The sequence below is a fragment of the Ornithodoros turicata genome, chromosome 6 (genome assembly GCF_037126465.1).
Source record: "Ornithodoros turicata isolate Travis chromosome 6, ASM3712646v1, whole genome shotgun sequence".
Classification (NCBI taxonomy): Eukaryota; Metazoa; Arthropoda; class Arachnida; order Ixodida; family Argasidae; genus Ornithodoros; species Ornithodoros turicata.
Window position 1 is genome coordinate 30,218,964 of NC_088206.1, and position 144,179 is coordinate 30,363,142.

General features: G+C 46.4%; 2 protein-coding genes, 2 long non-coding RNA genes, 1 other non-coding gene and 2 pseudogenes across 6 annotated transcripts; 4 read left to right on the forward strand and 3 right to left on the reverse strand.

Moving 5' to 3' along the window:
* Positions 1-8,317: 8,317 nt before the first annotated feature.
* On the forward strand, positions 8,318-11,343 carry LOC135398434 (uncharacterized; annotated as a pseudogene).
* An 8,867-nt stretch (positions 11,344-20,210) lies between these two features.
* Positions 20,211-20,979, forward strand: LOC135397792 (uncharacterized). Its single transcript, XR_010423759.1, has 2 exons — positions 20,211-20,324; positions 20,799-20,979. It is a non-coding gene; the product is annotated as an uncharacterized LOC135397792 (long non-coding RNA).
* Positions 20,980-21,143: 164 nt separating this feature from the next.
* On the forward strand, positions 21,144-22,927 carry LOC135397793 (uncharacterized; annotated as a pseudogene).
* A 569-nt stretch (positions 22,928-23,496) lies between these two features.
* Positions 23,497-78,293, reverse strand: LOC135396502 (trifunctional enzyme subunit alpha, mitochondrial-like). Of its 2 annotated transcripts, none has more exons than XM_064627513.1 (17): positions 78,132-78,293; positions 76,719-76,760; positions 76,593-76,663; positions 76,406-76,539; positions 71,760-71,898; positions 71,582-71,701; positions 71,427-71,529; positions 63,275-63,397; positions 61,640-61,758; positions 61,410-61,576; positions 61,171-61,341; positions 60,882-61,104; positions 54,479-54,688; positions 46,273-46,468; positions 39,149-39,260; positions 38,990-39,080; positions 23,497-23,837 (listed from the first exon to the last, which is right to left on the reverse strand). In XM_064627513.1, exons 1-17 carry the CDS (start codon positions 78,187-78,189, stop codon positions 23,622-23,624), a joined length of 2,295 nt encoding a protein of 764 aa, XP_064483583.1. In that variant the 5' UTR covers positions 78,190-78,293; the 3' UTR covers positions 23,497-23,621. The 2 variants fall into 2 exon arrangements, with proteins under 2 accessions (XP_064483583.1, XP_064483584.1); XM_064627514.1 differs by having other exon boundaries at positions 78,211-78,283.
* Positions 78,294-78,443: 150 nt separating this feature from the next.
* LOC135396503 (trifunctional enzyme subunit beta, mitochondrial-like) lies at positions 78,444-111,712 on the forward strand. The gene is made up of 14 exons (XM_064627515.1): positions 78,444-78,736; positions 85,275-85,331; positions 86,715-86,823; positions 86,882-86,913; positions 86,972-87,039; positions 93,221-93,308; positions 95,703-95,890; positions 98,409-98,589; positions 103,412-103,536; positions 103,608-103,735; positions 103,801-103,888; positions 103,960-104,034; positions 111,330-111,494; positions 111,552-111,712. Exons 1-14 carry the CDS (start codon positions 78,679-78,681, stop codon positions 111,588-111,590), a joined length of 1,401 nt encoding a protein of 466 aa, XP_064483585.1. The 5' UTR covers positions 78,444-78,678; the 3' UTR covers positions 111,591-111,712.
* On the reverse strand, positions 79,087-79,159 carry Trnaa-agc (transfer RNA alanine (anticodon AGC)). The gene has a single exon. It is a non-coding gene; the product is annotated as a tRNA-Ala (tRNA).
* Positions 111,713-116,213: 4,501 nt separating the features above from the next.
* Positions 116,214-118,209, reverse strand: LOC135397794 (uncharacterized). Its single transcript, XR_010423760.1, has 2 exons — positions 117,770-118,209; positions 116,214-117,502 (listed from the first exon to the last, which is right to left on the reverse strand). It is a non-coding gene; the product is annotated as an uncharacterized LOC135397794 (long non-coding RNA).
* Positions 118,210-144,179: the final 25,970 nt, after the last annotated feature.

Consider the following 144,179-nt stretch of genomic DNA (forward strand, 5'->3'; position numbering starts at 1 on the left):
GCAAAGACGGGAGAGAATGCATTCTGGCGTCCACACGAGCACCGGCAATGTAGCGTTCCACGCGTTTCAGAAGTCTCTTCATATCGCGTTTGTTGAAAGGTTTACCTTTGCTTGTCGTCGTGAGCAGAGGTGGGGAGTAATGCATTACAAAGTAATGCGTTACCGGTAATGCATTACTTTTGAGTAATGAGTAATGGTAATGAACTACATTTTGCCAGCAAGTAATGAGTAATGGTAATGCATTACATTTCGACTGAGTAATGCAGGGTGGCATTACTCATTACTTTTGTCGAATGTTCATTGTGTCACGTGAAGATTGGGAACATCCAGATTTTCTTCAACTCGCCTTTAACAATGAGCACAGGGCAACAAGGAAAGAGAAAGGCGCAGCCTGGGGGAGTTCTGCAAGGGTTCAACAGTCGGCGGTGTGTGTCACAAGTGTCTACATGATGATATCACCGAATTTCTCCTGTGCGCATTAGGAGTAAAGGAAAATCAATGAAATAGAAACATAACCTCTGTGAGGGTAACATGTAACAATTTCTGTAGGGATTCACTGTTTTGATATGGAACCGTGTTAGTTTCTCTTGTGCTGTCAGAGGTAGTTTTTCTGCCAGGACAGAACTGTAGGCTGAGCTTCATCCGCCGGCTTCATAATGCTAGAAAAGGAATCATCTACACTAAATCTTGTGTATAGTTTTTGCCTATCAGACTCGCTTCTGCGGGGATCTAGTGGCACCGATTTAGGGACACTCGGGTGGTTATTGCCTATAGCAAAAAAAAGCCAGGAAAAAACTTATGCATAGCACCTTTGAGGCTTATGTCCTAAAACGTAAATGTAATGCCAGAGTAATGCCATTACTTCGTTAAAATAATGGCATTACTAATGCATTACTAATATCCAAAAAGTAATGAGTAATGTAACGCATTAGTTTTTCATACAAGTAATGAGTAATGGTAATGCATTACAAAATAAAAGTAATTTCCCCACCTCTGGTCGTGAGTCCTTCCGTGAGAGCATGGAGGCATACGAAATTATACCAACATTCTTCCGGCGGTGTTTTACACTCTAAATCTTTTCACACCTTTAAAGGTGTAATAGCGTGCATGGCGCACGCCTTTTTAGGTGTAATTTTGGTAACATCATAATGGAGCACGGTTTCGCACAAATTTTCTTTACTCGAGTGTTGTCTGTCCTCCAAAAATTCAGTCTTGCAACGTCTCAACATTGTTCAACAGTATCGTAGACACTTGCGCGTGCTTGGATTATCGATAGCGATGCATATATGCATTAGCTCGTACCTACGATATCCAAGACATAATGAAAGCAAGATTTGCACTGACACTTGATCTTTAGTAATGCTTTCCGAATTTTGTAAAATATCATCCTGGAGATGCAATGTTACGCAACCAGATTGAATGTGCATAGCGCGCACCTTTAAAGGTGTGAAAAAGTTTACAGTGTACGCGTCCTTCGAAACTTGCGGATTTTGCGGACCGGATGCGGATGTAAACTGTTGTGTATGCAGCGGTGCGGATCGGATAACGTGTGCGCGGATGCGGGTCGGATGCTAAAAATCTCATCCGCGCAGGGCTCTAGCGGACGCTGCCAGGATCTCAGGGAAATGAGGATGTAGCAGCTGTCACTGTGAAAGTACATCAATGTGACAGGCGTTTTCTCGTGACACGCAACCTTACATGGTCGAGCAGGCGACTGCGAAGCACTCCATGATTGGCGCAGCACTTCCATCACTGCATTATGCTAAAACAACATCTGCGCTGCTCTCATAACTTTGGTGCAAAAATTCTGTACAGGATAAAAATAAACACCGTGTATATTATAAAAGACAATACAAAGCAAGAGCTGTATCACCACGTCAAATATTATAATGTTTATTCACATGACGTCATCCGCAGGAGACCGCCACTGTCGCTAGAAGGCAGATTTGCTGCCATCGGCCTTTGTAGATCTCGGCCCTATTGTAATTTCAGTCAAGCTGTTACCCATATTATACTCACCGTATATCTGGTGTTTAAAACTTGTTTATCTGTGATTTGTAGAATATCCAAGCAATTTCCATGTTTTTGGTGTTAATAGCCACCTAAAAAGCATAATGCAGCGAACAAATGCAAGGACTTAACATTGAGGGACCTATAGTATGGCGCTGAGGTGACTTCAGTTATGTGATAAATTTATTCGTTCACACATTAACCATTGAGGTGAACACAGATTTGCAAGATGAAATCGTAAATACAGGAAATAATGACAAGTATAAGGACGCGTGCACTAACGGGGAAAGCACGCATTTTTCGTCTAAAATACGTACCAGGCAAAATCACACGTTAGTTAAAAAGTGTGTATTTGGATGCCCCAAGGTGGAGGCAAGCCAAAAACAGTCAGTGTCACTAACCTGTTGCTATTGTGGCCAGCGGACAAGTATATGCACTCAGTTTTGGAAGCACTGCGCAAATGTACTCAGATGTTTCGGAACCGCGTTCATTGGACGTCACCAGCATTAGAGGAAGGTTACATTCAATTTTAATCGGCAAAATGACCTCGTGCGTTATTCTGACTGCCTAAATACAACTTAATGCTTTGGAGATGTGATCTATGTGTTGGGATGAGAAACAGGCCCTAATCATGTCCATTTCAGCATGAACCCATACGGTTCTATAAGTTGTGGGAACTGGAATACTTCTAGGCGAGAAATTTTGCGCAGTACTAATTTTGTTCTTTCTTTTTTGATAGATACCTTCGTCAAATATGCAGAAGAAAGTAAAGCATCGACGTCAAAGGTGGCTGTACAGAAACAAAAAAAGCTAATCAAAAAGCATTTGGCAAGCTTTCTGAGGGACCTACGTCACGCCAGTACCTGAATAAACCCGTAGTTTGTAATCACATGTTGTCATTTTAGCTTAATCGCACACGTTGCACATTTGCTCAGACGGTTCATGTGCATTCATGTACATGAATAAGCTGTATGAGAGTGCTCATATAGCTCATACGCTGTATGAGAGTGCTCCTATAGCTCATACTTGCTCATGTACATCATACAAGCTCATATGATTGCTCATACAATAAACACATATTTGAGCTCCATGTGATTGCTCATACAGATGGCTCTATGTTTTCTTTCGTCAGGGATAGATAGAAATAGAGTGGAGGGAAACGATTTATTCGAAAATCAACGATGCCACTTCGAAGTAACCGCTCCGGAACACCCGAATGACCAGCGACCGCCATATTGCTTGTTGACGGCTGGTAGTTGCAGAGATCAACGACAGGTGGCCACCTAGTTGCCAGGCACCACACCAGATGGCGCCACCATCATAGCTCTATGCGAGAAAGACAGGACAACAAAATACTAGCGGCAGGTAAAATTGCAACACTGCTCAACAAGTCTAAGCATGCCAGAGCGCGGGGAAAAGGCCTAACTGCAGCTGGTTCGTTTATTACCACGCATTTATACTTTACATCTTCTAAGATCTCGTATCTACTATCTAGCAAGCTATTCAAGACTACATTACGCTGCTAGCGCAAATTGTAACCTTCGTTGACTTCCTTACTCAAAAATCTGTAATGAGCTCCATAAAATCAAGCTGTTTAAGTATATCCCTTTGTATAACAGTGACAATGCATTAAGTCTGCCGTGCGTCACGGTTCCTGGATGACTGTTCTTAATAAGCCTCAGTATCGAAAATGAGCGCTCACAGGAACTGCTCCTACTATCATAGTGAGATTACATTAAGAGCAACACTACATAAGGGAAAACTTCCTTCACTCCGTTCTTTATAATGAGGTCTAGAGGAACGCTCCTCGGCTGCCGACCTCGTCTTGCAAAATGCTTTAGCACAGAGACTGAAGTATATACCTCGAGGATGCAGATTTCTCCAAAGAGAACCAGGACGATAGTTCTTCATACCGGCCAGCTGTTGATCAAAAGAAACCAAACTGATTCAGGACCGGGAGAAAGTTATTTGTAAAACGACGATAAAACCTGAGTCACTCAGGTTTTCATACATTGGGTAGCCGATTGAGCTTTCTTATATTCCCTCGTTCCAGTTACATCTTCCCCGACCATGCGGTAGTGATCGAATGCTTCGCGGCTTCAGGTCGAAGCATTTTCAGGTCGCTGTCCAGGTGTATCTTTGGTCGTGTCCACTCTGTCTAAAATATCATCCCAAAGCGCCACATAAATTCCCGTTCCAAGTCGGTGACACCGCCTGCTTTAAAGCGCACTTCAGTCATTTCATCTCGATTGCTAGCAATAACTCTGACGGCCCCTGACGACTCTGACAGCGACCGCTCTACAGGACCACTGTGTGCTGCTGACCATCTTCGGTACCGGAACAGGCTGCTTTGCTGAGCTGTCGCCGGACATCGTTGTGGTGATGTTACTAATCACCTTGTGTCTAACTCGTATACTTGCTCGAGGAAACCTAAAAAAGGCAACATAAGCGGGGCACTCGGCAGCTAATTTTGCCAACAGATTCAGACAGCGCACTGAGCAAGGAACCCACGTGCCTACTCGTGCTTGAAGACCTTTGTACCTTCCAGTCATGGACACAGCGTTGTCTTAGGACTGCCATACTTTGCTTTATGTTTATGCCTTGTGCGTCGAATAAACTGATTAAACCTTTGAACATGTCCTCAGCATTATGCCCCTGGTTATGCATGAACCTTACACGATAGAAAGTAACTGCTCTGTGGCTGAAACACACAACAGGCGCACACAGTTATGTGCGCCACCTTGAGGCTTGTGTGAACACAAGCGTCAAGGTACCTAAGAACATCAACAACTGAATTATGGAAGTGAACTGTACGAATATCTTTCCACTGGGCTGGTATTTTCCAATTGCACGAAAGTTCTTACTGCATATGTGATTTTGGCCAGAACCCAGAACCCTATCGTTTGCAGAAGAAGCAGTGACAATTGCAGTGGTGGGGGTCCCCTTTTGGTGGGCGCCCCGTTTACTTCCCCCCCCTTAAATCCGGCACTGGTCTGCGTCCACTTCCGCTTTGATGCCAATGTATCAAAGGTAATGGACACTGCCATACTAAGTGAGGTTTGGGTCCTTCTGGAGAGCGTTTGTTTTTTTATTTTTTACTTTTTCTGTTCACTTCTTGAACTGCTGCACGCATTGTATATTTTGACAAGTCTTGGAAACAAAACAAAGAATTAAAGCAAGAGAAATTCTGTCATGACAGGGGTCGGAAAAAAAGGCAGAAAGGAACAAAATTTATTTATTTACTTTTTTTACTGGAGCTCCCATTAGACCCTTAGGTGCTAATGGTCCCATCAAACCGTTAAACTGTTAGTCTTATTGGAGATGTCCGAAATTACGATAGGCCTATTGGCCTAATGGTTCCATTAGGATTGGCTCTGATGGATTTTTCGATCGGGATGGTAGCCGCTTCAGCCTGTTTATTTCATATGTCGACACAGCTGTAGACACTTCGCCTTCCTTCGTAGCTCCTTTTATATCTCCCACCGGAAATTGTTGGCAAGACTGCTTCTGGTGTTCTAACGACAATATTCCAAATGGTGCTGCGCAATAAAGTCCAGCAGAAGTACACACAACCCAAACATTCCCGAAGACCATGGCGCGACATACAAACCAGAGGCAATCGGCCCTACTATATGCGCGCACACTGCACCCTTGTGCATCTGCAATACCATCGGTTCCCCAAGCTAAATTGTCCAACCTAGAAAGTGCATCTGCATTCTGATGCGTCCGGTGCTCGTAACTCGATTCAAAATTTGACACCATCTCAAAAGCGGTGTCACGGAGCCTACGGATGAGTGCGGGGTATGAAAATCCGTACCCGCGCAGGCACAACCCGCGCTCCTTTTTACGCCATGTCACACTACGGCAACGCGACACCGGTTTCTGTCCATCATTGTCGGCGACAGGGACGACGGAACAGGAAGCGGCCTGCACCCTACAGAATTGGCTGTGGGGGAGGGGGGAAGCACCAGTTTTGCCTCCCTCACCAACCTCTGCAATCACGTACACTTCGCAACTTTGCAAACTTGTCGACGGCACGGGGACTCATCGAAGGGGTCGTCACGCATAGCATACTTCTGTGCGTGTCAGTGAAACAATGATGAACAAATCCGACGAAACTATACGACAGGCTGATGGCGAACTCCGAACTTGGTCGCCTCAGTGCAACCGGTGATGCAAGATGCAATGGCGTGTACGTGGATGCCCGGAAGTCTGGCGTAATGCGTAGGGGCTTTAGTAATGCGAGACACGCAGCGCCATCAGGAGGATTCCTTCCTCACTCACTCACAGGTTCGGGTTCGGGGAGATAGGGGTGTTCCAGCTGCGAAAGGCAGCAGTAGGGGTGAGACCAGCTGGCTGCATAATATGTCATATTATGCCCCTTTCCGTGCTGTATTTTTAATACAGGGCATAACTTTCGAAGCTAACTTTCATTTTTATTTCTTTTAAAAATTCCGACCGCACCCCCGCACGCGGGATTATTTCTACCCCCCACCTTATTTGAAAACGTGCCGATGTCCCTGGTCGGCAAAGCTGTTTTCGTTGGCGTCGGCTACGTAGTCACACTACACCGACACCAATAAGCGATAAGAGTGCGACCAACGTGACGATTGATCGTTCTCCACGACGCCGACAGTACACCGACGCAGATTCCTGTCACACCACAGAGATAGCAGACTCGTGAGCACGTGATTGTGAGCCACAGCCCACCACAGTCGTGAGCACAGCGATCGCGCCTGCGCAATTTGTACGCGTGCTTTTTTTTTTTGTGCTATGGCTGCCGCGGAAGCAGGAACTAGAGTACTGCACTGGCTCGGGCTTACCCGAAAACCCCCGGGGCGGGCCCATACAGTGGCGGGCCTAGGTCGGGCTCGAGCCTGATACACTGGGCCGAGTAGCTTATTAATTTCTTGGACGACTCGGGACGAGAAACCTAGAATTCTTCGGGCTTGGGCTAGGTATGTAGCCGTCGGGCCGGGCCTGGACATAAGAATGTGGCCCGTGCAGTGCTCTAGCAGGGACCCGTAGACTCATCACAGAGCATGGGGATCGACACAATACTGAGTGAGACCACTTCAGTCCTTACGTGTTAAATACGTGTGGTATTCATTTTTATGTCCCATGTACTTCCTCTCAGCGTGTACACACGCATCGCTCGAACATTTACATGAGCATGGCATTTTCAAGGAGACTTTCTCGCCCCGGTTGTTTCGCTAGAGCTTTGACAGAGAAGCGTCTTGATGCGTGCATTGAGCGTTTTCAGAAGCTCGTTTTATTGTTTTCACTTCATGAAACAGCGGGTCTTCATGTTGGCGAAGGAAATCGGCCAGGCGGGCCCTAAACAGTCTCCCACAACAGTCGGCCGATTCGTGTTTTCCCTGATTTTGTTGGCAGTGTGACAGTCACACTAGGCCGACATTTTGAGTCGTTTGTGTCAGCTATCGATGTCATTCTAGTGTGAATTTAAAATCGTCCAACTTTGTCTCGGCCGACGGTTGCCGTCGTAGTCGGTGTCATGTTGAGATCGGCGGTCAGACGATAAAAGTCGCCCTAGCCTTTTCCGGAGCGTAGCACTCTTGATGAACTCCCGCGCTCCAGCCTGAAGGTCCGAGCGCGCATGTGCTACTCTGGCTCCATGACGTGCGGAGGAAGGAGAGGTCGGGAAACCAATGAGAAGCGCTGGACACATATCGTGCGCGTAGCTCTGAAATACCGTATAGTAGAGGCACCGGAGTGCGAGGGACAGAGTACACCGATCGCGTTCGGTAGAGCCGCTACTTAACGCACCCACTGATTTTGATCGGCACTGACATAGGCCCAACTTGAGTTGCTGGCAGAGGGGAAACATTTGTCTCGAACTTTGCGAAGTTCAAAGCTCCTCCTCGCGCGACGTCATCTATTGAACTTAGTTCGGCGTTGACGAAACTAGCACCCCTGCTGTGAGTACAAGTTTCATTGCTGATATTCAGTTTTCTGTAATCCACTTTCTTCCGTTCCCCCCACATCACCTCAAATTCCAGGAAACGTTGCCCTTCTCATAAGAACAAATATGCTTGATGCCATGATGAGGTTTCTTTTTTGCCCAAATTTTTCTGACACAAGACCTACATAAAAAGTTTTTCCCAATGATCAATTTTCAAAACTTCATATGCTTAATACAGGGTTCTAGTAGAATCCAGCTTGATGTTCAGGAAACCCTGCAACCACAAGGGGAATCTTCCTGCTATGTGATACAAAATAGTTTCCGGCCTTATGTCATGAGATAACTTATGACAGCGCCTCCTTTATTGCTCTATGCCTGTCAAACATGGAGGTAAGAAGCAAAGGAGAGGGCTATAAGATCGGACAGTGTCGTGTATGCCAAAGGGAGTCTGGCCATTAATGGGACCTGCCTATACCTGAGGCTCCACCCACTTTTTGAGGTATCTAGCCAATCACAGGTCGAAATACAGTTGTCTATTATTACATCCATCCAGTATTTATACCTCACCCTTATTTACTAGGTGCCACCACTTTGGAGAAACTCGATTGATTCGGATTGAAACGGATATCACTGGTGACAGACCAAAACGACGACGGATTTTGCGCCCACTTTTATCAACGCCATCTGCACGGAGAGAGGCATGTTGGGAAGGCTCAGAATTGCAGAAATGGTTGCTGGCAGAAGTGATTGGCCAGGATGGCGGTACAACCGCTTCTTCGTAGCCGACGACAGCCGGTATGAAGTTTTATATCACGTCATGTAAGTACATTGAATCAAAAATGAGCAAATGTATGTATAAATAAAATGCAATTATATAATGCAAAATCCTACGTATAAGGGTCGTCCTCCTTGCTACTTTCCTGGTATCACGGTCTTAACTAGGCCTAACGTTAGCGACGAAACATCCTATTTTCACGTAAATAATGATGGCGGAGCGAAAGTTGAAGCTGACTTTGCAGATGCGTACATGATGATATATACTCACAGTACGGAATTAAAGTAGTCTGTGAACATTTTTTGTCACGAAATCTCCGCTTCGCCGTTCCAAGCACCATCCTCCATCTTGGAGAAAATTTGGTGTCATGGCAGCCCCCATGGAAAACGGTAACCAATGAAATGCGGCTAAGTTTGATTGACAGGTCGAGCCTCTTTTTTGGGCTCCTCCTAATGGCCAGACTCCCTTTGGCATACACGGCACTGAGATCGGAGGGCCGTGGGACCCCTCTAGCGGTCGCTCCTGGCAATATTACGCCCATCTAGTTGCCCGGTCACGTGATCCCCACATCTTTCGGAGCTATGGCGGTCTGCGCGGAGGATTGGAAGTTTAGCAAACCTCCTCTTCAGCAAACGTCTTACCTTCAAGGAGTCCATTCGCACAATACTTTGTTTCAACATTTGCCGCGTGATAAATCACAGCAAAAGTTATGCAACACAGAAGAGAAGCCAGGCAATGTCACGATGACGTACGTACGTCTTCTAGCGATTTAGTGATCCATTGCTTCCATACTGAGATTATCTATCTTGTGTTTGTGTGTGCTGTGTGATAACTTCTAACTCCAAAGATGTTATGAAAGCGGAAACAAGTTATTCGGCCGCAGCTCGTCTCTGTATCCAGGTAAGATACGCCGCGGACATGGAGGACGCCATGTGTTATGACGTCTTGCCGTGACGTTTATGGGTCACGTGTGTGGGCAACTAACCACAATGCCACGCGCGGGTCACAGCACGCTCGCTTGCATTGGGAGAGGCGCTTAGGGCAACCTCCATGCTGTCAAACTAGTCTCCCGGCGCAGTCTCCCGCTAAGCTGCCCGCGCAACATTTCTCCCGCCAGGAGCGCTGTATAAGTAGGGTAGAATATATGAGAGAGCAAGCCAAAGTTCACAGTGGCAGTGGTTCTAGCGTGTTTCTCGCCTTGCTTCTTGCCTTCTTTTTGCACACGTATGAAGCTGGCCCTTTCTTAATGAAAAGCGTGAGGTAAGACTTTATTCCTTGCTTTTAGTGCATTAGCGAAATGTATATAGGCGTGGTGCTTAGCTACGAGAATGAATGCACGCTTAGTCCTTCGAGCACCCGTTTAAAAGAGCTTTATTCCTTTTCCTTTTAGGTAATGGCGTATTGTTGCATTCCACTCTGTCGATCGGACTCCAAGAAGAAGCCGCCCGGGGTGTCTTTCCACGAGATTCCCGCGGATATTGACAGACGGGAGCAGTGGCTGAAGCGCTTCAAACGTGATAACTGGGAGCCGAACGCGACGTCTAACTACAGTAAAGTGTGCAGCCGGCATTTCACAAATGCAGATTTTTGTGGAAGGTAAAAGACGGAGGCTCAAAAAGGGAGCGCTACCTTCGGTGTTCACGGACTATCCATCGCATCTTCAGCCACGACAAATTTCGATGATAGCTCTATCAGGAAACGAAAGTTGGCCAATGACACACGCGGCATCATCGATTCAGCAAAAAGAATTAAGCTTGCCCAGAACGTTGTGTTGCCTGAAGAAGTTGACCAGACTCTCAGCATGGACACTGACACTACGGTTGGGCCTGAAGAAAGGCTGTCACAAGCTGTAACAGCGGATATGAGCAAAGCACCACAGCAAACACAACGACAGGACCAAGCAACCCAAGTGGACAACCTCAGGAAGAGGACATCACTGCACTTGAAAGATAAAGATGGAACAGGAAGCTGAGGAACATGAGAAACGCTGCTGCTAACCTTCGTAGGACCGTTGACTCCTATAAGGAAGAACTAAGGAAATTGAAAGAAGACGGTCTTTACGAAAGTATTCAATACATCAAAGAAAGGGCAGAAGAGAGCAACCCATCAGCACTGTTTCTCCTGGAACAAGTCAGTAATTTCAAGAAAAGCAGGCCATCCTGATCGGAGGACACTATTCGTCATTCCGTGATACTCAGGCACCTATCGACAAAGATGTACGAACATCTACGAACAATTGGACTTTTGAAACTACTGTGCAGAAGCACTCTAAATAACTACCTGGGGACAACAAGTGGTGAGACTGGCTTCAACAGCCTAATTGAAAGTCGCCTGCTGACAGAAGCCGCAAACTATGAGACATGCTCGCTTATCATTGATGAAATGCGCATCAAGCAAAAAACTACAATACAACAGTAGTAATGACTGGACACAGACTGTCCGCTACGCTACAAGGCTTCTGGACACGTTTAATTAGCAATTAGAGCTAATTGGGACCCCCCACATTAATCAGGGCCCTCCAGGGAGTCATCACACTAATTGGGGAGCATCTAGGACGTGTCCAGACCACCCTGTGCGTTGCCGACAATCTGTGTCCATAAAAATAAAAAAATAGGTAGAAAATAAAATAAAAAGATGGAAATAGAGTGGAGAGAAACAATTTATTCAAAAATCGACGATGCCGCGGCGAAGAACCCGCTCCGCAACACCCGAGTGACCAGCGCCCGCCATGTTGCTTGTTGACGACTGGTAGTTGCAGAGATCGACGACAGGTGGCCACTTAGTTGCAAGGCATCACACCAGATGGCGCCACCATCATAGCTCTAGACGAGAAAGACAGAGAACAAGATACTAGCGACAGGTAAAAATGGAAGCACTGCTGAACAAGTCTAGGCATGCGAGAGAAAAGGTCTAACCGCTACTGCTAAAACAGCACGGAGAAAACAGTACACATCGGGGAAAAAGGCTTACGGGGACGATCGTTTAGGCCTAACCACAACACTACGCAGCTAACACAAGGCGGGAACCACACATCGCTAAACATGCGTCAACAGGCTTGGGCACCGCAAAACAAGTCTAAACATGCGAGAAAAGGCTTAGCACGAGCGCGGTCACCGCTAAACACGGCAAACATACGAGAAAAGGAGCGCGTCAAATCACTCACCTTTTCCCCTGCGGCAACTTCCAGGCAGAAACTGAGCGAGCGCGGAGAACACAGCATCGCAGGCAGAACGCGTCATATGCACTTTACGCGACAGAATATTCCGTTATTTTAGAGTAACGGGAAAATACTACTTCGTTTCCGCGCTTCCCAAGATCGTGCGCGACTACAACACCACCAAACACAGGACTTTGGGCATCAGCCCGTCCGAAGTCACGCCCGAAAACGAATTGGAGCTGTTCAATAAGATAAATGGGAAGCCCGTCGTACCCTCCATGAAAAAGAAGCTCAAACTGGGGGATAAAGTGAGGGTCCTACTACACAGAAAAGGTTTTCATAAGAGCTCGGAAGGGAGTTGGTCGCCTCAGATTTTCACCGTCTCCCGCCTGAGAGACACCTCTCCTCCCGTCGTACACCTGGAAGATTACCGGGGTAAGGAAGTGGACGGATCTTTCTACCCGGAGGAGGTACTCGTCGTAACCCGAGACGCCAATCAGTCTTGGCCAGTAACGAAAGTGCTGAGAAAGAAGCAACTGAACGGTCAGAGCTTCTCCTTGGTTCGCTGGTTCGGTTATGACAAAGAACACGACAGTTGGGTTCCGAGCAGCGACGTGGTCAAGATTGGGAAATGATGTCAGACATCTACGTCCACCTGCTCTCGAACGCCAGCATGGATAAGTTTCCCTCGAATAAACTCAACGCCTTCACGGTAGCTTTCCATAGTCCGCTTCAGCTCTCGAATCGGTATAAAGTCGGTCTGATGGATCTCAGCATAAGTAACGATTTTTTAAATATCGGCTACGAAAGGCAAGATGCGAAAATCGAGGTTTCTTTCGAGGACACGGTCGAAGCCGGCAGAACTTTTCGTATCACCTCGGATCTCGAGAGGGATTTGGGAAAAGCCCTTTCGGAATTCAACGTTTCTTTCGCGTACAATAAATCGCGATACGACTTCGTCTTACGCGTGGACGTGAAAGCCGTGGAATTGGACCCTCGGCTCGCGCAAGCGCTCGACGCCTCGCTAGCGTCCCGCGAAGCAGGTCGTGCGGTGAAACCCCCCAAATTGAGCGAACGCGAAGCCACCTCCATCTTATTGGAGCACGCCGCACCCGTCGCTTTCGGCGACGTCACTCTGAATTCGGAAACCACGTCCCAACGGAACACACTCAACAAGTATTTCCAGACGCACAAGCTGGACGCCTCGCTAGAATTCGCGGGTAACGTCTACTCTCTGAAAACGCCGAAAGGGTTGCACGTGCCGGAACCCTTTATCAAGCTGCTACATCTCACAGCCGTCGAGGGACACGAAGAAACGCTACGCGTCTCTCTCCCCGTAGCGCGCCGATTTTCTTTCACGACCAAGACGAAAATTCCTCGATCTTTGCAAGTACATGTGCCTCCCGGCTATTATGCGACGCCGCAAGCACTTCTAAATGCGATTAACCAGCGCGTAGGCGAACGGGCGCGCTTCAGCTTCGACGGAACCGAACAGAAATGTAAAATTCGGCTTTCCGAGGGCACCTCCACCCTAAGACTTTCCGAGTACCTGGCCGTGCTTTTGGGCTTCGAATCGCGTACCGTGTTCACGGGGGAGGATGCCACGAGCTCAGTCGAGGTACTCCTGGAACCCCCGTTTCACAACATAATCGTGTACACGGATATCGTGGAACCCACGTACGTGGGGAGCGGGAAAAAACCGATACTAAAAATACTACCCTTTTATTACGAGAAAGACAAGCACGTCGTCACCTACACGTTAGATAACATCCAGTATTTTAACCTGTCTCAGTTCGAAATTCCCTCAGTGACGATCGTTCTCGCGGACGAAACGGGAAGACGTTTGCCGTTGCGGTCCAAAGGCAGAACAAATCTAACGTTGCATTTCAAATATGTACCGTAATTCCCCCAAAATAATTCCCGTGTACACGGGACCCCTTTTCCAACGAGGGGGCAGTGTGTTGAGCAACATATCCAAGTTCATCGTTCCCATCTGGCAGCAAATAAAACCGATCGCCAAGAGAACGTTGAAGCGCTTGGCGCGGAATTTGGCCGATGGTGAAGGAATATCGCGCGCAGTAAAAAAGACGGCCATAGCAACGGGGAGAGACGTGCTGGATTCCATGGAGGGCTCTGGAAACAACAATGGGAAGAAACGCCGCAAACGACAACAAAAGGCGCCGACACACGACACACCTGCAGATATCTTTGGTACGCCGTGAAGGTCACACATCCGGTGCGCGCGCTCCGTCATGACGTCAACGAAAGGAAAAATACAGACGCCGATCTGTCTAACGAGTGATGTGATGATATTCGAACCCCCTTCCATTCAATACAGCGTGGAAGATACTTCGTACCAACTCTTTTATCCGGTCAACGGAGTAAATAATTCCGTGATCGAGTTTTGTATTCAAAATTTGCAAAGGGCACACTTGGATCTCTACGGCAGTTTCGTGTCTTTGACCGTGCGCATTGTTCGCGACGACGGGGAAGAAATGGACGAGAAAGATGTCGTTTTCCCAATAAACCACCTGTTGAGCGGCATGTTTAAGATGGTCACCGTTTATGCGAACAACAAGCTCGTCAGTTCCAACGAGTTGTACGCCTACAGGAGTATTTTGGACGTCGTGCTTCATTCCACGCCCATGGCTCAAGAAACAGTGCACGCGGCTGGACTTTATGTCGAGGACGACGAACATTTAAAGGACGATTACGACGTCTCGTCTCGCGGTCCGAAACAACGTTACGAAGCGACGAAGGGTGGAAAATACTTTAACCTGGTCGGTCAGATCAATACCGACCTGTTTCAACAGCCGCGCCTGATGGTACCTGCCGTCGAAATTCGCGTCGTTTTCCTATTAAACAACGACGAATTTAAACTCGTATCGGTCCCCAAAGACAAGAAAACGTACAATTACGAGGTGGACACTAAAGAAATGACGTTACACTTGAAAAAGGTGACGCTGGCACCTTCCCTATTTTTGGAATACGAGCGGCGGCTTCAGACCACGCCGGCCATCTACGTGTTACGCGGATTGGAAACCAAGGTGCGGAGCTTGAGTGCCGGGAGCTTGGACGCTCACTTTGAAAACGTTTACCCCGAAAGGGTACCTTCCAAATCATGCGTCGCCCTGCTCGCCACGTCCGACTTTCTCGGCGACATCCAATCGAACCCCTACAAATTCCGTCATTACGACCTGTCTCATTCGATGCTCTCCGTGGACGGCCAGCAAGTGCAAGCCGAGTACGACTTTCAGAACGACCTCGTCAAAATTCCCTACTTTAACTTCTTGAAAGAACTGGGAGAGAAACATTTCAAGTATAGCTACGAGCGATTTAAAACGAACGGGTTCCTTCTCTACTTCAACTTGGACGTGGACAAGTGTTCTTCTCCTTCGCATTTGAACGAGTGGCAAAAAGGAAACGTTCACCTGCAATTACGCTTCGCTAAAGCCCTTCCACACGCGGTCACCGTCCTCTTGATTTCCGAGTGTCCCAAGCTCACGTACGTCGACAAGGACCGTACGGTCACCTTCCCATAAGAAAAGATGTACGAGAGCGACATCTTGGAACTCGTGTCCCTGACCCCCTCGCCTTCTCCATGCTGAGAGGCATTTGCGCTTCCGACGAAGCCTTCGTTTTATGCAAGCCCGGCTATTTAATCATCAATACCGAAGAGCGAAGAAGGCGCGGGCAGCACTGGGTGCTCTACCTGAAAAACTACGACGGGTCTGACATGTTTTTCGACAGCTACGGACTTCCCCCCATCGAAGCAAACCTTCGAAGGACTTTACCTGTAGTGGACGAGTATAACGACAAGTGTATTCAATCGCCTTTTTTGCCTTACTGCGGGCTTTTTTGTATCTACGTAGCCACGCGCATGTCGAAACGCTACAGCTTGAAAAGTTGTGTATCCATGTTTTCCTGTAACCTCGAAGAGAATGACAAAACAATAAAACGTCTCCTCGTGAGCGAACTCGTTTCGTAAAAAATAGTCTATTTATTTTTTCACGACATACACAAGACCCTTGCGAGACGATCTTCCAACGTGCTGACCCGACGCTCACCGTCGTCGCCGGTCTGCACCGTGACGTCGAGGGATGTGTGGAGAAACCAGTAGCGACGGACGATAGGTCGGTTGAAACCTGCGTTGATGAGACACGGGTCGACTGCCTCTCCTCGTCTATACTTCTGCAGCAGCTCGAGCTTGTAATCTACGAAACGCTTCATTTTCTTCGCAATCTTCCCACTGACGGTGAACAGACGTAAGGGTATCGTCTTGAGAATCGAGCGAAAGTCTCCCTCGCAGCTATCGCCGTGAATATAATCGCGTAATCGCAGCAAGTCCCGATACATTCGTGTTTGCACAAAGGTGGCAAACCCCTGCTCGGGCGTCATCATGACTGAGACGGAATGAGAGTAGACAACCTTTTTTTATTTCTCGTTACACATGAATTAGGCTCCAGCTTTGGTTTCGTAGCCGGGAAGGCAGCCCAAATACGGACGAAGGCTCGAGTCTAACCAATGGCTGGGGTTTCTCGACCAGAGTCCACCGCAACGACAGGTAGTCAGTTGATCAACGATTCGCAAAAAGAAGGTCTTTGGAGGAGGCTTGAAGGTTAGGACAAGGGTAGATCTCCCGTCAGTAGCCATTCGTAATCTGCAACGAAAGGAGTGTGAGAAATGCGTGTTTTTTTATATCAAACACACACACGTCCAATCTTCTTCAGTCACAGAGTGACACTGATGGTCCATCTTCTCCATCTTCCTTCAATAGTCGAAGTCCTTCGCAATGTACGTCGAACGGTACCGTCAGACAGCCGAGAAACGGGCGAATCGATCGGTCCGTCCAATGCTTTTGCTCTGAAAAAATGTGAACGATTATAGAACGTATTACAAAAATAACGAGGAAGCGTACCTTTGGACCACAATCCACCACAATTGGTGCAGAAGAAGTGGGCGCTGCCAATCTCCCGAAATATGTGAGGCGGGAAAAAACCGACTTCACGCGCAGCAAAAGTGTTGTACACTGGAAACGAAACTCTTCAAACATTTCGACGATGATGGTGACGTCATGGGTATTACTTACGAGGATCTACCAAGCTGATCATGATGGAATGACGATCGAACGTTCGCTTCGACATTTATAGTAAAGCTTTGCTTCTCACTCTCTATGACGTCATTGAACGTGTTTGGGCATGTTAAGACGTGTTTGAACATGTTTGGACACAGGCGGCGAAGTCGCCCCTGGACACACTCGTTCCTCTCTCTTCCTCTTTATGACGTCATTGAACGTGTCTGAACATGTTTGGACGTGTTTAGACACAGGCGACGAAGTCGTCCCTGGACACACTACTTCCTCTCTCTCTCTCTCTCTATGACGTCATTGAACGTGTTTGAACATGTTTGAACGTGTTTGAACATGTTGTGACATGTGTAGACACGAACCCCGCAATACGAAAAACGTCACGCAGTACGAATTAGATTGGTGGTTAGTGTGTCGCGCCCAGTGCAGAAGGATCCTGGGTTCGAATCCCACTCTGGGACGGTTACACAGGATGTGACAGCGGGTCGTCTCTCTCTCTCTCTCCGTCTTTGTAGTCCTTGGACGTGTCTGGTCTCGAACACCTGTGTCTCCCCTCCTCCTCCTCGCACGATATTGGAGGAACAAAGGGCGGCATCTTGTCACAGAAGCAAAGTGGCGGATTTACGTAATCGATGGATATGACGTGAATGGGGTTAGTGCGAGCGTGAGAACCCTGTACTATAAGATGGTCATCCCCTGTACCCCCCCTTGTCCACTATTCTCGAATCAAGAGCGCCGAGACAATGCTGCATACGTTCCAGACAATTTTGGACCTTCTGGTCCACATTCGTCCGCCGTTTGGTAAGTTTTTCTCTATCTCTTCTTGTTTAGAAATAGTTATTTTCTAATACCTAACGTTCCTCTGTAGGTTTCACTGTGACACACATTGTGCAGCTATTTTTCCAGCTGATCCCCGGTGCGGGGGGAGATGTGCCCCGCTTGGATATGGAGACGTTTTTGCAAGCGTTCGCCATCGTAGGCGAAGAAGACATTGAGAGGGCCACCACAGAAGTGCTCATGGCGTGCTACACCAGGGAGTGGCGAGAAATCGCTGTGCAGCGGAGACTAGAGGGAGAGCTCTTTTTCAGAGTGCCCCGAAGCTTAGAGGAGCATACTTTACCGCTAGAAGGCACTGCTCCTTTAAGCTTCGGGGAAGCGGAGCACCTCCTCTACTCCCTGGTGCACCAGTGGAACAGAGCGAGTGCAGCGGGTTGGAGAGAACTCGCTGAACGCTGGATGGCGAGTCAAATACCGTGAGTGTTTTTCGATTCTGGTTTTTGTTCGTAGAATCCTTATTCTGGTCCTTTATTACTAGATTGGATCCCTGGGTTCTTATGGAAGACCATGAAGCACCCATGTAAACACGTCAGCCAATAAACGCATATCGTCTTTCGCATCACGCGACTCTCTCTCTCTCTCTGCCCCAATACAATAGAAGAATAGGAAACCACAGATCCTGCGTATAAAAGCGAGCGTGGGATAGGCCGCAGTTAAAGATGATGATGTCGACGATGTCACCACAACGTTGGATCTGCTTGCGCAGGAGGTAAGTGCATTTGTATGTGTTTAGATCGATGTTTGATTAATGCCTCCTTTTCTCTACTTGCTAGGTGCACACGGGAGAATTATTTCAAATTGGGGGGAGGGACTTCATGCCTAACATGAGGTCCGATTAGGCTCCGCTAAGTTCAAAATTAGGGGGAGCATCGCCCGCATTATTCAAAATTGGGGAGGGACGAGAATTCATGGCCAATATGAATTCTGATTAGGCTTAATGGGGAATTGCGGGGCGTCCCCCGCCCCAGTCAAAATTGGTAATGGGTAAGAGAGTTCATGGCTAACATGAATTCTGATTAGGCGTAATGGGGAAGATTTGGGGGGTACATTTTAATCTGGCCTTATTCAAAATTGAACTCCTTCTTTCATTTTTCGTTAGATTATTCCAAAACGGAGGGGAGAATTCGTGCATAACATGAATTTCATTAGAGACCATGTTGATTATACAAAATTAAGGAGTTCTTAAAGGGAGAATTATTTCAAATTGGGGTTAAATTAAAACCTTCTTTCATTTTTCGTTTGGTTGTCATCGTCGGCATCCTATGCGTTATTGCAATGGCGTCGAATAAGACATGGCGCGGTGTCCAAAGTACAGACGCCACCAGCGCAATGAGGAGGGAGAAGACGCTCTGGTTCTACGACGATTGATCGGAAGCCCACGAGGGGCACCCATCCACGACACGAGGCGTTTCGTGGAGCAAAATGTAAGTTGACCGTCTCTGCTGTGAGAGTGTATTCTATGTATGACATTGTTTTTCAGGAAGCGATGGCCGCTGTCGTCGCACATCATGCAGCACAGGAAACGCCGTCCAGCAACTTCCTGTATAGCAGTAGGTCCCCTCCTTGTACAGCATTGGACAAGAAAGACCGTGAGCGCCTTTGTGAATCGAGTGACCGTGGAACAAAGAGCAGGCATCTATCGACCAACTCTTTTGTTTGTACTCAATAAACATGTTTCAGTGAAAGAACACACAGAGTCTCGTCAAAGTTATTCGGACTGTTTAATGCGTTGCATGTCAATAACCAAGCGGTATTTCAATAAATCAGTGACAAGGTTGGCGATGTAGACTGCTTGCAAATGTTGCTGCTTCCGCAGGGCGTGCTTAATATGAGCGATGGCACGAGCGAGAAGGTCCACGATGTCTGCAGCGATGTAGTTGAATTCTGAGTTGGCCAGACTCACAAATTCGCTCATCAGTCCCAGGGGTCCGTCAGGAACCGTTATGCAAACGTTCTTGTAACGGGCGTAAATTCGTCGCACCATCTCCTGCAGTGACCCTGGCGAGATCTCTCCTATATTGCCAAAGCCTACCATGTCTATCACGTAGCGAAAAGCAGTGATGACGAGCTCGTTGCGGGGACTTTCGCTGTTGAAACATTCCTTCTCCACTTCTTCCCAAGAAGCGTGGGTGCGGGAACAATTTTATAAAGAGTGGTAGCTGAACATCTTCACGTAGTGATGACGCGAGCACGGTGCGCGCTGCCTTTATAGAGATAAACGCGCGCGCGCGCAAAGAAACGAAAGTGAAACTCAGAAGCCACCCGTCGCGGCTAGGAGCGCGCGCGCAGCTGAGAGCCGAAACCGAAAACACCCGCGGCCGGCGCAGAGGGCGCTAGGAGCGCGCGCGCGCGCATGCGCGGACGGGTGGAGCAGAGGGCGCGCGCGCGTCGCCTCACTCAGTTTCTCTCGGGCTGTCGCAGAAGACGGACGTGCGCTCCGCGCGCTCGCTCAGTTTCTGGTTGGCTCTCGTAGAGAGCAGACGTGTGTTCTCCGCGCTCGCTGAGTTTCTGCCTGGAAGTTGCCGCGGGGGAAAAGGTGAGTGATTTGACGCGCTCCTTTTCTCGTATGTTTGCCGTGTTTAGCGGTGACCGCGCTCGTGCTAAGCCTTTTCTCGCATGTTTAGACTTGTTTTGCGGTGTCCAAGCCTGTTGACGCATGTTTAGCGATGTGTGGTTCCCGCCTTGTGTTAGCTGCGTAATGTTGAGGTTAGGCCTAAGCGATCGCCCCCCCGTAAGCCTTTTTCCTCGTATGTTTACACTTGTTTTGCGGTGCGCAAGCCTGTTGACGCATGTTTAGCGATGTGTGGTTCCCACCTTGTGTTAGCTGCGTAGTGTTGTGGTTAGGCCTAAGCGATCGTCCCCGTAAGCCTTTTTCCCCGATGTGTACTGTTTTCTCCGTGCTGTTTTAGCAGTAGCGGTTAGACCTTTTCTCTCGCATGCCTAGACTTGCTCAGCAGTGCTGCCATTTTTACCTGTCGCTAGTATCTTGTTCTCTGTCTTTCTCGTCTAGAGCTATGATGGTGGCGCCATCTGGTGTGATGCCTTGCAACTAAGTGGCCACCTGTCGTCGATCTCTGCAACTACCAGTCGTCAACAAGCAACATGGCGGGCGCTGGTCACTCGGGTGTTGCGGAGCGGGTTCTTCGCCGCGGCATCGTTGATTTTCGAATAAATTGTTTCTCTCCACTCTATTTCCATCTTTTTATTTTATTTTCTACCTATTTTTTTTTATTTTTATGGACACAGATCGTCCGCAACGCACAGGGTGGTCTGGACACGTCCTAGATGCTCCCCAATTAGTGTGATGACTCCCTGGAGGGTCCTGATTAATGTGGGGGGTCCCAATTAGCTCTAATTGCTAATGAAACGTGTCCAGAAGCCTTGTAGCATTGCGGACAGTCTGTGTCCAGTCATTACTACTTACAACAAGCAGAAGGACTCTTTTGTAGGCCATGTCGACGTGTCTTCGGAAGCAACAGCAGACAATGAAACAGCGTTGGCAAATTCGCTGTTGTGCTAAATGGTTTCACAGTGTCATTCCGCATCCCAGTCACATACTATTTTACAAAGGGACTGACCGGAAACCAGTTGTCAGAGCTCATTCCTTTTGTCATCAAGGTCACACTAGGTCGAAACGACAGGATTCACAGTTGTCCGTGTTGTTACTGACAACCACAAGGTTAATGTCAGTGTCATGAAGACACTCTGTAGGACAGATTGCCCCAAGCATGCCACATCCATGTGACCCAAGCAGGCCTTTGTTTCTGAGTTTCGATTACTGCCACATACTCAAGAATGTGACTTCGCAGTTTCTTGCACGTTACTTTGGCAAGGACGGAGAGGTATCTTCGAAATATGTAAAGAAACTGCATGAAATCCAGAAGAACTGTTCCATCAAGAGTGCAAGGTTTCTAAGCAGGAAGCACGTTTATCCGAACAACATTGAGAAAATGAGCGTTGTAAGAGCAGTACAACTGTTGTCTCCCCCAGTGACTGCTGCCATCAAGCACTTGGAGTCAGGCCGGGCACACGTGTGAACCAATGTTCAGAAGCGCTGAATCTACACTCTTGTTCATAGAGAACATGTACAAGTGGCTTCTCCTTCACGATACAAGCAACTGTACCCAGCACGTGCATCAGAAGCAGCCGGATGTTCGTGATTACGACAGCACCTCAGACCCTCGGTTGGACTGGCTAGAGCTGGTTTTCCCAGCTTATCTCGAAGATTTGAAGCAAAGGGTCCCAACTGCAAAACAGTTCCTGAGCAAAGAAACGTATGAGGCCATCAGATTGACAACACAGTCAACAGTAGATTGTGTCCGACACCTTCTCCGTGACAGAGGCTTCGCATTTGTGCTCACCAGGAAATTTAGCAGTGACCCCATCGAGGCTCTGTTTGGGACAATACGGAGGTCAACGGGGTGCAACCACCAGCTGGATGTCAGGTCAACCATCTCTGCCCTTGACAAGATGTTGAAAACTGGGCTTGCTGCTGCATCAAAGAACAGCAATGTTGCTCATGGGGAGTCACCAGCACAGCTATCTGGTATTCAAAGGACACATGGAAGTCTCCCCTTACAGAAGATGTAACCAACGTGCTCAAAGAACTGAATACACCACGGTCAGTTACTCTGCCAACACTACGTCTGTCCTCTGTGGCATATGTTGCTGGCTACATTGCCCGTGTTGTGAATGAGAATATCAGTTGTGCAGACTGTTGTGTGTTGGTAACAGCACCAAAGAGCAGTCAGCCTGCTTACCAGCTCATTCAATTTCAAGACAGGGGTGGTCTTCTCTACCCTTCACAAGACCTTCTCTGTGCCGTGGACATCCTGAACAAATTTGCTGATGCTGCGTTGAAGAGCAAGCCACACCTGCCTCGCCCACTGGGTACACTGCTCAAATATGCTGTGCCTGCTCTATCTTGTTCCCTGCTGTTGCAGTGTCCTAGCCATAACTGTGAGCTTAGGGAAGAACTGTGCACCTTGATTTGCAGATATTTCTTCAGGCCACTTCTGAGCAACTATGCCTTCACTGTCACCGACAAGAACGATGTGTACAAAGCATTTCGCCAAAAGCCACTCTCTCGCAAAGTTGTAAAACTGTAGTTGATGGGAATGATAAATGTTATGTTTTCTTTGTGTCTTGTATTTTGGCGTAGAAGGTGTGCTCATAATGCTGGATAGTCTTGGTCCCTTTGTTACACGGGCGTGCATCCTTTGTAACCGCACGTGAACGTTCGTTCCATACACGCTTGCACATCAGTACGTTCCTGCTATACTGTCGGTGATGTGAAGCTGAACACTCAATAGCTGACTGCAGAACATGCAGCATCGTTCCAAAACAGGTGATCTTCACGCGAAAGCTAAGCTATTGCCGCTTACCCGTCATTATTAGCTCGCGTCCGCAACCTCGGCAGCCACCCTACTTCAGCAGCGCCACCACTCACTTTTGCGTCGGAGCTGGGTAACTAGCAAGGTCAGCCTCTCCTATTGTTATCTCTCCTTTCTGACAGGCATAGAGTAATAAAGGAGGCACTGCTTATGATCATGGGGAATGTCATGGTTGCCGGTCTGTGGGTTAATTTCGCCCACCTGAGGGTTCTTTAACGTACGCCAAAATCTTGGCAGATTGTACACCATATTTAAGTAACACAAGACCATTCTTTTTCATTTTTGCAATGAGCGGAGGAAGACTGTTTAACATAGTGCATTTTTGCACCTTTAATGATGAGCACTTCAAAAATACTGCAATCTGCTATAAAAGGAGGCAGTTGTGGCCCAAACTATATACAGTGCCAATATAAAGTACAAGGAAACTAAAACACAGGTATTCAGGAAGACTTGTTTCTTGCATGGAACTTCTTGGAAGAGTCAGCTGCATGGTCCCTGAGGAGTTGGCACGCCTGGAACTGGGGTCCGAATGCCTGAGCAAACTTGTCCATCCATTGCACGACCTTGTCTGCACCATACGTATCAACAAAGTGGAATGGGCCACCACGGAATGGTGGGAAGCCTAGGCCGAACACTGCTCCAATGTCTCCTTCCACCTGTTACAGATTGAGGTCATCAACGAGAAAGCTTCTACAAAACAAACACACTGCATGTACAAGGCTGAAAATATCTTCAGTTTGGATGGCAATACAAGAAAATTGCTATCTAGGAGTACAAGTAGCAGTGGCTCCAATGACAGATACTCCCTTAACGGAGCAGTCTAGACTCTAGAGGCACACAACTTTGTTTCTGTTTTTGGTCGGTATGGAATGTTAGGCGGCCGAAAACAGTTTTCCCACAGTTAGTGCAACCGTAGCGAAATTGGGACACCTGAAATAGCCCACCGAATCCCCAGTGCGTGAAACACCCTCCTTTGCCTTCAGGATAGCCACGTGACGAGCGCCGCCATGCGCGTCACTATGTGACGCCATTGGTAGGGACGCTCCTCATTGGATCTGGGATCACATGATCAAGGTGAGCAACACTGCACAGGCCGGAGCGTCTGCTACCGCTTCAGAGACGCAAGGCGTCCTCGGGCTGCCTGATGTACGAAACGGAGGATTTGAAGGCGGTCAACGACACGACCTCGATTTTTTGGGACCGCTGACACCACGGGAAGAACGAGTGGTGCAGCCCGAAATTAACTGTGGGATATCCCAGTGCTTCCCGACAGCGTTCACAGTGTGTTCACAGGACAGTTTTCACCGCACAGTTGGTTCAGTGGCTAACAGGTGGCGTCACAATACCGATGTCATTGCTTGCTTTCTGCTATTGTGAAGCCACGGGTATATTACTCTTGTGATTGCAAACTTATATGGTCAGGGTGCATATATGCTTTGTTTTTTAGAAAAAGTGATATAAGTCATATAGAGAATAGAAGTCAACAAGAAACAGCTCGCAATGTTCGTAGCAGATGGTTTTTCCTACCAACGAATGAGGAGGCTCTCTACCACAGACCTCACACTAGAGTAGGTGATTTGAGAGAGTGGGTAGGCGACTTTGCAAATTAATTGCGCCGCGGTGAAACAACTTTGGATAAAAATATTTTGTGGGAATGCTTTTCACATACTGCTTTAAAAGATGACAGCAGTTTTTGACCATGTCAGATACCACTTTAATGCTCCTTTAAAGGGGCCGTGATAGCTGGTACTGTGCTACCACCGGGTGTCCGCATGAGCGACTTTATTTGGCGAGATGTCGGCAGAGGAGAGCAAGGAGGAAAGCACGTGCCAACAACACATCGTGGAAGAAATGCCAAAAGCGCCCGAATGACATCTGAAGGGACAGTGGAGAAGTTGCCCCAAAAATGCGACGAAGGGCGGCGGCAGTTTCTCCTCGGAGAAATTCTGTGGAGCGCACGCGCAATGGCGCCTGGAATTGAAAGTCGCTATTCTGCCTCATTGTCGCGATTTATTTAGAGGTATTCGTCGCGATCTTTCCGAAATCCAACGTCGCAATTCTCGTGGATGAAATACTTCTCTACGTCGCTCGCATTCGTTGTTCATCACTCTGGCGCCAGGGGCTCCTCGTTGACTGCGCGATACACTGCTGGCACTGCGTGAGAAGATCCAGCCGTGCTCCTAAAGTTGGGGTGCATTTAATGTATGGGGACCAAAAAAGTACAAGCATTTCTGCATTCCAGTTCAGAGAGTGTTCAATACACGAGTGCGTCCAATGTGCGAATAAATGCGGTATTGTATTATTGTGAGGAAATACAGTACGGTACTCAGCGCAGTACATGAAATGAATTGTCAAGAATTGTGAAAGAAGTTAATGTGGAAGAAGTTCTTCGCATAAAGAGTATACGGATACCTCATTGGATTCATGTAGCAGTCGAAAATGCTATTTCATCAAAATGCGTGAGTAACTTTCAACAGGTTGTTCTGACGTTCCCTGCTCCCATGAAACACAGCAATAGACTGTATAAGGCGTCATGCACTTCCAACACAATCACAGTGTCAGACATGAAGAAACCTCCTGCGATCATACCACAGTGGTGGTACAGTTGTTACAGATCCCTAAAGCAGGGGTTCTCAAACTGGGTTCCACGGAGCACGGGGGTTCCGCGAAGCCCCGCCTGGGGTTCCGCGGGCAGCAAGGTGATACCACAAGTCCTGTACAAAGATTCGAAAATTATTCGAATTTTTCGAATTACTTTTGCGGTTGCTCCGCCTGTAGAGCAGGCTTCGCCTAACGCCTGGGTGCATTGCGGGAAGCCAACTTTACAGCCACACTGCAAGCGTTGGTTCCCCAAAAATAGTTTTGTGTTTGCAAAACTTTCAAGTTTTCTTGCTTAACAATGCAAAAATTCTATTGTGTGTTCTTCTTCATTGTGTATGTATGTGTGCATGAGTGCGGGGGTTCCTCCAGTTTGCCCGCAAATGTACGGGGGTTTGAGAACCCCTGCCCTAAAGAATACTTCAAATGTGATCTAACAGAAGTTGCTGAGAGCCACAGCGGGGGCAACACTAAGCCAGTCCTCCTCAGGTAACCGAGGATGCGGCTGTGGAGTATGTACCACTACGCCAATCTACAACGTTGCAAGCTCATTGGCCCAGAATGTGCGCGCACTCCGATTGGTCTACAATGTTTTGAAATCGCATTTTGTACGCGCGTATGTGCGTGCAGCGTCCCGACGCCGGCGGCCGTTTCAGCATAGTTTCGAAATAGCTCGCATCAGCCGGCACGGCGTCCATCCTCTTGTGTTCTGTGTTTCGGTGATGTCAATCGGCAGAACAGTTTGTGATTCTACGCGTGTTGTGCTGTTCCTGGACACGACTGTTATCCCACGTCCAGTCTATCATCAACTACGGAACTGGAATGCTTCGTGGGTTGGAGCGGTTGGAGAGTGAAGAACGCGTTCGGGCACCGTTGATTTTGAGGGCTGACAACAAAGACAGGATTACGATTACGTGCCACACAAGTGCCTTCCGCTCTGCAAGCAACGAAAGAAGATGCTCATCATAAAATCGGCTGGCACGGCGTCCTCTTGTGATCCGTGTTTCAGTGATGTCAATCGCAGAACAGTTTGTAGAGGTGTTTGCTGGTTTATTCATGCGTCGATGTGACTTAACGTGTGTTGTGCTGTTTTTTGGACACGACTATTATCCCATGAACAGTCTATATCAACTCCCGAAATGGAATGCTTCGTGAGCTGGAGCGGTTGGAGAGTGAAGAACACGCTTGGGCCGTGTCGGATTTTGAGGGCTGTGTTCGTTTTGCTTCAAGTTCGAACTTAGTTACAGTGCGTCAACAACGCAGTGGACTTTGTATTCACAGTGCACGCATGTATCAGATCTTTGAATCAGTGCTTTGTATCAAATAAATATTTATTTTAGCCAAAAGAAGCTTCAGTTATTTTGAATATCCTGTAAGGGCGGTAGGCGTTAAATCCGGCAGATGTCGATGGTAGCCAGAACCGGCCGAAAGGTCATTCAAAGTTAAGGCTCCTGATTGGCCGATTGGCATTGCATGATTTCTACAACGTTGCACTCTCATTGGTCGTGTGCCCAGTGCTGTGTCAATTATCTCAAACTATGGGCTCTATGGGGAGCTGTTGGAGCCTGGCTAAGCTGCAGAAGCTGACAGGTTTTGTTGTCGAGGAAGAGACAGGAGTTGCGTAAAAGGCACAAATATCCTTTTTTGTTTTTATTCCGTGTTAGCGCCGCGAAGGAACTTTGGCTATGAGCAGCGTACAGATGTGGACATATGGAGGGAGGAGAGCAGGAGGGAGGAGAGCAGGAAGGAGTGGGAGACAGCGGGGTCAGTATGCGTCCTGGGCCGACTTCATGGGGAACTGTGCCGACATTTGTCTGGAAAGTCTTCGGAAAACCCATGAAAAAACTTCACACAGCACAGCCGGTGGTAGGATTCAAACCCACCACTGCCCAGTCGTCAGCACAACCTTAGTTACCACCAATGAGAGGGACGCCCAACACGCTCGGCCATCCCACTGGGCACAAATATCCTTGATGTGCTGAATCAACCACAGCAGTTAAACAACTCGCGAGTGTGTTACTACCACAATACAGTCGAGCCCGTTCATAGCGACATTGACAGGAACATGAAATCTGATTGTTCCATCAGCGTATCGCTGGTCGGGATTACGTCAACGAGGTATAATAGTACAAGTAGAACGCCGCTGAACATGCACGTTTGTGGAGTGCACAAAAGCATTTCCAAGGACAAGACAACTGCCGATACCACGTGAGGCTCCTAACCTTTTGAAATTGACGACTTCATCCATTGCTCGTTATCCAGTGACGTAGTCATTCTCACTATCGAAATCGCATTGTCCATTAGAATGGGCCTCGTCTACGGATAATTCGTTGACACGTGTTTAGTGGTGACATACAACAGTCAGTGAACTCACATTTCGGAAGGCACAGTACTTGGCAAGGAGGTTTTGCAAGAGAACGAAATCGGTTGAGCATGTGCTACTTTGACTTAAGCCGTGCGCCTTTCCCTCATCAAAACGTGTCCTGGAACCGCATACACCATCACAGCACGCAGCAAACCAGAAGAAACCTTGAGCACGACAGAACGATGTGAAGAGGGAGCAATCTCCTCTACTTCTCACTAGCGCCTTCAAAGTCATATGCCGTGCATCTCATCCCCGTCAGATATGTGTGGAAAAATGCACAGCGTTTGGTGCTCATGAAAGCTAAGGCTCTTGAAAATGCATTGAAAAGTTGTTTTTTTAATGAAAAATGGAATCTCGCTTCTCGATTTTCATGTTGTTTACCGGCCGCTGGAAATTCTGGGAGGACGCGTTGGCAGCGTCGGCTGAGTGCCATCTGGGGGCAGGGGTTCGAACGTAGACGGGGACGTGCTTTTTGCGATGCTACATCCACTGGGTCGTTCCATCCACCACGGCCCTGAGTTGGCCCGTGAGATGGCGCTGCTCGATCTGTGAACCTAGGGACGCGCGTTCCTTGGGACCACGAAAATGGTCGGCGATAAGTACTGAGTCATGATCCCATTTCTGTCTCTCTTTTTTTTTTCTTCTTCTTCTATTTCTGTTTTCGTGGAATGCATTGACGGATTTTGATGGCTCCTGTGTTCGCTTGTTTTTGCTTTTAATAAACGTTTCATGATCGGCGTCCTTGAGCGATGCCCGCATTTGTTTGTTTGTTTTTGCTTTTAATGAACGTTTTCTGATGGCTTGTTTTTGCTTTTAATAAACGTTTTATGATGGCTTGTTTTTGCTTTTAATAAACGTTTTATGATAGGCTTCCTTGAACGATGCCCGCGTTTGTTTGTTTGCTTGTTTTTGCTTTTTATGATGGCTTGATTCAAATCCTGTTGTTGCTCGCGGACTATGAACATATCCGTGGAGACGTCCGCGGAACCGTTGCGCCCGTGTTTGGGTGATAGTAGGGCGTTCTTTGGCGTGTGTGTGTGTGCCTTCCCTTTTATTGAGCATGTCATGCGATTCGTGTGCGATGCGCTGTGGACCGGGACACGGGCGGTGAGAGGTATACCCCGTTTTTGTTTCTTTATCGTTTCGCGGGACAATGCGTCATTATGGACTGTTTCCTTCTGCGTTTTTTTCCCCTCTGTTTCATACCCCCTTTTTCTCTTCACTGCGCCATGCGACACGTGTTGTTACGAAATGAATTTGATGAGATGCCATGCCCGTGCCGTTTTCGTGCGTATGTTTACGTATGACAGTCTTCCTGACCTTCCATTGCAGGGTCGGGCAATGGCCTGACATTCCTTTCTTTCGACTGTGTGGGATGGAATGTTCAAGAACACTGCGGGCATATAAGCCATTGCAAGTCACCAGTTCAGACCGGAAACGATGGACTACAATTCGCTACGCTGCCAAGGTCTAGAAGCTGAAGAGATACTGAAACAAAGAAAGCGCCGGTTCCGCGTAAACCACCCACCATTTTCGGCGTTTTGACCGCTCTTTTCTCCTTGTAGGAGAATAATCCGCATTCACTGAGCGACCCAAAGACGGACTTCACAACACAAAGTTCAGTGACAAAAAGTTTGTTGTGCAAAGATAAGAGGTCAGAATGGCTTAAGAGGAAAGAGGAGAACGAATTCTTGGTTCCATTGTATGCTCAAGTATAGCACGTGCCTAGTTGTGTTCTTTCTGAGCTCGTCCTATCTCAAACTTTATAACTCCCTCCGATGTTTTCTGCAAAAAATCAAAGTTATAAGGTATAAGTGTTTGTCTTTGTACATATCTGTTGCCGTGAGTTCCTGTAGTACACTTGATGTACGTGCTGGACCGTAAGGACGCTGGACTGATGTCTGTTATGATTTCGTTAGTTTGGGATGTGCCTATTTGCCTCTTGCGTACCACGGCGCACTGAGAAAAACAATGCAAGCCTATCGGGTGTCCGCCCATTTCATCGAACGCCGGTTCGTCGAACGACGTTTCATCGATGCCATTTTATACAATTCCGTTTCATGGAACGCCACCGGACAGTTGCTCACCAGACAATTGTCCGTCGGAACACACCGTTAGAATCAATTTGCCCCCATTTTAGATGTTAGGTCAGATTAGAATTATCGTGTGGATATTATAGATGTTAGAATTGGCGTATTAGCATTTTAGACGTTATTATTGTTGTTGTTATGTTAGAATCAGTTTATCGGCACTTTAGGTTCTTGGCGAAGGCGTGTTTTGCAGTTGTTCGCAATTGCAACAATGCAAATACTGTAAAACCCTTTTTTTTTTCGTGTCCCTAATTGTTCGTGAATCGGGGGCATGGACCATGTTCACGACCACTAAATTTCGCGAATTGTGGGTGAGTTACTCAAACCGGATTCCGGAGGTCACGTCTGTTGACTCTTCTTGTGAAAAGATAATTCTTTGACCCAGAAGCGCAGCCTTCCCCATTATTCCTCCTTGGAGCCAAGTGCTTTATGCCGCCTGGATAATTCCACGTCTCTCACATTTGACAGCCGGCATGTACACATCTCAGATGAGCCTGTACCGGTGGTTTAAGCCAACAAACGTGGGCGTCTCCCTCCCGGACTCTTAGTCCTATGTAACGCTGTCTGACCAGGAAGCCTGCATATCAGTCAACAGCAATGCCCTGCTACATATCTTCAGCGAGACAGAAAAGAAACCAAGCGACAGAAACCCTACGGGGCATACGACGAGGGAACGCGGGCCAAGATCAATTCACAAATGGAAATTTTTGCGCGCACTTAAAATTCGCGAAAATTAAGGGCGAGCAAAAATAAAGGGTTTTACAGTATTCGCGCAATCATATCCTGAATGTAGCAAAGCACATGCGTTAGCAGTGTGCCAACCTACAGGGTGTCCCAAAAAATGTGTCATTGAATTATAATAAAAAAACTACACCACCTAGAGTCATGCGGTCAATGGCATTTGTTCTTACTGGGCTTTTGCCACCTCCTCATGTGAATGTCGTGTAGCGTAAGTTTAATTATGTAAATTTTTGCGAGCTTAAGTCGGAAATTTGCCTAGTAAAGGTCACTTTTTTACCCCACCAATGTGAAGAGCGTGTCTAACTTAGTCAAATTAATGACAATTGACAGGGATATTCAGGAGCTATCCCATTGGAAAAAATAGCCGAATACTATCGTGCTCTACGGAGGTCGCACAGAATAGCACACAATGAATTTTTCAGTGCAGTCTTTGTCAGTCCGACGAAAGGAGGTTGGAAACCCAGCCCTCCCCGACGTCGCAGAAAGAGATAAAACAGGCATGGCTTATCACGTCCGACTTTCGCTGGGATAAGGCTTTCCCACTCCCAATTTTAGGAACTGTTACTTTTTCTACTATCACTCTGTGGGCTGGCTTCGGAACCTCCTTTCGTCACACTGAGAGCGATTGCGCTCAAAAAGTCATCGCGCGTTATGGTCCGGTGCTCCGAAAAGCATGATATTCGGCTATTTTTTCCGATGGGATAGCTCCTGAATATCCCTGTCAATTGTCATTAATTTGACTAAATTAGACACGATCTTCACATTGGTGGGGTAAAAAAGTGACCTTCACTAGGCAAATTTCCGACTTAAGCTCGCAAAAATTTACATAATTAAACTTGGAGTACATGACATTCACATTATGAGGTGGCAAAAACATAATAAGAACAAATGCTGTTGACCGCATGATTCTAGGTGGCGTAGTTTTTTTATTATAATTCAATGACACATTTTCTGGGACACCCTGTATATATAGCTGTGGCTGACGCTGATACATGATCCCAAAGCAGTTTGTGTGCGGGGAAGTTAACTGAATTAAATTTCACGTTTTATCCCTGATGCTTCGTCCTCTGTCACTCACTTATCCGCCGACAAAGCACTGATTTCCAACATCGTGATATCGGCACTAAGCCGGTGGTTATAAAACGGTTGGGAGGGGTTCGGCTTACGGGATATCGGCATGCGACGCGTGATCCATATCGGGCCATTCCGTATGACCACTCCGGTGTCCGCCCATTTGTTCGAACTCCGTTTGATCAAAGCCGTTTGATCGAACACCGGTTGGTCGACGGCATTTGATCGAAAGCCGGTTGGTCGACTTCGTTTGTTCGAAGGGAGTTCAAACCTCGCAGCGTGTCCTTAGCACCTCTTTTCTGTAACTTTTGACTGTAGCATACGGAAGCAGGCAATCAGTGTCCTCTGCTTCTTCTTTTTTTTCTCTTTTTTTTAAACTAAACAGGGAAGACCTCTGGTTATTTGCAGACCTTTGTCATTCACGAACAGCACAGCTGAATAGAACAATGAGGAAGAGTCTGACGAACCGTAGGACAGATATTGAAGCAAATGGCCTCAGGTTGCGAGCAGCCGATAGTATGTGCCTCTTCTGGGCACCCTTTTCATTGCTGGCAACCAATTTAAAGCGAACCATCTGAAATGGGATAGCCATATGTGCGCGAAAGCCACTCAAAGTCTGGATGCTAAGAAGGAAGTTTCGCTATGGTACAAAATAATGATATTAAATTAACAGCCATATAAAACCTTAGTTCAACCTTGGTTAGAGTATGCATCTGCAGTCTGGGATCCTTACACATGCAAGCAATAAAAAAAAGAAAAAGAAAGGAAAAGAAGGAAAAAGTAGACAAAGTACAAAGATCAGCTCCCTGGCTTATACTGTCTGGGTTTTGAGGGACTTCTTCGGTTCCATGTATGTTGCAAGAACCAAACTTAGATTCACTTGCACATAGGTGCAAAGTAAATAAACTAAAACTGTTCTTTCTCCTATACAATGTCAGTTATTGACTACAAACATTAATAATAAATTGATAAAATTTGTCCACGTTTGACGCGAATAAACCATTCACAAATGTCATTTATTTATTTATTTGTCAAAGTTGTTTATTATTTGACAAAGTGTTGGGGGACTAGGGGTGAAAGGCATGTATGCCATTTTTAGTCACTATCTGTCAGAGAGGAAAAACCTATCAAGTTGTCGAACGGGAGAGGGTGAACAAACCAGGCCCTTGGACCGCTTTCTGGATGCGAAGAAGTGGGTTAGGATGAGGAATGTGTTTATGGGCAAGCGTATTACACAAAGTTAAATATTCCTTAGGATAACAGCATCTAAAACTGACACTTTCTTTTGTTTTTCTTTTTGGTACACCAATGCCTTTAAGCGAACCAATAAAAAAATCGATCGAACGACCGCTACCGTTTCAATCAAATGGCGTTTGATCAAATGGCTTTTGACCAAATGTACACCATATAAAAACAACAGTGTACTCCACTACCGAGGCATTACGGCACGGGTTTCAGAGGACCGCCCTCGACCACATGTACTGTTGTCATCGCCAACAAAAGCCTGTCCATGCAGTTCCTTGCAATAAATGTCATCTGCATTAATTTCGCAGCCTACTGTGGTCAGTTGCATATGTGTCTCCTGGTTTCACGTAGAAAGATGATGCGCACCCAGTTGATTGACAGCGGTACGGTGCCACCAAAAGTTTAATGAAAGAAACCACCGAAAAAGTAGTCTTCTTTCGTCATTAGCCAGCATTACCAAACATACGCACAAAAACGGCCTGGGCGTCTCGTCAAAGTCCTTCTGCAACAACATGTGTAGCATCATGTTCAGTAAAAGGGGGAGAAGAACCAGAGTCTTCTGTCGGCATTATCTAAACATGCGCACGAAAACAGCACGGGCATGGCATATCATCAAATTCCTTTCGTAACAACACGTGTCGCATGACGCAGTGAAGAGAAAAAGGGGGTATGAAACAGAGGAAAAAAAAACGCAGAGGGAAACAGTCCATAATGACGCATTGTCCCGCGAAACAACAAAGAAACAAAAACGGGGTATACCTCTCACTTCCCATGTCCCGGTCCACAGCGCATCGCACACGAATCGCATGACATGCTCAATAAAAGGAAAGGCACACACACACACGCCAAAGAACGCCCTACTATCACCCAAACACGGGTGCAACGATTCCGCGGACGTCTTATCAAGATCACTCTAACAACGCGTGTTCCATATATTTATTAAAACAAACAAACGCGCGCATCGCCCAAGGACGCCGCAAACGCGCCATCCGAAGTCTGCGCCTAACAGGCAATGAATCAAGCCATCATAAAACGTTCATTAAAAGCAAAAACAAATGAACAAACAAACACGGTCATCGCTCAAGGACGTCGAAAACTTGCCACGGATATGTTAGTCCGCGCGCAACAACAGGTAATGAATCAAGCCATCATAAAACGTTCATTAAAAGCAAAAACAAACGCGGGCATCGCTCAAGGACGCCTATCATAAAACGTTTATTGAAAGCAAAAACAAAAACAAACGCGGGCATCGCTCAAGGACGCCTATCATAAAACGTTTATTAAAAGCAAAAACAAGCGAACACAGGAGCCGTCAAAATCCGTCAATTCATTCCACGAAAACAGAAAAAGAAGAAAAAAAAAAGAGAGACAGAAATGGGATCATGACTCAGTACTTATCTCCGACCAATTTCGCGGTCACAAGGAACAAGGGTTGCCACCAGGCCGGTATTATACCGGCACGGCCGGTTATTTGCTCGCTCTGCCGGTTGTCGGTAGGAAGGTGATACCGGCAGCCTTTTGCCGGTATTTGTGGCTCAAGACATTTCACAGGGGCTCTTGCGAGGTTTTCACTTCAACATTTCACTAGAGCTTGAACAAATCTGGAGCACAGACCCAACTCCGCAATCACCAGCCGTTTTCTTAGTTATTCATTATTATTATTACTATACTTTAAGTCTTGTGTTCGGAGGGGACAACATCAGTGGTTGTGAAATGCTATTGCAGGTTGTGTCGAGCCAGGAAGAACTTAGGCCGTATACAGCCATGATGAGATCTCCTCCTGCAAAGAAGGATTTGCGTGCATCGATGCGTTTTTCAAAGTAAATGATAGTCCAATCCGGTTGCTCCAATACGATCCAGTGTACCGTTCGTGCCTGTTTTTAGCAATTTCTGCAAACAGCAACTTATGTTTTTTCGAATAATCTTGAGCGAGCACGCCCGCTCTTTCTCTCTCTTCGTGCTCACCCATCCTCACCCACTTTCCCTTTCCCACAAACCTTTCCCCTTTCCCTCTATTCCGCCTCCTCTCCCTCAGCCGGTATTTTTCACTACGAAAGGTGGCAACCCTACAAGGAACGCGCATCCCTAGGTTCACACAGATCGAGCAGCGCCATCTCACGGGCCAACTCAGGAACGACCCAGTGGATGTAACATCGCCAAAAGTAAGTCCCCGTCTACGTTCGAACCTCTGCCCCCAGATGGCACTCAGCCGACACCACCCACGCGTCCTCCCATTGGCGCGCTCCGGGTGGGCGGGGGGCGCGAGGGTGAGGGAAAATCTCAGGCCAGCTCTTGACTGAAATTTGGAAAACAACAACAACTTTATTTTCGGTCTTGGAGAGTGGGGAGTTTCATCGCAACAGGCGATACTCTACCCCAGTGCTTGGTGGAATGGGGGGAATAAAATAACGAGCCCCTTTACAATAACGATCGAAGTCCGATGGTGTCCAGAAATGTCAGAAGAGCTTTGAGCGCAGAGCGTTGCTGGGCTGGATTGGGCCAGGGACCAAGCAATTTCGGTAGGGAGAAAGGGCCAGAGTCCAGCTGACGGAGAGACTCGGAGAGTGTGATTCGGGAAGGTTCGTAGTGAGGGCAATGAAGAAGAATGTGCTCCAGATCCTCAAGAGCACCACAGTGGCAACAGGTGGGAGAATCAATTTGTCTTAAGCGGTAACGCCACTGAGCTGTAAAGGCCACATCGAGGCGCATGCGGTGGATTAATGCAGCATCCTGACGAGATGTGTTTCGTGGCATGCGGAAAGCGAGCATGGGATCAACTCTGTTCAACATAGAGGGGGGAAGAATGTCGGTTGTCCGTTGGCGGGAAGCCAGGGGTGTCACTAGACGTCGCAGAATTGAACGGCGGTCTCCTCTGAGCAGAACAATACGGGTCCGGTTCCGAGACGAGAGTGCTGCTTCTGCGGCGCTGTCGGCCTGCTCGTTCCCCACGACACCACAATGGGCTGGAACCCACTGGAGAACGAGCCTGTGGCCTGCGGCGTAGATAGTGTGGATAGTGTAGAATTTGGAAAAGAGCTGCTGCGGTTGGTAAGTCTTCTACAGACATTCCATTCCAGGAGACATTCCATGACAAGTGATCTTGAAAACTACAAAGAACTGGTTGCCCTAGTCATGAATTGCAGTGAGGAACTAAAATGAGGGTTTGGACGGCGCACACGCGAGGTTCCTCTCTCAAGTGATGACTTCGAGTGCTCGACTAATGGAAGCCTGCATCAGTCAGTTACCTAAATCTTGATTCTGCAGCATTGGCATTACAGTAAAACCCGCGGATAGCGATATCGCGTATAACGATATCCCTCGTAAAACGATGGTGCATGATTTTACTGTAAAAATATACATTGTTTCTATGGGGAAACGACCCGCGTACAGCGATGGAAACCGCGGTTCTGAGAACTCGTATAACGATGTTGGACGCTGTCCCGTGCGCATAACCTCACCGCAATTTTCGCCGCGATAAGATACAGTAGAATCTCGATTATACGAACCTCACGGGGTAGCGAAAAAAAAAAATCGTATCGTCCGAAATTCACATCAAAAGAATTAAAAAAAAATAAAAATTGAGGCAAGAAAATAGACAGCGACTGTTCATTTTCCAATACTGTCAGTGAAAAAGGTAGGTGGTAACGCCTTTGTGTCTCCGTATTTGGCCAATGCTGCTCAAATTCGCGAGATGACTCAAAAGGCCTAGCACGTGCTTTCCACCCGCGAGTCGCGCGACAGGGTTCTAAAGCGAGCTTCTCCTAAAGCACGCAGGCGTTAGGTGAAGCCGACTTGCGGAATGGTGACGTGTAGTGTTGCCAGAAGTTGTCCTGATATGTTCCCTGGTTCCCTCCACGAGTTCTGGTCGCTGTTTTCCCAAGCCAGTGCAATGTCATACAGCTTCGAGTTTTTTTTAGCATCTGTTTCTTTTTCTTTCGCTACACGCGGGGTGGCGCGCGACGGGGACGCGCTATTTAGGTCAGCCCTCGTTTAACGATGTGCCCCGTACAACGATGGAATTCGCGATTACCGTCAATATCGTTATACGCGGGTTTCACTGTAATCAGCCTTCCAAATGGAAGCTGTGATTTGGAACACTGTTTTAGTAGGACGCATTATATGCAGAACCCACAAAGAACATAAAAAGACGAAGAACACTACTGTGCAAACCTCTCTGATGTAATGTTCACAGACGGGCACTTTGAGTAGTGTAGCACACAGCAGCACGCAAGTAAATGGCAATTCCGGCAGTGCGGTTCTTGCCGCTGAGGTGCACCCCAATGCAGACCCTGCACCCCTGACATCAACTTTTACTGCTTTCTCGGGGTTTATCCTGCACGCATGGCGTGAACATCTAGCTTCCGCTGTACAAGATCTTTCAGTTGGCTGGACTGCGCAGCCGCCGCTTGCTCGGGTGCTTTCACAGCCTTGGAGCAACCCATCCCAGCGATCACTGGGGGAGGATGCTCCAAATGATCGCTCCAAACCAGCCCCGCTCCGGCGCTGTGGCGTGATGGCCCCTCTCCACGCTCCCCTCCAGCCATTTAGTTTAGAGCTAAGCGGACCACACGATCAGTGGTGGGTCTGCACATAACAGCTGATGCGGTAAAAACAGAAAAAAAAAAAAAAAAACGAGAAAGGAGACGTTTCTTTCTCGCCCCCCGACAATGTGGCGGGCTTGCCTTCCGAGTTAAGGTATTTGAACACGTCACATGGATGTGGCTGCTTATACGAAAAGGAGTGATCAGGTTTCTCGTACATACGTAACATTTTTATCCTTTCCCCTTCCTCTTTTTCGTCCTTCTGTGTTCTCTGTCAATAAATTTCACGGCGTGAGTTTGCAGTCGTCATGTTCTTTTTTCCCATGTGTTTGTCCCTAGTCCTATTTGCTGTGCCATGTCTTCGCCGTCACGTTACCAACTACCCCACACAACTACAGTGCTACATTTAGAATAAGCTGGAAGGGTTGGTACAAACACATCTTGCAGGCGACAGGAATACAACATTGACGCTGACCACACAACAAATTATGTACAGACACACACAGAGACTGACTTGCTATTGGCTGTGCTGATGCAATGCCAGCATCCAGCTGACTGTATAAAACACTGGTCTTGTCTAAAACTCCATTACTGCCACCAAATAGATATCGGTATTATTCAGTTGCCATCTGCCAGCGGAGCTCTAGGGTGAACTTTCTTTTGGTGTGTCAACATGGGAGACACAGGTGGCTGGCTCATGGACACATCTATTGATTGTAAGATGTGGCCTGATTTCACGTTCAAAAGAAACATTTTTATCAATAGAAACATATGGGCATTTGATGGTACTTTCAAATTTGATCCCATTAAGTGAAAAATGAATTATCAGAAGTCATATTAATGGAAGTCTACTGTAGCACACGATTTTTCCACACTGAATTTTGACAAAAATTGAGCCTGAAAACGTTTGACTCCACATATGCTGCAGAATGGTATAGTATAGTTTTCTGTAACAGAAAGCAGCAGACACAAATTGTGTCTCCTGACCTGGGTGGCCCAATTTAGCACAGGAGGCCACATATTTCTGGATACGTATTAACAATAATTGTGCTAGAAATTGGGTGATACTGCATTTTTGAAGGTGCAGACCATACCAAGATTATCTATGTATGTTTGCCTCATTCGTTTGTTATTTATCCAGGTGTCTTGCTACTTACTGGTGTGGCTAAGACGCCTTCTTGTAGACATAGAATGGCCTCGTTGATGAAACGTGTGGCTAGACGCATTTGCAGTTCCTCAACAGTATTCCTGAAAAAGCAATATTTTCAGTGGGTATAGTATTTAGTTGTTACTGTATTCCTGTGTAAGGGACTTACTCTAAGACTTTGGGCACTGTGTACTTCCGGAGGATTTCTTCTGCCCCAGGATTAACAGGCCTGTCTTTGACTCCTGGTGTGTACAAGTAGCAGCCTTTGCCAGACTTCCGTCCTTGTGTAGGATGTCAAACGTGCGTGCAATGAAAATAAAACAGCGAGCAGTGGGGAAAACTGTTACTGCAAGAGCAAAATTGCCAAAAAGAAAAAAAAAAGACTTGCAGAAATCCTTCAAAGAATTTGATTATATTTACTGCACTGATGAAATGATGAAAAATACTCTATCATTCAGGCAAACACGTCTCGAGTGAGGACACAGTACTGTACAGACATATGATCTGTAGAATACCACTAAAGTGACATTAAACAGCAAGAAGGGTGTTTCAAGTGTCACGAAATCAAAGCCCTAGTCAAATAAATATGATGTGACCACATTGCAAAGCTTGCCTTTGCCAGAACTGGGGAACACAAAACTGCCAAGCCCATTTATCATTATCTTCAACACGGTGCAATCACATTCGAACTTCTGGGTAATTCAAACTGACGCCCAGGTCCCACCAAAGTTGTGTACATGAATAGGGGAAAGCGCTTGGTAGTTCAAACAACAGGCCTGCACTCCAGCATGGCAGCGCCACAATGGAGAGGAGCTCTTCTTTCCTGGCAGGAGAGAATGTAGATATTGTGCAAGATGTGTACTTCATACAAACACATTACTTGGATAAACCCTAAACGAGGTTCATGTATGCACATCATACATATGGCCCCCGGTTTTCTGCTGCAGCAAATTCGAAATTCCGCGTCACCGTCTTTTAAATTCTACGATTGTCCGCGGCAAAGAATCAACGGCTGCTTGAAATGAGAAACACTTCATTTTCTTGAATAATGTGGGAACAAAAAATATTTTACCAAATTACAGATTCAAAGAACTGTTGTGGCTCAGCATTACACGACATTTTGTGTTCTCCTCTGACAGAGGGTGCAGTCTGTCGCCTACAATAATTTTATACCTGCTGAAACACCTTTCAGCATCTATAGAGTTTATAGGAATAGACGAGTTTAGAAAATCCCAGTGCTCCTTGCGCGCGCATTGCATCCTGGGCGCTTGCTGAGCGGGGGACGAAGAATAATCCTTCACATTACGCTTTCGCTGACCTTGACATGTCGTGGACAATGAAGCGGTAGGGGTGAAATCAGAACAGTTTGGAGGCCACCCGTTTCTTTTGTGTTAGTAAACTCCCACAGTTCAAAGCGTTGTTAAGCACTCTGGGATTTCCTGAACTCGTCGATTGACAAATGCTTGATCACAATAGATTCTACCAGAAGGTTTGGACCTTTTCCTATGGCTGGAATGTTCTTGAATTCAGTGAGTTCATGTGACAGACTTGACCTGTAGTGGGTCCAAAGCCCTCATGCTTTTGAAGAACTGCCAGCTCTCACTGTTTTCAAGGATATCTTGCACTTTCTGAGCTGCCTGCCTCTTTCTAGCTTTTCTCCCACGTGGGTAGCTTCTTCCTCTTCTACTCCTTCCTGCCTTATTAGGGCAACATAATTATCCAGCGATGTGGCTTTCAGATAGCCCCATAATGCAAACATGACATTGAACACCTTGTGAAAAACAACTTGATGACCCTCAGCTACCCTCAGTAGACTTGCAAACTTTTTGCTGAATACTTCTATGCAACCGGTACTTGAGCTCTTGCTGAGATGAGCACAAGAGCACACACGACTCATTGAATGTTCGGGCTTGGGGCTTACAATCATTTTATATGTGACAAACCGAGGGTCTGGATCCGCCCCTGCCCGGCAGGGAATAATCGAGAACGGACCGCGGGCATAGTCAAGGCCCGGGCATCAGTCCTAGCATGCACAACATACGAGGGTGGTTCCACAAGTTTCTGGCCCGAGGTAGAAAATGCGCTCGAATTTGAAAATGTGATTAAGGACGCATGGCGCCATCTGTTGGAGGGCCGGAGCACCACCCTCAACCCTCTCCATGCTTTTGTCGGTTGGAGAGCGGCATTTCAAACAGCCAGGGTGCACTCTTCAGTTAAAATGGAAAAAATCGAGTACCGCGCTGTGATAAGATTCTTGACAAAAGAGGGACTTTCGCCTAAAGAAATTAAAGAGCGACTGAACAACATGTACAGGGAAGCCTCTCCGTCGTACACAACGGTAAGAGACTGGGCTAAGCAGTTTCGACTGGGGCGAGAGTCCATTGAAGATGATCCACGCGATGGTCGTCCAGTGGAAGTGGTGACACAAGAAAATTTGTCTCTTGTCGAGGAGGAAGTGCTGAGCGACAGGCATCTGAAGGTGAAGGAAATCTCAGAGAGGCTTGGGGCTTTCCAAAACAACCATTTTTCGCATCATCGGCGAGGGCCTTCACATGAAAAAGGTCAGTGCGAGATGGGTGCCACGACTTCTCTCGTCAGTTCAAAAGCAACAGCGCGTCGTCTGTGCCAAAGAGTTTTTGGAGCTCGGTCAAGAGAACGAAGAAGAAATATTGAAGTCAATTGTCACAGGGGGTGCTCTACTATGATACCCTTTCGAAAAAGGAGCCGATGGAATGGCGCAAACCAGGAGAAGCACCCCCAAGAAAAGCCAAGGTCACACAATCCACAAAGATCATGGCAACAATATTTTGGGATTGTCACGAGATCCTCCTCATCGACTCCAAAGAGAGGAACACCACAGTGAAAGCGACTTATTATGCTTCACTCCTGCATCAACTGTGAGACGCCATCAAGGAAATGAGGCGCGGCAGGTTGAGTCGAGGTGTCCGGTTGCTCCAGGACAATGCCCCTGTCCACACGGCTTCTGTTGCCAAGGCTGCACTGAAGAAGTGCGGCTTCGAGGAAATCCACCACCCACCCTACAGTCCAGACTTGGCACCGAGTGACTACTTCCTGTTCGCAAACTTGAAGAGGGATCTCAGAGGACGGAGATGTCAAAACGATAGTGAGGTGCAAGAGGCAGTTTTCCAGCATTTTGCGGACAAAACTTCGGACTATTTTTTCGAGGGTATAAGAATGCTGGTTGAAAGGTGTCAAAAGTGCATCGAAGTTAAGGGTGACTATGTCGAAAAGTGATACACTTGTTTCGTCTCTATGACTATTAAAAGTTGGTCGGGCCGGAAACTTATGGAACCACCCTCGTAGATGACTCACACCATAGACAGATTGCTCACGAAAGTTCTCAAAGCCCTAATTGTCCTTGACCTTGATATCGGACATGTGTTACAGTCGTTAGCAAACAAGAAGCATGGAAATATGTATTAGGAACATGCGGCACAAGATATATGGGTACACAGGCTGTCCGTGCGAAACAATAGTACTTAGATGGGGTCATGTGCACAGCCACTGTTGTGAACATCAGTTCTGTCAGTTCTCCGGGGTCACGTGTACCTTGGAGCAGTTGGGAGCGTGCGCAGTACGCACGTTTATGTGACTTTATGCGTTTATGAGTCTTTTGCATGAGCGTGCAATACTGCTCCTGAGACGCTGCACGTCGTAGTAACCGTCCACATTGTGCCAACTGCATCCTTCGACTCAATCAGATTTCCAAGAACTTTCGTGCGAAACCAAGGATTTCGCGAAATTCCATGCGAAATGAAGGATTCCGCGATGAATTGCGGACTGTGCAAGATTTCGCAGAATTGCGGAAAACCAGGGGTCTTAGTCATACATGTCCTGCTCTAGGTGCAGGTCAGAATGCTGTGTCCCTGTCTCGTGCTCATGCACGTCTTCATCCTGCACCATCCCTTGTAGCAGCTGGTAATTGTCCCAACACGCCCTTTTTTTTAGCAACATGACCTTACCCTAGAGCAGCAAGCAATCAGGTGGCTTGACAAAACGTCCACTTCTGGTCTTCTTTACTGAGGGAATGTCTGACACAGTGAGCTTCCTGCACACACTATCTTGGTTACAGGTGGCTCTACGTCTAATGGTAGCCCCGGTTTTGATGTGTGTGACATGATACATGTGGTTGATGCAGCCGACACCACTGTCCCGTAAGCTGCCTGTGGATATTGGGCATCAGCACCTCGTATTAATCCATCAATGGCGCTTGTTGTAGCCATCAGCCACCTTGGTCTTTTGCACTTCCAGGCATCTCTATACTCTATAGGTTCTATCTACCCACATCGGCTGCAACTTTATTGGTACCATAGGAGTTGTAGACATAGCCAATTGTGGTACCATAGGTACATTAGTCTTCTGCCTACAGCCCATCAATAGCTCAGCTGGGGTAACCCCTCATTTCCTGTGATGCCCAAGGTAGTGTCAGTGCCTCCTTTTCAATTTCCACATAGCACTGTTCTGTTTCAGAGAGTGCTTTTGACGCATATGTAACTAGACGTCAATGTCCACTGGGTTCCTGCAGAAGTAAAGTTCCGAATGCATACGTAGATGAGTCCACTGGCAATATATGGTTGGCTCGTGGATCATACTGCGCCAAGACTGGTGTGGTGAGAGGGTGTTTGATGCACTGGTAGGTTTGTGCATGGGCTGCTCCCCATATCATGCCAGATCATGTCATAGGAGGTCTCTGAAGGGTTTCATTTGTTCTGCCAGTCCTGGTAAGCTGCCAGTCCCACCATCCCATCTTGACAAGGTGGCTGATCATGCCCCGGCACAATCATTTTCTGGCGTATGCATGTTCCTTATGGCTCTGAGTTTTGTGGATCCACACTTAATCCCTGTGCTGCAACCACCTGGCTCATAAATTTGGTCGCTGGGTTACGGAACATACACTTCCTTGCAAGTCACGCTTTGTTACACTCTTAGGGATTTTTCTGAAGATGTCATCTAGCAGAGATGCCAGACTGGGGAGTCCCTCTAGTACTTAGAGCATTTTGTGCTAAGAAAAACTCTGCCACTTTTAAAATTCCGAAAGGGAGTCCGTGGAATTGGAAATGACCGAAAGGCGTAAGGAATGTAGTATATTCCTGTAAGTCTGCAGTCAATGGCGCTTGCCAATATCCGGATCTGACATCTAGCTTGCTGAATAGTTTGGCACCGATAAGCTTTGTGAGAAACTCTTCTACGGTGGTCATTTGGATTCGCTCAGACTTCTTGTTTGTCAAGCTCACAGTAGTTTATGGAGCTATGAAACTACGGAGCCCCCAGTCAATAATTTTGGTTTTGATACATGTTTCAGGAATAGAGCCATTTAGGAAATGATCTATGCAATATGTGTGTTGGGCTAAGTTGTACAGGTTTCCTGATTGTTAGGGCAGTGCTTGTAATATTGTACGTGTATTGGACTTGGATTATTTCACTGCCTAGAAATGTAACTTCAGTTGATGAGTAATGCAGCGTCAGTTTATATTTCCCACAAGTTGTGCTGGTGCCAGGTGCCTTATCAGGCTTGTGCCTTTTGTGTCTGGCATTCACGTTTCTATGTGAAATGAAAAATGGACTGATTTGATTTGATTTACACAGATGCACAGCTTGCAGTTTTGTTTCTTTGCTGCAACCATTGGTGCGCACCACTCGGCTGCCTTGTCAATATGCCTGATCTCCTCTATGTTTTCTATCCATCTTAGTTCTTTCCAAACCAAGGGAAGAGAAGTGGAATCTGTAACCTTGTGCGTGTGGCTTGACACCTGAAATTAGTGTAATTTTGTATGGGGTCTTCATGAGGCCAAATCCTGACAGGAGTTTGAAGCAGTTATCAAGGATGTTGCTTTCTGCAGGGCTCTTTTGTCAAGAAATTCATGAATATGCAATGCCCTGATTCCTGGCCTTCCCAGCAGTGGTTCTTGTAGTCCTCCAATGATGAACACATTATCAGACATGATGTGTTCTTGTCATTTGGTCATCATGATAGCTTGGCCCAAGGTCTCAACGTGTGTTTTGCCAGGTCCTAGGAGGACTTTTGATGGTGGCTTCATTTCAGTCATCTCAGCACTGTCATAAAGACGTGCCGGCAGCACTGAAACATCGGCACTGGTGTCTATTTTGAATGTGTCCTCCGGCCCCTCATCTATTGCTGCTACTGTTCATAGCTCGGTTCCTGTACAGAGTACTAGAGTTGAACCTCTATCTAACGAATTTGTAAATGATGGCTCTTTGTTTCGTTAAATAGAGATATTCGTTAAATGGAACACGCCAAGTGAAACAAAGATGGCTGCCGCCACTACCTGCGCCACGCGTACCGCTAAACGCCATTTGTCATAAAACCGGTATTAAGCTAAGAAGGGCACAAAATATCAAGCTTTATTCGCCACATAATGCTAGGTAATAGGCAATTTGTGCACAAAATCGCTCTGAACATACATAACTTTCGTAACTCCAGATGACCTCTACTGCTTTCTCCTGCGCGCTCGCGTATCGACGTTTCTTGGTTGGTTCACTTGCACTCACAACGTCCGCAAAGAACGGGAGTTGAATTTCCATTTCTATTTCCATTGAATACCGAAAGGAATGAGAAATGGGTACATATCACGTAGACGTCTGCGCTGATGAAACTTTGAACGGCGGCGGCATCATGTCCATTTTACCACCGTCAGCGTCAGTGGCGCGAACAAACACAAGTAAAAAATGCCACAAAACCACAACCTACTGTCATCGGCATCAATAAAAGCTAATTAGACTTCATGAGAGGCCAGCAATGCGTGTTCTGGTGTCCGAAAACAGTTGTGAAGAGGCTCTCGCGCTGGTTTCGAAACGGCGTCAGCACACCGAAAATTACCGTCAGCGGCGATGCACATGTCTACAGGCTAGTGCCTAGAGCATGTGACTACCGAAGTAACCAACGAAAACTCGCGTGAGGACAGCGGAGAGGGGAAGGTTTCTCCTTCTCTTCTTCGTGGTGAAGGAGAAAGACACGTGCACAAGGCTTTCGTCGACCAGAAACTTCGTGAAATAGAGGTGACCACATGAATGTATTTCGTTAAATCGAGCGCAAAAATACATTGGCATTTATGGGGACGCGTACGTGCAACGGAAATTCTTCGTTAAATAGAGGATTTTGTTAAATCGACGTTTGTTATTGAGAGGTTCAACTGTATGTCATCCATGTAGACTACCTCTATGGTTACGCTGCATTGCTCCATCTGCTGGGAGCTTGTGACTTGCAGACAGTAGCAGTGTTCTTTCTCAGTAACACATTTCAGTAACACTTACCAAGGTAACCGGCAGCCACCATGTCCTGGAGCAATCCAGGATCACCTCCTCCAAAGCGAGCTCCATATGTCTTTCCCAAGAAATCCGCTATATGCGAAGCCACGTCGATACCCACTTCGTCAGTGAGCGTTGCAGCCCCCACTGGGAATCCAAACTTCTTGGTCAATGAGTCCAGTTCTTTCACTGTTACACCTTCCTGTTAAAGAGCTTGTCAGACATTCATACAAGTGCAGGTGGGCTGTAAATACACCCAATGAATTACATTCTAGCAACTTCACAGTTTAATACAGGAACATTTAACCAAGGCACGGAACAATAGACCTTTTTCACATATGCGTCGTATCCTATTGGCTCCCCAGTGAACCACGCTCAGCTCGGGCAAAAAGATATCTATGTGTGTAGCACAAAGGACCAAAACCGGTTCGAAATGGGACAGACGAGCTTGCACCGTTCGTGCGGTCCCCTCACTGGTCCCCACTTCTATCATTCCCATACTGCACCATCTAATGAAAACAGAGATAACCCTCTCCTGCGCCTCAAGGTCATGCGCATGTGCACACAGTTTTGAAAAAGGTCCTTTAGAAAAAAGAAATCAGTACAGATTGGGCGGTTCATAAACTGAACGAGAATTATATTGATAAGTAGGGCCCGGAATTTTCCTATAAATGTCTATAAACGCTTAAATGTGTCATTCTGGAGGTTGCGTAGGTTTTTGTCCACTCTACTTGATTGATTGTAGCCTTTTTTAGCATTTTTGCACGCCATAGCAGCTTTTTTTTTAGAGGTGAAAGTGCGAGTGCACCTTTCAGGCTCATACTGAATGTTGCATTTTGCTTTTCGTTTCTGCGTCTTTGAGCCTTTTGTTCCTTTTTTGCGTTTGGTTTCCTTCTGTATCTTGGTTTGCTAGAAGGGTGTGTATGTATATATGATGAAAAGATTTGGCTTTTCTTGGCCTTTCAAGATCTTAGAGGATGCAGAGCTAAGACAGCGTGGTTCTAGGACACCTCAGCATTCGTGTGACAGAAGACAAAGCTTCTACGGTCACGTAGCCTTTAAACGAGCAAGTATACCTGGATGGACCATTCTGAAACACCAAGAAAGCCAAAGAGCGTATCAGGTTAACATGCCTCTTTCTGCATTTTATTGCCTATTTTGGTGTTTTTGAGCCTGCCTATTCCAAAATGCCCGCTTATTTCTATAGTTTGTACTACAAAAATTTCCTAGCCCTATTCATAAGTACTACACAACTGCAAAATCTCCAACCAGAGTAGAAAAGCAATTTTTGACAAATTTACGAAAGTACGTCATAATCAGTGTAGGTAGGATGTTGAGAGCTGTGAACACCTCAATGTCCTAAAAATCACAAAAAATGCCAGAGATTTCACCAAATAAACCAATGGGTAAACTGACAGGCAAAAGAAAGAATACAATGGTGTGTGTGTGCTGAATAGGTCATGCGCCCTAGGAGACTGCCACTTAACGTGAGTGCCTCAGAACAAAACAATACTTTAGTTGATACCATTTTCCTCTGGCATAGTGCTTTGTGGCTGGAGTTTAAATTTTTTCAAGTATAGCCCGATTTTTCCACAATGCAACGTTCATTCATTTTGAGCTAAACCTGATTAGTGCCCTTCAACCAAGATGCCTACCAAGAGTGCACTGCCTGTTCCGTAAAATCGGTAACCAGAGAAGATAGACTGAAAAGCTGCAAGGTTGCAAGTGTGCCTTCACAATGCTGCTTTGGAAAGTTTTAGTTGGTAACTAGTAAGGCCCCCTTGCAGCTTAACATTATTTATGTCTTAATTAAAATTGTTTTCTAAAATTAGGAAACTGTAAATGACAAAATTCAATTAGAGAATCTAAAAGTGGCATACACTTGGATTGGCATAACAGTGGATAGAAAAGCAAAGGAAACATAGGAGAGCTGTCAACAAAAGCAGCTTAAAGGTGAGCGTATGAACCTGAGGTTGGCGATTTGGATGATGATCACAGAAGAATGCTTAGGTCAGAAAGAGAACAACAGGAGCTGGAGCAGTAAAAACAGCAAAACATTAGAAATAAGAGGATCTGCAAAGACCATAGGGTCCAGAAGCTCAGAGAAGGTGCCTGAAGGGCTGGAACAGCACAGCTTCCCAGTAGCCTCATGTGACCAAACAAGGAGAAATCATCCATGTAGCCTCGCACATAGCACCCGTGGCAACGATGAGAAAAACGACCTAACACACGAGAGAAATGAACTGGAAAGTGATGCACCCACAGACCGACCCAGTAATGTAGCTTTAAATGATCGTTAAAGGGACCATAAAGTCTATTTTGAATCTATTTTAAACATATACAGTGAACCCTCGTTAATATGACTACTGCCGTTCCCGTGGATTTTGGTCATAAAGCGAACAAGAAACGCACGAATATTAACAAGAAACGCACCCTCCGCAGACCGGACACACCGCTGCGCACAACAAAAGCCGATGTAATTATGATTTATTTTCTGAAAAATCTGTTAACAATGACTACGTCAAACAATTTTCAGTCATTAATTTTTCTAAATGGACAATAGCACCATCAATCTATCACCGCCCTACTTTAACACGTGTCACCCTCTGAGCGAGGTACAAGAGAGCCTCTCCCGGGGGCTACCCTGAGGGTCATGTGACACGGTCATAATAGCAGGAAGACAATGCCTCTGTAGAGATGTACAGATACAGTCATCGTCAGCGCGTCAGCATCGCGCCGTCATCGTCAGGATCGATGCGCGGCTTAACGCTGTAGTGGGCGCTAGTATTCATACGTGTAAGTGTTGGAGGGCGCTCACAGTCAAGACGCACCTAGGGGGTGTCAGGGTTATAGTACTTAAGAGGCAGAAGCCTGGAATAAAGTTTCTTTCTGTTGTGGTTCCCTGAGTGTGCGGACTGGTTCCTAACATGGTGTCAGGAGTGGTGGGCATTTCACGCCTGGAACTACGCAGTAGTGGCTCGCCGGCTACCTAGTCGTCTCCTGTTCGGTGTGTTGATATTCCTGGGGCTCAATCTCTACGCACGCAACTACGGCTCAACTTCTAGAAGGTGTGACCCGTTTGCAGTTTCTGTAGCTGTTCATTAACCGTCACGGTTGAAACTCAGTGCCCGGTCCACACTACAGGACATGAGTAAGGACAACAAACCATGAGAGGAACCACTAAATCAAGCTGCGGTGGTGCTGCTTGGTAGGGCTGCTGCTTGGTAGGGCTCTCACTACAACCACCAGACCATTTCGACTTTGAAAACGCCAGTTCGTGGACTACGTGGCTAAGCCCACTTGAAGACTACGCATTTGCTTCGGGTCTACGCAACGCCCCAGGAGACATTCAGGTACGGTCTCTTCTTTACTGCATGGACCGAAAGCTCGTCCGCTTCTTTCTACATTTCGCATCGACGACGCCATCAACTACAATTAAGTGGTAGAGACTTTTACGGCACACTTCGTGCATCCCGTCAACGAGGTCTACGAATCTGCACAGTTTCATAGAAGAGTGCAACAGCTTCTCCCAGCTGTTGCACTCTGTAAGTCGTGCAAAAGATGTAATTATGCATCCGTCGAAGTCGAAGAATGGCTCATTCGTGATCGCTTCATCGTGGGTCTGCGAGACGCTCGACTCCCCGATCAGTTGTGCAGAAATGTGAAATTAAGCCTCAAGGAAGCGTGGATTCAGGCCAGGCAGGCCGAAGATGCAGATAAACAGCGCAACACTTTATGTGGACGCGCGACAGAGCCAGTCCCAGTCATCGATGCCGCTAGATCAGGACATTCTCGTCAGAATCCACGGGATCAAGGTCCACGGAATCGTCCTGTTCGGTCACAGCGACCCGGAGCAAGTAACTGCGACTACTGTGGTCGTGCACCGCATGCTCGTTCCGAGTGCCCGGCTCGGACTTCGTTGTGCAATTGCTGTGGAAAAAAGGACATTTTGCGGATGTGTCGCAGTCGGAGGAGGCGCAATAAGATGGATGCACTTCATGCAATCAAAAATTCAGCACAAGCAAAGTTCGCTGAGGTCACGGTAAATGATTACACAGAAGTGTTCAAAATAGACTCAGGGGCCCTGGTTACGGCACTTTCCAAAACTTTTCCTCGTCTTCCAAGAACGTCCTGGGATCCTTCGCAGCTACGTTACTGTGGAGAGGAAGATCTACCCAACAACGGCTCTACGTCGTGAAGTCACTTTCTGTACCCTTGCTCGGACTGCCCGCAATAGAGGCCTTGAGGGTCATCAAGTTTGTAGACAAAGTATCGTCTCAACCTCGGACAACGTTATTCGATGGGCTCGGAACCCTTACAACGGAATACAAGATTCATCTCAAGCTGGATGCCGTTCCGTTTTCACTAAGTGTCCCTCGGCACATTCCCATTCCCCTGCGAGAGCTCATCTGCTCAGATCTGGAAAAGCTTCAGCAGGAGGGCGTGATTCGTAAAGTGGACAGTCCAACAGAGTGGTGTTCAGGTCCAGTGGTTGTCCCAAAAGCTACGGGAGGACACAGGTTGTGCATGGACCTCACCAAGCTGAACCAGGTCGTCATGAGAGAACGGCACGATATACCTACGGTTGACCAAGTTCTAGGTCTACTGGGGGACTCCACGGTCTTCTCTAAGTTGGACGCTGCTTTGGGCTTCTACCAAGTGAAATTGGCAGAAGAATCTCAAGAACTCACTACTTTTACTACGCCCTTCGATAGATACTGCTTTCGTCGAATGCCGTTTGGCATTACTTCAGCGCCGGAGTTTTTTCAGAAACAAATGTCAAGAATCCTTGAAGGTCTCGAAGGAACTGTGTGTATGATTGACGATATACTGGTTTTCGGAAGAACTGCATAAGAACACGACTTTCGCCTGCAAGAGGTCTTGAAACGCCTGTCGCGAGCTGGGATCACTCTGAACAAACAAAAATGCCAGTTTCGACAGAACAAGGTGTCTTTCCTGGGCGTGCAGCAGCATTTGGAAGTACTTTCGAAGATCTACGCAGTCATCGGATGCAAGTTCGTGTTGCAAACGCTGATAGGCACAATGACGCCTCTCGTGAACTACCTTAAACGTCACCTTCCCCTTGTGAGGGAGTACCAATGAAAGGTCAACGCCAACGCACGCAAGAAAAACCTCTTTGATGTATTGACTTTACACGATGATGAATGACGTACAGTGGACTCCCACTAAACGAAACTCGGTTAAACGGAAATTACGGATAAACGGAACGATAGGGTCACCTTTGGTTGGTTTCCTATATATACATTGATAAAAATCGACGGATAATTGAAACAGCCCGTTTTATGTACTTCGGGTAAACGGAACGAAGTGCGGGTGCCAGATGCCGCCGAACCTGGAAGATTACCATTCACGTCTGGCAACCCGGGCGGAAGTCATAGCCAGTGCTATTCAATCCAACAGTCACTCTCATACAACGTTAGGCTTAGCTCGCGTCTACATGTGTCTTCATGAAGTCGGAAGAAACAGCCACATGAAGGAGCTTCGCTTGTGTCAACGTTGCGGATAATTTGGGGACATGATCGCGAGAGCAAATCAAAAATAGAAACTGTGAAATTTGATATGCCAAAGTCAACGCTGTCGTCATAGCAAATGCATTGAAAGGTGATGTGGATGATTGCATAGTCGTGCATTGAAAGGTGATGTGGATGATGCCACATGGTACTGACAGGTAATATCAGAAACCTGGACGCGGGAAGAGGCTGCGCAGTTTGCACGACAGAACAGATAGCTAAACCCCATTGTTGACGATTGAGATGCGCATGAAATTTTTTCCAACCCTCAGGCATGCAGGTATATTTCGTAAAGAAATAGAAATTTGTGAAAACAACAGCTGTTAATCCATTTTTTCCTTGCTACCTACAGTAGTGGAAGTTGATTACCTTTAAATAAAGTTGCATTTCATGAAATCTGTGTACTTTGGTTAAATGAAACTTTTGGTAAGTGGAACAATATTTCCATTCCCTTGGAGTTCCGTTTAAGAGGAGTCCACTGTAGTGCGTGGGTCACAGCCTCTGCCGGTGAAGAAGAAACGTGCTCTCGATGGCAAGCTTATCGCAAGCTTACAGTGATGGTGGCACTTGACCTTCAGCCATACAGTATCGTTAAAGCCCTTCGCTTTCTGCGATTCCGTGATTCCGCGAAATTTCGCGGAATTCGGAATTAATCGCGGAATCCATCGTTTGGCACAGAGTTTCACGGAATCCTTTATTTTTAAGGGTGTGTGGATATTAGAGTTCTCAAATTCGAATCGAATATCAATCACTGGATGTGTACGATTCGCGAATCGAAATACCCAATATTCGGGTTTCCGAATAATTTGACTATTCGCCGAATACGAACGACACCTCCCGAAAGTGGGCTTCACCTGACGCTTCCCTGCACGAGGTGAAGCCGCCCCTACAAAATTGAAGCCTGCTTTACGAAATTGTTTATGCTGCAGGACAAAACAGACAGATTGTAGTGTAGCTCAGGATAACATTAGCCCATGTTTGTTGTGTATACTTCACCTGAGGAAGGGGCGGCGTCCCTCCCGTATGCAGTTTAGCGGTAGCAGTGGGGGATTTTGATTTGATATCTGGGAGGTTGCCTTCAAGAAGTTAAGACTTTTAAATAATGGCCACAGCCCAAGAACAAAAAGCGGTGTACTAAAAATGTAACTTCCCCAGGGCATGTATTGTAAACTCCTTCCTATAAAGTTCCTATGAACTCTGTAGATGCTGAAAGATCTTTCAGCAGGTATAAAATGATTTCAGGCGACAGACTGCATCAGATGAGAACACAAGATATCATGTATGTAATGCTGAGCCACAACAGTGCTTTGAGCCTGTAATTTTATAACATATTTTTTGTTCCCACATTATCCAAGAAAAGAAAGTGTCTCCCATTTCAAGCAGCTGTTGACTGCTCACCGCGGAAAATCACGGAATTTACAAGTCAGTGCCGCAGAATTTTGAATTTGCCGCAGCAGAAAACAGAGGGCCTTAAGTATCGTGAAAGACCAGGAAAAATTAAAGGCACTAATGTTGGAGGCTGTTCCGAATTACTGCTTGCAGTCCACACCTACAGTATCACAAGATATGGTGCTGCGGCTCTATGATGACACTTGAAACAAGGTAAAGTCAAAGCTTATGAAAGCCTTAGAGGGCGGCCACGAGCAGGGTGTAAGCAATGTGGCAACCACCTCATCACAGGTATGGAACGCATCTGACAACCTAGCAAAGTTTGTTGTGGACAAAATGATTAGTGAACCAGAGAAAGAAATTGAAGCATATGCAAATGATGTGCTGCTAAAACGGACTTGGGAGCCTAAGTCAGTGGTGGCAGACAACTGGTCAATACATGTATGCCAACCTTGCAAAACTTTGAACTTTGCTGCCATTACCTGGCAATCCCAGCTACCTCAGTGCCCAGTGAGAGGGCATTCTCTGCAGCCGGGGCAGTGGTGTGCGCACAAAGGGAAAGTGTTACCTGACCACGCAGAACAACTCATCTTCTTGCATAATAACCTGTGGACCTGCAACTTGCATGTGGTCTTGTACTTTATCTAGTCTTTGAGTGAGGGTGAGCCCTGAAACAAGGCTTCTGCCACTTACTAGTCACTGCATACATTACTGATTCCATTCTTTTCTTATGTTATGTTGTCTTTCACTTCAGGGAAATAAAATTGTTCACAGATGCTCTTGTCTACTGTACTGTGTGCATATCCACATACTGTATGCCGATGATTCGATATTCGATTCGTATTCGGTCCCAATTATCTGTTTTCATTTCGTATTCGAAAAATCTACTATTCACACATCTACTATTCACACACTAGAAAATAGGGAAATTGGGTTTTTTGGAAAAGCAGGTTTTCGGGTGAAAAATAAAAGAGTACTTCACACATTTTAGATGAACACAAACTGTGGAACAGCCGTGCTCAATGTACAGAGCTCAACATGCTCCAATGCCAACATTGGTGGCTGAATTGGCACTTTGCCGAGTTAGCTTTTGGGGTTTTCCCTTAAGTGACGATGATGTGGGGAGGGGGGGGGGGGTAGACATGGGTTTTTTACCGGGTACTTTAAAACACAAAGCCGTAATTATAAACAAGCTGAATCCAAATGAGGTCTGAGGTTTGACTATCTGAAGGAAGTCTAGAAAGTCTCTGCCATAAACTGAGATGTCAATGAGCGCTGCTCAACAGACTTGCCTGCATGAGTCTCATGGCTTCTGACAACATAGGAGCCAAGATTCGTGTTGTGTAGAAACCTGGTGCATCCTTGACAGTGATAACTACTTTGCCTTGTTTGAGACCAAGAGCGACGGCTGTGGCTGCCGTTTCCTGGGAAGTCTTTTCGGTTGTTATCACTTCCAAGAGCTGCATCTTGTCCACAGGGGAGAAGTAGTGCATTCCTACCACCTAGAATCAACAACATTATTCAATGGTCAGACCGTTCTAGAATTTAGATACTGTTAGTGAAATGGTTTAACAGCACACATCTTTCCTCAACCCTGCACCTGAAACAAAGCCAAACTTATTTTACCGAATGCCAACTGTGGTCTTCCTTGATTCTACATCAATTAAATATGAGACACAGAATTTTTACATACTGGCCAACCAGCCTCACGGCCCTAAGAGTATCGTAAATAAAATAAATAAATAAACTATAGTAGTGTTCAACTTAAGAAGGAAAACAGACCTAGTTCATCAACTACATATGCCATTGGAGATACAGAGACTCAATGGAGTAGTAGGAGAAATACTGCAGCGCCACCATGCACCATGGTTGGGGAGCACACTTTCTGCTGCAGTTTAATGTCATACGGCTAGTCTTAACAGCCAATACAGAAGCAGAGTGAGCATGGTGGATCTCGTGCCGTGAGAGGGCACGTCCTCTCTGTCCTCTCGTCCGGCTCTGGCGCACCCTCTCGTCCAGCCATCCTCTCCACAGCACAGTAATATTTTGAGAGCTGACGGACTAGATGTCTTTTCCTTCTTAAGTTGAACACAACTATATAGGTATATACAAGTTAGAGTAGAGATAGGGTGCAGGCAAGCTGGTACCAACAGGTACGAAGAGGGACTGACGAAAAAGGGGACAACACACACACACACACACCCTCAGTGCCTCATCATCATCAGAGATCAGCATCATCACGGACGATCATCTCAGATCATCATCTGTGCCTCTTGGTTTTCCTACATCATGATAGGTAGTAAAGCAGGTGCAGATGCCGCTTGCACTGGGAGGCCACGGTCACATGGCCTGCCGGCGCCTCCCGGTCTGCCGACTGAAAGAAAAATGTTCTCCAGGAGAGTAAAACAGATGCCGGACGCATATGCGCTTCTCCCACATGTTGTATTGGCGTTAATCAGGGACAATGGAACATGACACAGATGAATGCGACAACAGCAGTACGGAGATGATTTCTCAAAAACGACGGAGTATTTTGTGGGATTTCTTCGAACGAACATCATCAGGTGAGGCCAAATGAACGGCCTGCAAGGCATCGTTAAAAACACCGAAAGGAACTACGCCTCTGCTCAATCATCTCAAACGTCATCCTGCTGCCTACAAGTCGTATTAAGCGAAACTGTCGTTTGTAGATGGCAATAAAACCCCAAGAGACCGAGACAAGCCAGAAGTCACTGAGCTCCTACATGAAACTGAAACTGAAGGCCACGGATGCTGACAAAGAAAATTGCAGTGTTCATTGCCAAAGGCCTTCATTCGTACTCCGTTGTTGAAGAACGTGGGTTTCTGGACCTCATTGGGACTGCTGCACCGGAATATGTCGTTCCGAGCAGGACTACGCTTTCGCGCACTGTCCTCCCAGAGTTGTACAAACAAGAAGTGCAACGGGTCAAGTCCGAGCTACGCAGCTGTTTCACGGGTGGCACTGAGTGCATTCCATTACAACTGACGGTAGGACTTCGCCCAGCACAGACAGTTATGTGTCCGTGATGTGCCATGTGTTGGACACAAATTTCACTGCCTGTAACTACACTTTGGCTTGTCGGAGTGTATCCCAGGGACACACTGCTGGTAATTTGCCCGTTTTTCTGCAAAGCATCTGTGTGGAATGGGACCTTCCAGAAGGCCTGTCAATTCTTGTACTCACGGATGGATAATGCACGAAACTTCATCTCAGCAGTCGCGCAGTGCAAGTCGTGAACCAGGATCCCTTGCTTTGCCCACACACTGCAGCTCTGCATTGGGGATGCTAAAAAGGGGACATCTAGATTTAATGGAATTTGCACCCGAGCAGGGTCAGTGGTTGGATACTACAAACGCAGCTCCCATGATCGCGTTTGCGGAAGATACAAACAAACATGGGATGTGCACCACTGGAACTAATCCAAGATCTTCCCACAAAAGGGAACAGAGCGTACATGATGATTTCCCATGTGTTACAGTTGCGTTCGGCAATTTCACTGGGCCTTTCAGAAAATGACGACATCGACAACTTAAGCGGTAATGAATGGCGCCAAATGTCGTCAGTGACTGACGTGCTAAACTGTATCGATGAGGCAACTACAGAAGCTTGCACTGAAAGCAGTCCTACTCTCTCCCTTGTTATTCCTCTAGTTTACTGCATGTCCTCACAGCTATCAAAAAAGGTCCAAGAATGTGGCACAGTGTCATTTGCTTCAAACCTCCTTCATAGCATGAAAACAACGCTTAGAGACATAAAAATGAATGACACTTTTACATTTGCAACTCTGACAGACCCAGTACTCAAGAATGTCTGCTATGTAACTCAGACACAGAAGCAATGGGCTCGGAAACTCTTGGAAGCAGCAGCAGAGAAGCATGCTTCAACTGGCTTTCACTGTGATACCACAGAATCATTTGAGGAACTTGCGTCAGTGCCCTCTACATAATCTGCTCTGTGGAGTGTGTTTGGAGAATTGGCGTCTGCCTCAGGTGTTTCCCCTCAAATGACCCAAAGGCTGCCAACACCGCAAGTGGAGGATTACCTTCGTTGTCCCACCCTGCCACACTCAGAAAACACACTGCTCTGGTGGCAGTCTCACGGAAAAGCAAGGTCTCCCGCAATGGTCAAGGCAGCACAGCTATACTTGTCCATTCCTGCAACTCAGGTGCCAAGTGAAAGACTGTTTCATATTTGTGTTCTTACTGTGTCCACAAGACGGCAATCTTCGTCGCCTGAACACGTTGAACAGTTGGTGTTCCTGCATGAAAACCTTAAGTAATAAAGCCTATGCCTAACAAGTTCTTGTTGCATCTCATTTCAGATTCAAATTTAAGAAGCACCATTATAGACCGCTGGGGCACTACATTTGTGGACCTGTTGATGCAGGCAAAATAATAAATTATTCGAAAAACATTCGCGAGTGGCACTATTCAATTCATATTCGATTCGGTCCTGAAAACCACCATTCGCACACCTCTAGTATCTAGGGTCGCCGACCGATTTTTCAGACATGCTCAATTATTCGGACACGTTCGGGGAATGGCCACGGGCCCCATAGAGTTAATGTATAACGTCCAAAATTTTGGATGCCGTACAGCCCAGTCGCTCGATATTTCAGACTCTATTTGCCCAGCCAGCGAGTGTCACGAACGGTCGCCAGCTCATCACGTGTGTATGACACAATGTGAAGGTCAAGGAACTGTGCATTAGTCATTTCTTCCTTGTAACCCATTTTAAATGGATCTAGTAAGGAGTGAAACAGGCAGGAAGGGGACCAGATGCCCCTTCCCACATCGGGTAACATGCAACCGCTGCACCAATGGCGTCATCGGTAGAATCTGAATCATATGAATCTCTCGGGACGCCGGAAAATATTCGGATAATTTCGAAATTCGTATGAAAGAAGTAAACCAAGTATAAAAATTTAGGCAGGAAAATACACAATAACTATTGATTTTTAATTACTCTGAGTGAAGGAGGCCTGTCGTAGCGCTTTTGCGTCTTCGTTTTCACCAAGGCTGCCAAAATTTACGAAGGCCCAGCACATGCTGTTCAGCGGCCAGTTGGACGACAGAGCTTAAAGCGAGCTTCAACTAAAGCACGCAGGCATTAGGTGAAGCCAACATGCGGAATGGTAATGTCTAATGTGGTAGGATGGATGTTTCCTAAACGTGTTTGGGATATCGACGACTTGCAGTCTTCCAGCCCAACCATCAAACTTGGAACTAATGAAGGCGATTGTGGTGCTTTGATCCATATACAGCGACGACATCACTTCAGAAAATAGAGACCGATGTTATGAGGCACAGAAGGAAGACTGCCCATCAAGTCAAAATCAACAACGTCACCCCCCAGCCTACTACAGTGGAATCTCACTAAACGGAAATTTCTTAAACGGAATTACTGCTTTAACGGAACAACAGCCGCAAGGTTGTTTGGATTCCTATTTATGCAGTGCAAAAATTTTCCCGTTAAACGGAACAAAATTTTTTACACCACTGGTTAAGCGGAACAGAAAACAGAACTGACTTAACATTTCAAAGCATCATCGCTACATCGCAGCTTGAGCTCTCCGCTTCTAGTACTGCCATGATTAGGATTAGTATGTTAACAGTAGTAAATGCCATTTCCAATGCACATCATGGTCTTGATCCTCAAGGCAAGATCGAAGTTATCAACAATTTTGAGAGTGGTTGTTACACAAACATGGCGCTTGCGATTAAGTCAGGGATGTCAAAAAGTACACTAGCGAGAACTCTTAGCGAAAAAGACAAGTTGTGTGATGCCTTTAGTGCTTCACGATTTGGACGGCAAAGAAAAAGACTTTGACTCGGTGACTACGAAGAGCTTGAAAAATGCTCGCTACTGTGGATAAAGCATGCCCAAAGTCAGAATATCCCAATGAATGGGTCAATTGTTCGTGTGAAGGTGGAACATCTCAATGAGGACTAGAACAAAGTTGAAGATTGTGTGTGTATGTATTCATTGTCTTTGATGCAGTAATGTGCATAAAGACTGCTTACAGCTTCAGCACTCCTGGAAGTTACATCATTTAACATCTCACTCACAAGTCAGTAAATGTAACTCCTGATAAACGGAACAGATTTTCCAGGTCCCTTGAGGTTCCGTTTAAATATATTCCACTGTAGTGCTTAATAAAACTAACGTTTGAAGCGAAATTCGTTTTTTCGGACTGCTCGCTTATTTGGACCTTTGTGCAATCCCCGCTGAGTCTGATAAATCAGACGGAGACTGTATAACATTAATTGTAGAGGCTGAACAAACAACAATAAGGACAACACAAAATTTAAGCTTCCCCAATGCCAAAGCAATGATCTGAAAGATGGCAGTCAACAAAAAGTGCCAGTGGCAGGACGCGAACCTACAGCTCTGATTGCCAGGAGGGTGTGCTACAAATTACGCTACACAGACATCCCACTTGTAGTGTACCAGGGGAGACAATAAAGAAGGGGAGGAACAGTGCACGAGACTCATTCTGTTCGTAACCAGGAAGCAGTGTAGTTGCTGTATTCCTACAACACTGTCGGCAATCATAGAGGGGTGGTTTCGAGGGCACACGCATGCTGGCAGTCACTGACTTTTCGTTGACTGACGTCTTTCAGAGATGTACATCTGTACCAGAATTTAGTTTTCCTCCCCATCAGGATTAATCTTCGCTTTCTTCTTTCTTTATTATTTCTTGCTTGGGCACCACCACACTTCTCTTACGAACTGTCCAAAAAGTAGAATACTTGCTAGCATAACCATTAAAAAAAGCACATGCTTCAGACAAACAAAACTCTAGCCATCAAGCCCAAGGTGAAATTGAGCAATTTCAGCAGACATGGCTCTAGCCAAAATTGGATGTCCTAATTCATACCTACAGGAGGAACGAATGAATTCCAATGTCCAATGAAGACTATCTTCACTGAAGCACATAACTGCCATGACATTCAGTGTGAAATACTTTTCCTAAAAAACGCATCAGTAGGGCCTGACTGGGTTATACCCGATTACGAACGATATTTACCCCAGATTCAAATCGGCAAAAGCAGGGTTTAACCCGACATTTCCCCTAAAACTGCTGAACCAGGGGGGTTCAGACATCACAACACAGAACTTTGGCAGCTGTGTTGTATATACATAAATATGCTCGCACAAACTGTCAAAAAAAGAGACCCTGCTGCCTCTTCGACTAAATACAGTGAAACTCCTTTATAACAAAACTCAGCAGGCCACAAAAAAATGTTGTAAGGTAAATTTGTTAAAGAGGATGTGCATCGTATCACTGCCCTAGAAAATCATAGTTTTATGTAATACTGCAGTAGTGTATTGTAAAAGCAGAATACTGCTGAAAGACCGCTTGGTCCCTACCTGAAGCGCAAAATTTTGAAGCAAGCAGCTTCTAGCTCACGTTTCAGTACAAGAAAAGTAGTGTGCTCTAAAAGGTCAGTCACATGTTTATGCGTGACGCGACACCTACTTGACGGACAGGATCCCACTTCTTTGCGTTCGTCCAGTATGTTTCAGTATAATCAACACACTTGTTTTGTTTTATCTTTACCAAATCCAAAACAGGTTTTGTTAAGGGTCTTGTCTTAAGTGTCCATGGCTGCTTGTGAGACCAACAAAGATTTGGTTCACCTTTAAGAAAGCTAATCAAGTGCACACACCTTGTCTGGTCTTTTGCTTGCCTCAGCAATCTTGGTGATTGGGAGGGCAGATGTGTTGGATGCAAAGATGCACCGTTCTGGAATGTAGTTCTCCAATTCCTTGACCACAGCTTGTTTGACTTTGAGGTCTTCAAATACTGCTTCAATGACGATATCCACATCTCTGAAGTGATCATACTGAAGAGTTGGTTCCAGTCTGGACATGATGAGGTCACTCTCAAACCTGTCAAATGCAAGACATTTTCTGTTGCTATTCTGTTCCATAGCTGCATAGGCTACCCGCACATACTGTGAGATTCGCTTTTTCTTGACAGAGTCCTTTAGGCCCTTGTACACTTGCTGCTCGCCTCGCACAATACCAGCACTGGTTGTATCTTTGAGGACAACTTTCAACCCCTTGTCAACCGTAACTTGTGCTATACCTGCACCCATTAGCCCTGCACCAAGAATGCCCACTGACCTGCGAGGAGACAGTGTAAATGGAGTCATGAAAATGAAATGTTAGTGGTACTTTCTACTCTGGCTTACTTGACTTCTCCCTTAGGGTTTCCAAAGCGGTTCTTCTTGCAAGTCACTTGTCCGAAGTAGAGGCCAATGAGACCCTTCGATTGCGTAGTAGCACACAGCTCACCAAAGGCCCTGGATTCTTCATCGTAGCCTACTTTGGAGCCTTTCTCAATGCCAGCACGCACAACCTACATGTTTGAACAACCAGCTGCAATCAGCTTGCCACTAATTCATGTAGAGTTTATGACAACCTCCAGGATCTTTAGCGGTGCTGGATAGAGACCCTGTGTCAACTTCATTACTTGGCCCTTAGCTTTGTTAAAGATCATGTCTCGAACAAACTGATACTTCAGTGCCACACTTAATAGTCCTAGAGAGAGAGAGAAAGGTATTAAATGGGTTACATCAACAGTTCTGCAAAGTAAAGAACCAGCAGTAACCTGCCATTATACAGTGGAGACCACTTATAACATAACCGTGGGGATAACAGGATACCGGTTACAGTGCGGTCACCAAAGGACAGAGCGCATTTGTTAGCAAATTCTGAAGCGTGAATCACCAATCGCAGAAAATGCTACAGTTGTGTTCTCGTGACGAAGCGGGCGAGGGTCGTCTTGCAAGGAGGTTGGGTTGGCCGCCGGGACAGCGTCTGACTTCTCTTTGCATAATGCCACCCATGCCAACCGAGACACGATCAACGCGCAAAACTTATGGAACAATCCGGCAAAGAACGACTTTGTTTATTCAGTGGACACTTCTGACAGGCACCGATGTCTGCATCTATGAGCGAATAGCTACCAATGAAGCGATAGTGTAAGCCGTCTGGAACCATGAGGCGTGTGAGCTGGAAAACGACTGGGATGGTGATCGGGACTTTGCAGCAGCAGAGACATCCTGCAAACATATGATACTGTGTGTGCACAAACTAAAGTACGTCTGTGCCCAGGGTGGACTGACCGATCAGGCATTCAGTTGCCACGCCGTTGTTGGGGACCCACGTGCAAGACACAGTCAGGAAACTATGCCAGACAAAAATCATGGTGCTTTTATAGGCTCCTTAAGAGCGTTGAATAAAGTGTTTTTTGTGCAAGGAATCTCCGCGCTGTTCAGTCCGGTTCACAACAAGGTATAACAGAAAGGTGGGTGCTCAATCTCAGGCACGTATTCGCTTAAAAATAGGACATTTCGTTACAGCGGGGTACCACTTATAGTGCAGATTTTTGGCGGTCCCGCGACATACGTTATAAGTAGAGCCTAAAGTTTTCTGGAAATATTTTTTTCACAATTCGGGGGGTAAAAATCGGGGAAATCAATATGCGCTCTAAATTCATTCAAATTTGGGTGGAAAGACTTCCAGTATGCTAAAATTGGGCTGAAATTGGGCTCCATTACTCAAAAAAACTGTACCGGTTTGGTACAAACTGTGATGTAATTGCGTTTGCTGCCAAACAAGGTAGTGTGCATTCCTACAGACGTTTCGGTGAGGGCAATCTGCCGGGTAAACAATCGAGTTTCACCCTAAAGAGCCCACCTACAATTTGGGGTGCAAATTTGGGGAAGAAACGGGTTTAACTCTAAAACTTCAGGCACTAGTTATAAGTGGTCTCCAATGTACTCAATTTCAGTGCAGGTGAAAGAGGGAGGGAGGTAGACATGGGCTCTGCTTAAAAGGGGAATTGGTACACTCAGGTAATTGACGTAGGCTCAGAGTCCCCCACTATATGAAAATTTTCACTTGAAATAGCCATTGTCAAACTGGGGCTGACTTTATCACCAAGCAATGATTTTTTTCAATTCAGTGGGCAAATTTTGAGTTCCTGCATACCCGTCGCACAAAATCTGATGCCTACTTCTAATTTAAACTATCTGCAATAGTGCTCTCATACTTTCTGGTAGAGGCCTGGTCCTGTTCGGCTTGAGGTTTCCAGAAACCAGAGCATGGGCCGATTCAACAGCCACTTCTTCGAGGTAGTCCATCATGCGCTCTTCTGTGGGCATTAATCCAGGACCTGGAAATCAAGCACATGCTTACCTCAATGAAGCACCTGCAGAGACATCGTGCCTCTGTGACGACATCTATGACGAAATGCATAGTTCTGGTAAAAATGACTCAAGTTACAAAAAAAAAAAGAATATCCTTCGTGCGCCCCTGGCTTGTGCTTCTTTTTCGCATCGCATTTCCACTGGCGGTGGTGCTTAATCCCAGTCTCGGGACTTGTATTCATTTTAATTAATGGCGGAACTGATACTATGTTGTTTGTTTCTCTTCCCTGTTCTCTTCTGGTTTGTTTGTTCATCGCATCCATAAATAAGATATGTAATTGACAATTAATAAGATTGTTCATTGTACGATTAAAGAACAGAGTTTGTCCTTCTATGCTTCACTGCCACACAATCTGCAATCAATCCTTACAATCTGCACACTTTCCTTCTTACTAGTATGAGAGGGGAACACTAGACATTTCCAGAAGAGTGCTAAAACCCCAGTGTAAGAGGAACACAAGAAAAAGGACAGATGACACACCACTAGGGAGAAACAGTGCCGTGTCATCTGTCTTTTTTTCTTGTGTGGGGAAAAGGAAGTCTGGCCATTAGGAGGAGCCTAAAAAAGAGGCTCGACCTGTCAATCAAACTTAGGCGCATTTTATTGGCTACCGTTTTCCATGGGAGCTGCCATGACACCAAATTTTCTCCAAGATGGAGGATGGTGCTTGGAATGGCAAAGCGGAGATTTCGTGACGAAAAATTTTCAGACTACTTTAATTTCATACTGTGAGTATATATCCTCATGTACGCATCTGCAGAATCAGCTTCAACTTTCGCTCCGCCATCATTATTTACGCGAAATTGGTTGTTTTGTCGCTAAGGTTAGGCCTAGTTAAGACCGTGACACCAAGAAACTAGCAAGAAGGGCAACCCTTATATGTACGATTTTGCATTATATAATTGCATTTTATTTATACGTACATCTTTGCTCATTTTTTATTCGATCTACTTACATTACATGATTTAAAACTTCATTACGGCAATCGTCTGCTATGACGAAGCGGCTGTACCACTCTTCTGGCCAATGACTTCTGCCAGCAACCATTTCTGCAATTCCCAGCCTTCCCAAGATGCCTCTCCCCATGCAGATGGCGTGGATAAAAGTGGGCGCAAAATTTGTCGTTTTGGTCTATCTCATTGATATCCGTTTCAGTCCGAATCAACTGAGTTTCTCCAAAATGGTGGCAACCAGTAAATAAGGGTGAGGTATAAGTACTGGATGGATGTAATAATAGACAACTGTATTTCGACCTGTGATTGGCTAGATACCTCAAAAAGTGGGTGGAGCCTCAGGTATTGGCAGGTCCCATTAATGGCCAGACTCCCTTTGGCATACATGGCACCACTGCTTGCACTGGGGTTTTAGCGCTCTTATCAAAATGTTTGACCAACCAGCCCGGTTACTAATGCTTTTTGAACACTAGACAGTGTGCTACCCTGTGGACAATCAATACACTAAAAGAAAAGTTCCAAAACAGCATTCGCGCCATCCCTAACACATGCTCAAAGGCAAAAGAAACAAGGAAAAGTGCAAACTGCTGCAGACACAGCACATGCTCCCCTTCGCTCTGCTTCTGTTCTATCTCTGTCCTAAACCATCCTTTGTACTCAAGCAAAAGATCGTCTCCTGCGGTGATCGCAGCTGATCAGGATTGCATTGCCTGCACTGTGTGTCATCAGCTAGCCGACACTGCACAACCCATCCGTGGATCGCAGTTTCCTGCACAAGTACGAGTAACGCGCACGACTCGCACGGCAGCTTGCCTGTTCGTATGATTCATAACCATCCCAAAACATAAGTTATCCATGACGAATTCCATTCTGAACTTCTAAAAAAAAATCTGTGCTCATATTATCAAGTTTTTTGGGGCATACCTATACACATTTATGTTGCTCGCCTCTACAAGGCCAAAATGTTTTCAAATTTTGTAGAATGAAATATTCAATACAATGAATCAAAATCATGTTCCCCGTGAATTTCATTATACTGATACGTGACGAAGTGTGGGTGCCGCGCGGCTTAGCGCGCGAAGATTCATTCTCTCGGTTGCCCGGCTTCCGGCTGCTCATTAAAGCTTGTTGTTCCTTTATCCTACCTATCCTACAACTCGCGTCACTTGGTGGAGATGCAGGGTAGTGGGCGTCGCCTGCGAAGTTGTCTACTGGGGAAACAGCACCTCCGTTCGGGTATACGTAAGGATGGTATACGGGAGGAGGAGCTTGCTGGCGGGGCAACGGCAGGAACGTTGCCCCGCCAACTCGCGCCACAACTCGCGTCAATACTGCCACGAATCATCATCGCGAAACTTCCAGGGCAGGCACGAAACGGTACATCTCATCCCGGCACATGCTGAAGAAGAAGCAAGAAGCTTCCAGACACATCGCCTGCTCTCTGGCAAACGCACATGCTGTTTCTAGACTTTTCGGTGCGACGCTTAAATGCTTGTGCGCCCAAACTGGAGCATTCACTCTTTGGACTCAGTTGTGTTCAGAGAGCTACCACTCTTGTGTTTTGCTACCAAGTAGTCTAATAAACCGTTCGCTGTTTATTCGACGGCTCGCCGACCCATTTCACTTCGTGACATTTCTGGTGGAGGTGCGGGGCATTCCTTGTCCAACGGCCTGGAAGACCAACTGCGACAAAGCAGAAGACAGCTTGGTCTGCCTGCAGAATTCGGTCCATTAGAACCCCCTAAACGCAAGAAGAAGATGACTGCGGAGACCAGTACCCAAGTGGCGCAACCTGTTGCCACGCCCATAGCCCCTGCACGGTCGCCGAAGACATTCAGCGGGGAGTATTACGACGACGTGGACGACTGGGTCGACCACTATGAGCGGATCGCCAGGTTCAACAACTGGAGTGACGACCAGAAGCTCGTCAACGTCTATTTCTTTCTGGAAGGCACCGCGAAGACATGGTTTGAGAACCGGGAGACTTCGCTCACGTCCTGGGACGTCTTCAAAAGCAAACTCCGCGAAGCGTTCGCTTTTCAACAACGAGCTGAACGCGCTGAACATCTGCTCCAGAGACGGATCCAGCTGCCAAACGAAAGCGTTACAGGCTTCGTCGAAGATGTGTTGCGGCTTTTCCGGCGAGCTGACCCCAAAGCATCCGAGGAGAAGAAGGTTCAGCGACTCATGAGGGGCGTCAAAGAAGAAATTTTTCGCGCCCTGTCCCGGGATCCACCCGCCACGACCGACGCTTTTCTGGACGAAGCAGTCCGCATTGAGAGGACCCTGCTCTCTCGCGCTACCGTCAACGAACGACACCAGGGCTACGAGGCTTTCTCCACGACCGCTGGCCTCGACGTCGGATCGCTCAGACAGCCGATTCGAGAGGTGGTACGCGAAGAAGTACGAGCTCTCCTCTGTCCTGAGAAGGCTCAAGACCCTTTGTCTTCGATTGGTGTGATCATCAAGGACGAGGTTCAGCAGGCAATCCAGACATCGTCAACCGCCAAGCCCGACGCCAAAGTACCGAGACCAACCTACGCCGCCGCTGTGAGACAGGTGCCACCTACTCGTCCGTCGTACTACGGAAACCGTTGGACGCCTCCTCAGCCTGTCCAACCTACTCCGAGGGTCCCGCCACACTATCAACCGTTTCGCAAAACGGACGTTTGGCAGACTCCCGACTTCAGACCGCTCTGCTACCACTGCGGAGAGGCCAACCACGTCTATCGCCGATGTCCCTACCGACGACTTGGCCTTCCCGGTTTTTCACCCGACGCCCCCCGCCCCCAGCGCGGTAGTCGCCCCGCCGCAATTGAAGACTATCTACGGCAGCAGAATGCTTCTGCTTGGCTCTTCCTGGAGACCTGTCCCCGAGCGTCCCCCACTGCAGCAGGTCGCCAGGAAGAGCACGTTCACCGTCACCGGAAAGACGACCTGTTTGGTGTAACCCTAACCGGGAAAACTGAAGACTGCAGCTCTGGGAGGTGAAGCTGCGGACCGACGACAAGTTACAATTCCTCCAACTCGACGAACAGCAACGCAGCACCAACACAACGCTCGAAAAATTACCAATAACCTGAAAATACTCATCGACGGCCATGAGATGATTGCGTTAATCGATACCGGAGCCGACGACTCTGTTATAAGTGGTAGGTTGGCTAAGAAGCTTCGCAAGGTGCAAACGAAGTGGGATGAGCCTAACATTGGCACTGCTGGTGGACACTGCTGGTGGCCGATGCACGGCAGTCATACAAGTGCGTGACATCCAGTACGTCGTCAGCTTTGCAGTCTTGCCGAACTGCCCACGGGATGTAATACTCGGAATGGACTTTCTAGTCGAAAACGAAGCAATCATCGACTTCACAAATGGAGTTCTCTTTTAAAACGCCAGAAACAGCAGAAGACAAGTGATGGGCACGAATAACCCCGGAGAAACGTGCAAACACGGACATAACCACCGTGACGACTCAGCACGTCAACCTGCCTCCCTTGTCGTCAGCCCTTGTGACCGCTACGTGCGAGAGAGCACCGACTGGCTGTTTGTTGGCTGAAGGCAACACGCAACTTCTCCTCGAACGAGGAATTGGGATAGCAAGAGGAATTGCGCCCGTAAGAAACGGAATATTCGAACTCCTGGTCACAAATTTTCGCCCGGAGCCACAACACCTGGCGAACGGCACGAAGAAAGCCGTCATCGTAGACCAATACTCCACCACGGATGTTTGCCTGATGGACACTGCTCGCATCGCGGTCACCACGGAACACGAGGATGAACATTTCGATGTAAACCCTCAACTCAATACAACTCAAAAGCAAACCCTTCTCCAGATGCTCAACGATTTCAGTGACTGCTTCGCTGCATCGTCGAAAGTAAGACAAACGCCCATTGCGAATCACCGCATCATCGTCGACGAAAAGGCCCATTGAATTCACCGCATGCCGTACCGGATCTCCTGCAAAGAGCGAGAAACGATCCAAACGCAAGTAGAAGAGATGCTAAGAGATGGCATTATCCAGCCGTCGACCAGTCCGTGGGCATCGCCGGTGGTACTAGTGAAGAAGAAGGACGGAACACTCAGGTTCTGCGTCGACTACCGGAAACTCAATGAGATAACGAAGAAGGACGTCTACCCGTTACCGCGCATCGATGACACGCTCGATCGCCTTCAAAACGCAAAATTTTTCTCTTCCATGGACCTCAAGACGGGGTACTGGCAAATTGAAGTCGACGAACGGGACCGTGAGAAGACTGCCTTCGTCACTCCGGATGGACTTTACGAATTCAAAGTTATGCCTTTCGGCCTTTGCACAGCACCAGCGACGTTCCAGCGTGTTATGGATACAGTTGTCGCCGGGTTGAAGTGGCAAACCTGTCTGGTGTACCTCGACGATGTTGTCGTCTTCGCAAGAACATTCGAAGAACATGTTGAACGGCTAAAGCAAGTCCTCGAGGCCATCAGAACTGCAGGGCTGATGTTGAAGCCTCAGAAGTGTCGATTTGGCTACGAGGAACTCAGATTTCTCGGTCATCTCGTGAGCAGCGACGGCGTACGCCCCGGTCCCGAGAAGACGGCGGACATCGCAAATTACCGTGTTCCTTCTAACGTGAAAGACGTTCAAAGCTTTCTTGGCCTTTGCGCCTACTAACAACGGTTCTTTCCGAACTTTTCAAGAATTGCGTCACCCCTGAATGCCATCACGAAGGACGGATCCACGTTTATCTGGAGTTAAACCCAGCAACAGGCGTTTGATGAATTGAAGACGCGTCTACAGACCGCACCCGTGATTGCCCACTTCGATCCAAACGCCGAAACAGAAATGCGCACCGACGCAAGCAACGATGGTCTAGGAGCCGTGCTCGTTCAACTTCACGGCGGCGTCGAACGTGTCATCGCTTACGCAAGCAGAACGCTAACCAAGGCAGAGAATAACTATTCGATGACCGAAAAAGAGTGCCTTGCACTCATATGGGCCATCACAAAGTTGCACCCCTACCTTTACGGACGGCCATTCAAGGTGGTAACAGACCACCATTCTCTGTGCTGGCTGGCTGGTTTAAGGGACCCCTCAGGACGCCTAGCGAGATGGAGCCTCCGATTACAGGAGTATGACGTAACCGTCACTTACAAGTCAGGAAGAAAACACAACGACGCCTACTGCCTGTCCCGAGCCCCACTCCAGCGACAGGACAACAGCCTCGAGGACGATGACGCCTTCCTTGGTCTAATGAGCGCGACTACCATGTCTACCAAGCAGTATAACGACCCCGAATTGAAGACACTCCTCGACTATCTGCAGGGCCGCACCGACAATGTTCCTCCCATCTTCAGAAGATCACTCCCAAGTTTTTCCCTACGTAATGGTGTCCTCTACAAAGAAAACCACGCACCACAAGGCGCTACGTGGCTTTTCGTTGTGCCTGGGGACATGCGCATCGAGATTCTTGTATCCTGCCACGACGAACCGTCATCAGGTCATTTGGGATACAGCCGGACACTGGCCCGTATAAGGGAAAAGTACTACTGGCCAAAACTGGCCAAGACCGTACACCACTATGTAAGGACGTGCCGGGAATGCCAACGACGAAAAACTCCGCCGGTACGACCTTCTGGGTACCTTCAGCCAATCGCACCACCGTCGGCGCCGTTCAAGCAGATTGGGATGGATCTACTCGGGCCCTTCCCACGTTTGTCTTCCGGAAATCGTTGAATAATCGGCGCCACCGACTACCTGACACGCTATGCTGAGACTAAGGCACTTCCACAGGGCACAGCAACAGAAGTGGCGAAGTTCTTCAACGAGAACATCGTACTACGGCACGGAGCTCCAACCCCCTTAATCACCGATAGGGAACGGCATTTACAAGCAGGCTAACACAAGGAATGCTTCGACTCAGCCACACCGCTCACCGGAGGACAACGGCGTACCATCCGCAGACGAACGGGCTCACCGAACTCCTAAACAAAACCCTTGCCGACATGATTTCGATGTACGTCGACGTCGAGCACAAGACATGGGATGAAATACTGCCTTACGTCATGTTCGCCTATAACACGGCTGTCCAGGAAACAACGAGATTCACACCGTTCCGCCTTGCACACGGCCATGACGCATCGACTATGCTGGACGCGATGCTGCCCCACGAACCCAGTGATGTGGAAAACGACACTCTGGACTTCACATAGCGAGCAGAAGAAGCCCGCCAGCTGGCCAGACTACGGATTGGTCAACAACAACGCGTCGATGAAAGAAGATACAATTTGCGCCGACGAGACGTACGCTTCAGTCCAGGCGACTTGGTATGGGTTTGGACGCCGATTCGACAATGAGGCCTGAGCGAGAAGCTACTGAAGCGGTACTTCGGTCCCTACAAAGTACTTCGACGCATTGGAGACCTGAATTACGAAGTGGTACCTGAGGGCAGCGTTCCCTCTCGACGACCCCCGAGGACTGAAATAGTTCACGTCGTTCGACTCAAGCCGTACTACAGCAGGTAGCGCTGAAGACATGCTGGAAGGAAACAACATGAAAAAAAAAAAAGAAGGAGAAGAAACGCCCCGTCTAAGGAGGGGGCAATGCCACGAATCATCATCGCGAAACTTCCAGGGCAGGCACAAAATGGTACATCCCATCCCGGCGTATGCTGAAGGAGAAGCAAGAAGCTTCCAGACACATCGCCTGCTCTCTGGCAAACGCACGTGCTGTTTCTAGACTTTTCGGCGCGATGCTTAAATGCTTGTGCGCTCCAAGTTGGAGCATTCATTCTTTGGACTCAGTTGTGTTCAGAGAGCTACCACTCTTGTGTTTTGCTACCAAGTAGTCTAATAAACCGTTCACTGTTTATTCGACAGCTCGCCGACCCATTTCGCTTCGTGACAATAAGTACTGTATCGAGGTTCGCCTCAACACTTTAATGTCTCTATCTCTCCTAACTATCACTTCAATTATATGCTAAAACAAACACCCATTCTCCTCATGTCCCCAGGTCCTGTGGATGCAAACAAATTAGATGATTGATTTTCATTTCAATGCTCTCACCCAAAGGTTCTACGACCTGATCCACCAAGCCCATTTTCTTGGCCCGGTCCGCTCGAATGGAGCGTCCAGTGAGCATCATGTCAAGAGCTGTTGGCAGTTGAACCTGAGAAACAATGGAAGTTCAAAAGACAAGGCATTCGTGTGAAGGAACTCACCAGTTGTGGAAGTCGTTGTGTACCACCAGCTCCAGGTAATAAGCCTAGCATAACTTCGGGAAGAGCCAAGACGGTTTTCTTGTCTTTCACTGCTATCCGATAATGGCAAGCCATCGATACCTGTGCACAGTTACATTATTTTTCATGTTGCACAGTGACCTGTGTTTGTAAGCCCTACCTCTAAGCCTCCACCAAGGCACGAACCCATAATAGCTGCCACAATGGGTTTTGGGCTGTCGGCAATCCGTTGCAGAAACACCTGAGCTTCCTTAGACAGCTGGGCGGCTTGCTCAGATGTAGCACACTTCTGCAACATCCTAAAGAATACACCATAGTATGTAGAGAGATTTCAGAGTGCCCAGCTATACTTCTAAAACCATAAGACTGCAATATAGTGCAATCCCATTAGTCAAAGCCGCTTAAAGTGCAACTCCGGACTCAGTAAACAGTGTTTATATTATTTAGACCAGGAAAAGGAGGTGCCTCAAGTATTCTACATGCGAAATTTCAATCCTGTTTATGAACCCTGGGCATTTGTCATTTTCTGAAGATCTGCTGAGCCTCCATAAGTTTCGATGACGCAAGGAGCAGGTGACGTAATCATAAGACCACAAATTGCAATGATGTCATGTTCTGGAGAGGGCACTCGTCTCCTAGCAACGACACCGGCTTCCGGGGAGGGTCACGTGGTGGAGAAGTCATGTGAGGCTGATCGAAAGAGGGGAAAATGGGAGAGAAGTCTTCTCCCTCCTTTGTGTTTTCTCGAAGGTCCGAGTAGTCGGATGATATGTCACGTGAGGCACCGCTAACAAAGCGCAATAAGTGAGCCCCCGGAAGATGAAAAGGGCAACAACGCTGCAGGATGAGCCTAACATGACGTCACTGTTCTCAAAACTAAAAATGAAGTTTCTTTAGCTTTCGTGTCACATAGAGCCAAAATATTTTGCAGCAATGCAAAGTGAGACAAGATGATTTCAGTAACGTAACTTTGGTAGGATCCTGAAGACATGAGATCTAGTCCATAGTGGCACTTTAATTAGAAGTTCCGGATATTTCAAACCGCGTAATGCTCAGGCTCATCAATCATGTTATTTCAACGGGCGGCGATGGTCAGTAAGTCTAACATATGAACATGCGCAATGGTTTATTCAAACAAGATTTGTTAGCCGGGTGGCTGTTCGCAACGTCAGACCCAGGAGCATTGGCCCAGGAGCACCAGGGCGTGCGCTGCTGGTGTATCAAGTACAAGTGTGTACTTATTAAGTGTGCAGTCTACTTATCCCACAAACCTTTTTACAAACTACTTCTACTTCTACAAACCAAAAAAGGTTTTTAGATGGTCTGGTTTTCATTTCTACCAATGAGAGTGTTATTGATCAATGTAAAAATGTAGTTGTGTCCGCGGCCCCAGAGCTTGTGTTCACCAGTGAGTTCCTCACTGTCGGCGTGCTTCAGCTTCTTGATATCAGGCTTTTGTTACAACCCGCTCTTTGTTGGTCTTACGGCAAATCCCAAGCTAAACCCATTTTGCCCGCTTCAGGTTGTCATTCTAAAACTGTAAAACGGGGTTTGGTCACAGGTACCCTATCAAATCCCCTAAAAAAACCTTGTTGTCATCATATCATCCTTCTGTGGAAAGTCAGCTTCTCCGTTTGAATGATGCTGGTTACCGTCACATGTTACTTGGTGCATTAAATGTTTTGTTAAACACCTGGTTTCCTGGTTCGCCTGAAACTAAGCCCTCTGTCCCCAAACGTGTGGTTTTACCTTACTTTCACAAAGTGTCTCACAACTTGTTAGCCGTTGCGAAGAAGTTTCAAGTCAACCTCGTTTTCAAGAACAACTTCCGTCTTGACCGCCTCACGCCTTTCGCCAAACCTGAGGTTATTTGCAAGGATCACCGGAATAAATTTGTCCCCTGTTCTTCAAACGTTGTTTACCAGATCCCCCTAGCTTGTGGTTTCTGTTATATTGGCCAGACAAAACGTTGCTTAATGATCGTTTGAGAGAGCATTCATTAAAAGTAAAAAATAAAGCTTCATGCTCTGAAATTACAAAACATTTGGAAGAATGCACAGATTGCTTCCCTCTATGGGATGAAACAATTGTAAAGGCATCCGAAGTGGACCCTCACAGAAGGCTTTTGAGAGAGACCCTTTCCATAACTTCTTGTGGGAACTGTGTCAACAAACCTTCCGTAATCCTCGGTCCGGCCTTGAACAGACTGCTCGTTCCCCCGAAATGACCTCCTATTTTGTCCTCAACTGGTTGTTCCCTTCCCTCTGTTTGTACACAAAGCCGTACGTACACAAAGGCTCTGGCCAACGTACACAAAGGCAATAGAATACACAACGTTCTGCTTACAAGGAACAAAAGGCTTCCTGTGCCTCAGGCCACAAGATTCAGATTTAGAGCTGTACGTTGGCCAGACGCGCCGGTGCCTCAATGACCGGATTAGGGAAATGCAGCAAATGTTGAAAGAATGGCCGGGTCTTCGGAACTGGAAGATCATTTATGGGATTGTAAGGGTTGCCAGCCTTGCTTCAAGGACACTACAGTGCTTGCGTGGGAACCCTACGCACACCGAAGGTTGTTTCGGGAATCCTTGGAAATTGCCACCAGGGGAAACGTAGTTAGCAATGCGTCTTTTATCCCTCTCGCACCCCTTCGAAGATTTTTAGCTTTTAAGTTGAGATGAACCAATAAATTTATTGCTGTCTCTGAGAACCTACGTGCGTCGTCTTCTGTGTCCGTGTCTCTCGGTCTTCTTCATGGATCTATACCAGCTAGCCTGCACCCTTTCCCTTGTTTCTTTAGTAAAAATTCCAGCTGTGTTTGAGACTTCGTGTTGTGTCTGTCCCTTCGTGTTCCCTAGTCTCGGGATTTTTACATTATGCATCATCTTCACCAGCTCGCTTGCTTCCTAGCCATTTTTTCAAGCAAGCCTTGTTGTTTTAAGGGGACCAATACCCTTCCTGTAGAGAACACAGCGAGCAAAAAGGGGTCTCTTATATTTCTGGCATCACACGAACAGGAACGTGCAGTAAGGTGAAGCCAGCCACAACTCGTCCCATGCAGCTAATACGCACTGCATCAAGCCCTCATTCAGAGTGGCTCCCTTTAGTTCAAACTCTGCTTTATTCTAACAAATCTTCAGTCCCCTTCGAGATCAAATTAACGGGATTGTACCGTGACATACAGTGTTGCACTGATCTCGTATATGCCCAATGTGTTACTCCAGGTACTACACTTTATTTGTACAGCCTTGGATACTGGGATAGATACAGATGTTAAAGGGACAGTTGCATCCTGAAACTCATCCATGAAACAGACACCACTATGTTCGGCATCAGCCAAAAATCTAGTTGGCTAATTTTTTTCACCCGAAAGGTGCTCAGATATTCATAAAACAACTTTTAAAAATCAGCGCTGTTTCTGCGGCTGCAGAGGTTGCAGCAGCAACAACATCAGTGTGATGTCGCTTCCCAATATAAGGTGTGAGGAGGAGGTGCTCAGAGGCGAAAGGCACAATCAATATGCCAGCAGGGCCGCTGCGTCCCTTTTCTCAAGGCCGTGCGCTGATTGGTGGTGTAGGGAATGACGTTTTTGCCTTTTTCCAGAAAAAGTATTCCGGTTTACACTCGACATCTGGCTCCTGCTCTCGTCATGTATTCCTTCAAACAGCAGTCAAACTACGCCAACATCTCGCGTGTGACTTTCAACACCGTGGTCAGTGGTAAATGAGGAATAAAATGACACCATAGTTTCGAAATCAACTGGAAAGGACAGGACTGCTCCTTTAAAGTAACTCGCTCAGAGGTTTTCTTTCTTTTTTTTTTGCGTGTGTGTGTATGACTTTATAAAAATTTTCTTACAGTGACTCATCCAACTGAGGGTATGCGTGGAATTTTGCCTCCCCCCCCCCCCCAGTTTTTTTTTGCTATCATGGAGCTTTATAGATCAGTTTTCCTGTATCTGTAATGTTTCACCTTCGGATCATTCTCCCTTCACCCTACCGCGCTTTGCAGCTGTCTTCCATAATGTCATGGATGAACAGAGCCCTCGTATTTATTTTTAAAAGCAATAGCGTAATTTAATGCACGATATTCATTATGGGACAAATGTTGCAGCTTTGGTCTCAGCCCTTATATATCATCTTGAAGAGTATGTAGCTCCCTTTTAAAAATACTTCGCTCCCCAACGAAAACTGGGAAAAGCTTGCTGGACGTGTGTGATAGACAATGAACAATTCGCCGTCAATCCCTTTTGTTCGAAATCGATACATGTTCCAAGTTTTCAGTACCTTCCTGTGGGCATCGGCAGCGCGGCAGAGCACCGGGGGAGGAGCGTATCACGAGAAGGGGGGGGTCTTGGAAAATTACGGAAAACGGACTGCCTTTTTGACGTCACATTTTTCGCCTGCGCGTGTCCCTCCCCGAACAGCCTACTCGCGTGGATCTTGTTGCTTTCAGATGCCTATAATAAATCATACCGCTCGAGCTGTGGGAAACTAGCGCACGGATCTCATAAAGTTTGAAATACAATACCGTTTGCAACAGAGGTCAGCAAATCAATGCTTGGAAAGTGAACTATCCCTTTAAGTGCTCGTATTAAGAAATACTGGCTCAGATGGTATCTATCCCATCCCAGACCATTTTTCTGGTTCAAATTTTCAGCTTTCTTCCCAACAGCTTAGGTTGCAGTGTAACTATGCAAGCCGTGCTACTCCATGAGATTAGGCCAAGCAAACACGACGAAAATATGAAACCTTCCAAGCTGGTGAGAACTGCATGGGCCAAGATGACAATTGGTTCTAATACTAACTCAATATCTGCTCCTGCTATGAAGCATCCAGGCTTTCTAGAGGAGAGGACAACACTGCGTATGGCTCCATTGGTCTCCACATCCTTCATCACTGTTCCCATTTCCTCCAGAACTTCCTTGCCCAATGAGTTCACCTGTTTGCAGAAAGCTGTTAGTCACCTGATCGTCGTGTTTGGTTACCACTCACCTTAGAATTGGGTGAATTGATGCGCACCACTGCAACGCAGTCTTTCATATCGTACGAGAGGTGTTTTAACTCTGCGAGAAACACGTTATATCATCATACTGAAATGTTTAATTCTAAGGAACTTACTATTCATAGCTGGTTGTGAGAAATGCCTCCTGGGGACCACTCCTGTGCACGTACAAACAATATTACTAAAGCATGCCATGCCTTTCCATAACACCTAAATTTCACTGCTTACTTTAATTTCATTAAAGCAATACATACTTCTTTTGCAGTTTATTATCTCAGTACCATTCTTTGAGGAGACGTTTCATGAACGTGCCTCCGCATCTGAAACCCCAGTGTTGCTAGACCAACATTTATGTATGCATGCATGTTGGCACAGAATGTATCTTTAGTGGAGGTGGCTGCTTTATTAGACTAGTTACTTCTGGCTTATGCATGCAGCTTATAGATCATACCTGGTCCACTCATTTGGGGCTACTAGCAATAGGTACGATATGCGTACAATGTTTTGCATGTTGGTTAGTGATTACGGACAAAAGTTTAATAATCATGGCATGTTGAGCAGATTAACTTGCTCAACGTATGCACTTCCTGGACAATATTTCCTGGCGGTACATCACTACAGCGAAGAAAGAATGAAGGCTTTGAAACAGTAAGACCAGTAAGACTGCCATGAAACAAGATGAACGAGGGGCAGTTCTGGCAGCAGGGCCCTCACGCCTATCACCAACTAAATTACTTCAGGAGGACCCATTGCTGCGGCCATCAAGTGTGTGGAAGAATCTCCCACAGAATCGCCCACGCTTGAAGAATGTCGACCAGTGGTATAGCCATGGGAAGGAGGTGGGGGGAAACTATGGACTTCAAACACAACCAGCCCCGCGCTCTTACCTTTGAAAGTGCAGTTGGGAAAGCGAAAACGGGCGTGAAATCCTTTTCCCTATGTAAAGGTCCTGTAGAACCCCACCCAAATATTTTTCTGGTGACGCCGACGATCAATATAACCAGAATACGAGTTAGCTTGTGTGTGCCTGTGGTTGGTATTATTTCATCTAGGCGTATTTCAATCGTGCCTCGACTAAACAAATTGAAATCGAAACCTATATACATTAGATCCGGCACATCGACGATCCTCAATTCCTAGAGTTTGTCATCGCTAGTTGCACTGCATAATGATTTCAACCATCCCAACCAGGTATATTTTACAGTGCTTCAAGCAGACGGTACAAAACTGCACTTCACAACATAAACCCGGGGAGTTATCTATGCCTTTTGCTTTTACTACTTCGGTACCGCATTTGACACGATAAGTGATTCACATTGCGTAAACTTCTTCAAGCCGTTGTACTATGTTAGGATAGCATCGTATACAGAAGAATTCCGGCTACATGAAACTAATAGACTCTGCGAACTGCGGATGCAACAGGCATAATCTCTCACATGTACGCCTATAACTTTGGGAGTAACAACGCTTAGCGCATAATGCCGTGATCCCATTGCAAACATTCTGTGCAGACGGCCTTAATCACTCACCAGAGGAAGATATTCTTTGAGGAAAAGAGCAAAGTATTCCTAAAAACCTGCATGCCATGTTTCCTGAAACCGTACACACCGGTTGCCTTGCCAAACGTTATCAATCCAGACCGGCCAGAGCAAGTCTGCATCTGCATCGGAAGTGCTCAAAGGTGCACACAGTCCACTGGTCCCGTGACGGCGTGACAAAGTATTTACAAAATGTGATAATGGTGATATCTTTTACACTGAATGCGTACTGTAACACGTTGTGTTATTATATTTAATCAACTTCTATAGGATGTTTTAAACTGACTTTAGAAACCTTGGTTGGCGCTAGTTGTTATTTCCTTGTTCCTTATTGTAACTTAGGCCATGCTTGTTAGGCCGCAGGGGCAGGTCCCGTAGATTGCGTCGTTGTATTGCACAGTTTTACAGTTCCTGTTCCTACTCGTAGCAGTGTTTGCAGTGTACAGAGTGAGTGTACGGGACCAGTGAAGTTGAAGCCACAGGCCTTTGTCGGCTCCTCTGTTTCCCGTTCTCCCAACCCAAGAACAGCTGCGGAAACATGAGTTCCTTGGGGCTTCGGCTTGTCGGCTCACCAGCTATAACTCAGGTTAGACTCGGTAAGTATATCAGTCGAAGCTCCGTTACAAAATAATTTCGGGTATAGTACTTTAGCAACGATGCCGCTGCTTTTTCGAACAGAAAAAACAAGAAAAGCCAAAAATGCGCTGCTTCTCAACTATTTTAAGATAATCTCCGAATTTACGAACCAAAGTATGTTAAAAATATGCACTTTTTTAAAATATGTTTTACGAAAATTACTTTTTCAAAACGGAGCAATCCGGCTATCCACATTCTACATGAAAGAACTGATGTTCTGAGGCGGAACAGCATAGAAGGAACAAATACATACAAAGCCTCAATTTGCCTAAGAAATTAACGATGAAAGATGAAAGTCACTGAAAAGGTTAGCCAGCTGTAGGACTCGAACCCACATCTTCTGGATTGCTGGTCCAGGGCTCTACCAATTGAGCTAAGCTAACACGCCTTCTCAGCGACTTCCAGGGTGCGTCATCTGAAGGGACAAACCAGCCACTCTCTCTCACTCATCCTCCTTTCACTCTTACATTTTTGCTCACTCACACACACACATTCATACGACAGGATCGACGCAGGCGGCAACTGATGAACATGAAAGAACTGATGTTCTGAGGCTGGAACAACATAGAAGTCGCTGAGAAGGCGTGTTAGCTTAGCTCAATAGGCGATTTCAGATATTGCCCTTGTGCTCCGCACGGGGGCCCTCCGTCGCCCAAGTCACGCGCAATGCGTTGTGGGAAATCGTTTGCATTCGTGCTCGTCTGCCTGTTGCTTGAAGTTGCGGGAGGTGAAGGAGAGAGAAAACCGAAACCGTTTGCGCTCTTGTTCTTCTCTCTGACTCATGAAAACTAAATCCAAAGGTGCAGCGGGGCTTTCGCAACACGGCGCTCTCTGGTGGGCCATCCATGCAATTTCTGAAATCGTCTATTGGTAGAGCCCTGGACCGGCAATCCAGAAGATGTGGGTTCGAGTCCTACAGCTGGCTAACCTTTTCAGTGACCTTCATCTTTCATCGTTAATTTCTTAGGCAAATTGAGGCTTTGTATGTATTTGTCCCTTCTATGTTGTTCCATCCTCAGAACATCAGTTCTTTCATGTTCATCAGTTGCCGCCTGCGTCGATCCTGTCGTATGAATGTGTGTGTGAGTGAGCAAAACTGTAAGAGTGAAAGGAGGATGAGTGAGAGAGAGTGCTCGTTTGTCCCTTCAGATGACGCACCCTGGAAGTCGCTGAGAAGGCGTGTTAGCTTAGCTCAATTGGTAGAGCCCTGGATCGGCAATCCAGAATATGTGGGTTTGAGTCCTACAGCTGACTAACCTTTTCAGTGACTTTCATCTATATTCTACCACCATCCCACTACTTCAGCGCCACTAACAATGAACACGGAAACTGATAGAAATGCGAAACGGAATCCTTTTATTTTACAACCTTTTTTGGGTGTTGCGAGCGTAATTAATAAACGTATTGCAAACAACACAAACATTTGCCAGACAAACAAGCTAAAAATGTATGGAACAACATAGCAGACAACACATGAGCAGCAGTTTTGAGACACGAACTTTCGAAACGAGTGCGAAAACTGAACCTCTTCACGCTAGGCCCTCTGAGACGTAACTTGCGTAGGACTAACGTAAGACTTGCACCAGAACAAGTACTAATATTCGCCTGACCTAACCTATAACCTCAGTCACGTCAGATGCAGTCTACGTCAGCCCTCTCGACACATGGAATACGTATTCACCTGACCTAACCTAACCTCGGTCACGTCAGAGGCACAGTCTACGTCAGCCCTCTCGACACATGGAATACATATTCACCTGCCTAACCTAACCTCAGTCACGTCGGATGCACAGTCTACGTCAGCCCTCTCGAGACATGGAATACGTATTCACCTGGCCTAACCTAACCTCAGTTATGTCGCATGCACATTCTACATGGGGCCCACCCTTCGACATGTGCAATACGTAATCACCTGACCTGACCTAACCTAACCTCAGTCATGCCGGATGCACATTCTACATGGACCCACTCTTCAACATGTGCAATACGTAATCACCTAGCCAATAACCTAACCTCAGTCACGCCGGATGCACATTCTACATGAACCCACTCTTTGACATGTGCAATACGTAATCACCTGACCTAACCTAACCTCAGTCATACCGGATGCACATTCTACATGGACCCACTCTTCGACATGTACAATACGTAATCACCTAGCCTATAACCTAACCTCTGTCACGCCGGATGCACATTCTATATGGACCCACTCTTCGACATGTGCAATACGTAATCACCTAGCCTATAACCTAACAACCCCCCTGTTTCTGTTAGCCTAACCAACCTAACCTCACTTGGAAATTTACGAATAACAGCGTAATTGATTACTAGCGTAAGCGCAGCTTCCAGTTGGCCTCGTTCTCAGGGTCACGATGGCGGCATGTCCTGTGATGAATTTGTGTGATTTCCCATTTCCTATGGCCTTTACTGCCTGCAAACCGACATTTTTCCCTCTGTCTGCTTCTCGTTCACATCACCACGTATAGGTGGCGCTGCCTGGAGACGAAGCAGAACCAGAACCTATGGAACAACCAACAACCAGATGGACCAGATGCAGGGTTTCGAGCGCCACCTATGCGTGGTAATGTGAACGTGAAGCAGACAGAGGAAAACATGGCGGTTTCCTGGTGGTATAGGCCATAGGAAATGCATGGAATGAGAATTTGCTTTCCTTCTAACTTTTTTTCTACAAAGTGATAGCATTTTTAAAAAAATATGGCGAAAACCGCCGGCGAATGACTATCAGTCTACAAGGTTTGAAGTGCAAGGGACATGATCATAAATTTTTACGACGTGATCAAAACATGTAACCTTTACTAAATTCACCCTGTCCAAAACAGACATAGAGTTGCCTAGTCTCGGGGGGGTTTTAGTAATATGAATTCAAAACACCAACTCACCTGCTTTTTAGACATTATTTCACAGCCTTATTTGCAAGCATTACTAATGGTCTTTGTAACCCCGCCTGTTCTCTGCAATTCCATGATAGGCAAGCCTGAGCGATGGGCAAGACACGTAAACAAACACAAACAGGCTTGCCTATCATGGAATTTATCCACCAGCTAGCCTGCATTTACGCCATTCTGTCAATTCTCTGCAATTGTACTTTTCCCTGGTTGTGTAGAGTTCATGTGAATCAGCCACATGCGAAACTCAACAGATGCCAGCCACCCTTTAACAAGTGATCGCCTTCTTACCTGCCCCGCTAATCCTGCAGCTGTACTTTTCCCTGATTGTGCACAGTGTGAATCAGCCACATGCAAAATTCAATAGATGCAAGTAACCCCTCAACAAGTAGTCATCTTCTTCCCTGACCCCCCTAATCCTGCACTTGTACTTTTTCCTGCACTTGTACTTTTCCCTGATTATGAGGAATGTGAATGAGCCACATATGAAATTCAATAGATGTCACCCCTCAACAAATAATTTCCATCTCATGTGACCCCTTAAACCTGCACTTGTACTTTTCCCTGATTGTGCAGAGTGTGAATCAGCCACATGCCAAATTCAATGATGCAATTCACCCTTCGACAAGTAATCGCCTTCTTACCTGACCCCCTAATCCTGCACTTGCACTGTTCCCCGATTCTGCAGAGTGGGAATCAGCCACATGCAAAATTCAATAGATGCCAGCCACCCCTCAACAAGTAATCTTCTTCTTACCTGGCCCCCTAATCCTGCACTTGCACTTTTCCCTGATTGTGTAGAGTGTGAATCAGCCACATACAAAATTCAATAGATGCCAGCCACCCCCCAACAAGTCATCTCCTTCTTACCTGGCCCCCTAATCCTGCACTTGCACTTTCCCCCGATTGTGCAGAGTGTGAACCAGCCACATGCAAAATTCAATAGATGCCAGCCACCCCTCAACAAGTAATCTCCTTCTTACCTGGCCCCCTAATCCTGCACTTGCAATTTTCCCCGATTCTGCAGAGTGTGAATCAGCCACATCCAAAATTCAATAGATGCCAGCCACCCCTCAACAAGTAATCTTCTTACCTGGCCCCCTAATCCTGCACTTGCACTTTCCCCCGATTGTGCAGAGTGTGAACCAGCCACATGCAAAATTCAATAGATGCCAGCCACCCCTCAACAAGTAATCTCCTTCTGACCTGGCCCCCTAACTCTGCACTTGCACTTTTCCCTGATTGTGCAAAGTGTGAGTCAGCCACATCCAAAATTCAATAGATGCCAGCTGCCCCTCAACAAGTAATCTCCTTCTTATCTGGCCCCCTAATCCTGCACTTGTACTTTTCCCTGATTGTGCAGAGTGTGAATCAGCCACATGCAAAACTCAATGGATGCCAGCCACCCCTCAACAAGCAATCTCCTCCTTACCTGGCCCCCTAATCCTTCTCTTGCACTTTTCCCTGATTGTGCAGAGTGTGAATCAGCCACATGCAAAATTCAATAATTGCCAGCCACCCCTCAACAAGTAATCTCCTTACCTGGCCCTCTAATCCTGCACTTGCACTTTTCTCTGATTGTGCAGAGTGTGAATCAGCCACATGCAAAATTCACTTGTACTTTTCCCAGATTGTGCAGAGTGTGAATCAGCCACATGCAAAATTCAATAGATGCCAGCCACCCCTCAACAAGCAATCTCATTCTTACCTGACCCCCTAATCCTGCACTTGGACTTTTCCCCGATTGTGCAGAGTGTGAATCAGCCACATGCAAAATTCAATAGATGCCAGCCACCCCTCAAGAAGTAATCTCTTTACCTGACCTTCTAATCCTGCTGTTGCACTTTTCACCGATTGTGCAGTGTGTGAATCAGCCACATGCAAAATTCACTTGCACTTTTCACCGATTATGCAGTGTGTGAATCAGTCACATGCAAAATTCAATAGATGCCAGCCACCCCTCAACAAGTAATCTCCTTCTTACCTGGCCTACTAATCCTGCACTTGCACTTTTCCCGGATTGTGCAAAGTGTGAATCAGCCACGTGCAAAATTCAATAGATGCCAGCCACTCCTCAACAAGTAATCTCCTCCTTACCTGGCCCCCTAATCCTGCACTTGTACTTTTTTCTGATTGTGCAGAGTGTGAATCAGCCACATACAAAATTCAATGGATGCCTGCCACCCCTCAACAAGCAATCTCCTCCTTACCTGGCCCCCTAATCCTTCACTTGCACTTTTCCTTGATTGTGCAGAGTGTGAATCAGCCACATGCAAAATTCAATAGATGCCAGCCACCCCTTAACAAGTAATCTCCTTACCTGGCCTCCTAATCCTGCACTTGTACTTGTACTAGTAGTACTGGGCGAAGGAAGTGATATGCGTGAAGTGAAGTTTTCACGCACAGATATACGTGAAAACATTGAGGAATGATCCAATCCGTCAGAAATGTAGCTAAGTGGTTTTAGTGAGAACGCAAGGACTCTGTATGTTAGATACGGTGGAGAAGACAGAGGCGGGATATTCGTGTGCGATGGGAAAGACACTTAAGTCCTAGACTTTTTAGTTTTGTAGAAGATGTGCTCGAGAAGGGAGAATAATACAAACAGAACTACAGGTAGAGGTGGAGAACTTGTTAAATATCAAGTCTTCGTAGGGTGGCATACATCATGTGTGCATGTAGCCACACTGCTGGTTGACATGATCTAGAGTTTGTGTTCTCACTGCAGTATAGGATGCCCAATGCAAAAATTTTGAAAAGTTGTAGTAAATTTCTTTCATCTAGCCGTATACACAAAAAAAGTGACACGGTGGTAAAAGTTCAACATTCAAGTCAATTCAACATGCGAACGGGTCTGCAGAGAGAACTGGAATAACACCTGTCATAGACCTACATCTTTGGGAAGAGCAATGCTACTTTTTTATTGTTGCCAGATAGGTAGGATTTTATGTGTGGCCATGTAGAGCCATACTGCCAGCCCAGTCGCAATAATTCTCATTCCGAACATGCTCCTGAGATTTTTGGTAACCCCAGCGTGTTCGTGTCCACTGTTAGGACATCACCATCTTATCAATGTTGTATGTCATATTTGTTACAGGTTATTAGTCCGTATTGTTCTGTGTTCATTGCACAGGTGCAAAATCATTAGGAAAACCTTCTAGGCTGATGGACACTGTTAAATTCAGGCGCTTGTGCCTGTTTATACGTCGCCTGTACGTTTATATGCAGTGATATACAGTATACAACTGTTAGAATCCACCAGATTCTCTGTTAGATTTTGTATGTGGCACATGTGATATGGCACAATACAATATTTGACCGTATTAAGAGTCCTTCTCCCATTGTGGTGTGCATCTGACTATCTGACTTTCTTCTTGTGCTGGAAGTACACTACAGAGTAATAATAATTTAGTAATACTCCAAGGGATACTGTATGACGTACCAGTCATGCGAGTACTATGTTACTGATCGTCGTTACATCAGGATCTTTGTTTTAAGACACTTTGTGCTGTTATTTCGTAGAATTTGAACACTGCTGTAACCCGAAATGAAATGAAATGTTACAGTTCTTAATGGCAGTGTTTCTTTGCAGGGGCAACGTCATCATGGGGATTGCAGCCATCTCACAAAAAATATACCACAGCACAAGGTACAAAAGAGCTTATCTTTTTATTTATTTCCAAGCTATTTTAAAGGAGCACGGAAAGTGGGGATAAAAAAGTTCTCTTTGACCGCGTTCAAATGTATCACCACTGTATTATGTTTCTACACCATGAATACTATCCTAGCGAACATACTGCTCCCACGGCAGACATTTGATTCCCCCGCTCGCACGAAACTCTCCGCTTTTCTATGGAGGCCGCATGACAAGCCAGAGAACGCGCGTCACGATGTGACAAAGCACCCACGTCCACTCAGAGGAGGGATCGCAGAGTGATGTCAGCCGGGATTGGTCATCGACACGGCGGAGGTCGGAGCGTTGTCTGCTGCGTATGTTTCTTGCAATTTCCTCTGACAGACACTTCTGCTCAGCAACTCGGGTTGTGGTGCAGATGCTTATTCTTCTTCTTGGGAGTTAAGTGAAGTCAGCGAACGTCCATGCCAAACGCCGGCTCTCTTTGCTGTTTGCATTGCTCGCTTGAGTCTGGTAAATTTAGTGACGGAGCAACGCATCGCTTCAGATAGATTCAGAAGTTGGCGCCAGCGGATTTCACGACGCTCAGTGGTGTCTCGTAATCAGTCTTATTGAAATGTAGACTGCATATTCGGAGTTCAGTGCCAGGTTGAACATCCTCACATTGAATCAAGGCAAGCCACCTACTTCTTGCCAATTCATTTGCCTGAACCTGATGCATGCGAAAGCCGCGCGTCCTTTTTGTTTTCATTTGCGCAGCCTCGAACTCCACACTGCATCACTGCCGGACTCCTCAATGAAGCACAAACTTGTGTAACACACGTGCACGGGCAATTATGCATGCTTTATGATCTATCTCGACTAAATGGAATGAAAACGAGAGACGCATGAAACCGCAAAGAGCCACATTGAACACCATCACATATGAGACGCCGATGCCGACGTACACGTGCTATGTACTCTCTACTCGTAGACGCACACAATGATGATAGAACCACCACCATAACGTGCCATCGCTTTTTCAAAGATACCATTTTCAAAATGTTTATTTTCCTGTTGGATATCCTAGATAAATAGCAGCGAACAACTATAGCACATCGCTTTGTCAAGAGGAGACAAATTTTTCGCACCGAATGAGGCGCATCGCTGGTGTGACGTCACAGGACTGGTGTAGTGGCCTGGAGATGGAGTTCGGAAACCTTCCAGCGCAGCAGCGTTTCTTACAAATAAATTGTGTTTAAATTCATGTTGGCTTTTCATCGACCATTTCACGAAATACGAGCGGTTTTTATACAGCTTGAATACCCTTTCCATGCTCCTTTAAGCATTGCTAACTTTCTTTCAAATTCACAAATGTCTGCATTTGTTGAACAACCTAATGGATTGTGCTCTTTGCAGGTAAACCGAAGAATATAGTCCTAGTTGATGGGGTGCGCACACCTTTTCTGCTCTCTGGAACCAAATACAACAATTTAATGCCTCACGACCTCCAAAAGATGGCATTTCTGTAAGCGTACTGCCAGTGTAACTTAACCGATTCCAACTAATTGCAAGTAACTTTTCAGGGCACTCTTGAGGCAAACTGGAGTACCAAAGGGTAATGGAACTCCAACAGTCACCCTCACTTGATATTTCATTTGTGCATTTATTTTCAGAGTCTGTTGAGTATATTGTAAGTGGCAGTGTGATTGCGGAGCCAAGGACTTGCAACGTAGCACGGGAGGTATGTGCAAACAAAAGATCTCTGCACTCCTGAAAAAATAAATGCCAGACAAAGACATCCGGGTAAAAACACCAGTTAAAATACATGGATTGCTCAGAAAGCGTGATTTATAGGATTCCCCTCACCTGCAGAAAAGTCTATGCTAGACAAGCTGCAATGTGAACGATGATCTAAAATGACACGCAAATGCCATAAAAAAACAATCATTCAGCCCCAGTGAGCACGCGCGTACAGTGTGCACAAAAATGTTCCTGTTAATTAGAAGCAAAACTTTGCCCACCTCAAGGCAAATGAAATTTGCTAGACAAGTTTCTAGGTACTCCTTATTTTTTTGCAAATGTTATTCCTTGGGCCTAGGACTTTATGCACAAAAATCATCCAAAACATGCAGTCTGAAACCACAAAATACGCAGTAATACAGGGGACTCTCGTTAGTTCGAACTCGAGGGGGCCGCAGTATTTGTTCGAATAAACCGGAGTTCGACTAACGTGAGACGCTCTCCGGGAAGGGGGCTTGGGCGCAGGGAGCGCATGCGGATATGTCGCGACACACTTCGAGTCGTATTTTACGTTCGCGGTACCGGTGTCACTTCAAGACGCATTTATATTGGCGTAATTCAAATCGTTACTGCTGCCGAACTCCGCCGCTACCGTCGTTACGTTCCCGATGCCGAACCGAAGTTACGGCGTAGAAAACTTCCAGAGCGTCACGGCCGCGCGTTACGACTTTGAAGGAAATACGGGACTTATATGTTCACAAGAATTCACTTACAGAAATTATGAAGCGACTTAAGGTTGAAAGCAGTCAGTATTTCGCTCTTGCAACTGTTTCTTTTAGCGGGACTGTTAGCATCGCTTCTGATTCGGACACAAGTTCAAGAGTGGCATCCACATTTTTTTCGGCAGAAAAATGGCGCACTGTCATATCCAGCGCCGATGCTACATCAGATGCACTTGGTAAAGGCACTGGATCGCGAGACAGGTTCGTGGCTTGAGTCGCTTGAACCTCCGTCGCTAAGCCGGCCCACGTGGCGTCGATAATGTCCGCGTCAGTTAAGAGCCCAGTCTCCACGCCGTCATCTCTGCTGACACGGTGCAAGTTTTGGAAATAAACGATGTCAGTGAACGGGTTGTAGAACGATATTGACAGTCGCGAAGTCGTAAAAATGAGTGACGGCATGCGCACACACCTCCTCCACCCTTGACGGCCTCAAGAGGAAGAGAGAGAAAGATGAGAGGGACAAAGGGACAATGCAAGCGTTCGCGTAAACTCCTTGCTGTCGTGAAAAGGAAAGAGCGTCCTTGAACAGCCCAAAATGTGGAAAGAGGACGGGAAGCGTACGGAAGGTCAATAATCAGGGAGATATGGGGCGCTGTGACCCGTTCCTCTCTGACGCGCGAGCGCTGTTTGTTCGAATTATGCGGTGTATACGCTCGTGTGTTTGAATTACCGGGAGTGTCTCCCCATTGAAATACATGTGCTTTGGACGGGGCTCGGACGAGAGTTCGAATTATCCGGAGGTTTGAATTAAGCGATTTCGGATTAACGAGATTCTACTGTATAACGATGCCGGCAATGTTGCTCTAGAACCTTTTGCATGGTTTGGAACTACATCAAATGTTTGTTTATTTGTCATCACTAAAAAAACAAGGAACAAGGAAACCGTGGGGCGTGTCCAATAGCTTTCGCTAGTACAGGCTCATGCCCCACGGGGTAAATGGAACAGAGAAACAGGTTAGATAAATACTGCAACAAACAGTTACATTCATGGGTTCAAATAGGCTGATGTGTCCGTAAGGTAACGTCGTAGCATGTTGCGGAATGACTGGCTGTTTTTAACCTCAAGAGGCATAGAGTTCCAGAGTCGCGGCCCAAAACACACTGTCAGTCTCGTACCATACACATTTTTTGGCCGATATAACAAAAAGTCATTCGACATGACGCTTCGGTTACCTCTTGGACATTTTTGAAATATGTTGTTATTGAAAGGAACGTTATTCTTTACAACTGACTCTACAAATATGGCGCAACGCTCACGAATAAGGTCAGGCAGTGGGAGAATATTCAAAGAATTAAACAGCTCAATACAGGAAGTTCTGCTGCCAGAACAAGTAATTAATCTTATAGCTTTCTTCTGAAGCCTGAACAGACGATCCAGATATGTTGGGAATGCAGTACGCCAAGAAGCGGCACAATAAATTAAACGACACTGCACAAATGAGTGGTACAATTGACGCAAAACATGTAGTGGAAAATATTGACGGGCAAGGAATAAAATGTGACAAGACTTGGAAATATTCTTAGCAACTTTATCAATGTGTGGTTCCCACGTGAGATGAGAACCTAAGGTGACGCCTAGGTAATTAATAACCTGTACTTGTTCAATGACATTGTTATGAATTGAGATGCTCATTTTGTCATATTTGGCAGAAGGCTTGCAGAAGACAAACTTTATCTTAGACGGATCCAACGTCAGACGGTTAATAGCAAACCAATGAGCAATCTTCTTTGCCTCATGGGACACGGTCGACGCAATTTCGGAAACATCTGGAGAGCTGAAGCGGAAACATGTGTCATCCGCATACATGAAAGTCGAAAGCCTGTCGGAAGCCGATGGAATATCGCTCACATAAATCGAAAATAAAACAGGACCCAAGACAGAACCTTGTGGTATACCCGGACATACGGGCAAAGACACAGACGATTCCCCATCGATCTGAGTAAACATTCTATGAGAAGTAATTCTTCAGCAGATTCCAGATATGTCCACGAAAACCATAACAATAGAGCTTTTGTAGCAAAATATGATGATCGACGGTATCAAAGGCTTTGCGCAAATCGCCAACAGCAACATGAGGTTCATTTAAAGCCTGATTGATCCCGTCGGTGACGGCATGCACAACTGTAGCAGTGGACATTCCAGTTCGAAATTCATGTTGAGAGCGACTAAGTACATTATATTTTTTCAAAAATGAGGAAATCTGTTTACACAGTAGTTTTCCAAAAAGAATATTGATGTAGTACTAAGAACTGAAATAGGCCTGTAATTTTCTACCATATTCTTGTCGCCTGACTTGTAAATAGGTACAACCCGCGCAATTTTTAGAGTACCACATGCATGATTAAAAATATGGCACAGTGGTGCCGCCAAAACGTCAGCACACGTCTTGAGGGCACGTATAGAAATATTGTCATGACCAATAGCAACGTTCTTTTTCATGCTACGTATCGTTGTGTCCGGAACAGTGAAAGGCATTATAAAAAAGGAATTCGGAACGGGTTCCCTAATAAAAGACGTTGGAGAATCAAGAACATGAATCGACGCGCCAAAGGCGAGCTCTTGCCCTATCGAAACAAAGTATCTATTGAATGTTTCACACAAATTTTTTGTTGACACTCCTATATTAGGCAGGATCTTTTTCTGTTCATGGGATTTCGTGATTGCATTGATTACAGTCCACACTTTGCGTGAGTCACCGTGACAATTCAGCAGCATCTCAGAATAATATTTTTGCTTCAGATTGTGGGTCAACTTTGCAGCCTGATTACGAAAATGCTTAAACTTGTCTCTAAACGTGACATTGTCTGGATGACGCTTGAACTTCCTGTACCAGAATGCCTTCTGAGATAAAATAAGCCAAAGGTGAGAATTCATCCATGGACAGATAAGTCTCGCATACCGCCGGCTACAATCAAAAGTAGTTGAGGAACTGATACTTGTTCTAAGTACGGTGACGAACCCATCACATTCGCAGTTCACATCCTCGTTATATACTTGGTTCCAGTCAAAAGACGAGGGAACGCAGCTTTCCATAGTCAGTTCACAGAACGGCCCTTGTAAGCTGACAATTATGAGTACGGCCAAGACCATCACTACGGTGACAATATACAGGGCAGTGATCGCTGATATCCAAGTCGAAGACACCACACGTAGACACAGCAGATATTGGCGTTATAACGTGGTCGATCAATGTCCTAGAGTCACTGGAGATGCTTGTGGGGGTGCTGATTCTATTACATAAACCATAGCATTCCAAGAGGAGGGTATATTCACAAATTGTATTCTGCGACAGATCTATATTAAAGTCACCGACTATGACAATAGGCCTCCTTATTATATTTAGCTGAGACAGCGTATTCTCAAAGTTCTCTAGGAAAAGCTGCATTGGGCAACTTGGAGATCGGTATATACAGCCAACCATGCCATGACCTTCGATTTTTAGGAACGTCGTCTCACAAACGTCGGATACAGAAAAGCTTATATTGTGCCTAATGCGAAACACTAAAGAGTCTACTACAAAAATGACAACACCACCTAGCTGTTAATTTCCTTGGGAATGACAGGAAGCAATAGCCTTGCAAATTATAAAGCTCATCTTCATGCAACAACGACTCAGAAACGCAAACCACGTTGTATTTTACAGACGCTTGCGATAACAGGATCAATAGCGCATCAAAATTTCTACGAATGCTATGTATATTAACCTGTAACACATTCAAAGAAATATCATTGCTAACATCACTCCTCCTACTGATTGCATCATAGGTTGAACCATGAGAATGACCACAGGGTGCCCCTCCATAATCGCACGCTGTTTCAAGTCGCGCAGTCATTGTTTAAGTCAGGATCATCCAAAGTACGTGAGCTGTCAAGTCTTCCCCAGAATTCCTTAAAGATACAGTTTTCCGGCCAAGCATCCTCACGATTTAAACGCTCGAAGTCCGTAGCGTCAACGGTGATGTGGAAAGAAGTATAGGTGGAGTACCTCGTTCTTAGTTGTTTCATGATTGCGTTCTTGTGACCTAGAAGGTCGTCCACAACACATTTAACATCGGCGGCAGACGTGGCGGGCACAATTCTTGATAAGAACAGGGATTTGAGGGATGGTCCACGGGGAACTGACTTCATCTTGCTTGAACTTCCCTTTCCCATGATAACCGGAGCACGTTTTTTTCTCTGAACCGTTATAAAATCCTGATCTTTAGCACGCATATCCTGTTGATGAAGCGACGTAGCGGGACCCAAAGGGGGTCGTCCATTCATCTGTGTCTTCAACAAAGGCCTGCCGAAAGCATCCTTTTCTGTCGCGGGTTTGTCGAACGAACCATTATGTGACAATGCTGTCGTTTTCACGGCACCTGAGTGAAGTGATGATGCTGGTCTTCTTACAGCGCCTACATAGGTGTACGGACCATGATTGATCTGCTCACTGGCATCAGAAGGGACAAATCGCGACAGAAGATCTTTCAGATAAACAATTTCACTTTTTTTCGCTCTAACACCATTTCGTCAATTTTTTACATCAGGTTGTCGAACTGAGCACGAGGAATCAGGCACATGGCTGCCTAACCGGAGTCGACTGGCAAATGCTCTGTACTAGGCTTACTTGAGGTATCGATGTTTGTCGGGATGGAATTGTTGGCGTTAAGCCTCGACTGACGACTGCACTGTTCACATTTCCAAATGCATTTTCCGTTCTTCACCAGGAACTGCAGGTCCGCTGGGGCTACGTTGACACAAAATAGATGGAACCGGTTCGCACATAAGCCCGAACACGTTATCGTTTTCGCCTTTGGAACGAAAGAGTCGGAGCAACTGCCACGCACGTCTTTCGACATGGCCACCCAGGTTGAATGAATGAACCCATGAATACATAAGTTGTCTAAAAGCGTTCTACAAATTAATATGCACATCCCTTTTTAGAAATTTGAACGTACGTTCACTTGTGCACACTGGGGTATTCCTCAGTGGTCATTGCAGTGTGCTACCATAGCCATACTCAAGTTCTCAAAAGTGTGGACATGCATACTTACACTTACCGTAAAACCCCACTAATTCGGATCTCAGGGGACTCACGAAAAGGTCTGAATGTCGAATTACCGAATGGGCCACATAACAAAAGCTGTACTTGCCATGATGAAGACACTTTTATTTAAGAAAAAACTGAATCAGAGTAATTGGGTTTTACAAGCTCAATTGCACCATTAGAACATGTTTTCGGAGCGTGGTCAGGTGCTCCACCGCACATACACCAAGGAGCGTTGAAGCATAAATCGTCTAAATGCAGGACGCTAATTTCAGACAGCCGTGTCATGAGCAGTACATGCAAAATGGTTTAAGCACTGAGCCACAGTCGCAAAATGTTGGGTATAACGTGTTTGCTGGTACTTTTTTCACAGGCTGCATTGTGTGCAGGATTCTCAGATAGGACACCCTGCCATACTGTGACGCAAGCTTGCATTTCCTCCAACCAGGCAATCACTTCAGGTAAGGAAGTGTGGGTTGCTTCATGTCATCTAATCCGAGGAAGTAATGGCACTCAATTATTCCCAAGGAGCAATCACCTAAATCATTCATAGTAGCTGACATTCCATGTTCAGATGATTACGCACTTGCTAATCACTTCAGTGAATATTTCTCATTGGTTTTTGACCGAGGGGATGGTTTTGCGCATGAACCTGACTTCTTAGATGAGTCAACGATCCCTGAGATTAGCAACATTACTTTCTCAGCTTCTGGTATTTGCAGTCAGTTATTGAAAGTAGACTGTAAGAAAAGTAGTGGCCCTGACACGATTCTGAATACATTCTTAGTGAGATATGCTGAATGGGTTTCTAAATATTTACACAATATTTACCAAGTCCCTTTGTATTGGCAAAGTACATAATATTTGGAAGAAGGCTTCTGTTATACCTGTTTTTAATAGTGGTGATAAGCAACTATTTCGTCCTATATCGTTGACTGCTTGTACCTGTAAAATGTTTGAACACATACTGTGCAACCATATTACTAGCTTTCTTGAATTGCACTGTCTTTTGTCTCAGTCTCAACATGATTTTCGTAGAGGTTACTCCACAGTCACTCAGCTCATTGAATTTGTTCATAGCTTAACTTCTGGAATTAATGCTAATAGTCAAACTGATGTTGTATTTATAGATTTTAGTAAAGCGTTCGATCGTGTCTGTTGCCTTAAGCTAATGTATAGATTAAGATGCTTGATTAACAACGATGCAAATCGCTGCCCACGCAGAATGTCCTGTACAATGGTTGTACGTATGTCTAATGAAATGCCTGTTTTTTCTGGAGTACCTCAAGGGTCCTTTCTGGGGCCACTGCTTTTCTCTTTATTCATCGATGATATTGTAAAGGGGGTACCAGCAAAGATGAGATTATACGCTGATGACTGCATCGTTTATACAACGGTTCATTCTTGCAGCGATCAGATCCTGCTCCAGGAATCTCTTAATAAAATTGTAAGGTGGTGTGATCAATGGGGCAGTCCATAAATTTCAATAAATGCATGAAACTATGACTTCCACTTGTTGCAGGTCATCATTGTTATATGAGTACGATATCGACGGGGTATTGATGAGCAGAGTAAACTACTATAAATATTTAGGGGTTACCTTGAATGCTAAGCTTTCTTGATCCGAGCACATAGATGTTGTTTGTTCTAAGACAATGATGAAACTTGGATATCTGAGAAGATCACTGAAGTCCGCAAACACAGAAACCAAACTGCTTGCATATAAGACAATTATTTGTCCCGTTCTAGAATATGCATGTCAAGTGTGGGGGCCCTATCGTAGATCTGACATTATAAAACCGGTATCTGTTCAGAAGAAGGCCACGCGCTTCATTTAATCAAAGTATGATCCCTTGTTCTCACCCACTGCTGAGTTTCCAAGGCTTTCTCTAAGTCCACTCGAGACTAGATTCTGTGTGATTTGTATGAGGACATTTCACGCTATTGTAAATCGGAACATAAGAATTCCGACTAATCATTATCTCACCTTTGCTGGTCCTTCCTCTCTAAGAAGTGTGCATGTGTTGAATATGCTTCCATTTTCCTATAAAGTTGATCCTTTTTTCCAAGATGTGTTGACGATTGGAATGCTCTTGAAGGTTCTGCTCGCGAGCTACCTTCTAACCAGTTCTTTCAGGCACTCCTGCAATAGTCTCCATTGAGACTGCAGTATATGTAAATAAATAAATAAATAAATAAATACCTGTATCAGTTTTATTCACATAGTGCTCAGTTTCTTGTTCTTAACTGCCTTTTCTTTGCCAGTTCAGCGTATTTAATGTTCAGCTGCTCCAGTACTTACCCATGCGGAACAGTGAATATAAAAGATTAACATAATTTTTGCATTGTGTTAAAAACTTCACAATATTTTTTAGAGCAACTAACAGTTTATATCACATAATGTGCAGTTATAGGTCCAGAGAGCTATCAGTTCAGTAACCAACGGTCTAGTAACAAGGGTAAAGTACATGTTCTGCAGAAAATAACTGTCCTTGTCATATAAGTGAAATGTCATATTAACGAACAAGAGTTACATGCGAAGCCCATTAGAAGGAAATGGTTCCCGAGGGAAAGGGTCTTAAGGTAGGTATGTCATATTAACGAGTGTCATATTAACGAGATTCGATCATTGTTCGTTGGGCACATGCAAAGACTTTCCCAAACGAGACCATACGTGAAATCTGTCTGTCTTGTTCAAACGAAGTGTGCCTAAAGCAAACGAGAGTTTTTCAGGACTGCAGAACCCGAGACATGGTTCTAGTAGTAGTATGCGACTCTTACATGAGTGTTTCTAGAGTATATGATCGTATTAATAAGTCACATGTTGCAGATTCACTTTTTTATCCGTTTTCCAGCAATGGGCTACATTGCCCTCGGCAATTACGACGTGTGCGTTGCTGGAGGTGTAGAGTTCCTTTCGGACGTGCCTATACGTTTCAGTCGTGCTATGCGCAAACTGATGCTGAGTGCAAACAAGGCAAAAACCCCACTTCAGAAGGTCAAGCTGCTGGCAAAGTTCCGTCCTGGGATGCTTGTGCCTGAGGTTAGATGCATTTTATGCCGTTAAATCGTGGTTTCTGGTTACCTGTACAAGGGGTATCTGTGTCTGATTGAGGTGTAGTGGTGCCACAAAGGTGTACGCTTATTTTTAACATTTTCGTGCTATGATTCACCGTCGCAACTGCTGCAATCAACAGAAGTTCCCACACTATCTCATCGAGTGCTAGTTCAACGACTAAAAGCGCTCTGGCTAATTTTCGAGAATGAAACATGCATTAATCCATCATTATATATTAATTTGGCAAATAGAGGTAGCTCTCGAAATACACACACGAAACACCTTGATCAGTATCGTTACCACTCTAACTGTTTAAGGGATTCTTTCTTCCCAGCAGCAATCCAAAGTTGGAATAGTCTCCCACAAAATGTTGTATGTGACACGTTGTCTTCTTTTGTTGACTGCATTGAAGAGCATTTTAGCTGAATTTTGCAGACAGTGTTTTTTGTACTGTTCATTGCATTCACTTCTCCTTCTATGGTGTCGTAAGATGCTAAAAGTATTCTAAAAAAATTAAAAGAATAAAAAAAATCCCATTTGGAACTTGGAGGTACTCCGTTGCGAACGATGTCTTAAAGGTGCACTGAGTGACTCCCAAATCCTTTGTTTGTTTGTTTGTTTTTTACTGCAACGTGTTCTGCAACGAATAAAATGAGCTTCTGCGAAAGAACAGAACGTGCACAGGTGACCTACAGATAGAATGCACAAGCACACCTTTAAAATCCTGTGCTCCTGAAAAGAGCATATTGGAAATGAGGGAACGTCGTGACTTAGCACGGTCGCTGGGCACGTGACTCGTGACTTACAGCAGCACAGCTCAGGCGTGCCTACAAACGGCGCATGAGCTAAGAGGAAAGAAACGAAGAAAAAAGGCACGAGAACTTCCCTACGTCATGCAGGGATCGTGTCTGTCGTCAGTGTCAACTTTCTCAGACTTCGTTGGCTTTTCCCCACTCTCCCACCTAGTGTCTATTTAAATGTTGTTGTGCAATGAACCTGACAGCTGAGTTTGAGACAGTGTTTGTGTTTGTCTTTTATCGTCCCTACCTCGTCTCGGGTTTTCCAAGTCATGGATTGTTTCTCGGACTGTTCTTGTAAATTTGATTGCACAGTTATTTTCACTGCAGTGCAAAAATATTTTGCATGGTGGCTCCTGATGAACAGCTTGACGAAAGAAACAGGGTTTCAAGCCACTTTAAATGTCACCTCATTGCTGCTTTAAAGACATGGAAAAGACAGGAACAGGACAGTACGATAATTATCCAAATAGCTCATGACTTTGTACCGTGTTGCTGTCGTGCATGCTGCTTCAGCGTGTTTTATATTGTACTGTATTCATATGCTGCATACAACCTCTCCTAATGCCTTTGGGAACTGGAAGGTGGTGGATTAACTGTGACATCATGTGAGCATTAGTTGCAAATACTCCAATGCCATAGAACTACTATGAGAATCTGGTGTTGTCAGCAACTCATCTCAAGAGAATTGGGGTTTGTCATAGATACTCTGCAATCTCTGCTACCCCTTGGCAGCATACCCCTTGGCTATGTGTGTGTGTGTGAATCTCTGCTAAAGTGTGATATCTGATGCTACATGTACCCAGGAGCCCTTCATGAAATTGTGCCCCAGGCTGTAGTTCGCGTTGGGACGGTTCTGGTCATATTTCATCATGCTTTGATTCTGGCCACTCTCGCTACAGGAAACAAGACCAATTTATGGCAGCGGTGAAGTGACTGCCACGAAGCTGTATGCTTGCTACAATCCTGTAATTCAAAGGACACTCTCTCTCTCTCTCTGTCTTTTTTTTTTTTATGTCATTTAGTTAGTGTTTCACTGATGCATTAAGGTTCATATTATTGATGAAGTAAAGGAAGTATGTGACACAGCAGTATGGCTGATCCTAGGCTGCTCATGGTGTTCCTATGTGCGTCCTTTTGTATGTCATACAGTTCATGAGTGAAAAAGAAAAAAAAAACTGAGTGACAGTCATTAGAGCTTGCTACTTCGCTGCTACCTCTTTCATACATGAGGAATCCTTTGTCTCAGTTTCATAGCAGCAGTTGAGTTGCGGGTCTGCAGTGCTGTGAGTCATAGAGGTAACAGCGAGGTGCAGACATGAGTTGACATTTGTTTAACCTTTCCTTTGGGCTTTTTATGAATTCGAACTTCTGAAAGTTTCAACATTGCTTTCTTGGAGAGGGCACAAGGCCTGCACTGTTTCCTGAATGCCTCAGTACGCAAGAAACATGATAAAAAGCAGATAGTCTATGTCAGAGCAAAGCATTAAAAGTCTCATTTGTGAACTTTTTTTTCAGTTTTCACAATTTTTTAAAAACTATCTTTGTCATGTGTAGTGTTTTTTGACATATGATTTAGGGTGGGCATGGATTTTTCTGTGTCACACTGAAAGAGGTAAAATGTATAGGAATGTTTGGGGTTTTCAGAACGTAGTTTTGAGTACATTTTGAGTATAGAAGCCTCATGCAAAATGGTTAAATTTCAGCTTCCAGCAGTGGCAGAATTTACTTCTGGGGAGACGATGGGCCACTCCGGTGACCGTTTGGCCGCTGCATTTGGTGTGACCAGGAACGAACAGGATGAATATGCACTGCGCTCTCACACCCTTGCCCAGAAGGCTACAAAGGAAGGTCTACTTTCTGACCTAGTGCCGATCACCTTGCCTGGTAAGGACCAAAGCACTTCTGCAGCTATGTAACTCCCCTGAGAAGTCCTGAAGCATCATTTACCCCCAAAGCTGCTTTTGACGACAAAAAAAAAAAGAAAACATGTGACCGATCTTCGTAGGTTTGTTGGTAATGTGTCAGCCAACTGATCCCAACATTGTTGGTTTGAACCATAGATTGAGAAGTTACACGTCAAAAAGAACTCGTTACAAGTTAAGTTACCGTGCGAAAAATGTAACTAAGTTAATAACAAAGTTCTTCAGCCTGAAACGTAACTCGCAGTTACTGAGTTACTTAAAGCAAAGAACGAGTTACTTCCAAGTTACTTCGAACACAAAATAGCATTACGCAGGTGCAGCGCGCATGAGCAGTTGAGTTAGACCTTGAGTTGCCTGCACCACGCTTAGATCGTTTTCGTTTATGTCCAACAATAGACCTCTCCCTGTTTGTAAACAAATGATGTCATAGTGTTCGACAGCCCCACAAATTCGATAGAATTGAACTACGCTCGAAGCTAGAGGTGAACAAGGTTGCGCCCGAAAGCCACGGTCTTGAGAGGATTACGATATGGTCCCTTAAAGGGACGCGACCCTCGGTCCTGCTTTTCGTTCAATGGGAGGCAGAGAACAAGTGCCCGTTCGTGGAACCCAGCCCTCTTCTTCCGATTTCTTTCGGTTTCAGTCTGTCTACCAATGTCATGATGACGTTTCGCTGGTAGAGGTCTATTCGAACGCTTTGCATCTTCCCTGTGGGTGCACAATGGTTCAGCTTCATTTCAATGGCAGCGGTTCTTATTTCCGGTATAAAATACTGTCATTGATTGAATATCATGTTTCATGGCAAAAAATGCAAATGGCAAAAAATGACATGAAGGAACCGGAGAGAAAGCAAGAAAATATGTGGACGTGAGTGAAAAGCGAGTTAAAAGTAACTTGGAACTTAACTTAAGTTACTTTGGCAAAGTTACCTGAAAAAGGAACGAGTTCCTCTGAAAGTTACCACGGCGCAAAAGTACCGAGTTAAGTTACAAGTTACCAAAAAAAGGAACTTAGTTACAGTAACGAGTTACTTGTAACGAGTTACCTCGAACTCTGGTTTGAACCCGATTAAGAACACCAGCAACTTATTGGCACAAATTCAAAGTTGTTTAGAGTCACTACCTTTCATTAGGGACGTTAAATATGATGTGCTGTGTGTTGAGCTTTCAGTGCATGTTAAAGAACCCTCAGGTGTGCAAAATTAATCCATTGAAGTGACCACTGTGGCGTTTCTCATGATCACAGTTGTCTTGCAATGTAAAACCACAAGTTATATTATTACCAAACCAGCGACATGGCTGAGCGGGTAAAAGCGTCCACTTGTGGGTGGTAGCCAAGGTTGTGCTGAAGACTGGGAGGTGGTGGGTTCGAATCGTACCACTGGCTGTGCTGTCTTAGGTTTTAACTGGGTTTTCCAGCAGACTTAAGAGATGATGTTGGCACAGTTCTCCTTGAAGTCGGTCCACGACGCATACTAACCCTCCTGTCCCCACACTACTTGTTGCTTTCCTCTCCCCATCTGTCCAAGTCTGTATGCCGCTCATAGCCACAGTTGCTTCGCGGCGCTACCACAGAATTAAACAACGTTCATTATCACAAAATGTTCCAGCACAAGAGAAGACAAAGCAAAGCAATATGGTAGACCTAATTTTTCACGATTTTGAAGATTATTTTGTGACCACGCTGAACTTGTGCTTAGTTCTGGTCAGTCCTTGTCCCATCATGTTGCTTTGCTTTGTCCCTGTGTTTTTGTATTTTGTGTCTGTATGTTCGTGTACTGGAACATTTCTTTACGGTGCAGCCCAGCTTCTAGCTAACATTGAGAAGGTCAAAACAATCTGATGGTCAGCAAATCAATAATGCCATAGGGAAGATGTTACCAATGTGATTTAGGCAGATAAAATAAAGGAGCCATCTTCCCCTTGAAACATACATACATATGCATCACTCATATCTGAACCGAGGCAGGACTCACTTAAGGGGATAGTTTGCTCGCCAAGTATCACCTTATGGATATTTGTTTCTAGGGATAATGTATTCCTTGAATTACCAAATCCCTCCCCTTCACTTTTTGCTCTCGACTGGAGCTCTATAGGTAATTTATTATAAGTAGGTCTGTGGGAATATTCGACATCTCGAATAAAAATTAATATTTTCGGTGTTCATATTTGATTAAATTAGGCAATTCTATACAGTGAAACCTTGTTAACCTTAAGCCTAAACCTTAAACCTTAAGCCGTATTTCCGCTTAGGCAGTAGTTGCGCTGAATCCCCGTCGTGACTCCCATTGAAATCAATGTATTTGCTACCCGCTTAAGCCGTAGCTGCTCGCAGCCTCAATATCGGTTAATGCGTACTTTTCGTCCTGAAACAGACAATGCAGAACAAAAAAACTAGCTCCTCCCCTACCAGAAACAAAGATTTGGAAGCACATGGCTCCTCCAGAGACAGGGTGACGCCAATACGTGACTCCTGCGAGGAGGAGAGGTCATTCTCCCACAGAGTGGAAGGGGCAAGTAGGCTCCGAACCTCCTCCCCCTCCTATAGTTTCCTTTCTCACTTCTTCTATCACTTGTGTTGGCTTGTGGGACAGCGCCATGCCGTGTCCTGAACAACAAAGAGAAACTGGACATCATCCATACCACCGATCAGTTTGCCAGAAAACGGGGACTTCTTGAACAGCTCGCCAGTAATATTGGTGGATTTGAAGCCACGATCATTGCTGCAAAGCCGCCTGGATACGAAGCAAAAATAATGGAATATCTTGTTACAAAAGTGAACAAACGGCGACATCTATCCTCATTTTGTCGAACATGCTCCATTTTTCTTCCATTAGACAGGTATGTGGGCTTGTATTTTGAGTTTTTGGTTAAGCCGTACTACCGCGTAGTACATAGTTTTTTCACGTCCCCGCCAGGTATGCATTAACGAGGTTTCGCTGTATTTGTGGCTTTCGAATAAATTGAATATCTTTGAATACTCGAGATTTCCCAAATGCATGAGCCTTACGTGCTCAACCCATGTAGCGTTTTTCCATTGGGAACAGTACCTTCTCAATTTTTTTATATGCCTTAGTATAGATATTGCTCTGTCATCTCCATCTATTTGGATTGTTCTAGGCCGACCGCGTCATTTTCAAAAATGGCGTTGAAAACGGACAACTTTACCAAAAGTACGGCATTTGGGATTAAATGGGGCAAAAAGTATTGTGTGGTCGGCCTTCAAAACATGTGATTTTGAAGTATGGAAGGTACAGAACACGCTGAATTTATTTGTCCCTTCCAGCTTGTGCGAAAAGTGCCCTTAGCAAGGCGCAAAGTTGTAACAAATAGCGCCAAAAAGCAGCCCTGTTTCGCTGTCCGAAAATGAAACACGAGGGAAGAACTTGACATTGGCAGAATGTTAGGGCCACACTCTTTCATTCTATGTCACTAAAGTCCACCTTGACTCAAAACCCTGCTCAGTGGGTAACCTTTTTCGTAGCATGGTTTTCGCGATTCGGACTAGCTTTGACCCCGCCTAAATCGACAACGGTTCAACATTGTCCAGTAAAACTCGGGAAAATATCATTATTTGCAATAAGGAGTCCATGATAATTTTTGGAAGCAAAACTGAGGGGGGTCGAGCACGACCTTTGGGTGATTTGGCCTGGAATGACCCTGTTGTATGTGCACATTGCAGTAAACAAAGTTGCTTCAAGTCATTATTAGATTGTAATGTCGAAGTCAAATATTTGCAATATTCGTATTCGACATTTTACTATTCACAGAGCCCTTATTACAAGAATTATAAATCAATGCGACCCATAAGTCCATATAAGCTCTCATTAGCCCATATGACCAATTCCTGTTGAAATGTGCATGTTTTATACTTCATACACTGGCAGTTTACTGAAACTTCCTCACAATGGTATCTCAGCCTGTTTCTTTCTTAGCTGCTTACTTCGTGACATCACCTCTTACAACACCAGTCCACACAGATATTTGCCGATCACATATTGCCCCACCAATTAATTTGTATCAGTGCAGTGTCTCCTATATACAATGAAACGTATATTCTCAAACTGTTATGAAATGGCAAGTGTCTAAAGCTGGAAAGTTCCTTTGGTGTGGTAAAGGAGCAACTCTGCTGCTTTGTTGAGCATGTCCATATACATAACAAGGCATCTCAAAATTTTAACAGTACTGTTGATCCCTCTCTGAGGAGATGCAAAGGCTTCTTATGTGCAGCACTGGGTGCTGTTTGTTATGTGTGGGTGTATAAATATACTTGAGGCATGAATCCCAGGTCTTCAGCTTGTCGATGTTCAGTAGCAAGCAATAAACATATCACTTTCCCCATGATTTCTTATGAGCTTGAACTGTGATGAAGGCCAATCACAGCATTTGTTTGAAATCCCCACCAACCGAAACGGTTTTTGCATGCTCTCATGTGTTATTTGGAGTGTGTCTCGCCCTGGGGACTTGCAAGTTCAAGATTGGGCCCGTGAACATATTCAGGTAAATGTTGGAATATTGTGGTTCACACAAAATTGCTTCTGGTACATTTATGGGGTCACTTTGGGGAAAACGATATTAACCCAAAAATGTCTGCCGGTGCAAATTTTGCTGCAATCAGTGCAAGTTTCAACAGTATGCCTCATACATGAGTCTTTCCTTCTTGTCTGCGCACCATACTGCATTGGTTGTTCCACTGGTGAAGTGAAAACAATGCAACCAGGACCTGGACATACTCTGCTTTGCGAACTTTAAGAAGCAGCATGTGCTTGTATTGCTGTTCTTCAGGTGATTCTTCTCCAATCACTGAGGACAATGGCATCCGTGTGTCAACATTGGCACAAATGGCAAAACTCAAGCCAGCTTTTATCAGACCCCATGGCACAATTACAGCTGCTAATGCTTCGTTCTTGGTATGGAAAGCAGTTTAGAGCAATATTGAAAGGAAGAGTGACCAATATACCTCCTATTCCTGTGGTTTCAGACAGATGGAGCTTCAGCTGCACTCATCATGTCAGAAGAAAAGGCTCTGGCCATGGGACTGAAGCCAAAAGCATATCTGCGAAATTTTGTTTATGTTGCACAAGATCCCAAAGATCAGCTTTTGCTTGGGTATGCTATACATTTCCCATACCCTACCTGCTTAGGGTTGAGTTAATTTGCAACACGGTTTACAGGCCGGCTTATGCAACACCTGCTGTGCTACAGAAGGCTGGGCTGAAAATGTCAGACGTTGACGTCTTCGAGTACCATGAGGCTTTTGCTGTAGGTGTTATATATCATCTAGGGCAAGTACTTCTGCTGTTGTATATTATGATGTGTATCTGTGTATTCAGGGCCAAATCCTTGCTAACATGAAAGCCATGGACTCTGATTACTTCTGCAAGACCTACATGGGCAGGCCAGGGAAGGTGAGCAAACCCCTTTGCTTGTTGGTAAAAAGGGTAAAACTTGAAAGTGGTTATTTGGGCAATGCAAGCATTTCAAGTATTCTGTACTGCAATCAACTGTTGCAAGATTTTCCTCTAGCATATTTGGGTTTGGGTTGTTGGAAGTCTTGTAGAATGCTGCTGAACATACAGAACTTAAAGTGACGGGAAACCATATACAACCCGCCAAATGTATGGCTCAGTTTTATATGTTGTAGTCCACGGATTTGACACGCAAAGTCCCACATTCGCCCATTGAACGGTTTTTTAACCATTGGGTTTTTAAAAGTGCGATGCTTTCACGTCAATGTTGATGGTGGCATCAAACAGCGCTGAAAGGCATCGGCAGACAAACGAGAAGTGACATTTTATCTGTGCATGCTTTCCCGAAGCACGCAAAGGTCACCATAACGATGGGCACACTCTGGTGGCGAGCTCCCTCTTTACAGCAGCCTGCGACATCATGAAAACGGAAAAGTATGCACTTCCTCTCTCCACATTAAAACGTCGCTCCAAAAACTGGTGAGAAGGTGAAGAGTTGAGAATGACACAGGAGCTGACCCAGCACATGACCTTCAGGGTGCAATATCTTCGTAAAGCCAGATCGCAGAAACACAGCGTTCTGATGTGCGTGTTTAGTTGACATAAATCAATATTTACAATGTTATCTCTTCAAAGGTTTGGAATGGCTTCACAGCCCCTTTAGAATATTGTTTCATTTTCAAGCATTTGTTTCGGACTCCATTCAGACTAGCTTGTTGAGTGAGAAGCTGAATTGAATGCTCATACACTCTGAAGCTACAAATCTTTTGTACATGACGATAAAGTGTGGATCATTCTATGCCAATTAATCCATGAGTGATTTCATCATGGATTTTTCTTAAGACAATTTGCATCTTTTGTGGGGGGAGATGGGAATAAGATACGGAGTGTTGGCCCAAATTGTTGAAGTATTCAGAAGAGGACTCTAAAGTTAGTGCCCAGAACCACAACCATGTTTGGCTTGGTAGTGTGCCGTGACTGCTCTACTCCACTGGGAAAGTTCAAAATTGAAATATTTCCTATAAACTTCCTCTATCCTCATGACTAGGGGCTCACTTTTCTGTCAGAGGATAGTAGCTAGAGGGTTCTCCAAAACATTAAAAATGCCAAACTTAGACATTTTTTCTAAAAATAGCTGCAGTCCCCAGCTATGCGAAATCTTGCAGCTGAGCCCACCCTAAGTATGTTCTAGTAAAAACTGGCAGTCGCTCTGCTGATGTAACGAGGCAGAATGCAATCTCATTGCTGCTGACTTACTGAACTGCTAAAAAATTATGCGAATAATTGAAAACTCTGGAAACGGTTTGCAGAGCAAGGATGCTCACTCAACTCACACCACCTTAACAACATTAACGAACCAAACACAATCACATACAGTAGCCCCTCGTTAGAACGAAATCGCTTTTTATGAATTATCAACAAAGTCGAATGTGGTGAGACTGACTACACCCTTATGCAGTGCCTCAAGAAATTGGAGAACGCACTGTTGCTGCCCTGCAAGACTGCAGGTTTCTCTTGCACGTTTCTCTTGCATGTTTCTCTTGCAGGTTTCCCTCACTGCACATTGGCATGTTTCCTTTCTGCTGGGCGTTCTGTTCTTCACTGAGTGTTTGTTTTCTTGACAGTCTCACAACCACCTTTTTGTAGTTAAGCACAGCATGCATAACCGGTATTATGCTCTACCGGACACTTGGTCTGTTACTGCGCCACAAGCCACACCAGCCGTGAATCTGCCGGTGGGTTCAAGAGCTGCACAGTGCATAGGCTGCTCCGGCGCAGTGTCTGTTGCGTGATCTACAGTGGCGCACAGACTTGCCTTAACCAACAGAGCACATCATTGGGTGCTTATAGACAGCTGGAAACGGGATTGAGATTGGGTCGCACGCCGATAAAACGATATCTGATTAAGAAGCGTGCACCTGCAGGTGAAAGCGAGGACAGACAGAGTGGTACTTACGCCAGACGGAAGCTTCGACCTACAGACTTCGCACCACTGAAGATAGCGGGAGCCCTTCAGGGTGTGCTGTAATGACTTCCTCCAATCACGCTACTGCCCCAACTGAATGCCCTCAGGGAAGAAAGGGCAATGCTACCAGCCCACCTGGGAGTCTTTTTACTAGTGGCTCTCATATGATACTGCTAAAGAAAAGCCATTCTGTGCAACTTGCCGCGCTGCTTCGGAGATGAATGTACCTCTTCGAAACACTTCAAGAGACAAGAACTGTAAACGGACTTTTGTGGAAAATGGGTTCACCAACTGGAAGAAAGTTCTTGAGAGATTTCAGGCACGTGAAGCGACTAATTTCCACAGGGCTGTATCGAATGCTTTAACAGCTGTGAAACAGGGAGCAAATGTCGCTTCGGCCTGTGTACAAGGGAAGGAGAGCGACATGAAAGCGCCAAGAAAAGTGCTTGCAACGACACTGTCGTGTCTGCTGTATCTAGCTTGCCAATAGTTGGCAGTACGAGGCGTATGACAACAAAGAGAGCAGTCTGCAACAGCTCTTAGAACTTTGTGCAAATGAACTACTGGAGGTGAAGTCACGGCTTCGCCGCACGAGATTCAAGTGTATTTTGCGTGACACTTTAAACAAACATTTGGAAATTATGGCTGTTAATGTACTTCGCTCCCTGACAGATGAAATCCGTGAAACGGGGCATTATGCCGTGATCATGGATGAGACGACAGACATATCCATCAAGCAACATGTGTCAATATGCTCCCGAACAGTGTAAGTGAACCTAAAAGTTGAGGAGTTGTTCTGCGGCTTTTTTAGTACAGCAGACACCGGTGCAACAACCCTCTTGAAAGATATCCTACTCAATTTAATCTGCCTATTGACAGGTGTCGTGGACAGTACTACCACGAGGTGGCAAACATGGAAGGGCAGCACAATGGACTTCAAGCTCTGGTAGGACAATAAGAGCCTCGAGCGATCAGTGGAGACCGCTTATAACATATGTCGCGGGACCACTGAAAATCTGCTCTATAAGCGGTACCGCACTATATCCACATATGACATTTCTAGGCCAATACATGCCCAAGGTTGAGCACCCTGAGGTTGAGGTTCTGTTATACTGTGTTGTGAACCAGACTGTACAGCATGGAGATTCCTTGCAGATAAAACAGTTTATTCAACATTCTCCTGGAAAAACTCTGATATCATGCACTATAGCATCCTCAACAACAGCGCGGCAACTGAATGCCCCATCGCTCAGTCCCTCAGTTTGTGCACGTGCTCTATCGCCTCTTTGCTGAACATCTCTGCTGCCGCAAGCGATCATCATCCGAGTCGTTTTCCAGCACGCTCGCCTCACAGTCCTGGACGGCTTGCACTATTGCTTCATCGGTGGCTGTTCGCTCGTAGGTGCAGACATCGGTGTTCGTTAAGTGTCCGCTGAAGAAACAAAGTCGTTCTCTAGGAGACGATGCGATGGTTCCACAAGTCTTGCGCGTTGATCATGTCACAGATGGCATCACTAAGATGGGTGACGTAATACAAAGCAACAACAACAACTTTATTTTGAGATGGAGAGTGGGGAGGTTCATCGCCAGAAGTGATACTCTACCCCATTGCTGATGGAAATGTGGGGAATAAAATAATGAGCCCCTTCACAATAACGACCGAAGTCCGATGGTGTCCAGAAATGTCAAGAGGTTTGAGCGCAGATCGTTGCTGGGCTGGATTGGGCCAGGGACCAAGCAATTTCGATAGGGAGAAGGGACGAGAGTCCAGCTGATTAAGAGACTCGGAGAGTGCGGTTCGGGAAGGTTGATAGTGGGGGCAATAAAGAAGAATGTGCTCTAGATCCTCAAGAGCACCACAGTGGCAGCAGGTGGGAGAGTCAACTTGTCTCAAGCGGTAACGCCACTGAGCTGTAAAGGACATATCTAGGCGCATTCGGTGGATTAATGCAGCATCTTGAGGAGAGATGTTTCGTGGCATGCGGAAAGCGAGCGTTGGATCAACTCTGCTCAATATCGAGGGGGGGAGAATGTCTGCTGTCCATTGGCGGGAAGCCAGGGTGTCACGAGGCGTCGCAGAATGGAACGGCGGTCTCCTCTTAGCAGAGCAATACTGGTCCGTTTCGGATACGAAAGTGCTGCTTCGGTGGCGCTGTCGGCCTGCTCGTTCCCCACAACACCAGAATGGGCTGGAACCCACTGGGAACTAGCCTGTGGCCTGCTGCGTAGGCAGTGTGGTAAGCCATTAACACATCTGTGACTAGGAGTGCGGATGGACCTCGTACCCCGGAATTTTCAATAGCTTGCAGTGCAGATTTGGAGTCTGTGAAGACTGCCCATTCCCGTGCAGTCCAACCAATGCAAATACAATACAATACAAGCAATACAAAGCAATGCAATATAATGCAATACAAAGAGAAGTACGGAGCTATCCCGGGCGGCCAGCCTCCTCGCACGACACCCTGTCCCGCCACACAAGGAGAAAACAGAAGTGCTTTTTGTGTTGAGTGATTCATGCTTTGCAATTCGTTTCTGAGGGATGTTTGGCATTGGTAGTTAAGTCGGACTGCCTGCCTGCTTTTAGTATTCTCGCTGTTCGTGTTTAGTGTTCGCTGTTTAGTGTTCTCGCTGTTGGCGAGGGCAGTGTTATTTTTCAAGCGTGATGTGGGCAAGCTTATGCTTGTCCTATTCTACAGATGGCATTATGAATTCACTCTGTCCTTCACCTACGTCGAGGGGAATATTGGTGACCGCACTATAACCGGTATCGAGCTTCAGGCTTGACCATTATAAGCGGTATTCCTGTACATTATGTTCTATTGTGGAAAAGGCCGCATTATTAGCAGTCCTGCATTGTAAGCGGTTATGTTATAAATGGTCTCCACTTACATAGACTGTGTGGCGCATGTTCTTAACTTGGTACGATTGGACATGTGTCCTGATTTCTTGGGCATCATAGCAGACTTGATAAACTTCATCATGGCCTCTCCAAAGCGCCTCCATGCATTCCAAGAGTGTGAACAAGAGGACTGAAGCACCAGCCTCTGAAAATTATTTTGCCCAACATGCTCAGGGCTTCCTCCCTCTGATCAGTTGTTCAGAATTACAGCCGACAGATGACATTTCTTGATGAGATTGCATCAGAGGAACGAAACAAGGCTGGAGCGAAAGCAAGTGGTACAGTCGAACTCCTTTACAACGAACGCCTTTATAACGAAAAGACCGTTATAACGAACGTTTTTCGCGGTCTGGTCAGGCGCCCATAGGATTCAATGTATACTTCGGACATTTATAACGAATGTACCGAAATAACGAGGGGGTAAAAAGGTCAACACAGAGATAAGGTTCCATGTGTATTCTAGGTAGAATGTCTGAGGTGCATTTTGATCAGAGCAATGAAATTCTACCAATAAACAAGATTAAGGCATTTTTCCTTTGAAACATCCGTTTTAACGAAGTTACCTTTACAACGAAGATTTTTCGCGGTCTCCTGAAGTTCGTTATAAAGGAGTTTGACTGTATTATCAAGATTCAAGACATTTCTTTTATGCTCAGACTTCTGACCCTCGTGTTCTCGAGACGAGAGACCGTGAGCTCAGCTTTACAGAAACCGGGATTGAGATTTGACCAAGCAGAACAAGTGGTGGAAAATGCCAAAGGGAGTATTATTGCAGTTAGGTACGGCTTCTCACACTTCTGGAACGAAACTCAAATGGAGGCGAAGTTCGACATTGAAGAGCCATGTGTTCCAGCTACAAGGCAAAGAAAGGTGCCACGGCGATATGATGAGGGATTAGATGCTCATGCATTCCAGTCAGCGGAAGACATGTATCGACAGCGCTGCTACGAGGTAGTCGACACAGCGCAATAATGGGTAGTTGATGGATGCCCACCTGCTATGTGGCACAGTTTGAGAGCTTCGTCACTTGGAGAAGTGACAGCACGTTCAGCTCCAATTTTTACGGTATAGATTTTGATGCGGGACGTCTTGAGTTACACTGGGGCATGGCGATCGATATTGCTAAGCAGCGTTGTGTGATGCCCTTGAAAACATTTCAAGATGTTGTAGAACTCTTCTCGGGCGATGACGGCAGCCATATGAGCGACCCTTTACCAGAAATGATAGAACCCCAAAATGTCGCACTGGCCATTCCACTGACGTCGTGCACGTCAGGAAGATCGTTCTCCTGCCTCCGTCACATCAAAACATATTTGAGATCAACAATGTCCCAAGCCCGACTGAACCATGTGGCACTTCTGCACGGCTACAAAGAGCTCACCTGCAAATTAAACCTTGATGCCATTGCAGACGCGCTGTCATAGGACAGTCCGCAGTGCGAACGAACACATTTTTCACCATGGGGTGGAATTGTTCCCAATCTCATTTCGTTTCACTAGTGATTTCAGTGTATAGAAATCAAATAAAAATTTTGAGACTCACATACAGCAGTTACATCTATTCTTTCTGGGCCATGTCAGACACAGATCACTGCGAGTTTTGGAATGAGTGTACTCAAAGCACGTAACAAAAATACTAGAAAACGTATCAAAGAAAATTTTGCCTGCGCAGTAATTATAAATTCTGTGAACGGCAGTTAGTATATATATTAGTAGTTATAAATTCTGGAAAGAGTAATGGCGTACAAGTTGCCCTGCAAGAGGGAAGTCCGGTGATGCCCCGACAGTAGTGCATACGCATGCATAACATGGAGGAGCTCATTGGTGGAACAGTGCTCTGGTCAACCCCCCCCCCCCCCCCCCCATGAGCTGCCGCAATTTCTCTTCGTAGCTAAGCCTCTTCTCTTCAGAATCCTTCATGGGGCCACAGATGGAGTTGTGTTGTCAGGAATGATCCTGGATGTAGTAAATTCATCACTCCATATATGTAGTATCCTAGGCTGTAAAGTACGAAGTGTTGATAGTAGTTATTGCTTTGTTGGAAAGGAATTGTGGTACATTATCGGTCAACAGCTAGGGCAGAAAGGAATTGCATGAAAAGGTGTACAGGGTAAATGGCTTGGATCTCACTGGTGCTCAGCAGTTGAAGGCGTCTATCCTCCGAGGCATCCTATTTTCAGTAAACTTTGCAGATATGTTCAGCAAACTTTGCAGATATGTTCAGCACAGTAGCATGTTCAGTAAACATAACTTCCGCTGATGCAAGAAAATAGTGGCTGCTGCACATACAGACTTTTACTCCATCTGATACTTACTTTACATGTACACTTTTGCCAAAGCACATGTGTCCTTTTCTTGCTTTTGCATTTAGGTGGGTGCTCCTCCCATGGAAAAACTAAACACTTGGGGTGGATCCCTGTCCTTGGGGCACCCCTTTGCGGCAACAGGAGTTCGTCTGGTAACGACTGCTGCAAACCGTCTAATTAAAGATGGCAAGAAGTTTGCTCTGATTGCTGCCTGTGCAGCTGGAGGCCATGTGAGCTTCTACTCCAAGTGTTCTAAAGGCATGAGTGATGAATCTCTTCATTTTCAGGGACATGCCATGATAGTGGAGAAGTACCCTAGTGCATAAGAGATGCTTCAAGGTAGAAGAATCTGCGAGGTGTCCACAGGTGCCTTTTTCCATGCTGCCACCTGTGTATGTTTGCCTGGTGCTACAGTGACATGTCTGAATTAAAATAATTATTTTCCCAAGCAATTTTTCAACGCATCTTGCGATGCACGCTAGTTATTTGTGGCCTGTGCTGATGACTTTTATCTTTCACAGTAAGCACAACATGAAATGTTTTGCAAGAAAGACCACAGTAAACAAAAGACGTCTGAGATACGTCCACATGATATCGCGCTCGAGATGTTTGGATATCCCAGGGAGCTGTCCTCAGATCCGAGGTATGTCTGGAGGTCCATCAGGCCAGGGTATGGGCACTGATTGAACGTGGCATGGACATCCTGGGTATGTCGTCTAGGGATATACAGATGAACGTGGGACGGTTATGAGCCCTTGTTCTGGCTGTCAATTTAATAATTTTTGCATTGACATCAACTTTATATATCAAAAGTCAAGATTAGATGCAGACATGTATAGGAACTACATATTTTAATATACAGTCAACCCTCGTTTACTTCCGATTTACGAATTCCCTCGGTTTATGAACGGCGTCACAAGGAATCAAACTTTTTCCATGTATTTCTCCCTCGGTTTATGAACACTCGATATCGTAACTGTGAACGGATTTTCAGGGAACGAACCGCAAAAACATGTGTGTTCTGACCTCGATTTATATGAACGGGGTTTTTAACACACGGGGAAGTACTGGGATCGCGTCAATAAAGATAAACAAAGCATAAAGGCAAAACAATCATCCAGTGTCCCGCAGCCGCAAGAATGAGAGACAGAGAACAGAGGAGTGGATTTCCTGTGCTGACGGTGAACACATAGGTGAGCCGCTTGATGATGGTGCTTTAGTGCAGTTGTCAAATGATGGTGACGAGGGTGATCATAGTGACAGTGGAGATAACTAGCAGGACTGTTCCGAAGCTGTGACAGTTCGCTCAGATTGGAATCACATTCACAGTACGATACAGTGCTTCGAGGACCAGGCGGACGAGTCAAGTGCCAGACTTCGATCGCCTCTTCCGAAGAAGACAAATACAGTCGAAAGTATGGTGTAGAGCACAGTCACTGAGTATTTTCACAAATAATCTAATCTAGTGCACTTCCCGTCGTATTTCAGCCCATTTCCCTTCCGCGAAACCTTAAACCCCGATTTATGAATCTCTCGATTTATGAACGATTTTTCGAGAAACGAGGGGTGTTCATAAATCGAGGGTTGACTGTATAATGGAAATGCATTTGTGCACATGAAATCCACAAAGGGGCAGGCTTGTGCAGCTTCATAGCCTGGTTCATGCGTGAAGGCTCCGCTATAGCTTGATTTGTGACTGAACGAAACTTGGAACGGCATTCAAATATCCAGACAAATTTCCTTGCTCTGCAACTCTCTATGACCAGCCCAAGTTCTATACCCCACACCCAGGGCTGCCTCAGGTCAAGAATGGGGCCCGGTGCTGCGAACCAATGCGGGACCCGATATCACAGTGGCGGAAGCATGAAAAAATAAATTTCATCATGGCTAGAGTTGCATTTGTGCCATGAGACACTAAATCATCAGCGACAAAACAACAACGTGCTTAAGCACATTACCAGAAAATATGTGCTGCGTTGTTTTACTAGATTTTATTTTTTAGATCGCGAGCATTGCAAGTCCGGTCTGTGGTGAAATGGATAGCGCTGTAGACTCGGGCTTTGGGAGCACTCTCTCTTCCATCTTACTCAATGTAGTTCACGCGAGGCGCCGGGCCCGGTGCGATTGCACCTGCAGCACCTCAGCAAACCAAAGACTTGTACACGTCCTTAGAACGTTCAGCTCCGGACAATAGAAATGTCTCTATAAAAACGTTTCTATTGTCCGGATGGACACTCCATATAATGTGGGGACAATATAGGGCATCTTGTATCATCTCTGGGGCGTCTATGAGACGACCTGTAAAGTGTCAAAGCCACATCCTGGGAGATCCTCAAGAGTCCATCCCGAACTACATTTTACGGACCTGAAATGGGTATTTTTTGTTGAACAATGAGCGCAGCACTTTCAAGTGCAGAAAAACAGACAGATAGAGCGACCCCCAAGATAAAACAGCTCGCAAGGATGAGGACAAACCTCTGCATGGAGCATACTGCAAGCAATACGCAATACTGCCCTGCAACCGTTCTGTCGTATTCTGGGCCGGTGCTAGAGGTGTGCAGGGCCTGAGGCAAAGGCACATCACGGGGCCTGTTTTCCACCATTAAGTGCATACTTGATATTTTAATGAAAAGTAGTCCCTGGTTTAGGGCTTCGTGCGCCCCCTATCCTCCCCCTCCTCCTCTACATTCGTCAGTTTCGCACGTGATGGCTGAACAACGCACATTCAACTCCCTGACATTGGAGTGGAAGGTGGCCCTTATCAGAGACCTGGCAGCAAGTTCATCAAGCATCTGTCATGAACTGTTTCGTTCATGTGGGTTTCTAGTCTTCCATTGCTGTACCGGAGCCAGCAGATGGGTTCAGTGGCTGTGATGAATTGTGCACGTGATGCGCCTCGCATGTTGCGGGGAGAGTGGCTAAGATGACTTGAACATCGAGGATTATGCGCGTTACGACGGCGATGTTCCAGTAAGCGGTGAAATGAGTGACACTGAAATCGTTGAGAGTGCAGAGTGCCCTCGATAGTGACGTGATGGAAGGAGCCTCTCATGCGTTGCATTAAAGTGCTTGAAGATGCTTTCTTGCTCCCAGACGCGAATGCCAAGCAGACTGCTATTACGGAGTTCTTCCCTCTGAGATGATGTGAAAAATGAATAGTTTCGAATTGCTTACAAGCCCTATTACTGTAGGAACGCTTTCTCTCTCTCTCTCTCTTCTTCGTTTCATGTGCGTCGTGGTAACATTGCGGCAACGTAATTTTCGCTATTCGCTTAACTCGAAACCCCGCTTATCTCGAAAGTTTTTCTGGTTTTTAAGGCTTCGAGTTATCGGGGTTTACTCTACACGAAGTCTAAGAAAGACATGAGCTCATAAAGAACTTCCCACGGGAAAGGCAGATACTACACATGTATGTCACGCGAGCTTCCAAAAATTCTAGAGTCTGCGAATCAAAATGAAGGGTGAGTAAGTTTAATTCGATCGTGTACGCAACCAACACTGAAATGAGGAATTGCTTGGCACATTAGCTCACCAGGAATATAACTTGTGTTGCTTACTGATTTTGGTTTGAGACATTCAGTTGGACCGGCGGAAGTTGAGCTTGCGTAGTGCTTACGTTCTCCAATACCCGCGTTTATCTCTTCCAATAAATGCTCCATGTAATTCTTTAACATCCTGTTAATATACGGCTTGCGCTATGAAGCACCCAGAGATTTCGGGGCTCGAACCTTCCCTGGAACGTCCACCCCCTGGCAACAGGATAATATCAGGATGTAACATGGAGTTATGCAGATATTGCACAGTGTTGGTGCATATACCGTGGTACGCTATTTCATGTTACCAAAACAAGATTCAGAGACAGTCGATAGGACCACCAAGTACACGAAGCTTTAAAAGCATTAGGGAAAGTCTTTCCATGGAGCAGTAGTGCAAACGCTCGCAACCAAGACTGTTCACCAAGGCAGGCCACATTAACAGGAGAGCTGGCGGACTTCTGCCCCCTCCTCACGGAAGTATGCGGATTTGAAGGGAGACCTGAACACTTCACTCCCTTCCACAGAGAAAATAGGTACTATACACATTTAATAGCTTCCGTGAATTCTAGAGCCTTTCTCGCTTCTGATAGAAAAAGAAGGGTGAGGTGAAGTTTTATTCGATTACACAGACAAACATCTTTGAAGTAAGAAATTGGTTGGAATATTAATTCACCAACATAAAGCCTGTTTCGTACTGGTTTCGTTGGGGATATTCAGTTGGTCGACCAAAAGTCAAACTTCCGCACTGCTACAAAATCTCGCGTCTCTCTCTGTCACGACTCTGTGTCGCTACCGTTGGCCTGGGTCATTGTCGGTCACTGGCGAACGTCATCCGGCTCCTGCACGAAAGCGAACAGAACTGAGGAGCACAAGAGCTTGTGGATCTCTTTTCTGTTTTGGGCCCTCTTCCTCTCTGCCGGAGTTCGGCCTTTCATTAAAATCCAGTTCTGGACCTCACTCCCTCTTCAGTTTGGGGAAAAGAATGTATCTCCCACTAGAAATGCTCCGTGTAATATCCCATCAAGGACTTGATTTGGACAATCCTTGAAACAGCCGACATTGCACATCCTGCGGATATACAACTAGGGGCGTCCATTTATGGTACTCCCTGGGATTTCCGACGGTCATCCATTTTCGGCTATGGACATTGGGATCAATTTCGGACGTCCACATGATAAACCCAGACAGAACAGATCGATCCCGTGGAGGTCCTACGGATGTCTTAAACTGGATATCACGACACCCTGCGGAACAGGTGTAGCAGGGCAGCTCCTCGAACATCCCAGTGACCTCCCACGGCGGTCCCGTTTGAAAATGCGGGATGCGTGACGGACAGAAGTACTCTTTCGTATTGAAATTTAATAGACTTGTCTCTTTTTAACCATTATTGTAATTAAAATACAGGAAGCACTATAAAGGACAGAAGTGATTTATTTTTACGCATGATACATAAACAAGGCACTGGTGTTGCAATCAGGCTTTACACCCAGCAGCAGCACCGTCCATTAGAACATGTGCTGCAATATACACAGGTAAAATTGTTAAAGTTATGTCCAGTCTCATGTGGCACACAAAATGAATTTGTACAATATCTGTACAGCGCACAGAAGTAATGTGATGAATATAGCCTAAATGAAGCATTAAACGTTTCAGGAAAATGAGTCTTGCAATGACAAACACGACAAAGTGGTGTAAGTCGAGAGGTATGCCTGCGAATGTCGCGGCATGTTCCTGGCCAGACTTTACAAGTAATTGTTCAGATATTTTTCGTCAAACACCAGTGGGACCATGATATAAATACATGCGAATTCTCATGCGGGCACCAGTGCACTCCAGTTTTGCACGAGTTGTAAATTTGGTTCAAAATTTTTCATTTTACAAAAATCATGAGGACAGTTACTCACAAGGTTATACTGTTATGCATAGAGAGCATAACATATAGGAACAAGGTCATTTTACAGCCCCGTAACACGCCAGATTTGGGCAAACTCTACAGAATATCGAACAATTCATAATAAAATGGCAATGTTTGAACGGGCCTTCTCTCAGAGAATGGGAACTCTCAGCCAAGTAAAGGAACAACATACAACAGCAGAACTATATTCCCAGAGCACATGTCACACATTTTTGCGGTCCCACACGCAGAAATGTGTATAATGTTCAGTAAAGAAGTAAATTATAATCAACTGCAAATACTACCTCAACGTATCTCAAATTGAATCAGGGCAAAGTATAATGGTGAGCTGACTCAGAAAAAAAAAAAAAATCCTGATATGTACATCATGAACATGCTTTTGGATCTCTTGAATGAAACAAAAACAGTTTGCAGAAAATAATGAAATGCTTAATGTATACTAACCCCTAAGCGTAAATTCCCCAAATACACCAAAATTATCAGAGCAAAAGTATGTTCTAAATTCGCCAGAAATAAATCATTTGCAAGCCATTCGAAGGATGTTTGGAGGGGGCAAAAAATTGGACTAATCAACATGCAGCACAAATGTTCCCCTACAACACACCCATACAGACACATCAATAAGTTTTGCAACAGTCTTTTTAATTTGCAGCTTGATGCTTCCCTGTAGGCAATTCATTAAAGCTTTCGCGACAGGTGTTCTGATGCATCCTGTAAACCACGATTTGAATGCTTCTTCGTTGTGCTGTACCTCGTGCAGGAATCTTGTCATGTCCGATGAAGCAACCTATAAACATCAAAGGAAAGTTAACTGCGCTTGAGATTTTACATTTATTGTTGGTACATTGAGCTTCAAGGAACATGCACGTCAATCACATTATCAAATCTGAACCACATGCACTTATATTCCTCAAGTCGTAGATTGGGACGTAATTAATACCCCTGTCAGACGTACTAATTTAGTGTCACTTTCAGCGAGTACACTTGCAGTAAGTGTCATTCTTTCGGAGTCACACGGCATCTTTTAGTGACACTAAATGCAAAGTACACTTACGATGAAGTGAGTTCGCCAAACTCACTTCACTTTGCCTGCGACAATCAAGTACGTAGCCTCCACGGCAGGGATTGCGTAACAAAAAGCTTATTTTTGGAAAAGGAAAGAAACAACCCAATCGGAATTTATTTTTGGACAAATTTGTTAAGACAGCGCTGATTTGTATAAGAAAGACGTAAGGATTTTTGGCGTGATTTACCGGTACTCTCGTTCACAGACTGCCCAGTAGAGTTTGTAATCCACTTCGCGGCAGCCATATTTGTTGACATTGCACGGTGGTTAAGTGTTACCGGCGAAATCGTGAAATACTCGCAGTGAAGCACTGAATAATGGGAGACAAAAAAGACAGGGCATCGTGGTCTGAGATAGAAACCTATGCTATCAGAACATGGGAGGACCAAGCGAAACGCGAAAGTGTATGCTGACATCGCGGGCCAGTTGCACGCGCAAGACATAGTAAACACCACCAAAGAGGTGACGTTCAATCGACTTCAACTGGGAAGAAAATCTTTATGAAATGTTTCTGGACGTAAGAAAAATGATTTTACCAAGAAAGCGTGGCGCACTCCCCGATGTTAGGTGGGAGTTCAAGCTCGCCCATCGTCATCACCATGACCGCTCTTAGTGACACTTACTTATGCCGTGTAGCAGGAGCCTAGTGAAAGTGACATTACAGGACGGAGTGCACTTCAAATAAGTGACACTAAATTAGTACGTCTGACAGGGGTATAACTTACTCAGTGTGCCAAAATTTCAGTTTTTCTTGCGTCGCTTCCGATGGGAAGAGTGATTTGCCTCAACTATGTGCGCGGCGTCACACTATACCCAAGATGAGGTGAGACCCTAGATACATGCTTGAAACAAGATGCACACAAATCACATTAAGAAATCTAAAATACACTTATATTCCTCCAAGGTGGAATCTTAGCATATAACTTAGTTACACGGCGTTACTCATGCCACGATATCTGGGTATCTTACTGTTAAATTGACATTAAAATAGACGTCCCACACATTGTGTGTCCCCAGACGACATCCTGGGGACGTTTTTGCGATGTCCTATCAGGGCCTATATCTTGACCTCCCAGGAGCAACAAAAGGAGAGGAGACCCAGGAGCCTAGATCTTGATCTCCCACGAGGCAGCAAAACGCAGATGCATGCATGAGAAGGTATGCCTTGGCGGCAGGCACTCCAGTCAAATCTAAAACGGCTATCTGTGATCACTCGGAACAAAATGTAAGCGTAAAACGCACTTCCTAGCCAGCGCGGTTGTAGTTTGCTGCAGGAACTGCTTTGCGTTCTTAGCAACGTGCGAGAGAGAAAAGGCGACGTGCATGCCGGGAATGGGGCGAGGTGTGCGAAGGCACTCATAGGTAAATACGGCGCATGGAGATCACATGACCGCCACTGCCGAAACTTTCAGTGAGGAACTGGTTTCTGGTGGAATTTCTGGAACCGACCGCCGCAGGTTACGAAGCACCTTGCATGATTACATTCAGATATGTAAATTTCAAGGTGAAGATCGAGTGGCGCCGCTAAACAAGACATGGACCAAATACTTTACATTAACCTTCGGGGGGGAGCTTCCCATGCTCTTAAGAATCGTCTTCGTAACGCGCGCCGGCTGTGCTACGGAATTTAAGTCTTCGATGTGACGCCACGACAGTCAGCCATTGTGATTGGATGGCCTTGGAGAAGGAGCCTCGGAGGATGAACAGGTTGCGCATGACCGGGTATCCGCACGAGCGACTTTATCTGGCGAGATGTCGGCAAAGGAGAGCGAGGAGGAAAGCACGCGCCAACGAGATATCGCGGAAGAAATGCCGAGTGCATCCGAACGACGTCTGAAGTGACGATGAAGAAGTTACTCAAACACGCGATGGAGGACGGTGCTGAACGCAGCGCAGCTAGCAGACGCAGTTTCTCGTCGGAGAAATTCTGTGGAGCGCGCAGAGAATCTCTCGGCGGTAGACGAGTGCACGAGAAGACGTGACGTTGCTTACGTGCACCCAAGAAACTATGACGCCGCTGCTGTCGCCCTCGCGCCTCCGCCGACATGTCGTCTGAAAAAGTCGCTCGTGCGGATACCCGGTGAAGTACCTGAACGTTGCGAGAAGAATCGCTCGTGGGGCGATTCGTGCTGCAACTCTAGCAACGGGGGGGGGGGGGGGGGGGGGGGTTGCGCAACCTATTCACATGGCGCAACCAAGTTGAGCGCTACTAAAGTTGCATCTAGCTGGCTACAATATCCGGAACACAGCCACGCCATACATCCTCTATTTTTGTATCTGTCCCCATGTGGTCGCTTGCGGCAAAATCGCCCTCTTGTCCTGGGAGACGTTCCTCACCAGTTACGTCCAGAGCGCTTTATGGGGAGAGTTTGGCCATTCTTTCATGTTTTGCCACCTGAAGATGGAGCTCGCCGTGACGTCAGACCCGTCGTCGCTCCGCCCACTTGGACGGAATGAAACCCAAGGGCACTGGGAGATTTCAAGGCTGCACCTCCGCTCCAAAATGGTGGAATGGGAATGAAGTGCACGGGGAGATTTCAAGGCGGTAGATCCGCTCCCAAATGGCGGCGCTGGCCGTCGTGTGATGTCAGATGACGCACTTTAAAACAGGCTCCTCCCAATGGCCAAACCATCAAATAAACGGCTCTGCTTATGGCGAATTCGCGTGGTCATTTCACGGCAACGCTGCCTAGCGCTCGGAAATTGGTAGTCTGGCGCCCACGTGGATCAAGTGACCGTTGCCACCTCAACATAATTGCCAGGAATCTAGCGGTTTAACTAACTCCCCTGGGTGCTGCTAGGGGCGCCATGGCTCTTCCGGGTTTCGTAATCTGCTACTCGAGGCGCATTTTAGAACAGAAGTCAAACTGAAAATGCTTCGGTTCGGGATTGGGTTCGACCATAACGGTACATGCAGTTCCACTACAGTTCTCGAAGGCAACTAGTGGTTCAAACCGGTTAATTCTAAACGGTTCAGTTCACTAGCTGGTTCAATAATATGAATTTGTGCTAATGTGAACTATATCGGAACGTCGCTGTAGGCAAAATTTGATCCGATCCGTGTAAATAGTTTTAAATATTTAGTTTCCTACGGCGGACTGGGACAGGAGATTTCAATGCTCGTGAATATTTTTGGGATCGTTTAACGCGGAGGACGAGGAACGCGCGCTATTAAGTCATATGTTGTCCCCCTAACACGATCAGAGTTAACTGCCAATTCGAATTTCTTAGGAGAAGTTCAGAACAGGGGCTGTATCATTACTTGACACTTTGCATATATTTTAATTGTACGTGAAAAGCATACATCCTGCTTTCGTAGCAAATCGCGAACACAGCTTTGATCTTTTCAGTTTTTGCTAACACTCCTATGATGTGTAATTTTCACCTACGTAGTGATTGGTCCTAAGCGTACTAAACGATGATGTACTGCTCATGAACCAACCACCATCTACTCGACCACCACCATCTACTCAAAATCAGCACCGCCATCACCTGTAAATTAAGAGGGTGAAAAAGAGAAAACTGAGAAAGGAATAAGCTGGGGAGTATAATTCCATCTTCTAGTTCCCTAGATCAGCGTTTCCCAAAGTGTGGTCCGCGGACCCCTGGAGGTCCGCGAGAGTGTCCGTGGGGGTCCGCGATCGTCTCACATTTCAGTGAGGATTTTCGTCCCCACAAACACGCGCTCGTACATGCTGCCCGATTTCCAAATACCGAGAACTTCCAAAATTGCTACAAGCATGCTTCAACGGCTAGCTTCTAATTTCTGATAGAAATGCCCTGCAATGCACGTTTGTCCGCGTCATACACATACAAACAAGAAGAAGAAACCAATCCGGAATCGTTTCTGAAGCTGTATCGAAAGCACGCAACAGCTGACGAGGTTGCTAGTCATGCACTGGTTGTGACGGTGTGTGTGTGTGTGTGGGGGGGGGGGGGGGGCGTCTGTGAATTGGTTCTCATCGCTTCCGGGGGTCCGTCACCGCCAAAAGTTTGGGAAACACTGCCCTAGATTACAATTACTCAGCATTTTAGTCCCCTGACCCTGAAATTTACTCCCCAGGACATCAAATAGTTACTAAACCTCGCAAATGGTCTTCCATATTTACGAAAATACGTGCTGTTTGTGAATTTGATGGAATAAGGCTATCGTAATTACGCAACAATTTGCGCACAGAGTGAGAAATAGTGTTTCTTCCTTGGCAAATTGTGACCTTAAGCATGTCACAAGATTTTATCTTACTTGATATATCACGGTTTAATTCAAAGTATTTTCATTCATGCACATGGATTGCACAAAGTGTGAAATGCAGTACCCACTCTGTGACTTATTTTTTCTTTATTATTTATTCAAGATACACCCCGCTTTGCCTGAAGGCGTACAGTTGGGGGGGTTACAATGAACAAAAAATATTATTTAATTCAACGAGCACACCTGTTCCACTGTGCAATAATTTTACCAAGAAACGTATCTGCGTACATGCTAGTCCTGGTGGAATACTTGCTCTCTGATTTTATACATGTGGTCATTTTGCTTGGACAAGTACTTATTCCCTATTTCATTTCACCATTCATCATCATTAGTGTATTTGTTGTTGGACACGTAATACTGTTGTTTGGTGTAAACGTTTATTCATTCCAGTTTTCTCATTAAACACTAAATATAAAAATTTCAATCGGGAGTTTTTCTTGGCGAGAGGGAAATGATTCCCAATTTAGTTCTTGCTTCATTTCTGTGCAACAATCTCCTGTCCTGTATCGACTCAAACCGAATCTATATAGCTGCCCTGTTCTGGATGAGTTCTAACTTATTATTTCTTTTGGGCAGGGTCCCAGAAAACACACCCATATTGATATCTAGATATTGAGTAGAAGATTTGGTACCGATCAGACCTCCACGTGTGTCGTACTGTCCTATCAATGTTTTCTCTCGCCTGCTAAACGGAACGGAAATGCACTTGTTTGGGTTCAGATGTATGTTCCATTTCGAGGACCATTCGAGGACCCTTGATTACTCTGTACAAAACTCAATCATCGGCAAACAACCACATTGAAGACAAAATGCACATGCATCAATGCACTGTGTTTCCCTCAGATGTGTAATAGGCGTATGCCGGCACAGTTCCCCTGAAGTCGGCCCATGGACGCAGCTATCCTCCCCCCGAGCGGATTCCGCTCGGTCTTCCACTTCACCCTTTCCTCTCCTCCTCTCCACCACCTTTCCCTTCCCGAGAAACATGCCGCCTAATCAGGCAGGCAGACCTCTCGGGTTCCTCCCAACGACACTCCTCCTCCTCCTCCTGTTCTTGCTTAACAGATGGTGCACCGTTAGCGCTCGGCTCGGTATACAGGGTGTTTCAAAAAACGTGTCATTTTTACTTTATAAAAAAACGGGGCGACGGAAAAATACGGGGTAAACGGCACTTGTGTGGCAACTGAATTTGCCATCTTGCAAAAATATTTTCATTTGATTTTAATTAAAAGAAATTGAATTTCTTTAATTGAACTTCAAAATTTCCCAAGTCAACCTCACGTTTTTTTTACAGAATTAGAGAGCCTGTAACGAACTTAGTCAGATCCACCAAGAAATCCGCTCGATATTGCAAAGGGAACTGCCCAAAAAAAGTCCCAAAGTTCAGGCTTCAGAGTTTCGGGTCTTCAACAGCGCACCAAATCAGTCGCAAAGATGCGCGGAGGGCAGGACATGCTCCTGCCCCCATGAAGCTAGAATAGCTTATCGCCGGACCGGCGTGCAGCACAAGACGCGCAGATAACAAGGCAGGTGACATTCCACCATACGTTGATAAGCGGCAAACAAAAATGATTCCGCCTCTTTTTTCCCGCCCTGTGTTTTTTCGACCTTCTATCTTTCATGGGGGCAGCAGCATGTCCTCCTCTCCACGAATCTTTGCGTCTGATTTGGTGCGCCGTTGAATACCCGAAACTTTGAAGCCTCAATTTCGGGACTTTTTTTGGGCAGTCCCATTTGCAATATCGAGCGGATTTCTTAGTGGATCTGACTAAGTTCGCTACGGCCTCTCTAATTCTGTAAAAAAAACGTTAGGTTGACTTGGAAAATTTTGGAGTTCAATTAAAGAAATTCAATTTATTTTAATTAAAATCAAAGGAAAATATTTTTTCAAGGTGGTAAATTCAGTTGCCACACAAATGCCGTTTACCCCGTATTTTTCCGTCGCCCCATTTTTTATAAAGTCCGAATGACACGTTTTTTGAAACACCCTGTATGTACAGTGGCTAGAAGGAGAAGTGTGCCGGGCGCCATATACACGCCGTGCGGTAGGGAAGCGCAAACCGCAATGACAAGTTCAGGCGTCGCAGAGGGCGCTGCAACCACTAGGCGAGTCGGGTCGCGGGAGCAGACACTTACTTGCCAACTCAACGTGTATCGTTTCGAGCATTTGTTTGTTCAATTTGTGTCTCTTGGGGCGCTTTTGTGTGTCACTTAGCGGAGTCTGGGTATCCAGTCTTCGCGACATGGTCCATGCCACCGTGAGGACGAACATGAGGTCCTCCTGTTCCGACCACAGAAGGAAACTATCCGCAGAGAAGAGTCGACGCGTAACGTAAAGCGCGCGGAGAAAGGACTGACAATTGATTGCGTTGTGTGTGAACGGTAATTCGAGGAAGGGTATACCATGAGGATTCTTCGGCACATCATTGGCGACGAAAACGTTGAAATTCCGAGGGACAGGTCGCTGCTAACGGACGATGCCGTTCCAGCCCTGTTCCGGACGCGCCGAAGTATTTCACGAAGAAAGTGCACCCATCAAAATAAACCTGAATTCTGGTGCGCAGGTGCACAACTTCAACCTGTTGTGCATCAACAGTGATGGAAACGATTTTGCAATCTCTGTCAACGTACGGCACATGAAAGAAGGGTCAATGACATGACGCATCAGAAAAAAGTCAAATGGAATTCCGTGTCCAAAATTCCCTTTTTGCTACACACAGACTTAGTCTAGCTGGACTGGTTACAAAACGGAAAAAAAATTGCCGTATAAAAGCTGTATGCAGTGTGCTTGATACAGAATTTGATAAGGGCTGGTTAGAAAGTGGTTAAGAATTCCTGTTTAGAAAATGTATACAGTGCGCATGATAAACCCTGTACGCACCTTATTCATGTTTCTGTCTGCTAGATTGGGAGCGAATAGGCTGGATAGGCCATGGTTATAAGAGCTGTATATAAACTAAGAGATCATTTTCATAAGCCGCACAGATCCAAGAATGTGAGTTCACCAGCTGCTTCGACGTCTACTATATCCTGGCCATGGACTGGCCAAGCTCATTTCAGTGCTGGAAGCAACATTTACGTTATATTTTTCCACTCAGACGCTCTACGCCCGCAGCATCTTTGACTTTATGCAAGTCCTTGACCAATCTAAGGCTTGAACAAATTGGCTGTGACGTGCACTGCAATGAACTAATTAGACGTATTCTTGAGATCTTTTTAGTCACACGACTCCATTCTCTTACAAAGTCTCTTTTTTTCTTTCTCTCTCAAATTTTCTTGAATACGGAGAATGTGTCAAAAAGAGATCGACGGAAGCATTTGAAAATACGCTTGAACGGAAATCAAGGAGATGTTTCCGTTCAATCGCACATGTATACACCAGCTCGCTTGTCCCCTCACTTATGTTCAACGAAAATACGCTATTTTAGCTTGAAAATATGCGATTTGGAAATATTCGCTATGACGTCTCGGTAAAATATGTGTTTAGTACTGTACGATCGTGACTATTTTTTTTTCTTTGTTTAAAAATTGCGCGTGCTCGTGTTCTCATAGTTATCGCTGCATAATTAAGACTGCATGAATCAAGTACTAACAAGATTCCTTTTCAAGCTAACGTGAAATCCTCGGGTTTAGTGCCGAACTCCGCAACTTTCCACGTCGGAGCCCTTCGGGAGGTAACTCGCCTGCTGCGACCAGCGCCACCTGGACCTTTCATTGCAGTTTTGTGCGCTTATTTCCCGGCGCCCGGCACACTTCTCCTTCTAGCCACTGTAGTATATGTTACCCGTAGTCATCTGCTTCCGGTAGCGCTACGACCTTGAGGTTGACCCACAGCCTCTGCTCTCGCGTAAGAGATGGCGCAACATTGGCGCTCGCTAGGGCATGTGTGGTCGCGATAACTACACCCCTTGACCTTGAGGCTGACCGGTAACCTAAATTTGCGTAGTTTTCACGATTATTAATAATTGTATTGTGTGTTTTTTTTTTCGTTTTTGTAAGTAGTGTTGGAAGCTCTAAAGAACGACAGCCTGTTCGGTTAGTGGCGAGAGCCCAACTCATGCTTTAATGATTGTGCTCGTGAGATGGTGCCTCGCACCAGTAGCGATGTGGATGAAGGTGCTGCACTGCTACATGGCCCTCCCCTTAGCGAAGCGGTCAACAGCCATGGGCAAGCGGTGGCAAGCGGAAGGGCCCAGCGGACGTGGCGAGGTGAGCGAGTAGTGGCTGAGGTGGCGGGCCTGGGAGACGGTGAGCAGGGAAGCGTGACGGGGGATACAACTCCTGAGGTTGGGGCAGAAACCGACGCGAAAGAGGAAGGGGAATCTCCGGGCTTATCCAAGAATGCCGGCTTCAAACGGTCGATGGACACTGTGTCCTGACGGTTTCCGAGCTGAAGCGTGAAGTGCTTCTGAGAGCGCTTGATGACACGGAATGGTCCATCATAGGGATGTTGCAGAGGCTTGCGGGTGCCATCATACCGGACAAATACATGGGTGGCGGACTCAAGAAGTGGGTGCTGGAAGGAGGGTCGTGTGCAAGGTCGCGAAGGTTGAGGGCGAAGTTGGGCCATGGTGTTGCGCAAGCAGTCGACGTAGGAGGTCAGGTCAGCGAGGGGCGGATTGGCTGGAGTCAGGAAAAAGTCACCGGGAATACGGAGCGTGGCGCCGTAAACCATTTCCGCCGGCGTGCAGTCCAAATCTTCTTTAACGGTCGCACGAAGCGACAGGAGCACGAGAGGCAGCACTTCGGTCCAGCACGAACTGCCATTGGCCTTGAGGGCGGTCTTGAGACGACGATGAAATCGCTCTACCATGCCGTTCGCCGCAGGATGGTAAGCGGTGGTTCGAGCGCGGTGAGAGCCGAGTATGGTGGTAAGGCAGGCGAAGAGGCCGGACTCGAACTGCCTACCGCGGTCGGTCGTTATGATAGCCGGGACGCCAAATCGGGTGACCCATGTCTGAACGAAGCTGCAGCTAAAGATGAGGCTGTGATGTCAGGAAGCGGGGCGACTTCAGGCCAGCGGATGAATCTGTCTATGATGGTGAGCAGATAGCGAAAGCCTTGCGAGGGTGGAAGTGGCCCGACGATATCTATGTGAATATGATCGAAGCGAGAGTCCGGTGCCGGGAACTTTGCAAGTGGAGATGACGTGTGCCGGGATATTTTGGAGCGCTGCCACGGCAGGCAGGATTGCACCCAGCGCTTGACGCCGCGTTGCATGTTGGGCCATACATAGCGAGCCGATACCAGCTTATGTGTAGCCCGGACACCGGGGTGGGCCGCGCCGTGGAGTTGGTCGAAAATAGCACGGCGGATCGTTTGCGGGAGAAAAGGGTGGGGTGTGCCGGTAGACACGTCACACCAGACGGTTGACGAAGCTCCAGGCAGCGCGACGTTCCTGAGGTCAAGACGTGTTGGCGAGGAGCGGTAAGAGGCCAACTCGGGATCGTGAAGCTGCAGATCGGCGATGATGTCGAGTGACAAGGTAGGGGTGGTAACGGCTGCGATGTCTACGCGACTGAGAGCGTTGGCAACGGAGTTTTGTAGGCCGGAGAGATGGCGTATATCGGTCGAGAACTCCGACACAAAGGCAAGGTGGCGTTGCTCTCGTGTGGTGTAGTTGGCGCCGGACGAACGGAAGGCATAGATGAGGGGTTTATGGTCCGTGAAGATGGTAAAGACACGGCCTTCGACAAAGCGCCGGAAGTGTTTGACGCTGAGGTATATGGCGAGCAATTCGCGTCCAAACGTACTGTAGCGTGTTTCCGCAGGGTGCATGAAAAGAAACCGATGGGAGTCCAATCATCCGAGTCGTCAGACATCTGCTGGAGCACGGCGCCCACGGCAGTAGCCGAAGCGTCTACCATCATGCAAGTTGGGGCATCTGGGCGAGGATGGGCAAGGAGGGTGGCGTTTGCCAAAGCCTCCTTGATTCTGTCGAATGCAGCGATGGAGTCGGCAGTCCAGGCCAGTGGTTGGGACGCTAGAGACTTGGCGGTGAGGAACTGCTCCAATGGGCGAAGGATCTGAGCGCAATGCGGGATGAAGCGGCGATAAAAATTCCCTAATCCCAGGAATTTGCGGAGCTGGCTTAGAGATGTTGGCCAGGGAAACTCGGCGATTGCCTTGACTTTTGATGGAGTGGTGTGAGGCCATCCGCAGAAATCCTATGACCCAGAAAGTCCAAGGAGGAGACGCCAAATTCGCTCTTGCTGGCGTTAATAATAATTCCGTACTCGGAGAGACGAGAGAAAAGCTTGTGCAGATGGATGATGTGCTCCTCTTCGGATTGACTGGCCACGAGGATGTCATCGATGTATGCAAAAACAAATGGCAAACCTCTGGTGACGGAATCTATGAAGCGCTGGAATGATAGGGCGGCATTCCGTAGCCCGAAGGGCATCCGTGGGAATTCAAACAAGCCAAACGGTGTTGTAATGGCTATTTTTGGGATGTCGGCTTCCGCAACGGGTATCTGGTGGTAAGCGCGCACCAAATCAAGCTTCGAGAAAATCGTCGCGCCTTGAAGGAATGCCCTGAAGTCATGAACATGAGGGATGGGATACTGATCGGGGATGGTATCCCGATTAATCGCTCTATAGTCCCCACATGGCCGCCAGTCACCGGTTTTCTTTGGGACCATGTGGAGAGCAGAGGCCCAGCTGCTTGATGATGGACGAATAATGCCCATTTCCAACATGTGGTCAAATTCGTCCTTCGCAATTTTCAGCTTCTCCGGCGGTAGTCTACGGGGGCGACAGAAGACGGGAGGACCTTTTGTCTCGATGTGGTGGACCACACTGTGCGGGACAGGCTTCGACCAATCTGGTGGGCGCGTGAGTTGAGGGAACTCCTTGAGGACGGCAAGGTAGGGATTACCGTCAGCTTGGAAGACTGACACGCCCAGAGACTGATGGGACGAACGTATGCCGGAGACAGTGAGGCTGGTGGCAGAGTCAATGAGTCGGTGGTTGCGCATATCGACGAGCAGCTGATGGTTATTAAGAAAGTCTGCGCCGAGAATGGGGTGAGAGACAGCCGCAACCAGGAAGAGCCAACGGAACACACGGCAGAGACCCAGGTTCAATGTGAGGGAGTGTTGACCGTACACGGGGATCTTAGATCTGTTAACAGCGGTGAGGTGGAAGAGAGGTGGCTGTCGGCGTTCGTTTCCGCTCGCTGGCAATACGCTCACCTCCGCGCCGGTGTCCACAAGGAAGCGGCGGGCTGATGTTTTGTCCTGTATATAGAATAGACGACTGGACTGGGAGGATGGACCATTGGTCGCCATCAATGGCCCGCGGGCGGGTTTCCCCACTGCCAAGAACATGGTAGTAGGCAATGACGGGCCCCGGAGCCAAACTTGCGATGGTACCAGCAAATCGTCGTCGCCGGGCTTCCGTCGCGGTCTCTGCTATTCGAGCGGCTGGGAGAATAGCGCCGTGGACTCCGACTGAAACGGCGGCGACGGTAGGGTTGACGAGTTTGTTGCGGTGGAGCGTGTGATGCTGCAATTAGAGAGGCAAGAGCGCGGAACTCACGGCAAAGCTCTTCCAATTGCGGAGAACCAGAAGGGCTTGCCGCTGCAGACGGTGTTTCAAGAACGGGGTGTTGTAGTGCAGCGGTGGCAGCGATGGACGGGGTGGCGACCTCAACAACCGCATCTGCGAGCGTAGCCAGCTGGTCGAGTGACATGTTCGCTGTTGTTGCCAGAACCATTTGGACGTTCTGTAGCAGACGTTGTAAAAATAATTCACGGAGAAGAACGTCGTCCATGGTAGCGGAATTGTCGCCAGGCAGCTGCCGCATTCGGCGAAGTAGCTGTATGGGGCGGCGGTCTCCCAGCTCTTCAGCGGATAGCAGTTGTTGAAGGCGGGACCGGCTGGAGGAGGTGGTGCGTTGCAGGAGGGCTTGCTTGAGCTGGTCGTAAGGTGTGGTTGGCGAGGACGTCATACACCTCATCGGCCGCAGTTGGGGTGAGGGCGGAGGTGACGTCGTAAAATTTCGTCAGTTGTCATGTTACGCCAGCGAGATGAAATTGCGCCTCCGCTTGGATAAACCACACGGTTGCGGTAAAAAAATTGATGTAACTTGACAGCCACTGCAGATAAGGATGGGTTCGATGGAGGTGGCGGGTGGGTTTGATGGTCGACGGACATGGCGGTTAAGGATGATGTTCGATCCTTACGTTCGACGTTCGGGTCACCAATGTTGGGAGCTCTAAAGAACGACAACCTGTTCGGTTAGTGGCGAGAGCCCAACGCCCAACTGATGCTTTAATGATTGTGCTCGTGAGATGGTGCCTCGCACCAGTAGCGATGTGGATGAAGGTGCTGCACTGCTACAGTAGGTATGGAAGTGTGTAAAATGGAAAAAAAGGTTGCTGCTTGTTCTACTCCTCGCACTGAAATAAATCATTTAAAATAATTGTACGGTGTGTATTTTTTTCCCCGTTTTTGTTAGTAGCTACGGAAGTGTGTAAACAGGAAAGAAATGTTGCTGCTTGTTTTAGTCCTCGCGCAAAAATAAATCGTTTAATATAATTGTATTCTGTGTGCGTGTTTTCTTTTTTGTTTTCGTTTTTGTAAGTAGCTATAGAAGTATGTAAAAAGGAAATAAATACTCATGCTTGTTCTACTCCTTGCAGAAAAATAAATCATTTAACATAATTGTACTGTGTGTGTATGTTTTCATTTTTGTAAGTAGTTATGGAAGTGTGCGCCTTTTCTTTCGCTATTTATATGCATTAAGTTCTGAAATTGCGTGTGCACGAGCTTTGAAAGTAAAGCTAGACGTTTTGTTCCACTCTTATGTGTGAACACGGCCTCATTGCACTGCTAAAAGTACACAACAATTTCATTAGGCAAAATGCTTTGAACCCGGGATCATTTTTTGCTACGCTCACGCTAACGTGAGACATTTTGTTCGCTGCATTTTTCCAACCTTCTCTGCCGGAAATATGCAGGAGGTATCAGGACCCTGGAGAATGGACCATTTTCCTGAGATGTGGCGCCCTCTCGAATGTCGTCTGCTACTGGCTGAAAACAAATGCACGTGAGGAGCGCTGCGGTTTTTGTGTCTTTCGTTCCAGCATATTTCGTGCATTCACTTTTTGATTATCCATCTTAGGCTTCGAGGCCTATTCCAGCTGCTTCTCCCTGTACAAAGTGTAAGTGTCCGTTTGATGTATGCAACATTACCCTGGAGCAAACCGTGTTCGTGTCATTCCATGCCAGACCAATAAGCTGTGCACAACTGTTTCGAAGAAGAGGAAGAAGAAGATTCTTGCGCTTGATGAGTGCAGTGCAGTCATCTAGCACTAAAGCTATTCGTTATCATTCCTGGGTCCTTTAATACATTTCTGGTGCCGAGAAGCGTAGCCCCACTCATTGATGGAAGCAATCCAGGAACGGGAAAATAGTGTCTAGCAGCGTTAACGTAGCTAACGTAGCAGCGTCTTTAGCTATGGTTTCAGCTATGGTTCCATTGTTTTCAACCAGAAGATGCGGGATGCCATGCGCACAGTGATCGCGTGAAAATGGCAGATTGCTTCTTAATCTTGTCACGTTGTCTGTGTGATCCGTTTCATCAACTATCCACAATGCTGTTCCTGTATTTTTGGGAGCACAGAACCCCGCCGAACCATTATTTAAGCCTATGCAATCAAGGGCCATTTTTTCCAGAACCCCGTGCGGAGTAGGCTGCGTCACTGACTCATTCTTGTTTTCTTCCTACAGTACTTAAAGTCATCAGTTCAAGCAAAAATGCTTAATGAAGTACTATTTAGCTATTTTAGTATTTTAGGTGTTGTTTTGACATCTGAGTGACCACTGCGACCCTCTCTTTCCACTTTTATGTCGCACATATTTTCCACACTTTTTCCACACTTTTTATGTCGCATGCAAGAGAAACTCCGGACGCGGGACCATTTCTTCCGGAACCCACTGCTGCTGCGTGATTTTTTTCTTTTGTCTCCTTCTGACTCAGGTGGACTTTGTTTCATCCATTTTTTGCGTAAATTAAGTCGTATTTATAAGATTAGTGTTGGCATACACATGTCGAAATTGTGTTTACCCTGCACAATCTAATGCTTAGAAAGAAATGAGGCGCATCTCCAATATTGGGTAGCTTTATGCCACATGAAAGGCTTTTTTCGTACTATCGAACAACAGCGACCTCACTGTTCTGGGGTGAAACTCTTCAGCGGAGAAATTTTTTGAGCTACGCTGTATTAAACTTTGTGTTGTTTTGTATGTGTGTGTTGTTTTTTTCTCTTGTGCGCACATTTTACAATTTTCCGGAAAATTAACTGACATGTGGTAATGACCTGTCGAAAAGTCCATACCCTTGTCTATAATCCTAAAATATTTCGCTTTCTTGACCGAGAAGAAGCAGCTGGGGGGTTCGCAAAGCCGAGTCATACGAAAGTGCACGCAAGAGTCCCTGGAGATTTCAAGCTCGAGCTTCATGTAGGACACATTTGTCGTCATTTCATATATTTTTAACACAAATTAGAAGATCTGAATGCCATACAAGGTTCGATTTTTAAAATGTTCTTATGACACGTATATATTTATCTTCTGACAAGGCACAATAAAAAGCGCTTCGATCAATGTCTCATGGCCAAATATCCCTAAATAAGCAGTTGACAGTGAAAAGGAAATCGGAAAAAGTGAAAGAAAACACTTTGTTTGTGATTTTGTTTCCAACAATATACGTTCAAGCAACGATGTCTACCAGTTGTAATGGGTCTAGGACATCTCGGTGTGGGACATTTCGATGCGGACATGTCGGTGCGTGGACATCTCGGTGCACGGTCATTTCGTTGTATGCACATGTTACAGTGTCACCTGTCACCTGAACAGGCAAATCGATATTTTAAAAGTACCGATAACATCGTATTGAAAAAATATCGATAATACCCAATGAATATCGATATTGTTCCATTCCTTCGAGGAAAAGTTACAGGTATGGGAGTAAAAAAAAAAGAAAATACAGAAGCGAACGCGAGAAATGTAAACTACTCGAAAAATCATCAAGATTCGATGGGGCAGAGGTGGCAAAGCCAGGCGAAGTGAAAAGTTGGAATGTTTCTCAACGAGGCTACGGCACTTGATCAACGGAGTGACCAGTTGTTCGCCGAATCTTCAAGGACTCCCCGACAGCGTCAGCCGTTTCTGAGTTCAACAGGGGGTTCGTGTGTAACGTCCCGTGTACGGAATGGCCCATGCATCTGGCCAGGTGAAACAGGTACTCTTTGTGGTGAAATTTGCTGGGTGTTATTGCAAGTCGCATGTCCTAACACCCAGTAACTTTTTAATTGCACTTTATTAATTAATCTGGCATGTTAATTATTTCCGAGCAATATACGCCTCACATATAGACTTTTACTTTTGGTGCAAGAAGAAAAGGCGAGAAACGCAAAATGTAGCAGAGAACGCTCCAACGTATCAGTCTCTCTCTCTCTCTTTTTCCACCCAGAGCACCTTGTCTTTTTTAAAGTTTAAAGACAAAGGCAGTTTTAAGGTTTAAAGGGACTGTCGCATGCAGCAGCCTGCAAACCGAAACTTTGGTGTGGGTGCATCACCCGGCCGATAACATTCACAACGGTGAAATTTCACCGCAAAAAACGCCATACTTTGCATGCAATTTGAGCAAACGTGCGGCAAGAGCAGACGACGGATGTTGAGGGCATGGCGGAAGTCCTCATAAAAACAGACAAAACGTCACACAGAAGCCGGGCGAAGGAACCAATCACCGCACGCGGAAAACTATTGCTTCGCATTCGCTTCGAGGTTCCCGCGGTTGATGTTTTGCAGTTTTGATGGCTGCATTGTGGAATCTCGTTCGTGCTGTGTATATAATTAAAGATGATCGACATATCGTTTGCCTGCTAGAGTTTGTAATGCGTAACTAGACACGTACGGCGACGCAAATATACGAACGCTCGGTGGCAAAACACTGGTGCGCCGCTGGGACTATCTTTGTCTGTATATAACGTTGCGCTTCCAGATATAAGTCAGTACCAACAGTACGATAACACCATTCACAACTAGCACATCTGTGAGCTGTTCACACATGCTGTACTCGCTTCGCTCACGGTGAGCGCCTTGTCGGATGGTGGCAGTGTACACACAACATGGATTACGAGGGAAACAGGTACGTATACCCATAGGTGTACCTTGCTTGCATTATTCGCGAGTTGTTGACACCCCCGCGCCCAATCTCTATTCAAATTTGACAGGGCGGTTTCGTGAGGAATTGCTCAAGCTTTGCGTTTCTATGACGTAGTCACCGTCAGACATATAACAGAAGTACTTCAAAAACGTTTGTTCTAAATTCTTCTCTAGTTTATTGTCAACTACTTCTGCAGGGTGCACTTGAACAACAGTTACAACATCAAGTTTGTCTCCAAGTCCACCTTGCTTTAAGTGTGACCACGGATAAGGGCCTCTTCCGAATTTGGTGATGGCTGCATCGTTTTTCCATGCCCTTCCCCTTGGAGCTACAGACAGTTGTGTGAGCCACGACAAACAGGCAGCAATGGGCGGAGAAAGGAAGTGCGAAAACCTTCTGAACATATTTAAAAAAATGAAGATTCTGAAAGTGACTAGTGTCAGCTGACAGTTACCTTCTTAGGAAGGGTACCTACTTACAATTAATTGCAATTAGTTATTACTAATTAGAGTGCTTCGCAAGTTGGGCATAGCTTCTTGACTCTCTATTGGCATGACAATGATGCAGCCACAAATTGTTAGTGTACAATTACGAGTTCTTAAAATGTTCACACTTGTCAAGCTATGCAGCAGTGATTTCGTTGAAGCCCGATAGGACAAATTGAAAGAGAAAAGTGCAGTTGGCGGTTGTAGCACTGTGAGGAACAAAAAAAGAAATGCAAATTTATTGTTATAAAGGTAATGCCTACCAGATCACGTATAAACCTTGTCTGTGTAACCTCACACTTCAGGAAAACTGAAATTTCACACATGCAGTATTTAGTTGCTCAAATACATTTTGTGTTATTTCCTTCACACGCAGAGTGACTTCACTGAGTGACATGCCATAAGTGGATGTATCATTTACTGTGATAGTGAAGTATTGAAGCAGTACTGTGCCGTAGATGTTGTTTGAAAATTGATGCATGCTGAAATCAAAAGAGGGCATTAATAGGGTCTATAAATATTTCTGCAGCACTCAAGCAGATTGTCACTACAGCAACAACTTTCATTATGGCAGTGAAAATGCAGGTATCAAATAAAAATGAGACAGATGCAACTGCACTGTATGGGTTTTATCCAAGCAGCATTGTAAGAAGCATTCTTCTTGCAATGCCATGTCTGTGTAAAAATTGGGGGGGGGGGGGGGGGGGAGAAGCCTGAAAAGGGCATTTTTTAATATCTGTTGCGGAAGGCCTCGGAGTGGCGAGCACAGGTGGTTGGCAGCATTCCCCTCTTGAATTCTGTAACCTATGCAAGACGGGTTAAAGGAAATTGTTGGTAACTGCTCAGATGACATGCATATTCAAGCAACTCAGTATGTCGTCGTAACATAATCACCTTACCTGCAGTCTGTCATCATTACCAACACACATTTTTGAGCACTTCCCCCCAAAATCTGCGATGAATGGCAATAGCTATAAGTAACGCAAGTGTATAGTATCACTGAAGCTGCTCCAACAGTTTCCTTCTAGTACTACTGCATGCATTATCGATGCCATATTTTGGTGGCTCACATAATGGGTTTGTCTATTGATACATAAGTGTGTGTCACTCAGTGAAATGGAGCATCATGTGTTCTGTTACGGAACTTGTGCACCATGAAACAACACGTGGTATTCCAGTTCGCAAATATTTCTGCATGCTGCAGTACTGAGGTATGTTGCATTAGCTGTTGCAGTGATACGTACGGCTTGTATCGAACAAGAAGGACAGCACACAGATAAAGAAGTGAACAAAATGCTCTGCATAGGCTCAGCTGGGTTTTTCTTGCAGTGCTGTATCCACGTAAAAATGTAGGGTGACCCTGAAAAGGGCCTTATTGTAGTTGTGATTGTGGTGGTAAGTCTCTGGTAGGAAATCCATAGAGCTTGGCAGTACCCGGTACTTCACTTATGGAACCTACGTGAAAGAGATTCAATGAGATACACTGAATGCACTGAATTTTCATTTTTTCTTTGTTTCACCTTACCTGACTCTGTGCTGTATCTGGCGCCCCCCCCCCCTCCCCGAGACATACCTCTACCCCCCATTCCGACAGATTTTCCTGCCGCACGCTCCGTTTTCCCGCCAATCCCGCGTGCGCCTTTCGCCCCAAGATTGCGCGAAGGGCATGACATATACTCGCCGACGAACACTTCATTGCCTTAAAAGGAGCGAAGACGCAGGTGGTGCGAGGAGGAATCACATTCGCCTCCTCTCAGCGCGCGGAACGCGCCGGACACTGCACAGTGGATAAAGACGGCGATTTGACGTTTGGGGGGTCAGTGGCTGCCTGGAGTCTACAACGCTAAGGCGTCCTCACTCAGCTTCACAAAGAGACAGCACGTTACGAAAATGGTAGGACATATTTTTCTGCTGTTTAGACATACGTATAGAGGAAGACAAATAGATACTGGTGTAGCACCAGTTAGCAAGCACCTTCATTTATGTGTTGTTTTGAACGGACTAAGAGCATGTTTTTGTAAGGGACTAAGGTGGCGTTCCTCTACAGCTTGCTAAGTTTCGCAACATGTAGATCATAAATAAAGTTCTGGTGTGAAATGAAAGCGCAGCAGCTCGCCGTCTTACATGGCGACCCCCCCCCCCGTCTTCTCTCTCTTTTTTTTGTGCCCCCCTCCCCCCCGAGGATCTTCCCTGGATCCGCCCCTGAGTGGAAGTCTGTCTGTCAAGTAGCTATCGTGTCAAGAGAGAAAATGTGAATACACTGAAATATACAGCGGCGTGAAGTACTGACAAACTGATGAAAGAGTGGTGATGATGTGTTGTCACTGTCAGTCTCAGCAAGCAAAGGAGCTATAAGTGCCACGTAGAGTGCACAATTGTACACATGCCATGTCATATGTAATACTCTTAAAATAGCTGTTTAATTCCATGTGAGCCAATACAAGAAGATACGAAGGCAGAAAAATAGGCGATGTCAAGTTGCCGGTGATGAGTAGATCAAAGAGTGATATTAAACGGTAGGAGCAACTTATTTATTTACACTTGGTAGCACGACTTTCGTGCACGAGACTGCACTTCTTCAGGTTACCAGGTAACCTGAAGAAGTGCAGTCTCGTGCACGAAAGTCTTGTAACCATGTGTAAATAAATAAGTCTTGTTACCATGTGTAAATAAATAAGTTGCTCCTACCGTTTAATATCACTCTTTGAGCCAATACAACTCAAGGAGTAACCACACCGAGCTTGATAGCCTTGAGGAAAGTTTGTAGTGCGCCGTGATCCAAGAGACAATGAAGTGCTGACTACAGCACGCTCACGCGTCTGGAGCCCGCGCTCCGAATAATAAACGTTCTTTCTGCTGCCGCACTGGCCGAACCCGTTGTCCCTTTCTCTGGCTCCGGTCGAGCTCCCACATCTCGTGACCCGAACGAGAGAACATACCACCATCGCCGGTCGGGGCTCATGTAGAGGAAGACCATCGTCCTCTACATTTGGTGACCCGAACGTGATTTGAACACGCAACCTTGAACACCGGCGCGGCCATGGAGATAGGTCACCGTCATCGCCTCTCCGTGGCATACCATCATCGCCGGTCGGGGCTCATGTAGAGGAAGACCATCGTCCTCTACATTTGGTGACCCGAACGTGATTTGAACACGCAACCTTGAACACCGGCGCGGCCATGGAGATAGGTCACCGTCATCGCCTCTCCGTGGCATACCATTGTGGGAGCCAAAAGAACGCAAGCTACCACAACGAATGCCGGAAGGAAACTGATTTATTTCGTGGCATGAGCCACCGATGGAAAGCGGGGGGCGTGGCGCGAGCCTAGTCATCGTTGCTCTCCAATGACGGAACGTAGAGAACCCTCTGTACTCGTACTTTCTGAATCAGTGAATCATTAATTCTGCAGTACAGTATGCCGTCTCCCACACCTTGAGCCAGGACTTGTTGTCCGTTCGCCACAGTGATAACTTCTGACTTCTCTTCGTAGCTCTTCTCAAAAAAATCTCTGTCGTTGCACATATGGCTCGTCGCTCCAGAGTCAATGTACCAGGACCCTGAGAGACTCCCAGCAAGAAAGGCGGCTTCTGAAGAGGACGAGTGACTCGACGCAGCTTTCCTGGCACGCTGTTTGGCGCCAACTCTGCGTGAGCTTTTCCTTTCTGCATTCCTGGCTGGGCAATCCCGTCTGAAGTGGCCCGGCTTTTTACAGTAGAAGCACTCCCCCGAATCAGCCGCACTCGAACGGATCCCTCTTTCCTTGGCTTGTGAACGAAGTGCTGATTCAGACTCGCTTGTGGCAGCTATTAGCTCTCTCTTCCTCTTGTACTCGTCCATCAGCTTGCCCTTGACATATTCCAGCGTAAGGTCTTTTTCTGAGCGAGCATCCAGGGCCGTGACCAGGGTTTCATAGCTGTCTGGAAGTCCACTGAGAAGTAGTGCGGCAACTTGAAAGTCCGTCGGTTCTTGATCAATGCTCCTCAAGCGTTGAACCAATTCCAAAACGCGCCTAATATACGCTTGCATGTCTTCGTCTCTCTCCATCTTCGACTGGTACAACTTTCGCAAAAGGTAGAGCTTGTTGCTCAAGTTGGCCCGTTCGTGCACCTTACGGAGCTCTTCCCACATAGACTTTGATGACGAACAATTGCAAATATGCACAATCTGGGTGTCGTCCACGCAGAGAGATATGGTGCTCTGGGCCTTGCGGTCCCCCGCGCTCCAAGCTTCCGGCGGATTGTCTGGCGTGTCGTCAGAAACATAGGTCCAAGTTTCCTCACGTATCAGTAACATCCTCATCTTGAATTTCCATGACTGATAGTTCCCATCAGTCAGCCGAGCTATGGCAAACTTGTTCGCTCCATCCATCTTCAGGCTGTCCCGAAAGTCCTCCACGCTGACTTCTTAGTCACACAGTGAAATCCACAGCTGTTCTGGGCCCATAACCTGTTGTAATTGGAGACTGACAGACTAGCGACTGTTCAGGATGAAGTAAGCAGGTTTAATGAGAAAGGAACGAATGTGTGCGTGAGCGCATGCACTACTGCGCATGCTCCTTAAAGGTGCGTCGGTTGTCGGCTTTTTCCAACACCCCCTCTCGACAATCAGCCCTTAACGACGCTCATACGGTCCCTGAGCCCCTCGAACCGTGGTTTCGGAAGAGGTTTGGTAAAGATGTCCGCGACCATGTCGCTAGTTTCACAGTACTGGAGTTTGACAACCTTTTTCTCAACTAAGTCTCTCAGGTGGTGGTGCCGCACGTCGATGTGCTTGGTCCGTGCGCTGACGCCCTCACTGATCGAGAGCTTGACGCAGCCTTGGTTGTCTTCATACATACAGGTCGGCTCTACGTCCCGATAACCGAAGTCAGTTAGCAGCTGTCGAAGCCACAGCACCTCCTGTGAAGCGTGTGCGGCCGACACGTATTCTGCTTCCGTGGAGGAAAGAGCTACCGAAGTCTGTTTCTTGCTGGACCAAGACACAGGACTAGTCCCCAGCCTTACAAAGTACCCACTGGTTGACTTCCTGTCGGTGACGTCTCCTGCCCAGTCGGCATCTGCGTAACAGACAAGCCTTGCTTTCAACTCCCCTGAGAGCCGCAACTTGTAATCGACGGTTTGCTTAAGGTATCGAAATACCTTCTTGACTGCAGTCCAGTCACAGTGACGTGGGTGGCTAACACGCCGGCAAAGGTAACCCACGGCGCAGGCTATGTCCGGGCGTGTTGTCGTGCTCAGGTATAGCAGCTCTCCGACCGCTTGACGATAGTGGTCGTTATCTGGTAGCAGCTGATCACCCAAGAGCTTCGGGTAGTCTGTATTTATGGGAATGGCGCTCCCCTTGGCGTCATCAAGCCGGTGCTTTGCCAATAGTGTGGTGATTTTATTGCGCTGATGAAGGAGAAAGCAATCATCACGTGGTCTCTCGATTTCAATCCCTAGGTAATGACTGACGGAGCCAAGATCCTTCAATTCGAAGTGCTTGTTTAATCTTTTCCAGGTGTCGGTAATGACCGAATTAGCTGGATGACAAATCAGCATGTCGTCCACATATAGGAGAACATACAAGAGCTTCTCGTCAATCCTTTGAGAATACAGGCAGGGGTCGGCGTCACTGCGTTTGAATCCCTCCTCCAGAAGCACCTGGTTGGCCTTTATGTTCCAGGCTCTAGCTGCCTGCTTCAGTCCGTACAGCGATTTTTTTAATCTGCAAACTAGATGCTCCTCGCCTGCTGTAACAAACCCTTCAGGCTAACTGAGTACTGGCAGCGGGGGTTGGGAAGGCGACAGGACTCGGAAACGGCTGCAATGGGAGTGCTCGGGCTTGCTACTTCCGTCACCTTGTCAGCCAGTTGTGCGAGCTGGGCCAGAGGTAAGGCAGTGGCCGTAGCGAGGACCATTTGCACTGAGGATGGGAGCCTCGACAGAAACAGTTCGCGAAGCAGATCGTCGTCAAGAGAAGCAGCTCTGTCGGCCAATAGGACTTGCATGGCGCGGAGTAGCTGGGAGGGTCTTCGGTCCCCCAGTTCTTCGGAGTGCAAAAGCTGTTGGAGGCGCGTTCGCTCAGAAATGGTGGTGCGCTGGAGGATTGAGCTCTTCAGATGGTCGTAGGGATTCTGCGCCGGAGGGTTGGCAATTATGTCGGCGACATCCATGGCGATCTCGGGGGGAAGGGAAGCGAGGAGATGACGGTACCTGGTTATCTGGGATGTTATACCAGCAAGGAGAAATTGTGCCTCGACTTGCTGGAACCAGATGAACGGGCTGCGAGACCAAAACGGTGGTAAGCGTATGCCGACATGAGCCACGCCCGGTTGAAGAGGGGTTGTAGCCGGGGTCTGTGGGGAAGGCTCGTCTCCAGAGTGCATTGTTGAAGGGCGAAGCTACGTTCGGGTCACCAGAATTGTGGGAGCCAAAAGAACGCAAGCTACCACAACGAATGCCGGAAGGAAACTGATTTATTTCGTGGCATGAGCCACCGATGGAAAGCGGGGGCGTGGCGCGAGCCTAGTCATCGTCGTCCACTACACCATCATCGCCGGTCGGGGCTCATGTAGAGGAAGACCATCGTCCTCTACAAGTGTCTGAAGTGTGCCACAAATCCTGTGTATGTAATGCCTCTGAGGACCTCATCCTTAGTAAGCCACATGCATACTCACGTTTGGCTAGTCCGGGAAGATTGCACAGATCTGTGTCTGGGGGGTTGTCTGCTCTTCCCTGTAAAATGGCACATGACGCAGTTAAACAGTATAACCAAATAAAGTGGGACTGTGGTACCAATGGGAAGAAGTGTTAAGCCTGCGATATGGCCTAGGTTACCACAGTAGCATCTATCATAGGGAAAATATGTAAGTAAAAATCACATTTCTAATATGCCAAATGTTTGATGCAGCTGTGTGGAGGTGTATACAGCTACACTATCCATCCTAGCTCGCACATCAATTCTAAACATTATTGTTATTATACCTGCGTGAGAACGCCAACAAATTTCTGAACTTACTCATCAGTGTCGCTCTGATCATGTAGTCACTGGAGCCCTACCGATAAAGAGACTCGGACCAGGAGTCAGGTTAGGCCGGTTTAATTTGCGCGGCACAGAAGTGAACAGCCGGTATGCATGCGAGCTGTGCACGAGAGACAGACGGGCCGAGTCGTCGTCGTCGAAGGCTACCGGCATGCAATGAGTGGCGCTACAGTTGCCCCCATCCCAGAAGACCGGAGGTGTCTCGCCCAGGTCACATGGCGGGTCGAGGGGGTTGGCTGAGGCGCTGCGGGGTTGTAGCTGGAAGCGGTATAGTAGTTTCGTCTGGCGGGGGACCGTGTTGGAGGTAGGCGGGCTTGAGCCTATCGATCCCGACTGTTTGCTCTTTACCGTTGACGAGGATACGGAAAGCCTTATCATCCAAGTGATCTCAAGGGGGAAGAAGCAGCTGCCCCGGAATTCGGAGGCTCGATCCATAGACCATGTCCGCGGGGGAGCAGTGTGAGTCCGCCTTGACGGCACAGCGAATACCGAGGAGTATCAAGGGGAGGTGATTATGCCAGTGGGTGCGATGCTCATATGCCATGATGGCGGATTTCGGATGACGATGGAATCTCTCAACGAGCCCGTTTGCGGCGGGATGATAGGCGGATGTGCGATACCTGGTTGTTCCCAACATCTTGAGCATGCAGCGAAATAGGGAGGATTCAAATTGTGCTCCTCTGTCAGATCATGAGTTCGGCTAGGGTCCCGCAACGTGCGACCCAGGTGTGTAGAAAGGTGGAGCGTATAGTTTCGGCGGTGGCGTCCACCATACGAGCGGCCTCGGGCCACCGAGTGTACCTGTCTATGCAGGTGAGTAGGTAGCGGTAACCGTTGGATGAGGGAAGTGGGCTGACGATGTCCACGTGAATGTTGTGAAACCTGTGATCCGGGGGCAGGAAGGCGGCAAGGGGGGAGGCCGTGTGACGCTGCACTTTCGCTCGCTGGCATGGGGCGCAAGACCATTTCCGCAAGGTTCATTTGCGGATATAATTCCGCATGCCAGGCCAGACGTATCGCCGCAACCATCTCGGAAAGTCGAGCGACATCGGCTTGCAGGCGAGCCATGGGGTCTAGCCCCGGAGCGCCTGCTGGCAGTAGGACTGGCCGAGGGGTTGATGAAAGAGCGCAGATAGGCTGAGTGGCGACCTCCATAATGCGATCGGCATGCGCAGCAAGATCAGCTAGGGGTAAGGTCGATGCGGTAGCCAAGATCATCTGGACGTTGGGGGGTAATCTTTGGAGGAAGAGTTATTTCATAAGGTTGGTGTCAAAGGTGGCCGCCCAGGTTCCGAGGAGGGCCTGCATATGGTGCAAGAACTGGCTTGGTGTTCGATCGCCTAGTTCCTCGGCCGAAAGGAGTCTCTGGAGCCGCTTGCGTTCGGACGCCATGGTGCGTTCTAAAATGGCGGCCCTGAGCGAATCGTAAGCATTTTCGACTGGAGGAGAACCCAGGATATCGAGAAGCTCTGCGGCGATCTCTTGCGGAAGGATGCATACGACGTGACGATACTTTGTGGCTTGCGCTGTTATGCCAGCGAGGGCAAATTGGCAGTCCACATGATGGAACCATACCATGGGATTGGCTGTCCAAAACGAGGGCAGCCTGACGGCGAAATGGGACACGACAGCAGGAGGACCGATGGACGTATTGTCTCCCGTATGCGATGGGGCGCTGGCAGTAGAAGGTGGGAGCGATTGGTTTCCGGCCTGAGAGGGCTCCGAAGCCATTATCAGGTCCGGGTCACCAGTTTGTAGTTGCTGAAGCCCTATCGAGAAAGAGACTCAAAGACCAGGAGTCAGGTTAGGCCGGTTTAATCTGCGCGGCACAGAACTGAACAGCCGGTATGCATACGAGCTGTGCACGAGAAACAGACGGGCCGAGTCGTAGTCGTCGAAGGCTACCGGCATGCAATGAGTGGCGCTACAATCACTAGTATCGGAGAGGTGAAAGGTGACGTCCCTTGGGTCATGCGAGCTGCACATTAGAAAGCATCAAATACCCATGTAGCCAAAGGTGAGATAATATATGTCTAATCGACGTCTAAATTTGGACGTCAGGCAGGTCTAGTAGATGTCTCTCAATAGCCTGAATGTCTAGGGGAGTTCCTCTAGCCTTCCTCTAGAATAGCTAAGGTTACGCCACATAACCGTCTCAACTTAGACATCCAACGTCTACCCCTAGCCCAACTTTAGACCTTTTATATACCAGACTGAGGCAGTTCTTAGCCCTGTACTAGACCTTAATTATCAATAATGTCTAGGATTATACCTTCATTAGCCTTTACTTAGACCTCACCTAAAAGCTCCTCTGTGTGTACTGTTTTTTCAGGAATGTGTGCGTGTGAAAGTGACATGCAGTAGCTCACACATGAAGCACATTTTGACAAAACTTTATTTTAAGTAAAGCTGTAGACAAAGGAGACCAGACCCGATACCAGCAGCTGACCTTACTAGAA

Excerpts from the sequence above, each read along its gene's own strand:
- LOC135396502 (XM_064627513.1), bottom strand. The coding sequence starts at position 78,189 with ATGGCATGCAGGTTTTTAGGAATACTTTGCTCTTTTCCTCAAAGAATA. Across the intron at positions 76,761-78,131 it reads TCAAAGAATATCTTCCTCTG|GAGTGGTCCCCAGGAGGCAT; the intron begins GTGAGTGATTAA and ends GTACGTGCACAG. Across the intron at positions 39,081-39,148 it reads ACAGTGCCCAAAGTCTTAGA|GAATACTGTTGAGGAACTGC; the intron begins GTAAGTCCCTTA and ends TTGCTTTTTCAG.
- LOC135396503 (XM_064627515.1), top strand. The coding sequence starts at position 78,679 with ATGAGTTCCTTGGGGCTTCGGCTTGTCGGCTCACCAGCTATAACTCAG. Across the intron at positions 86,824-86,881 it reads CTCCAAAAGATGGCATTTCT|GGCACTCTTGAGGCAAACTG; the intron begins GTAAGCGTACTG and ends GTAACTTTTCAG. Across the intron at positions 103,537-103,607 it reads CTGCTAATGCTTCGTTCTTG|ACAGATGGAGCTTCAGCTGC; the intron begins GTATGGAAAGCA and ends CTGTGGTTTCAG.